Genomic DNA, 105,709 nt, shown 5'->3' with positions numbered 1-105,709 from the left:
ACAGCACCGTACAGGCTAAAAGCGAAGATCCTGCATTGTCTAGCCTTTAATTGATTAGGATACATTTACTGATTAGAGCATCTTGGCCCATAATGGTCTACGAACCCTTTCTTAAATTCCTTTGCTTTTCAGTTCATGTGGGAGGCGTGCAGCGGCCTTCTTTACACAACATGCGCAGCAGTAATGCAGTTTGCTCGATTTTGATATAGCAGGTAGCGTGAACCAAGCTGAAGAGGTGCCATCCTTGAATAGTGCCCGGGATGGGTAACCGGGGTGAAATGTGACTGTCAACTAGGCAAGGAAGATGGATCGCATGATCTACGCTGGCTTTCCAGTTGGCTACTGGGAAAACCTGAGGGCTTGGCCTTAGAGTCCCTTAGAGGCCAAACTGGTTAAGAGCCTGAGGGCCTGTGCCTCCCATCCAGCCCTGTTCGAGGGTGAAGAGCTGCAGGCGAGGCCCCTCCGCAGCCAGAGGGAGAGGACCTTCCCTGGCATGTCTCCCAGGCATGGCACTTCTGGAGATAGTATGCTCGGCATTTATATTTTGTTTTGCTTTGCTTCTGAGTCAGTCTTGACTATATGGGCAAATCCATAGAGTTTTCTAGGCAACATTTTCAGAAGTGGCTTGCCCTTGCCTCCTTCTCTCCAGGGCTGAGAGAGAGGGACTGTCCCAGGGCCACCCAGCTGGCTTCAGTGCCTAAAGCAGGACTAGAAATGAGGTTTCCCAGCTCCTAGTCCAGCACCTTAACCAGTAAACCAAACTGGCTTAGCAATTAGCCACTTGGAAACAGAAACGCTACACTCACATACCATGTTTGATGAGATGACTGAGTTAACGCTTGGATTCATACAATGATTTAATCATAAGTGAATGAAATAGGCTAGGTCCATGCAACATACTAAGGTACAAAACAAACCAAGATTAACACTAATGTTCTGCATTTTGGGTGAATGCATCCTGTAGGTCTTTAAGGATCTGATTAAGCATAATAGATGCCCATAATCCAAGAGGGACTACCAGTTCTTGTAGGAGAGCCATGTTAATCTATGATGGCTTAAGATACCAAGAGGAGTATGGTAGCAACATTTCCAATTAACAAATATTATTCAAAGACAGAAGCTTCTATGCTCCCAACCCTCTCCTGATCTTTTGCTCCCAGTTCTTTGGCATACTCTGTGCTCAAGGGTTAGCTAGTTGATGCTGATCATGATCGGTTGAGGCTGCTTTTACAAACACAGAGATAGCCCCCTGCTGAAGCGACCTGCAGTTGGGGAAAACGAGAACGGATTGGTTTTAAAGTGATTTGCAAACGGAAAGTAGTGTGACAGGCCTCACAGTTAGTCTTCGCACACGTTAGCCACACACGTGCCATCTAGTGGGCAGTTACTTATCCGGCATCCTTTTTGTTTTACTCGACAGTTATTTTCTGCTGTGGCTGTTCTGGGCAGTGACTTTCCTATCAGTTTTGGAACACTTGGAAATCAAATCTGGTGGCAGAGCAGGGGAATGAGAAGGTGTTCCCCACGATCCTGCCCCTACCCTTCAGGTGGATTCGACTCAGTCTGGGTGAGCTTCGAAGTCCGGGAGTGTTGGCGTGTTTCATCCGGCTAATCGGTTGCATGCAGAAGGCCGACCCTCCTGGGTTCAAGCGGTTTTGCCTAGGAAGTGCGTATGGCTTTGGTGCGCCTGGAGGTTCTCCGAGCACACGTGGTTAGCTTACCTGAAGAGAAGCATGGAAGTTTGCAGGGGGAAACATTGGCAATGCTGCTACCGAGAGACTCTTGAAGAGGCGTGCGTGTTTGGGGTTCAGCGCGGATTGTGAAGGGAAGGGTTGTTTATTAGGCATGCATATAAATTCGGAAGCAGAATTGTCCAGGAGAAAGGACAACTGGAAGGTAAGCGTTGCGTTGTGGATTACAGACATTAACCTCTTTGATATCTGGGTTTATAATAACACAGCTGGAACCTGGTGGGCAGTTAGTTCCTTGTGCTCCAGCCAACTTTGTGGCTTAACCCTTTAACCCTCCAGATGAGAGGGTGCAGGTGGAACTGGCTTGAGCTTTGGGGAATGCCCATGACTCCCACCCCCTCTCCCCTTCCTATTAATATGTATTCCCATGGAAGATATTGCAGTCTCAGCCAATGAGCGGCTTGGCCTCTGGAGCTTTGAAGATCCCCATTTAACAAGCCCATGGAAAAGAACGGAGGCGGGAACTGATTAAAATCCACGGTACCTGGAGGCCTGATGGTGGGGCAAGCAGAATTCTGCTAATAGGCCAGGGCAGCAAGACAATCACGCTCTCCTCTTTCTTTTGCATGAATAGTGGGGGCAGATTTAGAGAAGAAGCTGAAGCTTCAGGGTTTCTAACGCGTTTATCCTTTGAAAGGACCCGGCAGAAGCCGATCCCATTTCATTTTTCATTTAAAAGCCAGGGAGACTTTTAAATCTGACCTTTCAATGGACTCTTGAGGGTAGCCCCCGGCTGCAATCTCTTGGGGGGCACTTCTGGTTTTTTGCATGTCTTAAAAGGAGATCAGCTCTGGAGCACAGATTTATCCCCCACAACCCCACCTAATCCTTCTTACTATCTCCTGTGCAAAACCTGTGAGCAACCTCAGAAGCTGGGGCGGGGATGCTGGCACTCTATCCAGTTTTTCCTCTTGTTCCTCTCCCGGCCATTTCCGCCACCCTGAAAAATGGTTTCCGGGGTACCCCTGCCCGCTTCTTTGGGGCACCGAAGGGAATCTTAAGAAAAGGCTGCCCATTCCTCTTTAGGTCAGCTAACCCTTGCTGATGGTTTATGGATCCAAATTTGGGGGGGCGGCACGGGAAGAAGAACGGCCTCTTCCACATCTGTTCCTCCCTAGTGAACAGCCACAGGAATGAAGAAGAAGGAACCGCTGGACGGGCAGCAGTTCAACGAGCCACTGCCTCCATCTAGTGGCACCTGAAGAGGTACCAGCGCCCGTTTCCAGGTGAAAGGCGGGTTCTTCCGAGCCGGAGGAGAAGGCCGCGTCCTCCCTGCCCTTCCTGGGCTGGGGCAGAAGGGGGGCTTCCAGGAGCCTTCTGGCCAAACGCACCCAGGAGAGGCCAAGGGGGCACAGGCGGGCCCACCGGTCTTCGCTCTTTATCGCGTTCTGCCTCATCCTGGGCTGAGCAGCGCCGCCTCCCGCTGCTCGCGCTTCTGCCGGGCGACGCGGTTCGTGGTTTCGATGTGGGACTGTTAAGGCAGTAACTGGCCTAAAATAGGAGTTTTGCGGCTCCGTGCCTAAAATCTGCTTTGCTTCAGGCGTGGTAAACGGTAGAACTTTTTGTTTTTTTTCCTTTTCACCCAGACCTTCCTGGATTCTTAGGATGATTTTTGGGTGCTCCCAGAACGGCCCTGAATAAACCGTAGAATAATAGGTGTTGTTATTAATGTTGTTGTTGTTATTTGCTGCTCATAGAGTCCCAGATGGAACACAAGGCCGGAGCGAATAAGAAATCCGCTTGAGATGTTTAGGGAAATTTAGATGTTTAGAGATTTTTAATTCCCGTTTAATCTGCGAGGACTGCAGCCCTGAGAGGTCCAGGCGGAATTCAAACTCGGCCACTTTAAGATGGGTGGACTTCAACTCCCAGAATCCCTGGCCGGAGTGTCCCGTGGTCTTCGCCGGCTGGGAACTGTGGGAGCTGTAGGCAACCAGGCTGCCCCGGGGTTCGGGGCTTCGGCTCCCAGCAGCCCCTGCGCAGAGCAAGAGATTGTGGGAACTGTAGGCGCACGTCTCCCAAGATCGCCCGGGCCTTCGCCGCCGCGGATCCCCGGAGCGTGGAACCTTCGCGAGTGGAGTCTCGCCTCGCGGGTCGGGACGGGACGGGACGGGACGGGCTGGGCTAGGCGGGCCTCAGCGGCAGCCGCACCCTCCTTCCCACAATACTTCGCGAAGAGGCTCTCCCACCGCATCGGTGTTTTGCATAGCCGCGCCCAGGAGGAGGGCCTGCCGCCGCGGCTCCCTCCTTCCCGCAATGCCTCGCGAAGGGGGCCGTCCGCCGGGCGTGGCTTTGCGTAGCCCCGCCCCCGGTTGCCGCGGAGACGGCGAGACGCGCCCGGGGCCCTACGTCGCTCCCCGGGCTTCGGCGGGCCCAACCGGTGCAGCTCCGCCCTGGCCCCGGCTCGGCGCGGGAGGACCCAGCCGAGGGGCGGCCTTCTCCGGCCCCGACCGCGATGTCGGAGGGGCGCGGGTGGCGGGAGTTCCTGCGGGACGTGGACGAAGTCGGTGAGGGCGGGCGAGGGGCCCTGCAGGCGGGGCGGTTTCGCTCGGACGCGCGTCCCCGCCGGGGCTGTGGAGCCGGGCGGGCGCGGGCCGTGCCCTGCGGGGGCTCTTGACCGGGACCCCCGGTCCGGCCGGGCATCGGAACGCCCGGAAAGTCCCTCCCGAGCCCCGCGAAGGTGGCCCCTCCGCCCGCCGAGGAGCCCCGGCCCGGGGAGGGCGATCTGAAACGCTGCCGGGGGCATTCTGGGCGAGGCGGCACGGACGTTCAGGGTTGGCCCCTTTAAGACGGGTGGACTTAAATTCCCAGAATTCCCCAGCCAGCCTTGCTGGCTGGGGAATTCTGGGAGTTGACGTGCCCCCGTCTTAAAGGGGCCGAGGTTGAGCAACCCCGACTTTGATTGCAACTGCCTCTTGCCCTGTGGCCCCCTCCCCACCTGCAAACCGCCCAGGACTTAGAACTCCTGACTTGCCCCACCTTCCTTCTCTTTCCAAATGATCTATTTCTCTTTTTAAAAAAAAAAACATTTCCAGCCGACTTGATCCAAGGGCTGAATTCAACAGACCCGGCCATCCAGGAAAAAGCCATTGCGGGTGCCGAGAAAAGACTCAGTTCCGCTTCAGATGAAGAGGGGGCGAAACGGAAGCCGAAGCTGGACAGGACCCTCATCAACACGCGGCCTCCGGTACCGCTTCGTTCGGCGAGAACCAAGCAGAAGGCGACGGGGAGTTGTCAGCAGCCCATCAGCGTGTTCCTGCCCACCGTTTAGCCCCCTCCCTCCCTTGGCCCGGTGGATGTCGCATGCACAGTTTGGGAAAGCGGGGAATAAACCCCTGAACGATAAGCCTGCTGTGGCAAGAAGAAGCGCAATAGGTCATAAACGGTCCTAGCTTAAATCACTAAATCCATAAATATCCCCCACCCCAAAAGTGGGCTTGAAAAACAGCCTTCTCTTGGAGCCAGCAGAAAATCTTTTCCAGCCCCCTTGCGGTGTCGGAGGGGTCACACCTGGGAAGGGAAGGCATTTGGGCAGCCTCCTCCAGGTCTTTTGAGACATCCCTTGCCTCTGAAAAATTCATTCCCCCGCCTGGGGCGGATGCGGTCCTGACCCCTCAAAGAGGCTCGTCTGTCAGCTGGGTTGTATCCTATAAACGTCACACAAAATTATTCATCCAGGCAGGCTTCATTTAATTTTAAAAGGTTTTTATCCTAATTTTGTCACTGTATTACACCCAATTATATTATAATGTATATAGGGCATGTAATCCTTGAAAAGGCAAAAGATGATATATGCCTTCCTTAAATGAATTAATCAGGAGGTAGGTACCTCTAGTTCCCTTTATGCAACTTGTATTTGCCCTACACATAGAAATCTGTTCAGGAGTGGCTCCCTAACATTTTTGTCCCCAGGAAGAGGAATTTTCTTTTGAAAGGTTCTACCTACGAAGTGCAAAGTGGTATGCCATTAATGTCACTTAAAGTGCTAGCCCGCAGCTGCCATTTGCCCAACTGAAATGCCTGCAGAATCCTGGGCCAAATTGATTTTTCTGTCTTGTGCCCAGAATTATTAAGGCCCTTTGTTTTCATTCCACCGTGTAGATTTTTAAGGTTATTGACTTAAATTAGCTTTGACAGCTTTGGAAACACTTTTTGAGGTGTAGGTTATTGTGCAGTCGCATTTAAGTGGCTTTGAAAAATGAGTCCGATTCATTTTTCTCACTTATATTTTTGTCATGCCGTAAAGGTAAAGTCCCCTCCAAGTTCAGCTCGACTTCTGGTGACTTCATGGAGACGTCCCTGTACTTTTCTGGGCAGCGATATCAAGAGGCTTGCCATTGCCATCTGCTGCGGGTTGTGTTTTTTGGACTTCCGGGTCTAGCTAACAGGCCTGGCATTCCTTGGTGGTCTCCCATCTGAGGAACAGCCAAGCCTGACCCTCCTTAGCTGCCCAGCCTGCTGCTGCTGCGACAAAGTAAAGACTCGTAGGAGTTCATATGACCCCTGGTAGATGCACCCTAGGTTTCTCAGCAGCCATACAGAAATGGTCTGTCCATGCCTTCTTCCACAAGTTTTTTCCCCCCCGCTCCCAGTCTAGCCCACAGCCCTGAATTTTCCTAGTGGTCTCCTCTCTACATAGTGGTCGAACTCTCTTTAGGGTTTTTCTTCTAATGAGGCAAGGTCAGCCGGCCAGGTGTCGCCCTCTGTTGAGAAGGCTACCTGTTCTGTAAAGAAAAGGATGCCCGCCCTGGGAAGCAAATGCCAGCCTAGCCGACTGCCCTTGGATTTCCTGGAAACTTCCCATCCGAATGCTAACCAGGCTTGATCCTGCTTAGCTGCCAAGCCCAGACAAGGTTAGCTGGCTAAAGCAAAGCGGAATACTGTGGTTTGTCTGTCCTCCCTCCCCACAGCATCCAGCTGATGTTTTGCTTTCCTTCCTCTCTTCTAGGGGTTGCCGAGTCAGGAGGAAATGATGAATCCTGGTAAGAGATCATGTCAGGTGTGTTTGGAACTGAAGTGCCACGTGTTCTTGCCTGTACTGTAAGCCAACTCTTGCCCAGATATCGTGAACCAGCATAAAGCTCGGGAGAGACTCTGGTTCTTCCCTTTCTGGTGGGAGGGAGCATGGAGTGAAAGCAGCAGCCACTGCTCATACTTTGACCTTTGGAATAAACCAGCCCGTGATCTCCAGGAAGTTCCTGGGGTCCCTGCCTGCCCTTCTGTGTGGAGGGAGCTTCCTGCTCATGGGAGATTCACTGGGTTTCCTCACAGCCCCGAGGCCCTCCTCGTGGCACAGCGGGTGGGAGACGTGCCTTCTGTCCATCCTTGGACCTGGATTGGCCTCGCATAACCGCTGAGCAAGTTTTCACCTCTAAAATCAGAACTGCCCTCAGTTGGCTACCTAAAGACATCAGTTCTTACATACTTCGTTGGCTGGAAGGTGCAATTCAGGGTATATTAATCACTTCGTTAGCCTGAAATTAGAAAGCTCCACTCTCTTAGAAATGTTGCTTTTTTCAAAGCAGGGGCTACACTCTGTCTCTACATTCTGGATCTCTGTAGAGGAAAGCTTATGACTCCCATTCTAATTTGGTGCCACCTTAATGAAATGGCCTTTTTAGATTTCCACTTCATGTCTCTGAAATGACTTTGCTCTGCAGTTTGACTTTGCTTTTTAAATGCCTGTGTCCTTTTCCCTTTGATTGAATTTCCATCTTTGCTTTGCTGGCTTTTAGAGAGCTTTCTGGCTGCTTTAGAAAAGGATGCCCAGGAGCGAGCCAGAAGAAGGAAAGAAAATGAAGCCTTGGCAAACGGTAAGAGTTGGATTGGTGTCTGGCAGGGGTGGCTGGAGTTGTTGGTTAGAAACAGAAGACCTGGGACCTTACCCCCAGGATCTCGGTTTCTGGCAAAGCTTTTGTGGGGCATTCAAGCCTCCAGCAGTTTTGGGAACGGCCCAAGGTTGGATGATTGATCACAAAGCATCGTTGCAGCTCAACAAGGGGCAATAACAGATTCTTACAACTCAACAACCCCAGTAGAACTTAATGGTTGTTCGACAACAAGAGCCTTGCTGCTCTCCTCCAACTTTCCAACCTACAACTTGAGCGTAAGTATCAGCCCTACCAGGTAGACAGACTAAGAAACAGACAGCATGCAGACCTATTTATTAGAACGGCTCTAGTAACAGACTCTTGCAAGGCTGAACGTGCTTCCTTCCCACCCCTGCCCCACCCCTTTTATCTTTGTGTGAATTAAGTGGAGTGCAGGGCTGAGCCATTTGCACAAACAGCTTTCTTGACCTGGGCTCAAGTCTCATTTATCTGATCATTGCCTTGGTAGCAGATCTTCCCTCTGTCCTCTATATTCACTACAATAACTTGACTTTTTAAAGATGCCTTTGATTATTCCCCTTTCCTGCAGCCCTAAAAGAAAAAGGGAATGATGCTTTCAGCAAAGGGGACTATGCTTTGGCTGTGCAGAACTATACAGAAGGCCTGAAGAAGCAGAAAGACATGTCAGCCCTGTATACCAACCGAGCCCAGGTCAGTGTGCCAGCGTAAGTCCTGCGCTTCTTACCTTTAGCGGGCACAGCCCCTCCCCCAGCACCTTTGCTTCCTGGTCCTCGGCTCCTGCTGGGGGTCCTGCCCGTGGAATACAGCCGCTGCCTTTATCTGTTGCACAAAGGCCAGCTTGGTGCTGTTGATCCCTTACTCCAGTGGCCTGTTGCTAAGTAGCAAAATAAATAAATTAAAAATTCCTGTCTGGGGAAAGACAGCTCTACCAGTCTCATGCTGATGAAAGAGTACCTTGGCTCTTCCGTTCTGTCAGGGACATGAAAGGCATTGCGTGCTGTTCCCGAGCTTCTGCATGAAGGAAGCTCCTACATCACACGGAAAACGTTTAAACGTCCATAGGCAGAGTCGTCTGTTCTTATCTCTTCCAGTTCCTGCTTTTTTCTCTCCCTTCTGAAATTTTGCATTGGACATTTGCAAGCTTCATTTCCCAAAACATACCTGTCAGGATCCATCCTTTGATCTCTCTCAGCTCTCTTTTACTTGGAAGATTTCTTTGGAGTTATCCTTTACCCTGGTGCACTTCTTTAACCAATGCTGAATAATTAAACAAAATTTGGCTACCTTGTTCTGTGTCCTTTCCCTTAAAATCCTCAGCCTCAAAATTCTGCCTGAATCAAGATGTTTATTTAAAGAATCAAATCCCACAAATTTGTACCTCAAAAAAAAAATGAATATATAGAAATACCTGGGTCCAGACTGCTCCCTGGGGCAGGGGGAGGGGAAGCTAATTTCATTGCAAGCAGGCCATGGCTTTGCCTCCTAGAGCAGGGCTGAACGCAAGCTAAGTGGAGCAGAATGAGCTTCCCCAGAGACCAGGATCTGCAGTAGTCTAGGCACGACCTTCAAACTTACTTTCTCCTAAATGTGTATTTCTGAGAGAGTTTGAGCCAGCAATATGACCACGTCTGCCTAGGTTTCCTTAGGCCGGCGGTTTATCTGGTCAGCGAATTAGCTCTTCTGCAAAGAAAGCCCTGCTGGAATGGCTGCACTTTGGGGTAACAGCCCCATTGAAACTTAACATGGTTCTTCTGGTTTATTTTGCTTTAGGCCTACCTCAAGCTGCAGAAGTACAAGAAAGCCATTCGTGACTGCAGCTGGGCGCTACGGGTAAGTCCCTCCTGCCTTTATTCACTGTCCTACTTGAGAGGGAAGTAGGGCCATGGATGGGCATGACCCGCCTTGCGAAACCAGTGTCCTAGCTTCTCATGTGTAAATGTCAGATATTTAGTTAAAAATGCCTGTAATCAATGCCAAACAGATTATTCATAGCACCTCCTAAGATCTTGTGAAGACTGAAACGTATTGTTCTGTGTCAGCTCTCTCAGGCTGGGTGACATTCACTTCAAAGCCAGAAAAGGAAAGAGTTGAACTGACAGTGTGTCTTCAATGACCTTCCATTAAGCAGCCTATTACTAAAGTAAGAGATTCTTCTGGCCTTGTAAGAAGAAAGGAACAGCCATTCTGCCAGCAGTTTGAGCCTCACTTCCCTTGCTTGTTTGCTTGTTCTTAAATCCTCAAAACCTCCATTTTGCAGATCCCACTCAATAAAAGGATCTCCTCCTGTTGCTTGGAGCCATCTTTAATGAGGCTGTACCGTCACCCTGCAAGGTGCCACCTTTTGTGGTATGGAGATGCCCTCTCACAGGAATTCCAAGAACTGTCTTGGTGCCTCAGTTGCTTTCTTCCAGGATTCTCTTTTATGGAACAGGAATTGGAGGCATTCATGGGAGCAGGACGACATTCCTACTAGTCAATCCCTTCTTTACAGGGTGCCCTCAGAAAAGGAGTTGCCGAGAATCCTAAGCAGGCCATCACTTAAGAGATCTGAGTCTTCTTTCCAGGACAATCCCCTTTGACCTAAAGCTTCTAGAGGACACACAATTTCCCAAACTCTTGAGAAATGCACTTGGAACACAAAGGGGAGCTTAATAATTGAACCATTGGTTCTTCTCAACTTGGAATATGGTTGGTTTAGACTGACAATCAGCTGTTTTACAGGTTCAAGATGTATCTACCTGTAAATTTGCCCAACTCGAAATACAGCGCTCTTTTAATTCTTTCTCCATGAGATAATCTCTCTTGTTTCAATATTCCATGTCCGTATTCCAAGTTCCCCTTGGTTTTCCACCTTCTTCCAGGCAATGCTGGCTTCAACTTTTCCAAATGTTGGTCTGTGGTAACAGTAGCAGACATGTTAGCAGTGCCTTGCCTTGCCTGCCGGCAGGTGTGGTGTATCTTCTCCAGCTGTCATCCTGGAAGAGCCCACAGCCACCAGCTCCTTCATCTTCCTCTACCTGTAGGACATCTTCGTCGTTTTCCTTTGAAGTGAAAAAGAAGGCTGATGCCCACTCTGTAATGAACTCTTGAAAACTTTCTGAAAGCTTTGCTTCTTTGTCATCTGGTGATGCCACAAGTGCCATAGATTTGTATAGCTTTTCTCTTTATCCAATTCCAGCTTCGAATGCCAAAGTGGTGGCCCTAACTCAGCATTTTAAGATTGATGGTACCTCTAATTTTGGAAGGAAGCATAATAACATTGTTAGCAGTTTGGGTGTTATTCGATCTAGAAACCTTCTCAAATGGCTGGAGTGTTGTTTATTTGACTTTTTTAAGCTGGTATAGTCCTGGGTTTGTCTTGTTTGCCTTGTTCTGAATCTGTGCTCTGAGTGGCAAGGTGGCATTCAGTCAAACACGTGATAGGCAGTTGGCACCTGCCTGAATTAACTTTGACCCATATGGTCTTCTGTTAGAAAATGAAAAGCAAGTAGTAATGTTCTAAAAATGCTTGAAACACCATCAGTTTTCAGAAACAAGCTGCTACCATTCAGGGATCCCGCGGGGGGTGGGGGGATGGTGAGAAAAGACAAGATGGCAATCAGAACCACACAGTCCATGCCCCTTTTTTATATGCAGTTGCAGCCTGCATCTTGACTTCTTTAACACCCACCCCCACCAGCGAACACCCTGCTGCCTTTATTGTAGCACTAAATCACTGGAGGGACTTCCCTAGTTACACGTTTTGCTAAACAATTCTCTTTAATGCAGTGCGATGAAAAATGCACGAAAGCCCTCTTCCACATGGGAAAGGCATACTTGGCCAAGAAGCAGTTCCAGCAGGTGAGACCTCACCCTGTTTAGGGTCTGCTCTATACCAAGTTATTACTATGTGCATACGGAGGCTATTGGCTTGTTCAGATGGGCAGCGGGGATTCTATCGGTCTTAAAGCTGCAGAATTCTGCTCGTGGGTCTGCATTGTCGTTGAGAAAGAAAATCAGGCAGATAGAAAGGTGTCCCAAGGAGATAGTCCTCAGGAAATCATGCTCAGAATTGGTAGGCCTGATGCCTTTGCCCTCATTGTGTTGACTAAAATATTAAAAAGTACTTTAATTTTAAACTTCCTGGTGGCTCCACTTTTTGGGAGAAAAATCAGGAAGAGGATGGTTGTATCTTGGTTGGTTACAGGCACTCAGAAGAACCTATATTTCTCATTATTTGTGTGGGGCAAACGGAAAATGGTTTGCATGCTTTTAATGCCTGTTTTTAAAAACCAGAGTGGGCATGGAGGGTAAAATTAGTTTTTTTCCCCTTCCCTGCTGTTGTTTTGGAGAAAATATCTTATCTGAAACTAATACTGTCCCTGGAAAGACTTGACTATTGGAATGGCTGCCTCTTGCTTGCCTTCCCCTCCATGTCAATTTGCAGTGTCAGAAGAGACTTCTTTTGTTCATTTCAAAACTGCAGGAGGACAGGAAAAATGTAAGCCTCCCCCCAGCTCAGACTGCCTTACTTATCAGGCCCCAGAAGAAGTAGTCTGCACTGTAAGAACCTGCAGCGTAAGAGCAGTTTGGGGTTTTGTCCTCAGAACTGAACTGTGAAAGAATCTCGGGGAACCGGGAGAGCCGGAGCTTGGATTTCAGCAACCGGGGAGGTGCCTTTGTGCTTCACGTTAGCCACGGGGTCAAGCCTTTCCTCGATTGCCCCATCCACATCCTCTTCTCCTCTCTGTGCATTACTGCTGATATTTGTTCCCCCCTTCTGCTTCTAGTCGAGAGAGTGCTACCTGAAGATTTTAGAAATTGACCCCCGGAAGGAGAAGCTGTGCAAAGGTAAGAAGCCTGACCCTCCTTCGGCACCCGCCGCCATTGTCCGGCTAATCGCCAAAAGGCCAGACGCGCTCCCCAAAGGATGGAACCCGGCAGTTGTGCCTCGGGTGGCTTCAGGACAGGGCCCCGCCGTCATCCTCGGTTCATTTCCTCCCAGTTCTTTCCGCCACACCGTCTGTCAGTTCTGCCTTTCCCGCTGCCAGGTTGCATAAATGAAGTAGACTCAGAGGAGAAAAAATTGGGCGAGGAGGAGAGAGCCGCAGAGGAATACCAGTCTGGGAAGCCCACAGCTGTCTCTGTGAAGGAGCTGCTTCGGAAGCTCGGCAAGCCAGATCAGGACCCTCTTTATTACGCGGGGGGCATTCGGCTCCTGATCAACGTGATTCAAGATTGTGAGTGCCCCGTGGAATAGGCAGCCTGCCAGGCTAAGCCTCAGGGAGCCTCCTGTTTGCCCGGTGCCCCACATGGGTAACTGGAAGTGCCTTATGCTGTATGCCTCAAAGCAGGGTTTCTCAACCTCAGCCACTTTAAGATGGGTGGACTTCAACTCCCAGCATGGAACCTGGCAGTTGTCCCTCAGGCGGCTTCAGGACAGGGCCTCGTCCTGTTCCTCATGCTGGCTGGGGAATTCTGGGAGGTGAAGTCCACCCATCTTAAAGTGGCTGAGGTTGAGAAACCCTGCCTCAGAGGGTCTTGCCCAGAACACCAGGAAATGTTCCTGTATTGACTCTTAATCCTGGGTTTCAGCTAGCGAGATAATGCTCTTCCCTGAGCAACTTCTCTGACGTGGTTCTGTTTGAATGTGTTGCAGGCACTGAGCAAACCTTGTTTAGGACAAACGGCGGTTTCAGTGTCATCAGTGACAACAAGGTCATAGAGCGGTAGGTGTGCTCGTCAGGAGAAGGGTGGGAGAAGGCTTCCCACGGCATAGCAGCCACGGGATGATGGGCAGGAGACAAAATCGTTTCTGTGAATGGCAGAAGGGCTGAGCAGCCCCTTGCACGGCAGCCACATCGTATTGAGCTTCGTGCACCACCCACCCAGCCTCTTCAGAGGGCTTTGCCTTTTTAGTTTGCAAGAGCAGTTCGGGCATCACAGAGACCGGAAGCCTTTGGCGGCCAATTCAGATGTCTGAAAAGTGCCCACTGAGGCATTCAAGGGAATGAGAGCATTTTGCCCCTTGAATCCCACCAGTGAAGCTTCTCTGAAATCTAATGAAGTACCTGGAACAAGTTAGGGCCAAGCTAGGCTGAAGCCTGAATTGCCCTGTAAGTTTCTTTTTTCCCTCCATGTGGTAGCCCAGGGAAGAACAGCAATGCTGGGGTGAGTCCTTCGTCCTTTGCCCCTCCGCACCTCTTCCCAGAAGGAAAATCTGCTGATAGACTTCCCGTGTGCTTTTCCTTACAAAGGGAGGGGGACGTTATTTTTCTGAAACGTGCAGGAGAAGTTTTCTTTTCCCACATCTGCTCCTTCAGTTCAAGCCTTTGCCTCTTCAGTTGCTTTTTAATCCGACTGACAAATGTGAGATACCGTTTGTCAATAATGGTATAATTTGGCACCGTTTTCCTGCCATTTCCTTTATTTCAATCTTGAGGGTTCCTTGGGAGTGAAGGTTTTGCCATCATAGCATTCTCGGGTAAACTCATGGCCAGGCTTGGCAGCTTTATTCTTATTCAGCTCTGCTGAATATCCAGCTTGGACCCTTGCATTGCTTGAAAGGTGTTTTCAGAGGCATCCAGATTAGAGGCCAAATTTGGGGGCTGTGTTTTGTGATCCCGTGAAACCAACCCATTCTGCAGTGAACACCCCTTTCTTTCTCATTTAATCAGCTCTTTTCTTTTCCAGGGTCCTCAGCGCCAAGATAAACTCGCCTGCCGAACTGGAGCTTGCTTGTTCCCTCCTCCTCCTGTGGCAAGCTGTCTGCAAAGGGAATGGTAATCTGCGTCAATCATTCCTCATGTGGTGCTAATTTTGGCTTCATCCATGTTTCCAGGGAGTGTAGTTCTTTCAGGCACTAATCGTGCTAAGACCTTGGCACACACCAAAGAGTTACAGATCAAAGGTCATCGCTGCAAGTGCAGTGTTAGCAGCAAGCCTGTGGACTGCTCCACCATCACCTTCCTGTATCTGTGACAAATTGCTCTCCTTCAGCCTTCCATACACTCCGGTAGCTGCTGGAGGCTTCACAGTGTGGCCTTTATGTGTGTGCATGCGTCTGTCCTTGGATTCTTATAAATCATGGCCTTTTCCAATGAATAATGTCAGCAGTCTGGCAAGATCCTCTTCCTTCACGAGGATTTTACTTTCCCTTACAAGATCCAGTGTCTTTATGCCTGTAAATATTGCAGCTGTGTGGGAAAGCCATCATGGCATGAGGTCAGAAGCCTTTCCGGTATTGGTGGTGTCTGGTGGGTGTCAAGCCTGTCTTAGAAGTAAAGCGACCGCAGGATCCGGTCCCAGGGGAAAGATCACCTTAGTCCTTCTCAAGGAAGTAGCAATTTGGAGAAAGGAGGCTAAATTAGTTTCTTGAGCATGAAGATGTCCACATTAGCCTTAATTCACGTCTTGGCTCCTCAAATGATGCTTGAAAGGTGTCACCAAGTGAGACATGAATGGCTTTTCTTGCCCATATGTGAGACATAATGTGCACTCCAGAAACGGCACGAGAGGGAGCAGAATGTTCTTTCTTTTTCCATTGCTCGTGGAGATAGATGGATCTCTTAACTGGATGACAGAAGAGCATTACCGCAGCTGCATGATTTTGGGAAGGCAGAGGTGATTGCGACAACAACTTGTAGAGTGTTCGGTGTAGCCAGCTGGCTGAAACTTTCTCGTGGCTTTTCTTTCTTTTCACCCCAGAGGAGAACCAGCGCCTTCTTCTAACACACCCTGATGTGCATCTGCAGCTTCCTGCCTTGTTGTTCTCAGAGGTGCCTGAAATCCAAGAACAGTGCATGGCCCTGCTGTCCCTCTATGCAGAGACAGAGAACGGGAGGATCCTCCTAGTCAGACATCAGAACACCACCAAGTAATTGCATACTGTTATCATATGGCTGCCCCCCCCCACCCTCCACCAACCCCTACCAGAGCCCTGGAACTTCTCGCTGAAGCAAAGAGAAGCCATTGACCTTCGCAGAAACCTGCTGAGGCTGGTTCTGTCTGTCTGTCTGATACAATTAGCAGAGCCACAGCAGTCACCTCCCCTTTCTGGGGCTCGTGAAATGGCACATCTTCCAAAGATGTTTGCACCTCCCCTGCTGCATCAGGGGTGGACTCGGGGTGGGACCCGGGCAGCCAGAGCAGGTACTGGGGACGAGAAGGGGGAAATGGAAGGAGTGCAGCGGTAGCGGCTTTTTCCCTTGGTCCCCCATCAGGAAGTGTGAACGCTCTGTGTCTGGCGTAAGAGAAGACTGTCTTTATCCAAGACACAGATGGTTGGCCTGGCCAGCGAACAAGTGCCAAGCAGGGAGTGCCATCACGCTTTCAGTACTTGGCTTTTCAGCCTAAAGAGATGAGAATAGCTGGGCAGGATATGAACAATCAAGCAAACATTTAATCTTAAGCCAGTTGGTTCTACTGAGGAAAAAAGATCCTATCTGCAGAATTTCATGAATTTCATATCAATCCATATTTTGGCCATTACTCTCAATGCTTAGAGATGTTCTCAACTGCTATCTGAGTAGATGTTAGTTATTAATTCAATATGAAAAGAAACACTTGTGGTACATCTCGGCTTTTCATTTAGAGCTTCCATCATTTTTTAAAAAATACACTTTTGAGTTAGCAAGAATCTATCCAAGTAATGGGAATTTATGATAATTCTGAGGATTTCAGTGTGAGCTTCTTTTCTGAAATACTGCACTTTGGAATAATTGTTGAACAGACATTTTTTGACGCATAGTATTTTATACAATGATTATGTTCTATCATCAAGGTCTTCTGCATTTTTTTAAGAAATAGGGGCTGTTTAAAATGCTGCCAGCAAGTATTTTGATGAGTCAGCCTCCTTTTGCCCAGTTTTGCGGAAAGGCCTGCTTGCAATTGCAGCTGATATAATTTATCTGTGGAGCACAGTGAATTGCTAGTTTTTATCCCCCCCCCCACCTCCATCCCCATGCAATATCCTTAAAGGCCAGTTGGCATAACTAGAAGGGCATCAAAGCTATTTTGCTTCTTCCCCCTGGGGGAAAATGCTTGAGTTGTTTTCTACAAATGCTGCTTGGAGTTAGTGCTCTACGAGACTCAGTTCTTGTTCCAGTACTAGCCTCACTTCTACTTTCAAGCCATCCAACCTGTATTCTGCATAATTAATGAAACACTATGCCTTTTGCTCCCAAGTGCAAAGCTTTCTGTGTACAACAGCTGTAAACAGATAACTGCCCCTAAATTTTACTCTGGCCGGTTTACCGCCTTGAGATTGTAGATCTCTTGTAGACACAAGGGAACATTGCTTTTCTTTTCTAGGTGGCTACAGACGTTGATGTCCTTAGTCAAGGTTTCTGACAACAGAGCTGCCAGTGCTATGAATTTGTTGACCTACTTAATCATGGAAGAAAAGTAAGTGGCATTTCTCCAGCTCCTGTTCGTTCAGGTTTGAGGCTTAATAGAATTCTGATTTGACTATGGTAAGTGGTGTCTACAAGGCAAGATTTACAAGGCCTTTGGTGACAGCTGCTGAATGTAAGTGTGTAAGCTGAACTGGAACTGTTTTTTGTAAGTTCAGAGGCATTGTGTCTATAAATTTTTGTTGCTGGTGAGTCGCAGTGGGAAAGATAGATTTACCATGGCTCTTCATAATTCAAAGATCCAAGGCTGATGGCTTCAGTAATACAATGGATTTAGAAGCCAACCACGCTTTCCCAATCATGCAGGCAGTGAGGTTTTGGATGGTCTTCTATGGCTTCCAGCTCATGGAGGTTTTGTTTCAAAGACAAGTTTCTGCCAGGAAGCAGTAATGGAAGAAGGCAGCTGCCTTTCTTTCCATATTGGTAAGTTTCTCTGATGGTGCTAGTCTCAGAGCTCTTTCTGCAGTTCTGTAACATCAAGAATTGTTCAAGGCCAGTCTACTCCTTCTGGCCCCACAGTGGGTTTCCTGCAGTGACATCCAGAAGCCTGTTGTAAGAAGCCTTCCAGCAGGACAAACTCCTCTGTGTTTTGCTCTGATACTGAGAGGCAGAATGTTCTTGATTTTGGCAGAAAGTGTATCTGCATCTTTCCTAGTGGCCATTGATAGTCTTATTTTCCAACCTGAATTGGATTAATCCCCTTCTAAAGTTGTCTTAATGGGTGGTTTCTTGCGTGAGCAAATTCTGTGGCTGATGATAGACGCATAACACAATTGGGTGGAGATTAAGTCTCGGATGATCATGTCTGTCCCTTGAAGACCATAACTCAAAGTCTAACTCAGTCTCGCTTTGCTTATAGCTTCAAAATCCAGTGCCGTATTAAACTCTCCACAGAGACGTTGCCGATCTTTACTCAGTTGCTGGTAAGCAAACCTTTTTGTTCCTGAACCTTGTTCTCCCAAGTTGTGTTTCTCAGCATTGATTCATTGATAGCCCTAGGAACCAGGTAGGCAGGACCCAGTGCTAAAAACGGATGGAAGTTTTATGGAAAAGCACACTAGGAAGTTCAGGCATCTCCTGGGCCACCCTTCAGTTCCAAGACGGCTGTGATGGGTTGAGAGGATAGCAACGGTGGTTGGTTTTTCTGGCTTCACCATCCGTCACTTTCCCCATCTTGAATCATCTGGAGCTGCCTGCTTCTTAGCCAACCTCCTTTTGCAGGGGTTGGGGCTGCATATTGGACTCTGTGCCTTTCAGAACTATGATTTTAGCTACGGATCTAATTTTACCAGCCTGGTTGCACTGCTGCAGATGATTTATGGAAGATTTACATCCCTTTGGGTTTCTTTCCCTGAGAAACAGCTTAGAATTCATTTCTAAGTAAAAGTCTCCTTTGAGCCCCTGGAGGATTTTCCCATCCTTCTTTCTGTCCCCCTGCCCTTATGACTGTTGGGAAAGGTTCCCAAATGGAGGCCACATCTCTTTACTTTTCACTTTGTTTTACTGGGTTTTTTTCCCTGTTGATATTTCACTATTGCCTGACAGAAATTTGACTTTTCTCTAAGCACGAATATTTTTGAAGACTCTCTAGAAATGTAGGTTCGTGAGATTCAGTGGATGGAATTTTTTAAATACTGCAACTGCCTGTGATTTCAAACTCAACTGGATCTGTTATTTGGGTGCCCTCGTAAAGCTATTCCTCTTTTATCTCAAGAGCGCTTCTGAGACAGTGAATGAGGCGGCCCTCAGCCGATGCATCGCCATCATGGGAGATCTCTGCTCAGATGCAGTCATCCGGATGCAGATGACTGAAAACCAGGAATGCTGGCCAGCTTGCTTGAGCTTTGTGGTAAGTAGTTTGCTGCTGGCGATTTATTGTCCATTTAGTTGCCTCCTTCTTTCACTCCCACATGTATTCTTCCTGCTCCGTTAGCCTGCAGAAGTTGGGAAGTTCAGGTGAAAAATAAAACCTCACAAGTCATAATTTTTTTTTTTGCTTCAAAGCAGAGGTGGCTGTTTTTAGCCATCTGTCACGTCTATAACCACATCAGTCCTCTCTACTCTGGTTTTGCTTTGTCATTATGAGCTGAGGGGTATCCTTAAAGTTGCTTTGATTTCAGTCAGGCTATATTTTTATTTTATTTTATTTTATTTTATTTTATTTTATTTATTTAGCAAATTTATATAGCCGCCTATCTCACCGAAGTGACTCTAGGTGGCATACAACAATTAGATAAGAAGACAAATATAAAAACAACAGAAAAAATATTTAAAAACTCATTAATAAATACCATAAAAACCAAAAATACAAATCATAGGGGAAGGGAGAACAAAAATGGCCCCCTCAGCAGTGGAGCCATCTGAGCAGGTGTCCAGTTCCGTGGGAGCCCCAGGCCTGATCCCAGAACCAGGTCTTGAGGGCCTTTTGGAATAGCAAAATTATGTCAACAATCTAGTCCATTCCTGCCTGCTCTGCCTGGCAGTGGTTCTCCAGGACTTCTGACTAAGAAAGGGGTCCAAATCCAGCTCCTCACTGGACATGCCAACATCTGTTACTTCTTTACCATAACGTGCTTGGCCGTCCCTGGGGGAGAACCTTCCTGGTAAGGTATTTTTGATCTGGAGAAGCTACCAAGGGACAAGGAAATGTACAAGGGATGGTAGAGCAGAAGGGAACCTATCAATATTGGAGCATCCATGGGATTGGGTGATTTTGTAAGAAGATTTTGTTTTCTGCTTTCATAGAACGAGTGCTGGACCCAGAACAGTGTCACCAGATATCCTGAGTGTTTGTATGCAGTCCTAGGCCTAATGATGAATCTCTCCCTGGAGCCCAACTCAATCATTGAGGTGATTTATAAACCTGCATCTTGTTCTGGCCCCAGAACATCTGGGATTCTCATCTGATCTAGCTGTTCTCCGGGGCAAGTTCCTCTCTTAATGCAGATGTTTAGTTGCAATATTTCTTGGTTCTTTGCTGAAGGAAGGTTCCTGACTTCTTCAACCACAAGGGTTCAGCCAGTTGCTTTGGTGGTAGTCCCACAACAGCATGTGGCATACGGAGGGCTTCTGTTCAGTGTTCCACACATTCCATCAACCATAACCACTGCTCAGAGTTTCTTGCCTTTTCCCTTCCATCAAAATTCCAGGTTCACTGAAGATACTCAGCTCTTGTTGGGTTGTTTGGGTTGCCCGCTTTTCCATTTTAGATTTTTTTCCCCCTTCCTTTGTTGTGGGAGAGGTATATTGGGGTGGGGTGGGGTGGGGTGGGGTGGGGTGGGGTGGGGTGGGGTGGGGTGGGATGGGATGGGATGGGAATGAACATGCTTATACCCAGTCTCCAACTACATTAAAATTGTGGATTTTTTATAAAGGGCCCATCCCTGAGAATATTTAAAATAGCTTCTAAGTATGAGTGAGGAATGAGAGCTATACTCTTCATCTGTTGGTTTCTTCCTGCCTTTCCTCTCCCACCTTGTTGCTAGTTTTGTAGAAGAGCTACACCTTGTCCTTTTATCCACATCACCCCCCATGGGATAAGATCAGCTGTGAAATAGTGAATGGCTGGGTCAAGCTTCTGCCCCAAGCTTTGTGTCTGAGCAGGTCTCTCCCATGAAAACATAGCATGGTCTCCCCATGTCTGTCTGTTCCTTTGTCAAAGGAACACGGTTGGTTCCGTGCTTGTCCTCCAGACCATTAATTAAGCTGTAGTTCTGCTGTTTGCACGCTGTCATTCTAATCCTGATGGTTGTTTCAGGAACTTGCAGAAGAAATCTCTGGGAAATGTATGTCTCTCTTCAACAGTCCAGATGGGAGGATCATAACAGTGAGTGTTGAAGGTCAAGAATCCCAAGCTTTTGGCTTATTCATCTAGATCACTCTGGGACAAATCCTCTTCATCCCTGCTTTTCATTCCCAGTGCAAATGTAACTCAGTTAGATTTTATTTATTTAAAACTTATTTATACATCTTTATTGGAAGCCTGTAAGGTAGGAGCTGGCAGAATTAATTCAACAGAAATTATTTCCCTATCAGCTTCCTACTGAGCCCTCTTCCATTTACAGCTTGACATTGTCTCGGAGGTACGTTGGTCCCCTGTATCTTTTTTGGACCCCCTTCAGAACTGCCACATTCAGGCTCTTAACTGTCACATTCCTGGGGAAGAGGCCTACACGAAACCTTCTTCATTCAGTTAACATTTAGGACATCTCCCCAAGAGATCCAAGCCAATTACATTCTTTGGGGCAGGATCAAGACTTTCTCTTGCTAGAATCCCAAATCTTTTTTCAGTTGGAGATCCTGGGCTAACAGAAATCCCAGAAGAGTAGGGATTTAGATGGTATCCCCTCTCCACACCTTCTCCCCAGAAAGATCAATATTGAAGCCAGGTGCTGTCAGTATGGTGGCAACAGCTATATGAAGAGGTGGGTGCCCACGTGGACCTGAACTGAGGAAGTGTTGGACATGTTGGTTTCATGCTCCCACTGGAAATCCTTACAGCTGCACAGAATCATTACCTAACTGATTTTAATTCAGGATCTTACCTCAAAAACAGACTGTCAAAGAAAGGGACTTGCTGATAGCTTTGGGAAACATTTAATGCACATTTTATTTAAGACTTCAGCATTCTTCTTCTTTGTTTAATTTTCCATTACTTAAGTGGTATCAATATCTTCAATATTTTGAAGATTTTGCTTTCTGATTGTGGCTTATTGGGAGGCTACACCTGAGTGGCCTTGGGCACTCACCAAAGATAATTTGGGAATGTGATTGATCGATTGATTCCCTTCATCCCTTGCCACAATCAATTCAAGCTACAGGTGTTAGGATCCCATGGGTGTGCTCCCTATTCCTTTGACACTGGAAAAGGCAAGATTGCAAAGCCATAATGAGCTGCCTTTCCAAATCATGAATAGCTTGCCGTTTTCCTCTGCCGTTGATGTACCCAGCACAGGGCACAGCCAGCTCAAGAACAAGGTGAACCAATACGATAACTCATTTTGGGAAATAACCATCTAGCCCATTTCACCCTGCAGTGCTCCATTTCTGTTTTATTTTCATTAAGAGAGCCATTGGGCTTTTGAGTCACATCCTGCCGGCAAGTCTGGCGGCGGTGGAAGAAGCTGTGAAACAAGGTGTGGTGAAGAAAATGATCCGATTTCTGAAGGTAATTTGCCGTTTCCGTTTCAGAGTGATTGTTTCCATTCCGGTGGCCTTGAAATGCTTCTGTCCAATGCATGAGCAGGATAAAGCATTAAGGGCCAACTGCTCATTTTCCACCTTCCCTGATTTTATGCAGGGAGTTAAGTTCGCCTGTTCTGCTTCCCTGCAACGTTCATCCTTTCAGCTAAATCCTACAGAATCAAAGAACAGGAGTGTCTGGCTCAGTCTTTCTGACTGTCTTGGTCAAAACAGAAGAACGTGGCTACCTGCTGGAAGTAGCCCAGCACTGTGTGCTGAGATCAGTAACGGCTTCCCAAATGTTTTCGTACCACCTCCTCCTGCTGGAGAGTCTGTTAGCTGGAGGTGCCAGGACATGTGTTCTGCCAGAGTCATGAGCCCAGCTTCCTCTCCGCCTTTGGGCAGAGGTGACCTTCTCCTAAGACACTCAGCCATTCCCTGAGCTCTTTATCAGCACACGGTGAAAAAAAAAAACCCTGCAAGCAAGCAAGGCAGAGCAGAATGGCCGGTTCTGTTCCTGCATCCTTAACTCACTCTTGGCTCCTGAACAGGTTTTCACTTCTCGGCTGTTTCCCTCTCCCCAAACAAATGGAGATTAATGGGAGGCGAGAGTGGGAAGGGAAAGGTGAGGGCAAGGAGATGAGGACTGGGTAAATGGGCAGTGGGCTCCTGGAACAACTCACATAAGAGCAATGAAGAAAAAGACCATCCCTGTTCCAGATTCACACTGCTGAAGGCGTAGCACTAAAAGAGAGAGGGTGTGGAAAGGAAGAGAAAATGTGGAATAGATGCTCTTACAGTGACCCCTTGGCATGTGCTTTGGGAGAGGAGGAGCTTGACGGAGCTGCTCTTGCAGCAGAGCTGGGGGGCAGTTTGGCTGCTGCTGGGTACAGACAGCTACTTCCCAAGGGATTCCCCAGCTGTCTCATTCAGCACTTAGTCCAGTGTTTCTCAACCTTGGCCACTTTAAGATAGGTGGACTTCAACTCCCAGAATGGCTGGCTGGGGAATTCTGGGAATTGAAGTCCACCTATCTTAAAGTGGCCAAGGTTGAGAAACACTGACTTAATCCCTACCTTGTGTTAACTTGCTTCCCCTCCAGAATACTGAGGGTTCCTTCCACAGAAGCCCCTGCCCAGTATCAGACCTCCGGTGGGTCTCAGCTGGTTAAGCTGATCTTTCTCGTGGGCTCTTGCTTCTTCCCCCGCAGATGCTTAGAAGTTGCAGCATAATGGAGTCACTTGCCTCTTTATATATGATCTTGCTCAGGAACAGGATTGAAACCTGGTTTAATATATAAGGGAAGTAAGCACTATTCCGATCTGAAGCATTTCCTGCTTTGGGTCCTAATATTGCATGCCGTGAATATGTAACGCAGGCACGAGAAGCCTTTCCAGGCTGAAGTGTGAAGAAATAGAAAAGGCGAGCCATCTGTTTGCGTCTAGCCTGGGAGTGGTGAAGTTAGAATCCACAACTCCAGCTCCCTTCTAATGAGGCAAAGGCTGCCACTCTTGAGCAGCAGTGTGACATATTTTCTCAGGAGCAAAGAAGGACAAGATTTTCCAGTGTTTGAGGACTTTGGCGCTAGCCTTTGCACGTCTAGAAAACATTGTCATTCAGCAAAAGTGACTGTTATTCATGAAAGTGAAAAACTTTTTACCTATCTGCTGGTAGGTTCATTAACTTACCTGCAATTCACATGTGAAAATTTGCCTTGAAGAAGTATAATTGGAATTGCAAATATCCTTAGGGGTTGGGTTAGATCCTTCTTAATGGTCACAGTCGTTACACCAGAATCTGAATCCTGTTATGAGACTTTGCTAATATGTTTAAAGAGGGATAAAAGTAAAAGTCTCCAGAGGCCTAAAATGATACTTGGTGATGTGATGTCTTCCTGAGCCCCCTGTTCTTGTTCCTACAGTACAGGGTCCCTGGAGACAGGTCTCTGCTTTTGATGGGGGTCTTTTCCTATCTCCAATCTAGGCTGGTGGGCAAACCACGCCTGGCTATGCAATGAAGGTCCTCGCATCTTGTGCCAAGAGTAGCTGGCAGGCTCAAATGGAGATTGTGAAACTGGATAAAAGTAAGTGCTGTTCCCTTCTACTCAATCTAGGGCAGTGTTTTTCAAACTTGGCAACTTTAAGATGTGTGGACTTCAACTCCCAGAACATTGATCTAGGGCAACCACCACAGGCTGCCAAAGAAGACAAGTGATATGGTTGCCTCTGGATTACATCCTCTCTCTTTTTTTTAAAAAAAAACAGCTTTGTAAACAGAACATGCCCCATCTTAGAGGAGTAAAGGGCATGCTCTACTCTGAGGAATCCTTCCCAGATCCAGCTGGGGTTCCACAAGAAGTCATGATTGCAAAAATAAAATAAACATAAGGTTTTTTTTAACTTTGTGCACCATGCAATTCTAGCACTTGCAGTGGTGGGGATTTTTACGTACCACGATTCAGCCAGCAACCTGCCTGTTGTTGTAAACATTGTAAAACATGGATTGTGTAGCTAGAGATGAATTGTATTGTGAAGTTTTTGTATTTGTTGTTCTCCGAGACCTGAAAATTTTTTCAAGTGTTCCTCCAGGATAAAATGATTGAGAAATTCTGTATTAGAGGCTGCCAGAGAAAATGGTGCTTAGGTTGGAACATCTTTTGACTCAGGTGGTTAGAACATCTCTCCTGCTCGGGTGTCTATGGAGAGTGGGCAGTGCTGCTTCCTCTTCATGAGAGCAGAAGCTTCAAGCTACAGAGGAAGGGAAAACTGAAAGCCCTCGGATTTTGCTGGTTTCTCCCTTTGGAGGAACCCTTCCTTCTGGCAAGACGACTCTTTCTGGAAAGCTACAATGCTCTCCAGCACAAACCTTTTTAGCCCTGGTGCCAACTGGCTTCCTGGCCAAGCCGTCTAATCCGCCTGCAGCATCATTGCTCCGGGTGCTGCTGCAGATGGACCTCCTTGTCAGCTGGCTCAGAGGTTCTGAGATGGATAATTTAATTGCCATGGTCTTCCCCTCCCTGTCATTCCTTCTTCCATCTTGTCTTTCATGCATCCCTTTGGCACTGAGGGACTGAATCTTCATTTATAGCTTTCGCTCTTCCCCAGACTTGACTTGGGTCTGTTTTGTCTCTCCCCAGAATGTAGCCTGTTGCTGAAGCTTCTGGGCTGCTCGAACGAGGGGGTGGCAGGCAATGCTGCCTTTTGCCTTGGAAAATGTCTGGAGGTGCCTGGGACAGCCACCAATTTGTTGGACACGGATGTTGTCAGAGTCCTCTTGAGAGTGACCACAGGGGATGCCCAAAAGACGGCTGTGCAAGAGAATGCAGCCATAGCTTTAGGGAAGCTCTGCACGGCTGATGCCAGGCAAGTACCCGTAGGAGTGGCTGGCCAGGAATTGTCCCCAACCCCTTTGATTGGGTTTTGCTGATAACCTTTATTGATTGATTGAAATCCTCCCCCAGCTTTGAGTGAAGTGACACCTTGAAGCTTCCAACTCATCTTTCTTTGGTTCCTTCTTGAACTCCTCTTGACTTGTGGTGTGAGAAGTTGGGGAGTGGGGGGCACATCTTCATGTGTGGGAAGATCTTCATTCTCTGGAGAGGGTCTCCTGTCAGGTGGCTTCACTGTCACGTTGATGGTCTCTCTAAACCAGACTCTTCAGCATTACACTTTTTCCCCTTAGACTGAGCTTTTCAGCTTTGAGGTGCTGGATACCTGGAGCTAACTGATCCTATTTCCCTTCATTATTGTGTTAAAAAAAACAAATCAGGGTCAGTGCTGCCTCTGATTCACCCAGCCATTCTTGGTGAGAGTGGTCAAGGCTGTAGCGCTGCCTTCCCTAAAACCCTAGGAAGTCTCAGAAATTTGCTTTGGGGTAAGTTATGTAAGATTGGGACTGTAAGATTGCTTGGCTGTGATCAGAAAGGTGTTGGTAGAATCCTGTTGATAGAATCAGTTGGATTCTCCATCTGCAGTCAGTATAAAGAAGGCATAGATCCTGGTTTGACCAAGGGAATCAGCCAAACTAAAAAGAGTTTCACACAGCCATTGTGTGTGATGGTCCTTCCATCCCCTAAGCGGATGCACAAGCAAGGTATTTGGGCAAACGGCTGGCATTCAATTGCATGAACTGGGGTTGATTTCCTCACATGCAAGAAGGGTGGAGGAGTTTCAATGTGTTTGGGAGGAGAAGCGCTATGTAATGATACCCAGCAAAAGGGAAGTGATGCCATAATGAGGACAGGCTCCAGAGCAGTGATTCTGAGGACATGAAGTCACCCCATTTTGTCAATAGAGAAGTCCTTCCCCTCAGCCTGAAATACATGCCACGTTCTCATTCTGGTATGTCTGGGGCAGAACATGTAGAAATTTCAGCTTCTTCGTTCTGTTTGCCGACAAATCTTTCGACTGTTGCGCAGAACTTTCTTTTACAGCGGCTGCCTTCAGCTCTGCCCCACCACTCACTTTTTATTCGGTTTTGCTGTCTCTCTGCGTTTTTTGCAGGCACGCCAGCCGGTTGCGGGAGCTGAACGGAATGGCGGCCCTCAGTGCTTCCGTGAGGAATATGCAAGGCTGTTAGGGTGCTGGCAGCTGTTTCGGAGAAGGTGTCTGTTGCCAGCCACGTCTCTGGTTGGAATTGTGTTTTGTTTTTAAAACAAAGAGGATTAAAAGCGGGGGGGAGGGGGGGAGTGTGTCAGAAAAATAACAAAGCTAATAAACCGCCCGGAACAGTGCCTGGCTTAAAGTGTTTTGTTCTGTTCCTAGAACTGAAGCAGCGGTTCTAGGAACCGATTCCTTATCAGGGTAAAAATTGTCATTTTTCAAGAGGAGTCTGCTTAAAAATCAGGGAGAAGAAGTTGCTTGAGGTAGGGCCGTCACACATACCTGGTCGTGGTGGATCCCTTGGATCTGAGTAGTTTGGAACCTTGATTTCATTCTCTCCTGTTTCTGAGTGATTCGTGCTGCGAATGCTGGGTACAGAGAGACTGTGGGCTTCAGTGAGGTTTGCCTTCAAATACGTGAGCTGAGCTTCATTGTCGTCTTGTTTCTAATCAGGTTCCAGTGCAGTAACCTAAATGACCCACACACCTACCTTGGCAGAAGGAAGAAAGAGGGAAAGGGAAGGAGAAACGTGCTTGATTTCAAATAGATTCTTCCCTTCTCCCTACTTGACACTTTTAGATGGCCATTATGCCAAGAGAGCAGATGTAAAATTGTATATCATTATCTCTTCTTGGGAGCAGCGGATGAGTGCGTTAATCTTCTCCACTTCACAGGAAGTACGACTTGGATGCAGGGAGCTTTCTTGCTTGTAAAGAGCAGAAGTCTCTATCGCCATTGCGAAGCTCACTGGGTTGATTTTTCCCTGCTTGTTTCAGCTCCTGTATGCCAGTATTAATGAGTTTTGCCACTGCGCCAGTCTTAAAGTTATGGATATACGTGGTTGGAATGGAGGGTTCTTGTGGGGGCTGCTGATTCAACCTCTACAAGGGAAGGTCTACAATAATTCTGTATGTTATTTGACAAGAATAACTAACAAGGATTGTCCCTAGTGTTCTGGGGGGAGTTTATGGGAAGCACAGGCCAGCCCATCCAGAGATAGCCAGATTGCCTACCCCCGTTTTAGGCAGATCCTGGAGGAGACGGGCGTTGATGGCTGAAGACACATTGGCATTTGGTGTTCTCGCCACAGCTGGTTCCTGTCAAATGTTGACGTTTTGCCACCTTTCATTCCACCATCTTCCTCCATTCCGGCTATACTTGCTCTGCCCACTTCCTTCAGACCCTTGGCTGGTTATTAGTACCTCTAGGAACAGAGCCAGGATGCCCTGCAAGGTTATAGTTCTGTCATAAGCCATAAAGGGGTTTCTCCACCTGCTCCCTCCCCCTGCCCCCCAGATACGTTGAGTCACAAGCTTCAGTGTGCTGCCTGGGAGCTATAGAGGTGGTAGTTTGACACATCTGGAGGGTGAGAATGGCTGCCGCTACGGACGGCAGTGCTGGTCTCACAGATGAAAGCAGTCTCTGAGGTATCTGTTATCCCAAACCTGTGAAGTGCTCCAGTTGTGCAAAGGGGCTGTTTTGCAACCACTAGATGGCAAACCATCTATCTGTAGTTGTCTCCCACCAAGGCACCCATTCGAATTAGCCGAAGCGCTGCTTGGACAATATCTAATGCCTTTAGTGAGATCCCGTCTGCCTGTAGGATTACGTTAAGCTGCAGTGTGTCCAAAGGGCGCATTGGAATGAGCACCGTGTTCTCTGTGGCTTAGCAAGGCTTCCCTTGATGCCTCTGGTTGCTTTGCAGGAACTAAGGAAAGCCAGCACGGATCAAAGCAAACAGATCAGGGAGGAAGAAGGTGCCTGGATGCAGAAAAGGCTTCAAGCTGCTTATGAAGTCACTTCTGAGTGGAGATAGAGCCAGTCCCACGCAGGGAGCCCAGGAAGGGTTTGAAGCCTCCTTTCTGAGCCCCTATAATGAAGCAAAGGTGGGGTAAAAATAATTAAGTGCCCCTCCTAGTGGCACACGTACGATGTGATGGAATTAGAGAATCGGGAAGGAAGTTACTTTTCTGCTTTTCAAGTTACTCGATTAAGGCTGAGTCACACCTAATCACGGCCAAAACATGCCTGGCAGAATCTCTGAGTGGTTATCTTCATCTGGTCCCCAGCTCATGAGTAAGACAAGCCCAAGTCTTCCCTGGTGTTAAAGGAGTGTTTTCTCTCCTGCTGCTGCAGCGTCCAAGGGCAGCCTCAAGACGTGTAGAATCGGTTAGACTATACAGAAGTTTTGGCCAACAGAGGCAAGGCAGGAGTGGGATCCGGTTGGAACGCTTGGGATGACCGTTAGTGGCAGCAAAGCTCTTTCTTTCCCCCCGGTTTCTCTTTGCTGCTGGGCTTTTGTGGACCAAAAGTGTTGGCCCAGGACTGGCAACATAAGGTAGCCAGTTCCGTGTCGTCATGGAGGTCCTTGCTGCCTCCTGGGTGGGTGAAGAATGATGTCTTTCTGTAGTGAGGAAAGACTCATAAGTGGCTCTTCAAAAACCAAACACGTTTGCACCAGGAAGGCGTCCTCTGAGGGGCCCCAGGTTGGGAATAGCCCCTTAGAAACTTTCTTCCTTGGTAAAAAACCAAAATCCTATTCATGTTTTATTTATTTATTTATTGAGAGAGAGAGAAAAATATTCCATGTAAAGCATTCAAAGTGGCTTTCTCTTAAAACAAAATTGAAGGGATATACTGTTCTACTGTGTACATTTTTGTTGGTACTGACTTATGGGTCCCTCCCCGTGTGCCCCCAGCATCTGTGCCAAGGAGGGAACGATTACTTAGTTTGACAGGGCCTATTTCATGTAGCAGCAACCTTAGCTAATTTGGGGAACCACTCAAAATGATGGGATTCGCCAGGTTAACGGTAATGCGTCTAATTGACTCTTAAATTGCTAAAGGAGCTGGCAACGTCCTTGTGTGCAGCCTAGTGCTGAATACCAGAACAGGAATGAAACGTCTCTTTTCAGAAACCGCTTCTGTGCATTAGACCAGGCACCAGGATGAAATGCTGGGACGGAGGGAGGGATTGGGGTGGTGGTGGGAAAAGCTTGTCTATTCTGAACAGGATTGAGGGAGCCTGTTTCCTTGGGGCCAAGTAAATGCCTCGTTCCACTGAACACGTAGGGATTTTTTTAATGAAAAAAAATGCAAATTCCGTCAGCCGGGAGGACAGGTAATTAATTGAATCAGGGAAGAGGAGAAGAAGCTAAAGTCTGTCTCAACCTTAACCCTTTTCTTCTTCAGTTGGAGCCCTTTGGAATACCTTTCAGGCAGTATTGCAGTGAGAAGAAATCCCCAGCCCCTTTGTAAATTTTCTTTGGATAAATATTTTGAAGATCTCTGTATAAGTGGCTTAAATGCAGTTAGGAAGAAGAAAATACACAGAAAAAGTGAGAGTGTTTTCTTTTTTTCCTGCTTCCTCAACCTTTCTCTGTGATATTGTTTGCTTAAATGTGCCCATAAATTCCCATGAGAACCCCTTAAAAGCATTGGCTGTAGATAACGCAAGAAGAGAAGAAATCTGGCGGCAAAGGAGCTTACTAATATTTTTTTAAAAGATAATCTGGGGGAGGCACCATCTGTTCTAGTTTTCTCTTGAGTTTTTATCCCCACCACTTTGTTTGGAACCAAGGTCTTGCTCTTCAGGCCTCCTGTCTGGAAGTACACTCTGCGGTGTTGATGGAGCAATTCATCCACAGTAAAGCTACCAAACCTGGGCTGCAAAAATAGGGGCAACCACCAGATGGCAGCAGAGATGTATGGAGCTGCTATCTAGTCATCATCTGGAGCTTGCAGCCTGGATCTGATAGCCCTACTCAGCAGTGATAATGACCTATCAACTGTCTCAGTCTTCCCGTTCTTCAAAGCTTGGTGAGATTCTGGGCAGAGGTCCATGGATCCTTCAACATTTCACAAATGAAAATGGGTAGGAGTCTTCCCGTGCCCAACTATTCCTGTGTCTGTTCAAGAATAGTAAGGGTGGACAGAGAAAGTGACTGGCCTAAGGTCATGATTGTGAGTTTCATATGGTAGAAATCTAGTCTAATGTGCTAATCCAGCCTTCCCTGACCAGCTGTGTGGAGCCTCAAATGCCCCAGATTCATTGCCAGCACGGTCAAGGAGACTGCAGTAGAGAGCAGATTTCCTTTTCATCTTAACAGGCAGGTCCCGTTCCTGTGGTTTGTTCCAACAGCTCCTTAGAGTGGTAAGAGACTTCCTGGATCAGCCCACAGCACGCATGGTCCAGCATCAGTGGCCAACAAGGGGACCGATTCCCACTGTCATTTTGCATTCTGAGCCATTTCAACCGACACCCAGCCTCAGAAGGAAGGGTCAAAGATGGAGAAATGCAGAGAAGCAATCCATGGCTGTTCTTTACCCTTTGTTGCTGCACAGCGAGCATATTAACCACAATCTCATCTTTTCAAAGCCAGTATTTTCGGCACATTTCATCAAAAGCCAGTGTTTTTAGTAAGTCCTAGCCTAGTTTTGTTAAGCAAGCCTCTTTTGAAGATAACTGCATTTCATAAAGATTCATTAGCTAGTTGTGTGTCTCTCTATTCCAAAGCTGCTCAAGTCTCAAAAAATCACGCCCAGGCCTGGCTGTGTCCTTGCATCTCTCCTTCTCTTTTCCAGTCCAGAAGCTCCTCATTAATTGAGTGTTTGCTCATTCCCTTCTTGGACTGCATTGGACTACTGCTCTCAGGTCTAAAACTTTTGATAGGTGACACACAGTCCTGTGTTGTGTATATGTGTTTGCATGCGCACAAGTGTGCAGACAGCCACAGCACTTTCTCTCTTTCTTGTGCAAGGCAGATGGCACCAGCCCTTCAGGTCAGGGGCAGCAAGATAGAGGAACCATTCCTTGTCGCAGGTGGCAGGATGACTGAATGACACTGGGGAATAGAGATTCGCTTTACGTTTCCTTGGCTTCTTCCTCCTTGACCAATTGGTCGCTTGGTTGATTATCTGCCATCAGGTTGTTGTTGACTCTTAGCGACCACATAGATAGATTTTCTCCATGAAGATCTGTCCCTAACCTGGTCCTTCAGCTCTTCCAACAGTGTCCCCATCGCTACTGTAACTGAGTCCCTCCACCTTGCTGCTGGTCGTCCTCTTTCTTCCTTCCTTTCTCCGAATAAATGCATTTTGCAAAGAAGGAACAGCTTAAGATGGGAGACGCATTTTGTTCCACTCGGTAGACTTTGGAGAACAGCACTGAGTCAAAATCCTTTTGGGCTTATCTGCATGTAGTCCAAGTGAAGCAAAACACTCTTCTGCAAACATAACGAAAGGGGCTCAGTGGGGGAGGGGGGAGCGGTCGTGCAGGTTCCAGCCTCAGTTTGACTTTAATGCTTTGGCTGCACATGGTTGTGATCTTCCAAGCCGGTCTGACTTGCACACATTCATCCCTTTAGGAAAATGGATTTAAATTCAACACTGGGCCATCACAAGAAGCTGTTGTGTTGATTCCCCTGGGAAGCAACAGATCTCGCAATCTGCAAATCACCGAGGTTGTGCATGCAACTTTTTCAGTCAGTTGTGGTCAAGTTCCATTTTGGAAGGAGGATGTATTTACTTCTTTTTCTAATAAGCAGAAAGAACATTTAAAAGTGATGCTTTCCCATTCTGGATCAAGGCAGAGACACGCAATAGCGTGTCACCCCCTTTATTTTAGCGCACAAAATGCTTTGTGGCCCTGGAAGTACATGGTCCTTACTGGGCTATTTCTTACTCGATTTGGGGACAGGGAAGAGAAGCTCCCCCCAGAAACTGTTTTGTAAATAACTTTTATATTTTCACATATAGAAGATCCTTGGTTTCTCGTTAGATCTGCTTGGACTGTATGACGGGCAAAACTCAGAACTGACACGTGCCGTTGGTCTGCAATATCACATGCATTTGTTAAGTGTCTCTGGGACATTCATCTAAATCTGTCTGCCTGAGGTTAGCAAATCCAGCACTTATTTCTGCAGAAGTTTTGTGAATCAGAAAGGGGACTTGTGTCCTGAATGTCTGATTATCAGGATGTACAAGATGGAATATTTGGTTGCTCTGCTCATCTTGGGTCTCCTAGCTGAACTCTGCTTATTTTACAAAATCACAGATTTGCCCTGTTTTCTGCCAAATGCGTCCAGGAGATTCATAGGGGCACCAAAAATTTTTAAAAAAGGACTACGTTGGATAAATACTTGATGTTTTTCCTTGTAGCGCAGTCTAACTTCTAATCACAACTTAAGGAAAGATCTCAGGCTGGCAATTGCTTTGAAAGTTGGGGCGACCCAGAGCAACTGAAGACATTCGACTTTTCTTTTTTGATTTACTGGCATAGCAGTGCCAAGATAAACTTTGCATGAGTGAGCTTACTCACGTGTTCCTGTTGCGGAACGAAGGATCTTTGGTACCTGGAAGGATGGTTGTGACATTGTGGGTTGAGTTTTTATTTGAAAGGCCTCAATTCAGTACCTTTTATCTCCACAAGAATGAACTAGCCACATGGGGGACATGTCCATGTTGGGTATTCGACATAACCATCTGTTTCAGCTGCCTCTTTTCCAGTCAATACCAATTTTCCTGGCCCCAGTTTAAAAAGCATCACTAACCGATGCCTTTCTAAAAACATTAGCATTGCTACTGAGCAACAGCTCCGGCCAAGACGGGCAAAATCTAAGGTTCATTCATGTAGAGATGTGTGATTTATTGACAAAGGGTTGGCTTTGTTTTTGTTTTTTTTACACGTTTGTCCTATTTTGCTCTGTGAAATTTGGACAGGATGCCTACCAGAGAATGGAACACCCACAATGGTCTAATCAGACTGTCTCCTGCAAGGTTTGGGAAAGCATTGAAGAGTGATTAAAGAATAATTGGCCTAGCTGACAAATAACCTTTAGTGGAAAGAATATTTGTTCTCACTCAGTGCCAAATGGTGGGAAAAATAGGACTGATTTCCTGTTCTTGCTACTAAAAGTACTGTAACCCAATCCTTGTGAGTTAATGGAAAATTAGCTTTGTCCAGCTGGTCAGCAGCTGAAAGCTTTCCTGAGGAAGTTCTACCTACCCCTTGGCTTCAGATGGAGAAGATGCAAATGAGGTTACTTTTCAGCCTGGCAGCTTGACATTCACCCTTGATGATATGGGCATTTCTTTACTGGAATGATTAGCACAACTCATCTGGTATAATTCTGGTTTAGCACCTTTTTACTATCTGACAGACTAAAGACTCCAGACTATCTTCTACTCAAGAAGAAAAGGAAGCTAATCTTCCATTAACTCACAAGGATCGTGTTACTTGAATCACTCTTCAGTGCTTTCCCAAATCTTGTAGGAGTCGTCTGTTTAGATCACGCAAGTCAATGGTTAAGCTATTCCCCCATCAGTTGAAGGAGTTGACCACCAGAACCAAGTATTTGCAGAATAAGAACCTTAAGAAAGTATTTCAGTCATTTACTGCTGATTCAGAAGAATTGGGAGAGACTATTCTACTTTGATTATCTTTTACAACTTTAATCATTTCTCACCTACTGTAGCAATCAAGGTGCCTATCCAAAGATGGAGACATTATTCCCTACAAGTACATTGTTGAGCATTTTCTCCAAGCTTCTTTGCAGTTCTGGATAGGGCCCTTTGCCTCTCCAATGCTGAGAAGCTTCTTTCAGATATCAAGGACTACAGGTTCACCTCAACTGAGCTTGATGCTAACGATTCACACTGAAGATTCACCCTCGTGCTCATTGACCCCCATTACCCTGCCTGGTGCGAATTTTGAAGAGGCCTTGAGTGCTTCTTCAGCTGGGAACATGAAATGGCCATTAGGGGTGGGTCAACATCTCACACCTTCAGATCCGGCATCACATGACTCCATAAGCACCAAGTTGCTTGGAAGGGCTCTTTCAAAAGTTCAATATGTACCCAAACTGATGTCAAGCTTCTTGTCACTCAGAAATGGAAAAGAACACATTAAATCTGTAGCCTCAGGTGAACCCTCTTCATATGCAGCAACTGCTTTTTCCTATGGCAACAAAAATGTATTCCTCCAGCCAAGAACACCTTCTCCAAGATGTTCAGTCCACCCATGGCCAATGAACTGTTCATTGGGCAACTTGAGGGGAGGCCAATCCACTCAAAGCATCTACCTACATTTGCCCAGCCCCCCCACCACCACCACACATTAAGCCGAGCAATTGGTTGTTGGTTTTCCCACCAGTAAGTGATGCTTGGAGGGAGGGGAAACCAAGCCAAGAGACTCCATCGTGCCCTTTCTTTAACTTGTCCTGCACGGAAAGAGGACCCCATCACTGCCAGCCAGGCCTTGGCAGCTTAATTTATATTGATGTGCTTTCCTGGTTCAAGGCCTGGCACATGTACCATAGCGTAGTCTCCTGGCTGTGCCCTTGGCCATGGAAATGTGCCCGTTTTCCTCTTGGGCACTCTGTCCACTGGCTCTTCAGCCTGATTGACCTGAAAGGGGCAATGTTGTAATTTTTATGGCATAGAGTTTGAGGCTTCGCTTTGATGGTGATTTTACAACAAGGTCTTAGCCAAACTTTGTTAGACAGGAGCCTGTTCAACAACAGGTGAGCATGTCAAGAATGCCTTTTTCCTTCTAAAAATGGAAACAGTCGTTCAGAAATGATGCTGTATCCAGTGTTACCTTGCTCCCGCTATCAATAAAAAGAGGAAGAAAAAGCATTACTTCCCAAGTTTGCACATCTTAGACCTTTTCAAAATTTACTGCGCAAGGATGTTTTAGTGCTGTGCTTTCTATGAATAAGTAATGATAACAAATAATTCCCAGCCTCTGAATTGAATAATCCTTCTATTTCCTTTCCAGAGTTGGGTAGAAAACCCAGAGAGAGCCTGTAGCCAAATGAAGGAGCAGTTACCCGTTGCTGCCAGGGTTTGATACGTTCCTTCGGGCCAATGCTGAAACCTCAGCGCGATCGTTCCCCTGTCGAGTGCAAGCTCTGCTCCACGTTGCCAGATCTCTGCCAAAGGGCACAGCACCAATGGGCTGAACAGTGGCCCGGAGCGCATGTCCAAGTTGAATGGATGAGCCCACTTCAGCCACCCAGCCCACCTGCGAAATGGGAATCGGAGCGACCTCTGGGGCAGGGAACCTGCGCATGGCAGAGTAATGATACAGCTGAGGAGACCTTCCAAGGTGAAGCAGGAAAAACCCTCCCTAAAAGATACTTGTTGTGTGCTGGTTGGCAATGAAGAGAGCAACGGGGCATTCAGGACGTTATTGCAAGAATTGTACTCTTCACGTTGGCCAGCGCTCTTTCCCACCTTGGGACCTGGAATTGCCACTGCCATTGGGGCAGAGCGTGGCCGTTACAGCCTGCCCTGGAGGGAGCCTTAAAAGCATCCGTTGCACCAGGGAAAATGAAACCCATGAGGGCACAGAGCGCTTAAGGTCCTGGGTCATCCACGGGTCGTCCTTGGCTCCAGTTGCGTTTCTCTTGCAACTGTAGGAAGTGTGATGGGCATTGTGAAATTTCTCTGGGTACACTGGCAATGCCAAATCAAAACGGCAGCCAGTCCGAGGCCTAAAACCTTGCCGAGAGCACCCGCTGGTGCCAACACCTAAGGGTGCGGCCTCCAGAGAAATGTAGAAGAAGGCTTTGTCTGCGGTAGTCGAATATTGCAGTTGTGGGGTTGTTTTGAGTCATTGCTCTGCACTGAAAGTAAGGCAGTAAGGAGAGACTTAGTGAAGTGGGATTTGGGGCTGAAATAAAAGATTCTTTCAAAGATCTGGCTAAGCCTTACCTTCCCCTCTGCAGTCTGTGTTAGAGTCTAAAAGCAGATGAGGTTAAGATGAGTTGGCCTTGGTGGACATGCAGAGTGCCTTTTCCTGCACACAGCGGTCATTGACATATCTGCAAAAGCTGGAAGTGGTGGTGGGAGTTTGCATGCAAATATTCAGTTACTGGTGGCATTTTGTGGATATATGTGAGAAAAAAATAAGAGGGACCGATCAGATGCTTTTATGTCAGATGGCCTGGCAACTTGAATCACTAGCTTGAAGTATTCATAAATGTTTAATTTCTGGATGACATAAGCTTTGTTCCTGAAGGGTTTGTTTCCTTATGTAATTTTAATTCCATCAGCCATTCTTTCCTCCTTCATCCCCTTCCCCACCACGAGAAGGAAAGTGTGAGAAGAGGTGCATTTCTAGGTATGTATTTCAACCCTCCCTTCTGCTTGCCCTTGCTATGCAGCAATAGAGTTGATCCTGCACATTAAGAAAACCTTGGAATTATCCAAGCTGAATGCTGTCTGATTAATAAGATTTCAGATCCAGAGTCTCACGAGATCAGAGCGCTAACACATCTTGGCCACCTTGAGGCTGCCCTGGGATGGGGTCAGAAGAGGAGGGAAATACTAATTTAACAGCAGTACAACTGTAGAAGTCTTGAGCCCGTCTCATTTACAGGCTGCGGATGGCATGAAGGCAATGCTACGGGGTAGAGTGGGAAAAATGCTGTCGGGATGTTTGTGCCATGGCTAGGGGCAAATGGGAAAAGGCGATTTTATGGTGGTGTGCATTGATCTATTGTTTCATACAATTCCTCTGTCCTTTGTGACAATTCAGCCTACAATACCCCCCAAACCTGCAGTTTTAGAAACGATTAAATACAATCTATTTCACCCACCAAGATAAAAAAGATTCTAACAGTAAAGACAGGAAGGAAAGACTGCTGAGCATGTGAAGCACTGAATTTTATTGTGGCAATTCTCCTCCCTGACATCCAGATTTGTTTGCCTTCCTAGAAGCCCCTGTATTTTATTAATGCTGTTTTTGTAAATGTGCTATTATCTCCAGGCACACAGCAAGCCTGTCTCCTGGCCGTTACAACACCTGTAAGGTGTAAAAGCCAAGGTGAAGAAGAACACAGGTTGTATCTTATGAACACGCATTCCCTGGTGTAATGGTGAAAGAGATAAGAGGGAACAAGTAAGAAAAGCTAACAGAAATAACTGCTGTATAGCCTTCCTTTTAAAAAACAGGAGAATAGTCATGAAATTTCTTAGGTTGCAAACGACCATGAATGGTGAGACAGACAGGTTGCCAAAGGTATGTCAGTTCTGTTGGCTTCGCTGTATTGGTGATCATTTGGACTGGTGATACTTGAAAGATTATCTTCAAACGAGGATACCTTCCCCAGCCTAGTGGCACTATTTCCAACTATTGCAATGACCTCTCAGGCCAGGCTCGTTGTGGTTGAGGATTCCATGGGGTTTGTGGGAATCCAGCCTCCTACATGTTTCCATAGTCTTGGGATAAGAGACATGGGTAGTGGGGATGAGGAAATACCCAGAAAGCATAGATGTACAGCAACAAAGCCCTCTGCCCAGGGTCACCATGTTGCTAGAGCCATGCTTGAATGTGCCAGCATTTCCTTACTAGCCAGATGGAAGAGCGTTCAGGTCCCTGTGTCTCCTTGAAGATACGCGGTTGCCATGTAGGGAGATGGAGTGAGACCCACAGCCAGGAAGAGGAGCAATCAGTTATACATTCCATGTAAATCAGGTAGAGAACTTAGGGGACTTCACCTTGACTGATCTTGGAAAGAAAAGCTCTGAGGGTCAGATCTCATGAGTAGCTGGATGGAAGATTACCAGGAATCTCGGTATTGGGAAGTCAACAAGACAGACTGCTTCCATACGGCTGCCAAGAAAATGACAGAGATCTGTCCTTGAAGTCACCAAGAACCAAGCTCAATTTGAAGGTGACTTCACTTCCAGGTCACCTTTCACTACCACAGTCCTAGACTTAATGGGCCAACTTGCTGACTCAGGTCATTGGCAAGTCATGGATGCTTTCTTTCCCTAGAGTTATTAGCTGCGTCAGTCTGACTTTCAGATCAGCCACTTCTTTGAGGTTGTACAACATAAGAGACGAACTCTTTCTTTTAAGCACCATCATTCCGTAACTGGCAAAAATTCCCATAATTGAAAATTAAGTGCTACATTATCACCACATTTTCCCTGATTAAAAAGCAAGTCTGTGCTGTTGGTGAATGAATTTTAATCTCTGCTTTTGCTTGATTTTTCCATCTCCAAAACCACTTCCTATGGATTAAAAAAAAAAAGTGCATATTCATTAAATGAGTGGCAGTTCATTAAAGCTGCTTGTTAATTACATGATTCATAAATTCCCCATGTTAACTAAGTGGCACATTGAAGCTGCACCAAACATCTGTGTGTCAGGTTTGAAAAGAGAGAAGCATGGGTGCTCATGGTGAGCTAAAGAACAGGGTGCAACTGTGAGTGGTTCAAAGAAACGAAGAAGCAGAGCTGATCCGAAACCCACACACCTGTTTGCCAGATGTTCTCCTCCTGTGAAATATGATGTCTGCGTCCCTACCGATTTCTTCAAATAGAATTATTTTTTTGCTAATCTGAGTTAAAGTGGAGTTCAAGCCTACCCAGGACAATGTGTGGCCTTCAGAATAGTGCAGCTCGCTCACTGGTGACCCCGGACTTATTTTTTAATGGGATTTATTCTTGAAAAGGCTGCACCATTTTGCTGCAGAAAAGAATAATGGATCGTCAGAGAAAAAAGAAATGCTATTTTTTATGTGTCTCTAAAATATAGATGCTGCTTCAGACTAAACAGATCTTAGAGACGTACTCAGAGCAGACATAACAATTTATCAATCCAAATATCAATGGAGATGGGATATTAAGAGTTTCTATAGAAGCAACCTAGTACTTATTGATCTCTGGAATATATGGAGGTCCAACCAAATGACACCAGGCTACACTGTCTTTCGAACATAAGCAGCAAACAGGCCAGCCCACAACTTGACCCTTGAGTTCGCTTATGGTCATTCCCATCACCGGCCACACCCAACACCTTAGTCAAGGTTAAAATTGGGTTTGTTAGTTTGTGGTTCAACCTAACATGGAAACCCAGCCCTTGTCTTAGCAAGTGGCACGAAGCAGAGCCAGAACTCCTATTGCAAGTGTGATGAACCCAGCAGGGGTGTTTGTTCAGCTGGGCTCAGGGTTTAGCATGTTGTGTGAACCTGCCTCTAAGCAATGGCTTGGAGGAGCTCTGATTCTGCGTCTGGACTTTGGCCCGAGTTTGCATGTCTTGGTGACCTCTTTTAATAGGTTGATTGCCGCCTAGCCTTTCTACGCAGGTGGCACTCCCTGGGGTGGTAGGGTGGTTCTTCTGCCGTATTTAGGGGCTTCCTGGAAGCAGCTGTTTGAAACAAACATCACAAGACGATGAGGCCACGGCGGACGGGTCAGGCAAAGAAGGGTTCTGTGTTTTCCCGCAACAGAGGGCAGGACACTGGCTTGTTGAAGCTGAGATCAGGGGTGGCACAGAACTGGGAAAGGCCACCCTCTCCCCAAAGCCCAGCCCTGTGTCTGTGTTTGCTCGCTCAGGGAGTGGCACTGATTGCAAAGCGATCCAAAAACTGGCTGCCCCCAGAAAGCCTGTCCAAAGCCACGGCAAAGGAACCACGGGCAGAAGAGGCATCGTCCTCCGACTTGCATCTCCCAGCTCCTCCTCTGGGTGGTCTTTCTAGCCACCTCCTCCCTGAGGCAGAAGCAAACTGGGGGGGCCAACGGAGAGAGCCGGGGACACGGCGCACGAACCCTTGCTGGGCTCGGCAGCCCGGGACTTGGCGCCAGTGCGTGGCAGAGCTGGTATTCTTTTTACTTGGGAATGTCTCCGTTGGCTTGGTTTTGAGGGCCACGCAGGCTTTGGAAGTGATGGGGGAAAGTACATTGGCCCCTGCGTGAGCCCGGCGTGTGTCTGCTCTTCAGGGTTCAAAGCTGAAAAAAGTGGCCGCTGCTGTTAAGAGCCGCTGCTTTGACGGTGCCGTTCCAGAGGACCAGTGGAATACAAGAGTCTCGGCTTTCCCCACTGGAAGGCCATTAACCAGCAGGGCGGGGGGTGTCGACCTACCCCTCCTTGGGGTGGAATACGGCAAACCTCAAGGCTTTGCTCGCATCCTTGTCAAATCGCCTTTCCAGAAATTCAGAAACGGAATAAAGCCTACCAAGATGAAATGTAAGGCTTTGCACTCCTTTTTTTTCCTAACCCTTTGCAGACGTGTGGTCCCTTCAGGCTGTGTCACCCACTGAAGATAAAGAAATCATAAAAGACACCTTTTCCTTTTTGAAGGAAAAGAAAAGGTGGAAACAAATCAGGGCTCTTGACTTTGTTTCCCATTTAAGGAATGTATTAAGCATAATTGAATAAAATGGAAGTGCAGCTCCATTTGCTCCACTCCATTTGAGGAGATGCGGCGTCAATCAATCACCCAGACTGCAGCTGAAGCTGTGAAAATATGCCACCTTCAACCCACTAATGGGATCCTCAGCCTTCATTTGTTGCAATAATTAAAGGAAAACGTTTCTGTTGCACTTGGCTCTGACAATTCCGGGACGTCTATTCCAGAGCACCCCGAGAAAAAAACAAAGCAGAAATGCAAGAGATCGCTCCGTTTCCTGGAGGTTGAGTTAATAGTAATGGTGTCAGAATAATTTGGTGTAAAGAAGAGAAGTTTTCGAAAAGAAGTTGTGGAAGGAACTCTGGAAGGAGTGTTGGCTTTCTGATCTATGGCTGGCTTGGCCAACGGTGGTTTCACTGAAATACGAGGCCGGCGTTGCTGGAGGAGGAGGAGACTCGGAGGCTTTATCGGAGCCCAAATGTTCCTTTGGGGAACCTCGACAGTTTTGTGGACTTGCAGAACAGCAATACCAGGACTGTTCTGGGAACTGTAAAACTCACCCGGCGCTCCTTTTCCGGATGGGCCGTTTTCCCTCTGCATTGCGGCTCTGAGTAAGAGGGGGGTCAGGAGAGGTTGAGAGGAGGAGGGCGCCGAGACCCCCACCCAGGATCCCTGCAGGACAGTTGCCTTCTCGCCAGAACCAGCGTGCGCCTTTTCCTCCTGAGGACCCTTCCTTCGTCTCCAGAGAGCGCAATTTCCGTGTGCGCAAAGAGGGGGACCCGGCGAGGGCGTGCAAATGGCCGTTCGTTGGAACGGTTTGGAAGGGTGCATTTTCGGCCCACCGGCTCTTTGCGTTCTTCGCCATAGAGGTTCACCAACTGCCAAAGTGACCTTTTTATTTTTCTCAGGCTTTTCCTGTCAAAGCCCTTTTATCACCTGATTTGTTTTGTTTTTGACTGCTGCCGGCCGGTTCCTCTGGGCCGCCTCTCTACACGTTCCTGCTGCATGCGGGAGATTTCCTTCTTCCCCACTTTCCTGCCTGCCCCCGACAGCAGCTCTAAAATTGTGTGCCTATCCATAATATTAATTAAAAGCTATAAAAACAAACCAGAGAGAACATTAAAATGCAATTTGATTGCAATTTAATCAGATAATCTATGCACCATTAATTATTAACCTACATGCTACATTTTAATGAAAAATTATTAATAATGATTATTTCCACTGTTCTACTACAGCAGGCTTTTGTTTCCAATGAGGTTGTTCTGCCTCACGTGAAAAACACCAAAGAAACCGAGACATTCATTGCCACAGAAGCTTTTAAAGGCCGCAGTCTCCTCTTCTGATGGATTACGTCTGCTCACGGAGACCCGGGGAAGAGATCTGTCAGCCTTCAGGATGCCTGCTCGGCGACGCCATCCCAGGCAGAAATAGAGGCCATCTGGGATCCTGCCGACTGTTTGGACTACATCTTCCATAATCCCTGGCCAACGGCTAAACTGACCGCCGCCGATGGGAGTCGTACAGGACCACAGTAACAAGAAAGGCGCTTCGGACATTCGGCAGAACACGAGGTGTCGCTTTCAGCCCAGCCTCCCTGAGCAGAGCAGGAGCATCAAAACCGTCAAGGGGGTGGCCACGACCCCACCACCCGAGCCCCCCCCCCTGCCCCTTTTGAATGTCCATCGAACAAAGAAGCTTTGGTTTGGAGTTGTTCTTTGGAACCTGCGGTTCAAACTAATTTCTGGGCTGCAAGCATCCAGACAGCCTCAGGAGGGCAGCAAAGACAGGCAGAAAACTACCTCATTGCTGGCATCTAGTGGTCCTCCAGATTGCTGCAGCTCCGACCTGGAAGAGCCACCTTCAAGCTTCTGGATAGAAAGTAGGTGCAATAAGAAGAGTTCTTTTATTCCCTAACCCCGACTTAAAGATTCTTGTTCTCTTTCCATTTTGAGACAGGTGAAAAAACAAGCAGTTTGGCAGCAGAACCCTGGAGAGGTACACCGTTTTGTAGCAGGATCTGGGATTCTTAGAGTTTAACATACCCGAAGACTGATTTGTGGATGTGTGCCGCCTTTTATGTTTATGGCTTGTGCTCACTTTAAAACACGCTCTGAAAATGCCAATATTTATTTTTTAAAAACCTTCAAGAGATGTATGTTATCCAAGCTCATTAGTTACAGAATGCAACACGTGGGTTTCCAGCTCCGTGTTCTCCTCGGTTTCCCCCTCACTGCACTTTCTGGCTTCTCGGGGGCCCATCTCTTTCCCCATTTTCTTTTTCCAAGGAAACTTCCCTGTCCTTAAGTCACACAGAGGGGAAAGAAGACCTGGAGCGTGAGGTTCACCCTCAACCTTTGGTCACATTCAAAGGACCCCGCAGAAGTCAGGAGGAGAATTCAAGGCATCTAAAGAAAGGAGCCGCAACACAGATTAGATTTAGAAGCACAGAAGCAAAGCCAGTTTGGGAACTGATAGCTCCCCCCCCCCCAATGTTATTCTTTAGAGGAACAAGAAAAGAAATGTTCCAACTAATGCCTGTGATTAATCTATCATCTTCCTGCCACTCCTCAACCTTCTGAAAAAAGCAGGCTTTCTTAATACAGTAATTGCAATCCAACACAATATAGCCCAAAACTGTCTGCGTGCAGCCTCTGCCTGAATGAAATGCTTAAAATTGTCTTAGCAACTTTGGAAAGTGTCAGATGAGCAATTTTCAAGTGCCAGGATGACTGAAGGGATCGCAGAGTAATTCAAGGCATGGGCCGTGCTGCGAGCTGAAGCTGCGTCGGAGGCGCCAATGTAGGGACGGAGTGGGCATCTTGACCTTGAGTTCCAAGGTCTAACAAAGTGCTTTGAGAGCCTCTCCATAAGCCAGGTCCCCAGTTTAAAATAGGAACATCTGTCAGATGGGGGAGGGTCCCCTCAAATATTCTAGATCAGTGTTTCTTAAACTTGGCAACCTTAAGATATGTGGACTTTAGACACGTCCACCTGTCTTAACGTTGCCACGTTTGAGAAACACTGTCCTAGGCGAAGGTGGGAGAAGACAGACTATTTATCCTGAGAATTCAGCCTGGAGGGACCTCCTGAATAAGCCGTATGATAATAGAACTGTTCAGAAAACGCCTTATGGTTAGACGGATCATGAGTTTACAGTGGAGAAGCATCATCGGAGAGCCACACAGCTGGGAAGCTCTCCTACAGTCGTCATATTAACTAAAATATTAGAAATATAAAAACGTCTTTCCTCATTGAATGGGGGAGGCCTTCAACTGACGTGTTTACATTAGCCTAACTGATCAGTTGGCTAAACATTGCAGACAAGATATTATCATCCTTCAGTGTCCCTTTCCCCATTACCACTTTGTCTGTTGTTCTTGCTTTTCTCCGAACACCATTGTCAAAATCTGGACCTTCTTAGGGCAGGGTCCTGTTTAGACAGATGTCCTTGGTGAAGCATGGCGTTCATGGATATCTTGCTTACATAAATGAAACAGAGTCATGATGTCCATAGAACAGTGTTTCTCAACCTTGGCAACTTTAAGATGGGTGGACTTCAACTCCCAGAATTCCCCTGGTTGGGGAATTCTGGGAGTTGAAGTCCACCCATCTTAAAGTTGCCAAGGTTGAGAAACACTACCATAGAAGCTAGAAAGAAAGCAAATGGTTTTATTCTATCAAGTTGGGCAAAGCAATTTTAATCTGGTCCATTGCAGACTCAACCTAGATTAGATAAATATGGCGATATCTAAGAGCACCTTTGATCCTTCTGCCACCTGTTTTTTGGGGAAGGGTTGAGGCGTAAAGTATGAATGACCAGCAGCAGGCTAATCATTGTACGGTGTTGGAAAGGGCTACAGCGATCAGATAGCCTTTTGTAGAGGGCCGCTAACAGGATTACATGTGAGCCAAAAGATTAATTCTTTCCACAAACTCCAGAAAATGGCAAATCCCTTCCTGTCCGGAAACTGGAAATGCCAAATTTGTGGAGGGCCGAAGAGGTAGACAAAAACACCTTGTTCTTACCAGCTGTCTGGTTCAGGTTTTGTTTTAATCCAAATAAATTCGCTCCACCCTACAAATCCATTCGCCATCCTCTTAATTAAGAGATTCAAGCACCATGAATGTCAACGCGCTTTGCAGTCTTTTTGGAATAAAAGCAAAGGAAAACCTCCCCGCCCTGCCTGCCTCCAGGGTTCACTGAATTGGTTCAAGAGAGAGAAATGTCAGCCAAGGGGCAGAGATGATGATTAGGGCTTCAGAGCCGACAGGAAAAAGGCAGAAACATTTGGCCACCGTACACATTACAAAACTGTAGCTCCCAGTCAAGCCAGACTGTTGGCCTTCTCATTTTACTTTTTTGAGCAGGGTTTTTGCCAGCAGATGGTTCTGGAAAACTTCCCCAGTTCTCTGAGTGGTGTGCATGCTATTCTCAAAACTCTCCAAAAATCTTACGTGTAGAGCTTCCAATAATTCACAAGGGAAAGAGGGATGTGTTTACAACATCCCCAAATTCGCCACAGGACCCCGTCTCTAGCTTTGCTCTGGAAAAAGAATCAAAAGTGGGCCAGACCAGAGAAAGGTTTGAGTTTCTGTGGTTGCATTCACAGAAAGCACTTAATTCTTGGTTACCAAATTAACGTAATTCCTGGGTTTGTACAATACACTGAATTATAGGCCGGCCAATCAGCCTGGATTTGCACCTCAGCTAAGCCTTGGTGTGAGTACTGTTTGGACCTGGTTAAGCCTGTTGTGGTCATCTTCCCGTAACAGACTGAGCTACTAACCCAATCAAATCTCCTTGCTGGTGGTTTCGGCAGCACACAATCACACTAACCAGGTCAAAACCAAACATTTTGGAGAAAATGCAGAGTCCTCACCCATGCATCCAGGAAATGGTGGAGTTCTTGCAGCAGGAATGTCATGGCAAAGCTTTGCAGGATCTCCAGCCCTTCCCATTGTCCAGGTGCAGGCAGAGGGCATGGCTTCCCTGCTGCACTGAGCCAGGATTTGAGAGGTGTGTTCTTGGTGACCATCTCAGTCCCATGTTCTGTAAGGTGGCTTTGGGAGCGCTTGTTCCATTCACCCTTTTTCTTGGGAAATGTAAGTGATCCCACAACACAAATGATTGGGTGGAGGTGGTTTGACTCTGGGCACTCCTGAGCCTTTTGCATTTGAAGATAACAACCTGGGATATAACTGACAGGATCAAACAAACCATATCTTGTGGCTGCGCTACGAGACGCTGATGCAGTGAAGTGTAAGGGAGGAACAGTCAGTGCAAAGAGGCTGTGAAGGTGGAAGGCCACGCAGGAGAGACAGTCATCTGAGAGAAGCCAAGCGAAGGTTGGATTCCAAAGGGGAGCCTCTTCGTTAGAGGAGAACCTGGAAGAGCAAGAGGGTTGCGCAACAGCCTTGACGTTCACTCCCCCCAAGAGCACCCGAGAGGGCCACGGCTAGACTCCGCTCTTATTCACCCCCCAGGTTCATGAACAAAATCCCAGAGAAACCCGTTTCCATGTCATTTTATTAATTGGCTTGTACAGTTCTGCAGCATCTTACAAAAATACTGTGAATTGGGTGGAGGGTAACAATTACAGCGTTGGTCACAGATGAGCTGACCATTCCCGCTGATGACTTGATGATGTTTTTTTTTCCTAGACGGAGGGGTTGAAAAGATTTCAGCAGTAAATGGCTTTCCCCCCACCCCGTCCAGCGCCACCTTGACCAGAGGTCACGTGGCATTACTCGTTCCTTCCTGTCAGTGACAATTTTGTAGGAAAAAAGGTAAGAAGTCTAAGGAGACCTGGCTATCACATGAGCATACGAGATAGAAATATGAGAAATAAAGATCTATATGGATTTTCCCTAAGAAATTGCCAGTAGTAGAAGGATATCAATACTTTTTAAAATTTAATGGAAGATCTGGGGGAGAAAAAAAACCAAAACAAATCTCCTGTTACTTAGATTTTTCTGCCCTGAAGAAATGAGTCTCAGTTCTTCCTGAAAAACTTCCTGAAAACACAAAGGCCCAGATGTTCTGCTCTAAGGGAAATACAATCTTGACAGAACTGAAGTAAGCACGCCAGACAAAAAAAATTCCATCAAAATAACCTTTCAGATGCATGTGCTGACTTGCAAAGTTGCAACACACTGGGAGCAAAACAGAAGTAACCCTTCTGAAATGCATCAGTGCATCACTTCCCCAACATGTGAGCTCCCCAAGCAGTGCACAGATGATGCAAGCGAGATCTTTCCTGACCGTTCAAGAAATGCAGGGTACGTTATTCCATTGGGCAGCGAGTCTCCTCATCTGAGTCCACCCCTTCTATTCTTCCTTCCTACAAATTCCCTGGGGCCAAAAAGAAAAAAAGAAAAGAAAAAGAAAATCCAAGATAATCCAGAAGAAAGGCTGCCGTATCTGGCTTGCAAAAAAATCAGAAAACTCTTTATTGTCATCTAGGGATTTTTAAAGCCCAGATAAGGCCAGCCTAACTCAGGAGAGAAAAGGCTGCCCCGTGGAGCCCTCGGGGTTCTCTGAGCTTGTCTGTTTTCTTGCAAACGTTTGGTTACCCAGCTAGGTCACATCTTCAGTGCACAGCTCAGAGAACCCCAAGGACTCCACAGTTCAACCCTGAGCTACACATATTCTCCTCTAAAGACTGCCCCATCCTTTGAGTCCCTTGCAATCATAGAGGATTCAAAAGGTGGCTTGTTGTCTAATCCAACTGCCTTTCTGTTAAAGACCCAATATCTCCTTCTGTGACTAGAAATAACTTTCTGGGAATTTCAGGCAGAGAATTTTCTTCTCCATTTTCCCACTCGTTCTTTTAAATCAATGGGGGTTTAACTTGGGGTTACCATGGGATCTTCTGCAGGTATGCGAACCACATATTCTACCCTGGAGCTTTGTTGAGATTTCTCCAGACATTAATCCCCTTTTAAGGGCCTGACAAGTGCCTTATATTCCATAACTTTCCATCCCCCCCCCACCCCCCCATCTACTCTGATTTGTTCCCAACTTTACTAGATTCACTCCTGGAATCAGAGAAGTTGCTGTCAACCACATATGCTGGTGTATGTGAGCAGAGATGGCTTTTTAATTACAATGCATACCATGCAAGACAAGATTGATTGATTGTTTGATTGATTTTCACTTTTTTGGCTTGGGCTTCTGCTCAGTTCATTTATTTATTTGTATATACATCATATAACAAGCATCTCCCTCTCCACTCTGCCCTGAGATTGCATTCTCTTGCATCCTCCTCCCCTTACATTCACACGTCTGGTGGCGGGCGATGGCGTTTCGACTACTCCAAGCCTGGACAGCAGCTGCATGACTTGGCCTTGGCGGCTTGATAGAAACCACAGTGTCAGCGAAGTCTGAAGGCGATGTCAGTGGACACGATTCCAGGAAAGTGTCCACTTTTCTCCTCGAAGAGGGAGCCTTCCTCCTATTGCAAAGCAGGCGAGAATGGGTGCATCTTTGGTGAGAAATGAATCAGAGCAGCAAGGCATGAGCAAGTCACAATGGCTCCTCCTTGGGTTCAGCGAAAATTGGTGACTAATACCCGGGAGACCTTATTGACCCCGTGCAGCTGTTAGTGGTGATACTTCGCTTGTTTGCTTTCTCCTTTTAGCAGAGTGCAAAGGTTGCATTTGAAACAAACTCTCCTGTCTGACTCTCCCGGAGTTTGAATGTTACCTTGAGAGCGAGGCAGCCTTGGACCATGACACCTGTTGTACCCCAGTTGTAAAAGCATATTGGCGTGGCACTCTCACACTGGGTGCTCCAACACAGAGCCTTAATCTGGCCAGCTGATTCATACATCGGATCCTCATGGAGGTGTTAGCAGTGAAGGATCTTCATAAAGGCCTTCCGGAACTCAATGTTGAAGGTGGTGTAAATAATGGGATTGACGGCACTGTTCACGTATCCAAGCCACGTGAAGGCGCTATACATGACTTGTGGGATATTACAGTTGCAGTGCATATTCAGAATGTGGGTGATGAAGAAAGGAAGCCAACAGATGATGAAAACACCTGCAGAAGGACCAAGAAAAGGAGCCACGTTAGCAGGGCAACAATTGAACGCATCTCCCGGTATAGCTCATCTCTACAGAAATCACAGCCCCGAGAGGCAGCAAGACCGCTGGCTTTTGATGGGAATGGGCACATTGGTTGAAAAAATATCCCATGTAGCAACTAGCAAAGAAGTTATTTGTTTTATGTTATAGAATAAGAAGCTCTTCCTCCTCCCTGCCCTAGATTTTTAATTTTCCAGTCTATAAATCCAGTGGAATGCTGAGGCTGCACCTTCCACAGCGGACGTTCAGCCAAATTCTTACCAAGCACAATGGCAAGCATCTGGGTGGCTTTCTTTTCCTTCTGTTGTGAAAATTTCCTTCTGCTCATAGTTTTGAGGGATGTTCTGGTCTTGCCATTGGGCATCGTCTGCGTCTCAAAGAACCTGGCTCTCTTGGAATTGTCTATGGTGTGCCCGTTCTTCTGCATGTCGAGGGGGCTGTTTTCAGGGGACTGTGGAGTTAAATTGGCACAGGGGTTGGAAGCAGCTGGCTCAGCTGGTTCCTTGTCACTTGGCAGAGGTGGCTGAATGTTGTTCTTTGGTGGGCTGGTACTGGTGGCCATCTCCATCTCTTCCATGTGGTCCACTGCCTCCTGCATGATGATCAGATACACTGGGTGGTTTAATAAAACAAATATTTAGACAAGGAAAAGAAAAATGCCTCAATATGTACAGTGGGGAGTGAGAAAATCTTCAAATAATCCACAGAGCTGCAAATCCATTTTACCAAGATTCAAAGTGGCACATGGCTATTAGGAATCTCTGTGGAAATGTGGCAGCAAAACAGTGCCATCTCAATGGGCCTTCTTTGAAAGTGCTTCTGGGAGCATGCCAATCCAGGAGGGTGGCACCAGGTCAAACCCTGCTGGAAGCTCCATCACAGCAACAGCAGTGAGGGTCTGTCCCTTCTGGAATTAAAAAGATTAGTAGCAGAATTGGAAAACTTTTGAACCACTTGGAGATATTTCTGTGGCTTTTCCTCCCTGATTTTTGGGGGACCAAAATAAACAAATTTAGAGAAGTCAGTTTGCTCTGGGCTCAGGCAGAAAAGGAGATTGAACGCAACACAACAGTCTGAGCTTTGGGGTAATATCAGTGTTTCTCAACCTTGGCAACTTTAAGATGCGTGGATTTCAACTCCCAGCATTCCCCAGCCAGCATGCTGGCTGGGGAATGCTGGGAGTTGAAGTCCACGCATCTTAAAGTTGCCAAGGTTGAGAAACTCTGCTCAATATGAATGGAAGAAAGCCATCACAGGACTACCAAAAAGAGCAGGAAGAAAGGTGGACCATCTCCTTTCCTGTATTGGGCTCCTGAAAGGCAAACAGGCTTTGGGGAATGTAGGGGAACCACCCAAGTTTATTGGTGGGAAAGAATTGAGCTTTGTCGTGGGGCTGATGGCAATATCCAGCTCGTACAGTACATTTAGAAGGATATGCTTTTTCTCTTGAAGCACTTTTTAAAGTTGTGTATAAAAATGTATATGGGGGCCAGCTTCCATTCTGTGGTTGTGTGTCAAGGCTGTCATAAAACCTTCAAAGCCAAGTGTGCATTTGCTTAGACCTGGGGGCTCGGCCCTGACACTCACCACTTTGCCCTTGTGCACCGGGAAGCTCCCGTTGCTTTTCACCATAAGTGTGCAGAGTCTGATGTCTCCTGGATGGGTACATGTCTCCTGAAGAAGGGAGAGGAGGAAAGAAGAGAAGGATGGTTGGCATAAGGCAGAAAAGATTCCAAGAGAATATTTTTTTAACTAATAATTATAATTATTATTATTGTAAGAGGATATTCTTATAACTAAGAGAGCCAGTTTGGTCCAGTGGTGAAGGCATTGGGGAAAATAGGAGGAGGAAGGAGTATGAGGTATGTTCGCCACCTTGAGTTATTTACAAAAAGTAATAAAGACGGGATAAAACGTCTTAAAAAAAAAATTATCCAAAGAGTAGAGCCAGGGAGAAGGATCTAGAGACCAGGCCCTGAACAGGGAAGAGCTCCATCCCCCCCACAAGGGAGAAACAGCTTCTCTGTACTTCATCCTGGGTGAAATGGACTTAGAAATAACTGCTGAGCCGTACCTTTGGTAATATTAGGGTTTCTTCAAAGCAAATGCTGCCCCAAGGAGCTTTCAGAGTTTGGCTAAGCAGCAAGACCAGCATTTGGGTTGAGCCACCCAAGATTAGCCATCTTAATGTGGAAGAGAGAGTGACAGGTTGCACTGACTCTTTCCTAGCCATTGGCACCACTGGTCTTAGGCGGCCACGGCAATGGAGTTTTGCGTGGACGTTCGCTGGCTTCTGGTTTGAGTTTGGGACACTTTGGCAAACTGCCTTTGCTGGTCCCACTGACATCATCAGTGAGACCACCTTAATTTTACTAGCCCCATCCCTAACACACAGCACTTGGTGCTTTCCCTGTGGCAGCCCGGGACAGAGGCACCCATGGCAGAAACGGTGGTGGTACCCATCCCATCTCCCCGGGATGCCATCATCATTACTGGTGGTGACATGTTGCTGGTGCCATCCGGTTGAAGTCCCTGGCTGGCTGGCTGGCTGGCTGGGTGGGTCTAGTTTGGCCCACAGTGACCCTGCTGCTCCTGCTGCCACGCTGAGCTTTTTCTACCCATGTGCGGCTTTCGTAGCCCAGCCTCGCTCAGCAAGACCTGATGCTGAAGCGCTGCTTGAGCTACAGGGCCTTTGATCCATGGGAGCCCCAGACCCAGGGAGGCCTTGAGCTGAGTGAGCACAGGAGGAGAAGCTGGGTTTGGGCGAATCTAGGGCTTCCTCTCAGCCACCAAATAGCCCCCAGAAATGTGGTGATTGCTGTTTTTGTTATTTACATTTAGCCTGCAGATAGAAGGAACATGCCTGAAATTTTCTCAAGAGCCATTTGGGCACGATAAGTGATATTTATTTATGATATTTAATAATGATGAAGGATTAGTCCATTAATCCACGTCTATTTCTCTGCCTCTATTCTTTGCCTTCTATATATTTATGCCTATGAAAGACTAAGCTGTCCCCTGGATGGTTCTTCTGCCTGGGTTCACCTGACCCTCATTACCTGAACCAACCCACGTTCTGGGCTCACACAGTACAGTGAGTCATCACTTAACCAAATGGGCTGGTTTCACATACCACACTTACACACACACATACACACACCCCTGACTAAGATTAAGCTAACTAAGTTTTGCAAGTTTAAACTTGATCTTTAAACTGACTTGAGGGTCTTCTGCGTGGACAGAACTGATATGTCACTGGGCTATTCTTCCTGCCTGTTTTCTTAACTCTTCTAATTCCACATGGATTTATAACACTATGCACGCATACACACTACCCACACACATACACCCAGACATTTTTTCCCTCCAGAGATAAGAAGACTAATCAGTCTGGCAAAGCACCCCATTAATTCTGGGGCCAATATTTCCAAGAATGGCAGTGTTGCTGTACGCTGGAGAAACATCTCCTGCAGCCACCTTTGCATGGAACACCATTGACTTGGGAAGGAACATGAGGAGTGGAGAAGTCTTAGGGTGAAAAACCTTACTGGAGAAGCGGGGGAGAAAAGATGGAGATCGTGAAGAGAGAGCTGGGGTTACCTTCAACGGGGCCCGCGCGTCTGTGTCCAGGCCCACGTGGCTGGCGATGCGCTTGGTGTTGACCCGTTTTCTGCGTTTCCGCAACACTATATATATCTGCACGTACACCAGCAGGGTGACAATGAAAGGAACGTAGAAGGAGACGATAGAAGAATACACAACAAAGGCAGGGTTGGCAATGATACACTCATTCTTGTCTGGAAGACACAAGAGAGGACAGGAATGTTGCCCCAGCCATTAGGAGCTGCGGTCAGCTTGGGTGTTCAGAGAGCTGTGGGCGCAAGAAGGGCAGCAGAGGCTCCTCTGGGGCTGGGATCCCATCTTCACCCTTCGTTCTGAGGAACAGAAGTTCAAGGATGAGATTTTCCACTTGAGGGATAGAACTGGTGAATGGCCATGGCTCTTACTCAGACTTCAATAGAGAGCCATGGTGAATTGGGGGGAAAACTTCCCCCTCCCCACAAACATGGCTCATTTTAAGGGGTGGCAAGATGGTCCAGGTTTTGAGCCTTACAGCACAGTCACCTTCATGGATGGACAGGGGATCGGGTCCCTTCCCCCCTCCCCATCCTTACAAAACTCCACTGAAATCAACCAAAGGTAAACCTACAAGAAGTGTATCTGAGACTGGATCAAGCTGTTTAAAAGCATTTCCAACTTGAGAGGGTGAGAGCAAGTGGTGGAACGAGGGGCCTGGCACAGGAGGCCAGGGGGTGCAGCTGGGACAGCTGGGGCGACCAAAAGACTCAGCGGAACTATTGATCACCCTGGCAAGGTGCCTTGATTTCTCCTTGCTCTGCTTTGCTCTGCGTGTCTGTGGGTTTCCCTCTGTACATCTTCCCTTTACTCTGATCAGCGAGAAAACTCTGCGATACCCAGGACAGAGAGAGCATGCTGGTGCCCGAGGACTTTAATCCAGCCTGGCAACGTATCTTGCTCTCCTGCATACCTGTGTTGTTTAGCCCAAACATCAGCGGGCAGGAGATGGCGAAGGAGAGGATCCACACCACGGCGATCATCACGGTGACTCTGCGCTTGGAGCTGTAGCGGGTGTTGTACAGCATGGGCATGGCCACGGCGGTGTATCTGTTGCGAAGGACACACCAAAAGGGACAGGGCTAGAACCTCCCAGCTCTTGAAGCAAGCGAGAGAGAAGAAATTGTGCGGGGATTTGGGCCCAGAGGTGACAAAGAGAAAATGAGCGGGGGAGCTGGAAGGCTTGGCCTGGCAGACCCAGAGAGAGCCCCTTACCTGTCAATGCTGATGGCGCAGAGGTTAAGGATGCTCGCTGTGCACATCATCACATCCAGGGTGACAAAGATGTCGCAGTGGATGCGGCTGAATCGCCACTCACCGACCACCTGGAGAGAGAGGAGAAATGAACGAGGAGCATCCTCAGCCCAAGGATCGGGGGGGGGGTCTGGGCAGCCCATCATTAGGGATCAGAAGGTCCCTTTTCTCTCCTGAAGATTCTTCTCAGTAAAGGAGTGTCTGCATTTATATTCATTATAGGGATAAACAGGTATCTGAATCTTTAGATGTTCCTCCAGTATGACTCTTGAAGACATGCACAGAGTGAAAATCTTCACAAAAAGGCAATGTCCTACATAGTCTCTGGAACCCAACCAAAGGGAAAGAAAAATGTAATTAGTGCGAAGCCAACTGAAACAAGGCAATCTGCAGTATTAGGGAGAGGAGCAACATGGAATCAGAGCTTTCCAAGGGTAGGGATTTCCATCTCGCTTGCTTACCAACCTCCCCAGATGGTAGAAGTGGAACAAAATCAGATTCTGCCTCCGCCCCACAAGTCAATGGCTTAAGGCCTCAGACGTGATAATCACCTGGATTGATAAAGACACGCTGATTCTTGGGTTCCGGAGCAACCTAGGCCATTTTTAAAAACTGGTGATATCTTCCTGGCAATGTAATCAAAGACAATTTTGATGCTAGGTGATGTGGTGGGGGAAGCCCGGTCTTTTGAAATGCAAGGAAAGGAGAGCATTAACTGCTTGTGGCGTGGACTTGATGGTTTCTCTCTCTTTCTCAAATATGCATTCCTGATCACATATGATCATAATGCCTCATGATTACAACAAAACATGCACGCATTTTCCAGACATGGAACAAGGATTGTTAGAAATGCACAGCCCTCCGTGGAGTACTTGTAAGGGGGCTTGGGGTATGGATGCTTTATTAGTCTCAGCAGGTGGAGGCACCCGCGCAACCTTGGAATCTAAACAGGGTTAGCGTTTGGAAGACTGACTACCAGGGAAATCCCAGGGCTGCATGCTAGACTGGGAAGCCAAAAAAAATAGCAGCAGTGAGCCACTTTTGTGTCTCTGCCAAGAAAAGTGCACGTTGTTTCCCTGAGTTCACCAGGAAACCTGACCTCCGGGAGCGATACTTTCTCTTTCAGGGAGAACTCCCACGGGTGCAGGCTCGCAATTTAACTCAAAGCCGCAGAGAGACATTTTACGTCACCCTGACATTTATCCTGCTTGCCCACATTTTCTCTCAGCTGTTTCCTGCTCTGAAAGGCACCTGAATGGAATTCCTGCAATGAACGGCTGCAAGGCCTCCAGTTGACCTGAGGTTGCAACAGGCTAGAGTCGTGGCGCCCTTACCTCCAGGTAGACCACCCACGGCATCACCAGCGTAGCCACGAGCAGGTCGGCCACGGCAAGGCTGACTATCAGGTAGTTGGTGGTGGTCTGCAGAGCCTTCTCCTTGGACACGGCCATGCAGACCAGCACGTTGCCAAAGACGATGACAAAGATCAGGAGGGTGAGCAGCATGGCATAGTAGTTGTAGTGGGTGGGCTTCTGCTCCAGGCTGGAGCCATTGAAGGTCCTGTTTTCATAGCCGTCGTCATACCAGGAAATATTTGGGAGATCCATGGAGAAGAAGAACCCTCGGTTTGGACACCTGCGTGCGACAAAATAATAAGTCAAAGTGTGTTTGGCAAGTGGGAAGGGTTCCATTCAAGACCCAGCGCAGCCCCCACCTTTCTAAGGGCACGAAGATTCCAAAGTGTAATTAGTATGTATAATAATAATAATAATAATAATAATAATAATAATAATAATGCCAAAATTGAATCAAATTAACAAGGAGACTGGCTACAATAGTGAAGAATATTAACAAAGCTGTCAAAATTATGCCAACTGAAACACTGACTGAAACGGACCAGCTGATGTATGCCACAGCCTATGTAACTACTGAAGAATCGAAGAAAGGAAGTTATTGAGAAAGGAAAATCTAAATGGAAAATTCACTTGGAATTGAAGATAAAGAAAATGGATTCGAGCAATTTGAAGAATTCAAGGCAAGGAAATCTGAAGAATAAGAAAATCAAAACCAGCCTGTGTGTGAAGTACAACTTGGAGAGTAAAGGAATCGCAGAGGTTCTGGAACAATTGAAACGAAGAGTCGGGGCTATTGCAGAGAAGATCAAGCAGCACGACAATTGAATAATCCAATTCAAGCAGAATTCGCAGCTTAGAGCACATCAGCACCAATTCTATAAAACTCTTGAAAATAGGAAACAGCTGACAATAAATAATGAAAAGCCTGGTGAAGAAAAACCCAAAAATCTTGGAAAAGTTTGTGGGAAAACAACAGGAGTCACAATAGGAATGCAAAATGAAAATGCAGTGAAAGTACTTAGCATGGAAGATATTAAGGATAACCGAGGAAACAGTACGAAAGCAATCGGAGAAAGTCAAAAACTGGAGTCTTCCTGGACCAGATCCACTCCATGGATTCTGGCTAAAATCACTGATGAGTCTACATTTGAGTTTGGCAGATCAGATGTATACAGTTTTGGAAGCACCAGAAAATGAAGAATGGTGAACACCTGGGAGAACATTCCTAATTCAGAAGGACAAGGAGAAGGGAAATGAGCCCGGAAACTACAGATCCATAACCTGTTTGCCTACAACATACAAGCCACTTACGGGCATAATTGCAAATCAAATCTATAGCTATCTGAAAAGGAATGATTTACTCCCTGTAGAACAAAAAGGGTGCTGCAAAAATTCGAGAAGAATGAAGGATCAATTACTGATTGACAAGTTGGTTTTGAAGAATTAAAACAAAAACAAAAACAAATTTGTTTATGGCTTGGATAGACTATAAAAAGGCATTCATTTCTGTTCCACATAGCTGGATTGAGAAATGTCTTGAAAGTTTTGGAATCAGCAGAAACATTCGGCAATTTATGAATACTTCAATGAAGTTTTGGCAAACAAAGCTGATGGCTAATGGGGAAGAGTTAAGAAAAGTTAAAATCAAATGTGGAATTTTCCAAGGCAACTCATTATCACATTTACTCTTTATACTATCAACGGCCCCACTGACAACAGTTTTGAACAAGACTAACTGTAGATATGAATTGGCCAAAAAAGGAGTAAAAATTTCGCATTTACTCTACATGGATGATTTAAAATTATCTGGAAAAATGAAGGCTGAACTACATTTCTTACTAAAAAGCACAAAATAATTCAGCAAAGATATTGGAATGCAATTTGGCATTGATGTGTGCAACCATAGCCATAAAGGTAGGCAAAATTGTTGAAGATGATGGAATTCAGCTTGATAATGAATACATGGAGTGCATCTGGTTCAGGAGCACTCCAGTTTTTGACCTTCTCTGATTGCTTTCGTACCGTTTCCTCACTTATCCTTAATATCTTCCATGCTAAGTACTTTCACTGCATTTTCAACTTGCTTGACCCATTTTGCATTCCTATTGTGACTCCTGTTGTTTTCCCACAAACTTTTCCAGTAGCACCAGAAGAACGCTACAAATATCTGAGAATTTTGGAAGTTTCCAATTTACTATAGAACCAAGTCAAAGAAAGTACTTCTACCAAATATATCAAACGAGTTCAGAAAATGTTGAAATCAAAGCTAAATGGTGGGAACATCGTCAAAGCTATTAATACCTGGACAGTCCCCAGGTATTATTCAATATACAGCAGGAATAGTTGGCTGGACCCAGATGGAACTTGATAATTTGGATCAGAAAACTAATGAGAATGCACCATGTTCTACACCCAAAAAAGTGATATTGATCCGCTGTGTTTGCCTAGAGCTGAAGGGGGCAGAGGACTCTTCAGGTGAAACAAACGACAGAGGAAGAAAAGCAAGGCCAGGAATCCTTGCTGAAGGAAGTCAATCAAAGAAAGCTTTTGAAAACATCAGAGGTGAAGGCTGAACAGAAACAATTGAAAACTGATTTGTAAATTGGAAGAACAAGCCAATGCATGGTCAATACTTAGAGGAAGTAGAAGGGAAAGCTGATAAAAACTCCACATGGAGCCAGTTAAGATCAAGAGTGTTAAAGAAAGAAACTGAAGGTTTTATTTTAGCGATTCAAGAACAAGCTTTGCCAATTAATTGCATGAAAACGAAAATTCAGCATGTAACAAACAGCAGCAAATGTCACCTTTGTAGTGAAAAGGATGAAACAGTTGATCATTTGATCAGTGGCTGCAGCAAAACTTCACAAACTGACTATAAGCAGCATCATGACCAAGTTGCTAAAATTATTCATTGGAAACTTTGCCAGAGGTTTGGATTTAAATGTAACTATAACGACTGAGATTATGAAGTTGAGAAAGTTTTAGAAAATGAGCAGGTTAAGATGTTATGGGACTTTAAGATCCAAACAGACAGGCATCTTGCTTAATGACTATGGCAAAAGAAAGCAAAGATGGTACCAATGGCAATAGGTGCCTTGGGCGCAATCCCAAAACATCTGGCGCACCACTTGAACACCATCGGCATTGACAAAATCATCATCAGTCAATTGCAAATGGCAGCTTTACCTGGAACAGTAAATCATCCTGCGACAATCCCTTTAACACCATCAAACCATCAAACAACATCTGCCGATCCAAGTTCCTTGAGAAGGACTCGATAGGTGGACAAAAATGCCAAATCCAGTCTAAACATCTGGCTGACTGTGCAACCAACAGTAAATTTATATGCTGCCCAACTCCCAATGACTCTGGGTGGTTGGTATAGATGGTATACATTATCATTATTACCTTTATTAAATATTGGCTGCATTCACACACTTAAGTTGGTTACTGAATCAGCCCATTTTCTGGATTTGTAGAAGCCATTAATCTATCAACCCAATTGGACAGGCTGAGTTCCCATAACACAATGAAAACAATTAATCTAGCTTAGTGTGCTGTGTGAAAGCAGCCTTTACCCAACCTTGCTAAGTGTGTGAACCATGGCTTTTAATGTGTTGCACTAATTTATCACTAGTGACTGGCTGAGAGCAGGTCTCATTAATTTCAGTTCCAAAGGATGTCTCTTTGAGCATTTGGACCAGTGAAGTCATAGGAGACCCACACACACACACACACACACACACACTACTGTTGGTTGTTTTCCTTTGGTTCTGACTTGGCTTATAAATGTCCTCTCTCTTCTCATTACCTTCAAATTGCTTTGGCATCTTTTGGGCCAAATACACATGTAAGAAGAAAAAACAGAAACAAAAATAAAGGAGAGCATAAAAATACCCAAGCAATAATTTTACAGACTAGAAGAACACCGAGAATTCAGAAAATGCAGACTTGAGTAGATTTGGTGCAGCAGAGAGAGATGTTCAGGTAGGAAGTTGGAATGAAAAAGTGGTCATAAATGATGAGGATGGATGGATGGATGGATGGATGGATGGATGGATGGATGGATGGATGGATGGATGGATGGGTGGATGGGTGGATGGGTGGATGGGTGGGTGGACAGATGATGGATAGATAGATATAAATTTAAAGCTGCAACACTGAATTTGACAGAACATTCCCTCTTCAAAATCTTTCAAATGCCCAACAGAAGATTCAGGCATTTTGCTCTGAATTGTTGCAAGCAGATCTGAAAGGCTGAATGGTTCTTGAGGGTATTTCTCATAGGTGATGCAGGTGAATACATTTTCTGTTCTGGCTGGTGGGCTGGCAACCCGGGAATTTCCTTTGGAAATCCCTACAGTGCAAGTGAGCTCCCAATACCTGCTCCGGTCTGCTTCCAGCGCTCCAAATACAGGAGGTGTGCGTACATCGTCAGACATTCAGCAAACACACTAATGGGGGGAAATGTAAGCTGAGCAGATTTTGCTCCGGCAAACTCCTTCTTTCTCTCCCTCCCTTTTGCATGGCACTTTCAGTTTCAGTTTCAGTTTCAGGTTCTCCTTCTCCTAGGGTAGTGTTGTCCAAACTTGGCCACTTTAAGATGAGTGGACTTCAACTCCCAGAATTCCCCAGCCAGCCATGCTGGCTGGGGAATTCTGGGAGTTGAAGTCCACCCATCTTAAAGTGGCCAAGTTTGGACAACACTGTCCTAGGGCGACCAAATCCGGGCAGCAACAGGTTGGCAGCCAAAAAGGCCCCCTTTCAGCTGCTAATCAGCCATCTACCGGAGACCCACCTTTTATCAGAGGGGGTGCAGGAGGTCCTTTTCTCTTTCAAAGAAGCTGCAATTAACCCCCAAAGCTGCTGAGTTGGGTGGATCCTTGCCGTAGTAACTAAATATATCCCATGATTTGGAAGGCATCGTTTGCATTTCAGAGACAAAGGGAAACCTGTTCCCTCTGCACCATCTTCCTGGGCTTCCCATTGTTCAGTCTGGCTTAGCATGTGCTGGGGGTCCCAGCACTGTGGTCTGCAAGCCATCTTTTCTGGCTTAGTGCAAGGAGAAAGTCTGGCCGCTGATTTATGTTCGATGGAGTGAGGTCTCCTCCGCAACTATTTCAGCTACAGGGCCTCTAACGTAACTGCCCCCTTTCTTCCATCTCCCCTTCCCCTCCTTCCAAGGCTGACTTCGGAGGCAAATTATAGCTTCCTGCTTGTGTTGTGCTTCCAGCTGCAACACAAAGAGAAAAGGAATTAAGTAGCACTTCTAAAAAACTGGACAGCTCGCCCAGAAGAAACGATGCCTTTGAGAAAAAAACTGGTACAACCGTCTCCCGCAGTTGCTAGGACTTCCAAGAACTCACATGGGGGAGGAAATCACCCCACCAATGTCTCCCACCCTTCCTTGCAGGAGATCCACCGTGCTCCAGCCCAGGTTCTGCACATCTAGAGATTCAGAAGGGTTGAACATGTTACACCACTGGATGGACCTGAAAGGGTGGTTGGGCCAGCTAGTGCAGGATGAAGTGCTCTGAAGCCAAGGAGCCGGTCTTGGGTTGGACAAGGCTTCCTGTCAGTTGCCACAGAGAGTTTGGTGCTGGAACGCCAGGTGCTGAATGTAGGCCTTCTGTAGGCCACAGGCATGGCTGATGCCGCCCTTCCAAAGTGACAAGCAAAGTGGATCCTGCAACAGCTCTACCCCACTGGACCTCCGCAGAAGGGGCCCTGGTGATCCTGGGTTCACTCACCCAGGGTGTCACCTTCCCACATCCTCCACAGTCATACCGGTCTCGCTGTTCCTCTCACACAGGGCCTGGTGAGACTCCACCGAAGGAACCACATTGTAAGAAAAGCAAGGAGGTGGTGGGTGCAACTGGCGGCCATCCTTAGCGCTGTCCTGCTGGAGGCAAGGTGAAGGTGCTTGTAGGACGTTGCGAGGTGGAAAATCTCATTCTTTTCTTTTTGTCTGAATCGGGGTGTCCACAGAGTATAGTTTTAAAAAAATCATGATGGTGGCCATGATGGTGTGATTAAAATTCTGCCTCTTTTGTATGACGTGCCCTGCAGACACCCTGGTCTGAACCGAATTGGAAAGAAGAGCCCTTTCAGACTTCAATTTTACGCTGAATAATGCTTTTTTAAAAGTTGGCCTTGCCTTCTTCCAGATTGTGGCCTTCCTTTTCTCCCACCCCACACAGGGCAGATGAAGAATATTCTGTCTGCTGGAACTTTAACAACCTGGATTAAGCACCCGTGCCTGTAGAGTTGCACACCAGGGGGAAGTCACTCGTGTGAGATACCATGAAACTCCCTGCCTGTGGAACAAGCAGCTTCCCTATCAAATTAGTTGCTAATTAGGAATTAAGATACGGGCAGTCCCAAGGTTTGCTTTCTTAAAATCTTTACTGGCCTGCTTGCGTGAAACCCCAGCGTAGAAGCAACTCTGCCACGGTGTTCCAGCCTCTGTTTTTGGATAATAAAATGGGCATAAGAACCACCTCTCTCTCCGAACCATCATAAAGTAATGGGAGGGAGCGATAAATTCTGTTAAATCTGTGATGCTTCTTTGCAATTGTACGTTGCAGTTTGCACACATACAGTAATTTTGGGACACTTTTTTGCTTAATGAATAATTGCTCCAACCATTCCTGGTATGTCTTGTCAGAAAGGAAGGGGTATTGGACGGTCTTTTTAAAAGTTTTATTTCTGTTCAGAAAAGTCTGCCGGCGTATCGCCTTCAAGAAGCCTACGTAAGGGCCAACAAATGTTGCAACCCAGGTTGGATTCTGTCTTTAGTTAGGTTTTGATGAGTTCAAGCACTAATTAAGCCCTAGTCATTAAGCAAAACTGTTTTGCAAAGGTTGACGCTATGACACTCAACGCCTTCACATAATTATAAGACATAACTGAAAAGGGTACATTTTGTTATTTGCAATTTTACAGCTTCGGCTGATAGATCGGGAGCAGTTTCTGAGAAAGGGGTAGGGGAGCAGCACACGAATCTGTGGCAGGCTCCGTTTGCTTTTCTGAGCAACAGTCCAGTTAATCAGGAGTCATGGCAAATTTGTTAGTCTTTAGACAGACTTTAATTTGAGAACAGAGAAGCACTAACCTCAACTCAGTCTGTAAAGATGATTTTTAAAAACCATGCAAATTTCAGGATAGGGCTAGTAGAAAAAGAAATGATAAAAAATTAAAATATCCATCCTGCTAAAACAGCATAGTGGTTAAGATCTTCACATAGTATAAAAAAGGTTGATGGTTCAAAACCCAGAAGAATTTTTGAGAGGCAGTGGGGTCAAGGTGTGGGAGACCCCAATTCTAGCCCAGACCCAGCCATGGAAGCTCCTGGCATGATTTTGGGCCAGGCTTAATCTCTCAGCCCAACCCACCTCTCAGGGTTGTTGTGGGGAAATACAAGAGGAGGGAGCACCATCTATGCTTCACAAAAGGCAGGATGTAACACTAATCAACAAACAGTGAATAGTATGATCCCTTTTGCAAACCTTCAGTTGAGCCAAATCTTCCAAAAAGATTCTCTCCCTACTTCAGATTTTGTATAACAAGGTATGAGAAATACTTTTTCTGTGGATATTTACACAACCAGGAGATTTCTCTCTCCCGCTACCCCCCATAATCTTCTGATTGGCCAGGAGGAATAATCAAAAAGGCCAGTTGTGCCAGCCGCGCCTCCTTCAGACGCAGCGCAATTCCCAGCAAGAACTCCAGTCTGAGGAATACCCGCACAATACTGACAAGTGATTTTATCCTTGCCGAGAAACATCTTGGCAAGGCACAGGGGAAAGAGGTAGTGAGCAGAGACAGGAGAGGGTGCAGCTGGGCGGAGAAAGAGGTCCTCCAACTGACCGGGGGGTCTTCAGGTTAGGGACCGTATCCCGTGGACACCCCTGCAGCTCACCTCACCCACATGCCACTCGTTGTGCCCTTCTACTGATGGCTCGTAGCGGGTGGCTGCCAACAACTTTGGGGCTGATCCGAGCCCCCCAATTCCTGACAGGGTTTCTTAGCATTGTTCTTTAGTGCCCTTGATTGGCCTGTAAGCATTGCAACATGTTTTTGCAAGCCAGGGAGCCTCCAAAAAGTCAAGAGGGCAGTGGCCACTGTGTGATGGAAGCCCCTCTCCTTTTGCATGCGCATCGCACATAAAGCGGGGTGCGGCTTCGTCACATAGCCCGGCCAACCTCTTGGCTTTTTTGATGCTCCCTGCAGATGTGTAGAAAATGCATGCCAGGTAGAAATTCCAGGCCAGTTGCTCAGATTGGGAAGTGTATCTCTGTTCATTTTGCTCAGAAGGGGATTATACCCCCTCACAAGGAGAAGCTATGCAACCCGGGTCACTTGTGGACCTGGATCTCTCTCTGGTTTCCCAGACTGAGGAAGTGGCCAGGATCCTGGGGTGTCCTCACCAGATGAAGCTGTTTTACACAGCATGGCTAGATGTCCCTTTCCTGTTCCCCCAAACCCTTGCTAAAGATGGCTTCCAGCCTATGATCACATTCGCTCATTCAACCGGCCTTTCAAAATATTGCCTCAATAATAGATTGATGCATGATCAATCTTCCTTTGAAATCTTCCAACTCCTAACTTTCTCTGGAATTAATAAATTGTTCTTCTTTTCACATTTCCTTAGCAATCTAATTGAATCTCAGCTCCAAGCTCTTGTTTAATTGTCAAGGTAGCTGGCATATGAAGAGACAGGCATTTCACAAAACAAAGGATTTTATACCCAGATAACAATTGTATGTAATTTCTCAAGTTACACTAAGCACTTATCTCCAAACCTGCTTCAAACTTCTGAGGAGTTTCACTCTTTAAAGAAGAAGTGGTTCAGTCAGTGAGAAATTGTAGATCAAATGATCCAAACTGCAAATTTGGAATCATTTGTAATCCAAATACAATTATTTCCTTATTTATTTGATGGAAGCATTTGTGTAGCACTTCTCATTACCAGCAATACCAAAGCAATTTTACAATAATAAAGCAGTAATTTGCAAGGCAAAGAAAATAAAAGACAAAGGGATGCTTTAAAAAGATAAATGCTGGCAAGAATTCAGGGCTGGAGAAGGCTGTCATAAGAAGGTAGACCTTAAAAGAGGCCCAGAACATGTTAAGATTGAGAGGAGTGAATCTGGCAGGACAGGGACCACCAGTCTTTGCCAAGTTTCCATTTACCATCTGTAGCCTGTCCTCCTGAAGAACTGAGCTGGCCCTGGGCAGCCCCTACGGCTGGAGGCATTCTTGAAGATAACCTGCTCCCAAGTTACTTCAAGCTTTACATGCTACTCTCTGTTGCTGCTGGAAAACTAGATGGATGACCTTGAAACCACCAGGCGTTGAGCTCCATTTGGGGGAGATACCAATTAACACACCAACATCTTCAGTCACACTGGGAAGACTAATCCGCTGTTCAGGGTTTCAGACGCACAGATCTTAAATGTCCGACAGTCAGCGGAGTTCAGGATCCCTGTTAGATGCCTGCCAACAAGCAAACTGAACGATGCCAAGAGGACGACCCCACTCTATGTGCAGAGATGCAAATGTTTCAGTTGTTGACTAGCAACAGTTAAAATGTTGGCCAATTTCTAGTTTTTCCAGATAGTCATCTCAGCTTCAGAATACTGCCGAGGTGGTCTTTCACTTTAAAACCAAACTTCGCTTTATGAGCAATTCTCACCCGTGTGTGGTGTTCAGGGTGTGTGTCCTCACTGAACCTTAAAGATACCAAAAGGAGAAGGACAGAGCAATTGCTACTCTGTTGGTAGAAATGCAAACGAGTCAAACTGGTAGGAGGTTGAGGGACATCTGTTGCACCTGCCAAACCACCGGGAAGTTCGTATGTACTGTTAATAGTCCAACATGTTGGTCAGCGGGGGATTAAGACATTCAAGGCGATGACCATGATCACATTATACTCTCTTTTACACAGGCAGCACATGTAAAAAGATGTGCGACTTTGTTTGCCGGGTTGCAGATGTGACGCCCTCCTGTGTCTTTTTATACCTCCCCCAGCAGATGTTCTTGTGGTCAATGCTGTTCTAACGCAGACTGTTGAGCATTGTCATTTTTAATCTTCTGTTTTTTTCCCGCGTCTGCTGCTCTGAGCCATTGGGAACAGAGCGGGATAGAAATGCCAGTGAATGAATAAAATAGTAAATAAATAACATTACAGAATAAACAAGGAATTGTTGCAAACTTCAGGGGGAAAGGATTGCCAAGGGGCTTGGGGGAAGAATTGCTGAATAATTTAGAACTCAATGTATTTTTTAGCATTTTCCTCCATCTTAACCTTAAGTGGGAATATTGTAAGTAGAATGTTAAGTTTTATTCTACAAAAGCAGGGATAAAGCTGAGGCTGATCCTTTCCTGCTCCATTTAAGAATCAAAGAGGATGAAGAGAATGACTTCTAGGCAGGCTTTGGAAGAACATCTGTTTGTAATTGGAGTCTCAGCGCTGAGCAGGACTCTCTGCATTCTGATGGGGGGTTGACCAAATCACGGAAATTAAGACGATCAGTGGCTGAAGAGCCCTTCTGAGATATGGGAGGGGATCCTGAAGGTGACCTTGACTTTGTGCCCTGGCTGGGGGCTTGCGAAGTTATTGTTTGGAAACAGAAGTCTCAACAGAGATGTCTGCGGTTTGGTCAAGCAGAGGCAGATAATAGCATCTCAGACGCACACTTCACAGTGAAGTCGGTGCAGATAACTGAGAATCACCAAGTGCTAAGAAATCAAGGTCTTTATGTGCACTTAGGAACCGGGATATATAAACTAAGTTTCATCTCTCTTTTCAGCAAAAAATGAAGCACACATGTGTAGCTTGTGTGTGAGTGTGCATGCACATTTTAAGAGGGGGGAGAGGAAGATCATAAAGATAGCAAAACATTTGCAAATATCAAATTCTACAGTTCATAATGAGGGGCCTTTGAAGTGCTTTTGTGTGGTTCAGTCAGGGAACAAATGATATGGCACCTTTTAGAAATTGTGTGGTGTATAAGTGTTAACTGCTGATAACTTCCAAAAGCTTTGCTCAATTGTATTTTCAATGACAGAGTTCCTAATCTCCTTGCAACCTGTCAAAGTGTCACAAATTAATTAAATGTTACCTCTGATGATTCAGTGCACCGAGGGCGGGACGGGGAACCGAGCGCCAGTGAAGGATCTGCACTGGCTTTGCCCTTGGAGCACAGAGGTCAAGAGGGGCTGCACCCACTCCACAGCTGGGAGCTGGTGAATGCGGATGCCAGGTGGCACAGAGCCCCGGCGCTGCCGTTCCAAAGCTCGCCTTTCGTGAGGAGCTGCAGAAGAAAGAGAGAGGCCGGGCACCAGGAGCTGGTCCAGCGTTGTTCATCTGCCTTTAAACAGATGGCCAGCCTGGTCGGACCCGTTTTAGTAGGAGGCAGCTTTGTTCAAATGCCAATCATCAGCGCATCCATGTGGGGGGGCGCACTTTGGGGTGCAAGTTAGTCCCAGAAACAGCAAGACTAACTGGATCTCGCCAGACATAGGAACATTGGGGCATACTCAGTCAATGCCCCAGGGTTGGAGGGGGGTCTGGTGCCTCAAAGGATTGTGCAGAAGCCCACTGGAGGAACGGCCTATGTCCTTGTGCTGCCCAGCGTGGAGAAGACCCACCGCACCAACCCACCAGCACAAACCTAACCCCTTCGTCTCTGTTCAAAGCGATTCTCGCTGTGGGGCAGAACGCTTGGGAAGCAGCTGCCTGCCAGGGCGGATTCAGCGGGGCTGGCCGGGCGAGCGAACGTGTGAGCGTGAAGGAGCCTCCGTGCAATGCGGAGGGAAGCGATGCCGCCTCTTGGTGCCCCTGATGCAGAAAGTGGCTTGTTGTGCAGCAGCTTGTAGCTTCAGACATTGCTGGCTTGTGTGTGTGTGTGTGGGGGGGTAGTTTTTCTCCCCCTCCTTGCAGATCGAAAAGGGGAATCCTATTGTTCTCAGAAATGCTGAGGATATTTATGTGCAGCAAGGAAAAATAGATGGTTTTCACTCCAGAGGTCAGAATCAAATGTTAGGGAAGAGGTGTCTTCTGAAATGCTCTTGAAATGACTCTGAATTAAGCCAGCTTCACTTCCAAAATGGGAATCGAGTATTAGAGCCCTCCTCGCTTTCTTTTTTCATTTCAAAGTTTTGCACAGGTGGCTCGTGCACCTACAGTTTAATGCCACATTTAGTTCCATCGATCCACTGACGTCTTTTCTCCCAATAAAGGCATGAATTGCAAACATTGCAGGACAAGCAGCATTCATAGGATTTTCTGTATGATTCTATCAAGACTCTTTTAGTCACTTGCACTAATCCGGTTGGGATCAGTAAGAGAACACAAGCACAGAAGTGAGGTGATCTTACCTACGATGAAATCAAAGCAGCATTCCCCCCCCCCAGTGTTTTACCAACATGTGTTTCCAACCCCAACGCACGTGCAAAATGCTAATTAAATTAAAGCTGCAGCAAACTGTTTATGACCCAGACCTGAAATTACTTTCAGAAATTCATAGAATTAAACCTGAAATGAGGAACAATAGCATGCCACAGAGAGCAATAAACTGCAGGAAAAAAAGGAATGGAAAACTGAATTGTTTATCTGCCGGATATTCCAGGACTCTGTAACCTGGTAGATTTCAGGCTCTCTCAATCAAGCTCTGAGGCAGCTGCAGGAAAGTTCACCTGGATGAAGCACATGAAAAAGGAGGGTTCAAAGAATGCTCCTCCCTCCAGGCAATGGTTGCCAAGGAGACTGGAAAATTGGGAGAAAGAGGGGTAGCAATTGACCAATGGAGATAGAGCAGACAGGTGTGAAGCAGGTGAAGTGAACCTGTCCTGAAGGGCTGAGCTTTGTCTCTGCAATCCTGCTGACCCTTTCAATATTGGCTTTAGTTTCCGATTCTTACACTTGGGATCAATTTATAGTTGGATCACGAGCTCACCAGAGCTACCAAGTGTCAAATATGAGAGATATTAAATTGTTCTGTCTTTGATATGGAATGTGTTTCCACTTGAATAAGGAACAGTAAAAATAACCCTCCGTCAATCATGGTCTGGGTTAAATGCGATGAGCAGTCAAAACTCCTGAACTAATTCCTCTACCGCCTTCTCCTTCTCCCCCATTGTTCCGCCATCAGCTGACCCAACCCCACGCGTCTCTCCTGTCCTGGGCAAGCCCTGCAGCCCAGAGAACTTCATGGTCCATGTTCCTGACTTCTCGCATCACAACCCCCAGACATGGCTTCGTACCAGTGCTTTCAGATGGACAGGCCGGAGGGAAGTTTGATCCCCCCTGCCCCAGGCAAAGTAGGAATTGTGCCAGTGGGGTCTGGCTTCCACTCCAGCTCCTGGCACCTCCTGCTGTGGGACACTGGCAACATTTCCACAGGCCGGCTCGGTGGCACAGCTGGTTGATCCTGTTCTCCAGCCCTGGCTGGCTTCAGCTGCCTATTTCCACGGACAACTCTGTGCGGCTGCAGAAAGCCGTGTTGCTCTGGATGGGGAGAAGGAAGAGGGAGGGAGCCCTTTCCCCCTTCTTGGGGGAGTTAATTAGCCTCGATCGCTCCAAAGTAGGAGACATCTCAAAGGAGCTTTGGGTGGACTTCTCCTCCTCCTCTTGGAGGATGTCCTTATATACCTCCTGCCGAGACATGCCAGGCCAACAGTCTGCAAGGGAAGGGTCCCCCTCATTTAGAAAGAACAGCACCTGATACCTGATCCAGAAGCTTTCCCAGGACCCACCGGCAAGCTAATGAAGCAGGCATCCCAAGTGCCTAGCACGTCTGGCAAGAGCTGAGTCAGCAACATTTGAACAGGGGAGTTTCTGCAACAGAAAGAGAGCTGGAGGGATGACCTAAAATGCCTGCAGCGGATGATGGCCCAAATTCCCAGAATGAGAGGTGGGATTAGGAATTCAGCTCTACACGGATTCTCAAAGCTCTGAGTATCCATTTGCAGAGGAGGAGGAGGAGGAGGAGGAGGAGGAAGTCCAGGACTCCAATCCTGGCTCTCCCCAACTAGTGGGGTCCCATAGCCCCTATCTCAAGCCCTCCCTCCTTCAAACTCCAGTCATCGCACACCCCTGACTTCCCTTCCAAATGATTCCCAAGCAGCCCCAGGACATAGAAAGTCGCAATGTGGCATATAATTGTAATGGCTGATGATATTGATCTCTGTGGCAGCTCAGCTTACAGAGATGGTCATTCCTCCACAAATCGCTGCTCCCTTGCCCAGTTGGCCTACCTTCGGTGCGTGCGAGTGGCTCTCTGGGCAAATGAGCCCTGGTGAGTCCAGCCATGGGGCTGGTTTTCCACCCAGCCCATCAGCTCCTTCTCAGCTCCTACCCAGCATAGGGTAGGGATGAGTGAGGAGGAGGACCACCAGTAGCCTTGGAGGTGGCAAGGGTGGGATTATCTGGCTTTGGGGGTGGGGGGTCCAAGGAGGTTAGGACGTACATGACAAATGTCATTGCATCATAAAATGAGAGTTGTCCACCTCTAGTCCGTCCCGCTGCTCAGTGCAGAGTTCCCACTGGAAGACAGATGAACCCATCCCATGATTGGGACTGTCTGGCTCAGAGAGTCGCTCTCAGACTGCTCCTATTGTTAGGAAACTTTTCCTAACACACAACTGGAGCCTGCCTCCCTGTAACCATTATTCAGGACCTGTTCTTGAGAGCCATAGTATACAAATCTTGGTTTCTACTATGTGATGAGCCTTCAGATCATTGAGAAGCACTCACGTCTCTCTTCAGTCACCTTTTCTCAAGGCTAAACCTTCCTTCCGGGAATCTTTCCTCTCTCTCCCAATCACCCTTCCCTGTTACCCTTCTTGGAGATGAATCCAGTTTGTCTGAACCCTCTTAATGGAGGTACCCCAAACTAGAAGAGAATGCAGGGCTCTAACCAATGCTTTTCAGGTTCTTCTCCCCTCTGAAAGGATACAGACTGGTTTCTCTCAAATGCAACAGGGATGAGACTGAAATTGGAAGAGGAGGAGAAGTGAAAGTCTGGCAAGATGCTTCTCCCAGGATCCCCTGCTGAGGCATAACTGATACGCATGATTAACCAAACAGCAGGCTTATTCTGGTTTCTGACACCAAGATACATCCAAATTAATTACCACGGAGCCTCTGGGGGCCAAGGTAATGGTGGGGAGCTGGGTTTTCAAGAGAGACTGTTCTGTCAGTTTTCTACTTCCAGCAGACTCAAGAGATACCTGCTGCTTCTTCCCTCTCAGCTTGTACATGGAAGAGTTGGCCCAAACTGGAGGTTTCCTCTGCAAATGCACTCTTAGGTTTAGGGCAGATGTTTAAAATGCAAGCCAAAAAAATAATCTTTTCCCCCCATGACACAAAGCAACCTATCATGCCTTGTCCAGCAAGAGCAACTTGATAACGTCATAGGCTATGATGACATCATGTGTGTCATGACACCCTAGTGCAAATGAAAGAAATTATGTAATGTGCACTAATTGCATGATGATGCCATGGCACTCGTTACTTTATCTTCCATCTATTTAAAGTGGCCTTACATTTTTAGATAAGTAGAACAGCCCACAGGTGTGTTCCACACACTTGAAACAGGATGAAGTGTCTTTATTGGTATTCCCAGCATCAAAACACATGATGAAATGACCAGGAGGCCAGTCTTCCAGGACAGAATGCCCTGCTTTAGCCAGGCTGTTTTCCACATTTCTGGTGCACAAGCTAGACTTATCTGTCCCTTTCCTTCCCTGTTCTGCCCTCCATTCCAGAGTTTCTGAATTCTAGCATTGGTTAAGATCTTAAATAAATGCCCCAAACTGGGGCGTATGCATCTCTGTGTTGAGCATCTTTGATGGGCATTCTTGTTGCAACTCTTCATATTGAAATGGGATTGGGTTGCTGTTGTATTCTTTCAAAGTTACGAAACAGGTTCATTGCTAGTAGGCACACCTGTCTCTAAAGGGTAAACTCAAAAGCACTGAGAAAACTAAAAGTTATAGTAAGATTGGACCCACTTCTGGAAGAGCCCTGCAGATACCTCTCAAGAACCCAGAAAAATGATCCGTCTAGAATTGCCTGGGGCAGGAGTGGGCAAACCCCAGAAGATTCTGATGTGCCAGAAGTTCTTTCTCATCTTTTCTAGAGAGCTATTGCTGGTATGTATGGAAGTCCAAGTCCCATTCCCGCTCATCCTGAACAAAATATAGTCCCACATTAATGGAGTCTGTGACTGGAAGGAAACCCGAAGTTCCTCTAAAACGGAGAGAGGGGCTGACCTAATCCTTGGCCACAAATTGTTCTTAAGGGCTGAAAGAGGGATAATTGATTGCAAAAGAAGAGAGAAGATGAGAACAGATAGCCCGTGGATGAGAATGATTCTGCAGTCCACCTCAGCTTCATCTGAAGTTGCCTGGCTCTGATACCTAGATAGAACTCCAGAGTAACGTATCTCCTCTGAAGGAGTGTCTTCCTCACTGCACTGGAAACCAGCCTGACAGGCAAGTCTGCTCCCCCAGGACTGCATCATACAGCTACACATGTGGATGAGAACAGGTTCATGAGGCAACATCTAAACAGGCTTATGGAATTCCTGTACAGAACATTAGAACAATCCAGGTATTTGGGAGTGGGTAGAATTTGGGGGACGCATCTTGGTTTCTGCTGCTGCCTTCCCTTCTTTGCCCCCACACTCAGAGAGGAAGTTGTTGACAAAGGTTATGAAATGTAGCTTCTTAAGTTAAGCCGTTCGACTCAAAGTCCCTTTTATTTGATCGAACCAAAGGCAGACCATGGTAGGATCTGACATTTATACACTGTTGGTGCTTAAATAAGGGAAGATTGCCATTAAATATCAGCTGGGTTCTCACTTTTCTCGCATGATGATTCTGTCTGAGCTTGCAAAAGCTGTTTGGCTATTTCATGCTGCTAGGAGACAGACAGTGGGGGGCAAGGGGGGACCTCTTGGGAGAGGGGAAGTTTTGTGCAGACCACTTAGGAAAAGTGGGTGTCAGGAATTTCAAGGGTGGAGCCAGTTTCCAGGAGAGAAAACCACCCTTCCCAGGGATTTCCATGGGGGACTCTGTATGTGTGTGTGTGTGTGTGTGTGTGTAAAAAGTCAAGATGGTGGCCACAACCATGTGATTGAAGCACTGTGTGATGCAACAAACATAAAAACATTTTGACTTTTTGGGCAACCCCCTGCAGACCCTCCTGCCTCTCCCTCTAATTAGCAAATCTGCTATCGAGGAAGAGAGGCAAGGGCCGTGATGTGGAACTGGAGCAAAGTATGTGGGAAGGAGACACTGAAGTGGAAGTTGCTCCCCACCACCTATCTGCTTCCCAGAACTTCCTGACTGAAATAGGACTAACCCCCTCTTTGTACGCCAACAACAAAGATGGGCATTGCCTTTGGAGGGGCATATCAGTGGCTGACTCTCAAGAAGTTGGAGGGGGGGTAGTTTTTTACATTAAAATGATTATTAGGGTTTCTCCCCATAGTATGACTCTTTCTCCTTCCCACGACATAAAAAGATGTTCTGCTGACAAACAGAAATTACAACTTGCAGTTCAGTGGCAACTTTTAGAGGGTGCTACATTTGAATTTGGGGCTGGGGGGTTGGGAATACCTACTGTACACTGTCTACATAGACCCATTATGGAAGACCGCCCTGCCTGAGTCCCTGAGGGACATCTCCAGTCATGGCCAACAACCGACAAAGGTTTGATTCTCTAGAAAGGAAGGCCCTGGTTTTTGCTTCATTGAACTAGGGAGCTAGATGCACTTCCATGCTCAGAGAAAGTGATATGTTGGACACAACTTACAGGGAGGGGCTCTTGTGCTTCTGTCGGGCTAGTGAGCTCCCCAAGCTTTGGTGCTGTGGGGCTAGACGTGTGTGTGAATCATGATTTGGGTGTTTGAATCAAGTCATTCATTTTGAATTTCTGAACTGATATGGAAAAAGGCATTTCTGTGCATGCACAGAAGCGTCTGGAATTGATTTGGAGGCATTGAGTTGGGTAGTTTGAATCCACATTCCAATTTAACTCAGAAAGCTGAATCAGTTCAGAAATGCAATCAAATGGCCCTTGAAGCCAAATCAGTTATTAATGCTGGGCACACCGACCCAAGAAGATTCCTTTCCTCAAGTGGAAAGAATTAAAGGTGCCTCTCTAGTCATGCATAAGAAAAACATTGTGACTGTTGTTATTTTTACATTCCCCAGATGGTGGTTTGCTATTTGGTTTTTCTTTTATTGCTATATTGTGGTTATAACTTGTCTTGTTTGTCACCTCAAGCCCTCTGACAATCAGGCAGCTTCACAGTCCAGTTGATCAGTCAAGAACAAGAAATGTTACCATCACTTGAAATAGGAGAGGAAACCTTGAAATACTCAACAACTTTTGGGTGACTTCTGTAGACTAGCTAGCTCTGCAAAAGTCTTGCTCCTCCATCTCCTTTTGATTAAAACCCTGCTCTCTTTCTCGCGGGTCCAGGGTGCCCCCCCAACAGATGATTAGCAGAGCCACCCCCAGTAAAATGTAAGAAACATGATTATTGCTAGCCTCTAAGGAAGGGATGATGCCTAGAAAAGCTTTTCATAACTCAGTTTAATGGATGCCACAATATTTAACTAGCTTTACCAGTTCATCACTGGATAATTGCGATCATTTGAATTGCCAGCAACTCTTGTTCCATAATGCGAGTCAGTTTCCTTGAACTGAAGTGCTAAAAGGTTATAGGAAATGAATGGAGAAACGTTGCATTTTTAAGCCTTTGTCCAGTCAGGTGACCCTGCTGGCTTTGTCTGCCCTGTTCGGGGATCATAACCCTAGAGAACTTCTGGGGGTCATCAGAAAGAGTTCTCCAGAGCCCCAGCCCCCCACGTCCCAGGAATTTCCAGAATGCTAGAACAGAAGCCATCCTTTTTGGGCAATTTTCAGACTAAGTGGAGACCTAGAACTCATGTCAAATTCTGGGTGCCTACAGAACAAATCATCTGCCAGAAAGGAGGGATGACCTAAGGAGATTCAACATTTGCATAGCCAAAAGGGGCCTTACATGAAAATCCAGGGATCCTTCAGAGAAACAAACTACCGAAGGAATGCCCTGCCAGCAAGCTAAGCCACCCATGTAGAGAGCCATCCATGGAGAGGGGATGCATTTTGATACTAACTTCTTCTTTTCTCAGACCTGGTCCAAGAGTTTGCATAACTGAAAGGACAAGAGGGCAGCCCCCACCTCTGCCAAGCACACGGCTCCGTCCATTGAACCGAAACCAACCGGAGGGGTCTCTCTCTAGAGAATAAATAAGGTTGCTAACGAGGCAACATTATCCCAAAGCCAGCCCTACCATTAGGGAGATTAAAGTGGCTACTGCAGGCAACTGATTTTGGGGTTGTCAGTTAGTATAGCATTATTGTATTTTTATTCCCTGCAAGACCTGTTTCTGGGGTTTTTAAAAATTTCTGATGCAGTATCGTAGAACCAGGCCTGCAAATCCTGATTTAAGATCTGCTATGCTGTACTGCACACATGTACACACACACCCCGAGAGTTCTTTCTTTGTCCTTTTACAACCGAGCTCTTTTCTTTTCTTTGATATGAAGATCATATCCGTGTCCTTCACTTCCAGACTGCAATCTGCTTCTTTCTTAAAGCCACAAATATGCTTTCTGATCCCCCAAATATGAAATGAACATTGGGTATTTGAGAGGTAAACTGGAAAGTACACAGGGTTGTGTTGGAGGCCCAGCAAGACAGACTCCCCAAAATGACAAACTCATCCAGGTGGGTTGGCTAACAACTCCCATCATCTCCAAGCAGCATGATGAAGGAGATGCCATCCAATACATCTAAAGGTTTCCAGGCTATTCTGGGGCAGCCTTGAAGGGCTGAATCCATAACAGCTAAAAAAGCAGCAAGCCCGAAATACAGTCACAGCCTTTCCTTTGTTTCTTCTAATGGCATTTTTCTTTCTCATGGGCTCAGATTTTGTGCAAAGGCTCAGTTTTCTTGCAAAGGGGTTCCCAAGGCCAGTGCTGCCACCCCCTCAAGCTTCTTTTAAAGAATGACCTGCCAAAAATAGAGAGAGAACTAGAACTATGATTTAATCAGTGGTAGGGGGGTAAGTGCCTGATGGTTCTCAGACATGCTTCATCCAAAGAAAGAGAGAAGGGCTTCCACTTTGGTTTACAGGAAAGATTAGGAAAAAGATACTCTTTGAATCAAAAGTTTATCTATTCCTGGAGTCAACAATATTCAGGGATTTGTGGTAGGCGGGTGATGAAATTCTGATTATATATTTGATCTTTGCGTAAGAAAAAGATTATTCTTGGCAGTTAAGACAAAACAAATAAAAAGCTGGCAGAGCTTTGATCGCAACATCACAGCCACCATCTTAATTTTTTTACTACATCCTACAGACATTCCTGGCTAAAGCACAGCCACATATCAAGCAAAGCAACCTTTATATTTTGCAACACATCCAACTTACTTCTTGCTCAACACCTGCAAAGATCCTTTTCTAACTATTTCCATTTACAGAGGGAACTCTAAGGTTCGTTCACCCAAGCAAGCAAGGATGCTCAAAGAACCTAGTAGGTACCAGCTATCAAAGAATTTCCAAAATTGCCAGGAAAAGCCAAGAGGTCCTTTCTTCTTCATATGATGTAACATTTTCCTCACAATATTGTGTTTTGAACTGTCATTAGAGTCAAATGTAAAGGGGTAGGGTTTTTTTATCCACTGAAGAGCTGCAAAAATCTCTGCAGAGAAGGGTGCCAAGCTAATAAATTTTTAAAGTCTTGTGAATCAGCAAAATTCCACAGTCGAGTCCTGTTCAAAATCTTTGTCCATATCCTAAAAGAATCCAAGGCCTTAAAGAGATTCCCTCTTTTTGACTTAAAACTGTGGCTCTGCTATCCCAGTACTCTGAATATCCATCCTGACTGGGGATTCTGGGAGTTGTAGTCCTGATGTTTCTGGAGATTCTACGTCAGTGTTTCTCAATCTTGGCCACTTTAAGGCAGGTGGGCTTCAACAAATGGAGTTGAAGTCCACCTGCCTTAAAGTGGCCAAGGTTGAGAAACACTGTTCTACGCTGAGAGGAGGATATGTTACCAGGGATTTTCCTTTCTCCCTTGCAGCTGGGGACCATTAATACATTACTCAAAGTACAAATAATTACGGCCTTGTGGGAATTGTTATAACCCTTTTTGCACTGACCTAGATGAAAGTCCCACCTAATAAAACTTTCTCCTGGGGGAGCAGACATGGGAACTGTACTGCTTGACCTTTCACAGGATCGAAAGCCTGGTTGCTTTCAAAGGAAGGTCCTCCATTGCTCAGGAACAGCGGCCTTCACCCACAGTCCAGGTTAGCCCTCCCTTGTATCTTGAATGGAACCAGGGTGGTCAGAATTAGAGGCTGAAATATCTTGTGAAGGAACAATTGCTAAATGGATGCCAATCCAAAAGCTACTAAGGCTACTAAGCCCAGGGCCAAATTTCAAAAAAGAATTGCAATTATTTTTAATTATTATTTTTAATGGGGCGAGCAAAATTTCCAGATGCTGATAACATTGAATTACAGGTATCCCCCCATCTGTAATTCCACATTCATCTTCAATGTTATTCTCATACCTTGGGAACCATCTTCTCATTTCTCCCCAGGCTGAAAGAGGTGGACTTCCATGGTTCATATCTGCTCAGATTTCTACAATAGTCATGTCTTGGTGAGAGCTGAAGGGAATAAACTTGGCTCAGCCTTGTCTCCGTTTACCTCATTAGGGCAAAGACCTGCAATTAAGATTCATGGGCTGGCTGTATCCTAACAACCATCTCCCAAGCCACCAATCCTATGGCATAATTTACCCCATGGAAAGGATGATAAAAGTGACTTAGTTGCAGTGCCCTTTTATGCTTCCCACGGAGCGCATCCACAGCGAGCCATTCCACGAAGGAGAGGTTGGTCATGCTCCTTGAAGAATTCACCCCTATACACTTTTAGCACTTTCTGTAAGTTGGAAATATATAGCATCTATATGAAATCTAAGATATCCATCAAGTATAGCTTTCCTTACTATGGAGTTGCAGGAATCAGAAAAGCCAGACGTGTTTTGTGTTTTCCTCATGCTGTTTGAGTAGAACACAAGAGTTTTGTTCCCAGAGATCCTCAACAGATTATCATTTATGAAATACATGGCTAGAGATCAATCATGGTTAACTGTAATTAACTATTGTTCATTGAACTATTGTTCATGTTCATGCTTTTGAGGTCTTGCAGATTGGGAATCCACACATTCTGAAGCTTATTTTCAAAATGGAATTGCTCGACAGCCCTACCGGGGTTTGAAATGGGATCTTTTGCATGCAAAACACATGCTCTTACCCTTGAGTTTTGGCTCCTTCCTTTTCAGGTCATCGGGGAATTATGGGAAACCTTAGGAAGTTAGCAGCTCTGCATACTCTCAGTGCTGTTTTCCCACTAACAAGGGAAATGGTATAAGATCCTCATAGCTGGAAGGATTTTGAGTAAAGCCCAACTAATCCTTCTTCAGATGTAGCAGTACCAAAGCAGGGAAGAATCCCAGTTTTTGGTATTCAGTAAAGCAACCTCTGATTTTCGTAATAGAGCAAAGGTCCTGTGAATGAGACTAAGGATTGGAAATAGCTTCAAGGGCTGCACAGTGACCTAAACCAAGTTGTGGACCAGTAAGGATAGAGGGTGGATCAGGAAAGATGGCTTGAAGGAAGATCTACTGAAACGACACCGCACCAGCTCTTCCAGTTTACTAAACACCACTGGAGTTCCACAATCTCACCACCCCCAAAATACACCCTCCTCTTTCTGGGTCATCACAGACCATCCAACATTTTTGAAAGCTCTCAGTGCAGCATTTTAAGGAATCATTGGTGAAATCAGTCAGTGCCTTGTTACTGCATGGCCAGATTTTCTCCTCTCCTGCCATCCATTTTGAGTAGAAGCTGAAGGTGTTTTACTGAATTAGGTGGCATGCCATGAATCCATAAGAAGCTATGGTGGTGCTAAACTCTTCCAGCCTATCCCAAGCTTCTGAGGGAGCTGAGGTATGATGTTTTCTCTGCCACAAATGAGAATCCATGATGCTTCCTAGCAATGGGGGTGCTGGGAGCTTCCACTGACCAACAACCAGAGAGTCACCTACTCCACATCCCTGATCTACACACTCAACACCATATATAATTATTTAAAGCAGAAAAGGCCATAATTTCACATTAAGGACAATGTATACATTTCCTTACAAACCTAACATCTGAGATGTCATAGTTGTATTAGCAACAGTTCAAATATGATGGTCATGAAACGGAAACAGTGCACCAGAATGCTGTTTCTGTGCACACTCATCTATATACACGTGCAATAAAGTCTATATTGAATTCTTAGACTGTGATTCTACAGAGCTAGGGAGGGGTTTAATTTTACATTTTAATGGTAAAGTATCCTTCAATGAGAATTGTCCCAGGTCAGTGGGACATTTGGAGTGACTGTAATCCAACAATGATTTTATTGCCTCATCAGAAAACTTCATTCTTCTCCAATTCTCCATAAGCCTTTTAAAAACAAATAATTACAAAGCAACCATTTATTTTCAAGGACTAGATAGAAAGAACAGTCCATTACACTGATTAATTCCAAATTACTACCTTGAGGGTGTGAAGTTAAAATTTTGCAGAAGGATTCAAGCAATGGAACTTTGCACCTCATCTCAATCTCCCTCACATAAAGAGATGTACACCAGCTTTGTCTTCAGTTAATTCCAAAAAGTCCTTAATGAGCTTCTAGATATTCATTAAAAGTTTCCATCCCATTATTTGGGGAAAGTATAGTCTTTCAGACACAGATGTCAATCGGAACATTAATGTTTTTAATTATGGAAGGCTGAGAAGGGGGAGTCATGGAGGTGAGAGCTTGTGGGGAAAAGGACGGCATTCCAGATGAAAGGAACAGGCCAACTTCATTATGGCTACGCAATAAGGGCAATTAGGAACAGGAGAACCCAGGTGAGAGTGAATGGATTGTGGAGTTTATAATTAGGAGATAGACCGTCTTGGTTGAGGCTTCCTACATTCATTTATTTATTTTCACCACCCTCACTGTGTTTCTACATTGCAAAATACACAAAGGTTACTTACAGGGATTAAAGACCTTTAAAAAAAATAAGAGCTAGATGTCAAATGATTCCAAAGAATAGGAAAGCATTAATAGCCAGCGGCAGACATAGCAAAGATGAAACACAAATGGGATAAAACCTTCAACTGCTTTCAGTATAAAGGGCCAATAACAACATAGCACACCGTTAAAAGCGGGGGGGGGGGAGGCTTGGATTGCACAGTCATGGCCACCATCTTGACTTTCTGGACTGCCCTCATGATGCCCCTGGGTTTCCCAAAGGGAAGGAAGCTGGGCAAAGCGTAATCAGACCCAGATGAGTGCAGGGCAGCAAAGACGTGCCATGATTGCCCCTGGTTTCTTCCCAGCCTAACTTTCTAAAGTCAGGGCTGCACACCTGTTCTTGAATTAATGGCCAGGTTTGCCACTGAGTGATGTGCTGGAAGGCAGACTCCAAAAAGTGAGCGAACCAAGGCCAAGGACGGGGACAGGAAGAAGAGAAAAATGAACTACAATTTGACATTAAATATGGTCCATGCAATTCCTTCCCACATATTTAATATTTCTGAGCATTGAGATGGGCTGCGGAGATGAATCCAAGGTTTTGGCCCACTGGGTGGGTAACCTGGTGAATAGCACATGCTTTCCTGTCTGCAGAGAAATCTGGAGGCACATGTCTCATGCTCTCAGGGCATCTAATGACTCATCCTCAGCTAAGCTCCTATCCCTGTCCTGCTGTTGAGTGTTTCAGACTCTTGTTTGGACAGGAGCAAAAAAGCTCAAAAAGAGGCCGGCTTCAGTCTCACTGAATGGTGTGTGTGTGTGTGTGTGTATGTGTGAATTTGATTGCCCTTCCCCTTAAAAGGCGTTGCCCCATCCAATTCCTCACTGCAGGTAGGACGGAATCACTGGATCCCCCAGATGCTAGTAGAAAGAGGGTAGCTGGTTTAAACCCCTTTTGCTAAAGTGAAAAACCAGGCTAGAAACATTTTAAATGCATGCATAGCTAAGATAGGATCTCTGTCTATGGGCTCCGTGAATTCCCAGAGTGAAGATCTTTCACCATTACTTCACCCACCATCCATCTAATACAGTGTTTCTGGGAGTTGAAGTCCACAGGTCTTAAAGTTGCCAAGGTTGAGAAACACTGATCTAATACGATTTCTGAGGCAGTTGCTGAATTTATGTAAAACATCCTGATGCTCTCCGTGGGTGGAAAGACCATTTCTGTCATCTCAGCCAACATGCTCTATTTTTCTGCCTAAACATTTTTAGCGGGGAGATGAATCTCAAACCATGGGATCCTCATTGAGGGAGGGATAATGCTGTTTTGGCTACTAAGAGGGCCAGGACAAAATATTTGAGTATTATTAACATGACATGCCTACAAAAACCTTCACTGGTGTTCCAATTGCTCCTTCTTGATGGGTCCAGAAAGGAATGCTGTCCTAGGAATAATCAAGTCCTCCTGCAGGAAACTCAGAAAGGACCACTCTGTCCTGTGCCCATTGTATCAGTCTCTCCTTATTGTGATAATCCAGCTGCTCTTAAAGATACCACTGTATTGTCTTCTGTTGATTTTCACTTTCCAAAGCAACGTTAACAGAAAATTTGGCTTCTTCCACTTTATTTATTCTTTGCAAATCTAAACCGGGGTGGGAAGGCAGGCGAAACAGGGAACGAATGTGCAGCAGAGCTCCATGCTCTGAATGCACAATGCCTGGCTTATGTGGGTCTCAAATGACCAGGACTTTCCAATCCATTACAAAGTCATACAAGAACACCCTCAACTCCCACAATAGAGAAGGCACTTGAAACTAAGGCTAAGGAAAAGAATTCAAGAACTCTGGCTCAGAGACTTGAATTCTGCAAAATGTGATTCATACCTTGCCTCCACTGGAGCACGCCCAGGGACAGATTATGGAGCAAATTGGCACAGAATAATTCTGCATAAAAGGAAGCAACAAGGTGCACACAATTCAGTAAGCAGAGGCCAGAGAAGAGGCCAGCTAGCTTGTAAATGCCTGCAAGGAATGTATGTTTGAAACCTTTACATACGTAGCCCCCTTGCCCAGGAGCAATTCCCTTCCTCGTCCTTTTGATGCCCAAATACTGTATGCTTATTCCAGAATGCAGCCCCAACCCAGGTTTAATTGCCTCAGGATGGGAGAGGAGCAGTATTTGCTTGATTTACAAACAAGGGAGACTCAGTTCTGGAGTGACAAATCTGGTATGCTACCACCAGGGGTGTCCTCAAAAGTCAAGATGGTGACCACAATGGTGTGATTGAAGCTCTGCCTGTTTTTCTATGCATGACACATGGTTGTACCAACATGGTGACTTTCTGATTTCAACAAAGGCCTTGCAACCTCCAATACCTGCAACTTATGACTAACATATCTGTCCTCCAATAGAGGAGGAGGAGGAGGAGGAGGAGGAGGGGCGGGGAGGAGGGGAGGAGGGGAGGGGAGGAGGAGGGGAGGAGGAGGGGAGGAGGGGAGGGGAGGAGGAGGGGAGGAGAGGAGGAGGAGGAGGAGGAGAGGAGAGGAGAGGAGAGGAGGATACCAAGGACTCCATATCTGCCCTCCTCCCTGCAACCTTCTGTTTCTTCCCACAGATATTATCAGCAACCTACAGTATATCTCACCTTTTTTCAAGCTGTGTTTGCTCTTGCATGACACAAGAGACGTCCCAGTAATTAATTCTTGCCAACCAACCTCCCCAGCACTTGCCTGAGAAAGCAAAGAGTAAGTCTGAATGCATGGATGCTCAGTCTGTGGCCCAGAGAAGAGCCCGCATGGATTTCAGGGCAACCCCAAGTTTCTTGTCAGCTACTACTGATGTTCAGAAAATTAAAATGTTAAAAAGTGGTTGAAAAATTAAATAACATGGAAACAGGAGTCAACCTGAAAACAGTAATGGAGTTTAAGGTTTTGTTTTTGTTTTAAATCTGGACTCAACTATTTTGCCTTAGACCAATCCCCCTTTTGCATCCCTTTGTGAGTCTCTCAACATGTGCCAAGAGTCCTGTGCACACCTCTTGGCCCCCCACTTGTCTCTGTGCCTCCATTTTAGCCTAACACGTCAGCTCCCTGAAGAGAAAGGAGCTAGGACTTTGCAGGTCAGGTACAAATGTAATTAACAGATCCCTTGTTTTAATTAAAATCACAGAGGATGTCTGCTACACTTCTTGCACCCCACCCAGACTAAGCAAATGGCATGTTGAAATCAACAAGTCAAAACACCACTGCTTTGCCTGCTACCAACTGATCCAGCCTGGGATCTGTGCTGAATCGCCTCAGTGCAAGGGCTGGGAGGGCTCTCAGCCACAGCTGGGTTGGTATGAGCCTGCAAAGAAGGAGGAGAGGCCTGGTCTGGGTGGACTGAGACTTTATTCTGCTGCCAGGAAAGGAATAAGGCAAAACACTGCCAGAGAAAAACTTGGGTTTATAGGCTTTGAATTACCAAGGAGATGTTCCATCAAGAGTGAAGCCTCTGAAATGGAAGCAGATGAGGGAGGCCTGTAGACCACATGGGCTGACAGAAACCCCTTTTCATCCCATCACAGCAGGCTGCCGAAGGGCAGGGCAAGATGACTGATTGGGTGCAAGGTGGAGTTGTTGCCCTTGTTTTCAAAAATGAGGGTTGGAATGGGAGCCATGTTCCCATCGCCACCTTTCATACCCTCCTAGTCTGAACAGGTACCATGCCTGTGAGGATCAGTGATTTTGCCAGTGAGTTTTAGTGGAACAGGTTGGTCCCATTTGGGGAGGATCACAACCCAGCTTTTTCCTTCCCCTCCTGAAAAGACTCAAAAAGGGCCCAAAAACAATGACCTGCCCTATGGATGACAGCACCACATCCCCAAAAGGACTTCTGAGTCCCTGGGAGCAGTTGGCAGTCCTAGGCAAGAAAAAATTGGTTGGACCTACCCTTGCCAACAGGTAGACTGCACTCTTCAGCTTGCCCCATGGCTCTCAGGTAGTCCCAGAATTCCCTGGCGGTCACAAGAACCACTCCTGGAATAGGTGGCCTTTGCCAGGTTACAAAAGGACAGGAGGCTACAAACTCTCTAACTAAACACCCATTTTTACCACCTTTGACTCAGCACTGTCAGAGCTGCTCATAATCTTTTAATGGAGCTGTGTTATCCCTTTAATGGAGCTGTGTTATCTTTCCAGTTCGGGGTAGGGGAGAGGAGGGGAGGCAGAAAAGTGATTCTATCTGTTTTAGGGACAGGAAAATGGAGCCCAGAATACGTTTACAGATCTGGTTCTTTCCAGAGGTCTTCAAATCAGAGGTTGGCTGATCCTCCCTGCCCATGGGTTTAAATTGTGCCAATTCATTCATGCATGGAGAAGAGTGGATTACCAGAGATCAATGACTATCAGCAGAACCAGTGGGTAAAGAAGTCAATGAATTTTGAAATGACCTGGTTCAGATTATGAAACTGGATGGGCTAAAGGATTTAATGTAGCATTAACATGGGCAGGATGCTAAGGCTAATCACAACATGATTTAGTGCTGATTGATTGATTATGTGCCATCAAGTCGGTGTTGACTCTTAGCAAGCACATAGATAGATTTTCTCCATGATGATCTGTCCTCAACCTGGTCCTTCAGGTCTTCCAGCGGTACCCCCATCGACACTGTAACTGAGTCCATCCCCCTGGCTGCTGGTCGTCCTCATTCCTTCCACCTTTCTCAGCATTAGAGCCTTCTCCAGAGAACTGGGTCTTTGCATAATGAATCTGAAGTAGGATAATTTGAGCCTTGTGCCTCAAGTGAGAACTTTGGTTGATTTGTCCAATGATCCGTTTGTTTGTTTGTTTTCTTGGATGATCACGATATTCTCAGGAGTCTTCACCAACACCAAAGTTCGAAAGCATAAATACTCTTCCTGTCCTGCTTTTTCGAAGTCTAATCTTCGCTTCTATAGAGTATCACAGGGACTATCATAGCTCCCACGATTCTGATCTTTGTAGGTAGTGTAAACTATTGGATGAAAAACCAAGCAACTATTGCATGCTTTTAAACAATGGTAGTGTCTGTTGGAATAGCTACATTTGCTCCAGTAGAGGAGAAATCAGGAGACAGGAAATATATATTTAGAACAAAGTCTTGACCAGATTGCCTGTAAAACAGATGTAAAAAGACATGGTAGTACAAAATTCTGTGTTCAGGTGGGAGACATGGAAATTCTAGCTGTCATTTTGTAAATCTGGACGCCCACTCAGAAAAACTGCAGCCAGCAAGCAGTAGAGAAGGCATGCATTTGGCAATTGCATATCAACTCCTTCCTTAAAAAAAAAAAAAAAAGAATTCCACACTTTTTCTTCCAAGATGAGGAATGGTGTCATCCTAGACATCATAGAAAGCAATCCTGGCTAAAGCTGGTTTATAACTGTTCTCAGACACATTTTGGAGACTCAGCCCTACCAAAATGCAGCTGCAGATCATTACTATTATACTGTTGGCAGAACTCTTCACGTAGCATTGGAAGGAACATGTTGACTTTTGGTTGCCCCCTGAGAACTAAGCTAATTGAAAAAAAACTTTAATTGTTATTACAGAAGGATGAAGCTTAAGAAGGGAGGGGAGGTAAAAGCTTCAAGCAGTCAGTTTGACTTAATTGTGAACTGAAGAGCTCCAGCTTAACCACAGCCACATTCTTGCAATTCTTTCTTAACCTCAGAGTAGAGGAGAAAAGATTTCGCCTGCTCCTTCTGAAAAGGCACTTGAAGGGCCATATCTCTAGTTGTAAGATATGGAATAATTGTGTGTCTTCAAGTCAGTCCTGATACCTGGTGACTGCCTGGATGAGTCCCTGCAGGTTTCTTGGTAAGATTTTCAGAAGTGGATTGCCCTTGCCTGCTTCTTGGGGTGGAGAGAGAGGGACTGGCCCAAGCTGGCTTCATGCCTAAGGCAGGACAAGAACTCGCTGTCTCCTGATTTTTAGCCTGGTGAAGATATGGAAGGGGGTGTGATTATCTCCCTGCTTGGAATCTGAATCCATCCCAAAGGCAGTTGGTGGTTCCTCTTCCACAAACAGATCAACAGAAGGCCTTATGCAGCACGCCATGTTTACCACATCAAGATAGCCATCAGTGTCCTCAGTTGACATGAGCAACATCTGGAGATGGTGGGGAGGAGTTGGCTGGTGCCCAACATTTCTACTAGACACATTTCAGGTAATGCACAAATGACTGAGGAAAAGCTCTGGCAATTTCATTTTTCATGATTACCCTACCCAGGTCCCCCTGCCTTGCATTGCCCACTTTGCACCAAAAGATGGGATGTCACTATCCTTTAGGACAGTGTTGTCCAAACTTGGCCACTTTAAGATGAGTGGACTTCAACTCCCAGAATTCCCCAGCCAGCATGGCTGGCTGGGGAATTCTGGGAATTGAAGTCCACTCGTCTTAAAGTGGCCAAGTTTGGACAACACTGTTCTAAGGGAACTGTTCCAACTCCCTGATCATTTAGGCAAGGCTCTTTTGCCCATATCTCCTGGTTCAATAAAGGACCCTGTTTTAGCTTATTCACTCCACAAAAATCACTCCACAAAACCTTGAGCAAACAACCAGCTCTGATTACCCATCCTGACCTTGAACAGACAATCATTCACAGTTCAAGCAACACCAACTCAACTGTGGAGGTTCATAGCATCCTTCAGGAAACAAAGTGTCCCAACAGTCATTCTGGGAATGGATTCAAGATAAATGAAAGAACTGGCAGACAGATAAAGGTGGCACATGAGGCAATATTACTATAGGCTATCAGAACCTGACCGGGGTGGGGAGGGAAATGACATTATGCTCAAGCTGATAAGCCGCACCTCAACCTTGGCTGCCCTGTTTTTGTTTTTGGAGGGACTGAAGAACGTTGCAGTCGCAGACTTGACTGTTTAAACTCAGCGCTGTTAAAAATGACATTCTGTGTCTGTTACTGATGTATTAGTTCTCTCTCGGCGCCTCTCTCCTACCCCTACCACGTGTGCCACTCAGCCTAGAAGAGGGGGAAAAATGGCATTTACATTTTCTGAATGGGCTAATCACAAGTTTGTACTTCCCACACGCTCACCTCCCCCAGAAGTGCGTGGAAGGCGTGGGAGGAGAAGGCTGGGAAATCAGAAATACAATATTGCTTTGGGGAGAGAAAGGGGGGAGATAATTCGGAAGGCATACAAAGAGCTACAGTGCACTGGCAGCTCATGCAGTTGTGTATTGTGTGTGTGTGTGTGTGTGTGTGCGCGCACGGGGGGGGGCGGGGAATCACCCAGAGTTAAGAAACAGGCCGTTGGAGAAGAGGGGCAGGCAAGGAAAATACAATGGAAGTGAGGAACAATTGGACTAGGCAGGAATTCATATTAGGAATCGTTGGAAGTAGACAGTAAAGTTGCTTTGGACTTTCCCAAGGAGAGATGACTTCGGCAGAACTGGTGAAATTTTTTCTGTTCTTTCTATTCGGTATAAGTGAAAGAGGACACCTCCATCCTGAAACACTTGTAGCATTTCAGAGCCAGGTTGTAAATGGAAGGTCACGTTTTGAATGTGCTCTCTCTCTCTCTCTCTCTCTCTCCCTCTCTCTCTCTCTCTCGCACATGCGACATGCAGATGCACCCATATCAAGCTTCCCCTGAATATAGCAAATGAGCAAATGGGAGGGCGGGGAGCATTATTCTTCCAGACTAGATTTCCAGATGCAGGAAGGTGGAGTTTTTAATCTTATAGGAAGATCACTACAAACAGACGGCCGCCTGCAATCTGTGGCCAGAAATAGTACAGTCCAGACAAAGGTGAAGCAAAGATACTTTGGTGCTGCTCGAAAGAGGCCAAATTATCTCTCCTGTTCTGCTGCCTGGGCCAACATTGTTAGGAAAATTCCTTTTCCGGTTTCTTTTACCCTGCACTCCTCATGGAGTTTCTAGCTGTTTCCTTTCACAGCATGCGTATCTGTCTGATTGACTAAAACACATTTGATTAACTAATTATAAGATTTAGGTAAAGGGAGGGGATCCTTGATCCTACAGGAGGTAAAAAGGAACTCTTCTGATGCATCCCCAGCTCTGTAGAAGACCTTACCCCGAAGATGAGACACCCCCCCCTTTCCCCCATTATATTGGCCTTCTTGAAGGCTTTGGAAATGTTTTATTTAGGCAAGTGTTTGGACAGCAAAGGTGTGGCTGCAACAGACTTTGTGATAGGAGCTCCATGTATTATTGCATGTGCTACTACAATTTTGTGTGGCTATTTTATTATAGTGAACCACTTTGAGTCTATGGAGAAAGTGGCATCAATATGCATCATGAACTAATCTGGATGTAGTCTTCCTTATCCTGCAGGTCAAAACAGTCATCCCCCTTTTCATGGGGGATGAAAAGATGGCAAGAGGATGGGGTGGAAGGAGAGGACTGTTGTTCGTAGCCTCTTGAAGGAGACAGGCTTTTGCATGCGCGATGGCCGTGACACCCAGCCAAGTCTGGCACATGTTCACAGGCTGCCTCAAACCTTCATTCTACAGACAGACCCATCAGTCACATCGCATCAAGGGGACGGCCTTTTCAGCAGTGTCAGGTTGGGGGTTCAGCCTCCAGTCATCACATATCAAATGCTAGAGAAATCACAAGCGCAGAAGCGTCTCTGCCGTGGCGCCCGCCTTGTGGGATCTTCTCCCCCCGGAAGTGAGATTCGCCCCATCCCTCTCACCCTCCCGCACGTCCCTCAAGACCTGGCTATGGGGTTCCCAGGGGACTGGGGAGATTTTGCAATGGCTCCCTTGTTAATTTTATCCCCTCCTGTTCTGTGTGCTTTTATGGTTATTTTTATATGTAGCTATTTTTATGTATTTGTTTTTTTAATTGTTGTACGCCGCCCAAAGTCACCTTGTGTGGGATGGGAGGCTGTGTAAGTATGATAGATAGATAGATAGATAGATAGATAGATAGATAGATAGATAGATAGATAGATAGATAGATAGATAGATAGATAGAATCAAGGATTCACAAATGAATGATGACTTTTGACCAGCTTCTTTCTTGATCTAGGATTCTTAGGGCGCAATAGTAGAAGGAGAGCCGTGTCACTCGGTGGTGGCAAAAAATCAGGAGGATCTGGTAGCATCTTTTCAGACTCACTCATTTTATTCAAAGGCATCAGCTTTTGTGGTCTGCAGCTCCTTTCATCAGATGCCTGGAGTGCCTAAACAGATTTAGGATTTAAATTGGGATAAGGTGGCTAGTGGGGGCCAGGAGGGAAAGACAGGGTGGTTATATGCAGATACAGGTTACGTGTGAGAGAGATTACGTGTACCTTATGAATTAGCAATTGTAATGTGTTAAAAACCCATTATGTTTGTTGAGGCTTCCTGAGATGGCTGAACACCTTTTGACTTATGCAAATTCGGCGATTGCTCGCTCAAGTGTGCTGGGAAAATGTTTTTGTTCCCAAACATCTACTTTGAAATCCGTGATGGAGTGTCTGGGAAAGTTAAAATGCTCAGATATTACACTTTCCATGTTTTGAGTCCTGATGTCAAACTTGTGTTCATTAATTCTTCTGTGCAAAGTGTTACCTAATGTAGCCATTGATTCTTCCCCCAGCCTGCTTTTAATATCTATTGGAAAAGAAGTAGATCTATTAGAACAGCATTCCTTAGGTCTTTATTAAACACTAGCCAGAGCTCCTTCACTTTGACAGCAGTTCCTTTGGCTGCCCTGAGAACTAACTAACAGCATTTGTTGCTGTTATTAGAGGAAACAATCAATTGGCAAATTAAAATTATTTCCATAATGAGTGAGCTCTTGAACCCATGGGTTCTGCATCCAGAAAACAAGCTGGGTTCTGTACTTTTCGTTTAATTAATAATGTATCTGGATTACTGAAGAGCAATAAGTATTCACTTAAAACCATTATTATGGTAATATGGAAGTTTCTGAGGTTAGTGAGAAAGTGTAATTTATGGTGATATTCATTTTATCCATGTGAAAAGAGAGGAGGAGCTTTACATCAGCCCATTCTTCAAAACACATCAATAGGAGCAAGGTGTTTGGACAGTTTGATTTTTAATCTGATAGAGTTTAGTTAATTGCAGCTTGATTTTCATTTTGCCTGGAGCATAGGGGAGGTAAGCAGGCTGGGTTAGTGTTTGGATGGGTGACCACCAGAGAATAACAGGGCTGTGAGCCAAACTGGAAAGTCAGACTATCTGTGGCGTCCTGGGGCTTCTCTGAGCTTGGTTGCTTTCTTGCAAACGTTTCGTTACCCGGCTAGGTCACATCTTCAGGCAATCGCCCAGCAAGAAGGCAATGACAATTCCGCACAGGCCTGTCCACATAAGTCACCAAGAATAAGTATGACTCAAGGACAAATGTTCCAGTTCACAAGATCCTCCAGCAGGGCACTGCAGAAGCTCCAGAGGACACCAGAACCCTGCATGGCGACTGACAGCGTTCAATGCCACACAGACCGATGCCAACCACTGGCAAGACAGAAACCACAGAGGAGTTCCCCATCTAGAAGAAAGTCCTCAGTAGGCAGGACCTAGAAATGGGGTGAGCAGACTTGGGCTTGGGTGCCCATCTTTCTCACGTCCCCAGGTGGTCAGGGAAATGCTATAGAGAAGCAAAGAAGCATCCATGCTTGTCACGTGCTGAGGCTTCTATAGGAGGAAGCATATTCCCTTAGCTATGATTCTGAAGGGCAACCCACAATCTCTTCCATCTAAGATACCATTGGGCTTATCTAATAACTGGTGGCAACAAAGCCTTCTGGTTCTTCTGGCCTTTACACAATCCATGTCATATGGCTCTCAGCTTCATGCAATCATTTCTGCATTTGCACTGTACAGTAACACCGTTTCATCGTTACATTAAATCCTCTACGGGTTGCTGACTTGCCTGCTTGCCTTGAGTCACCTGGCCATCCAAATTCAGATTATTTTTTTTTAAGTTGGTATTTCTTTTCTGTTTTGCAATTCACATTGGCTGCTCTTTTTCACAGGCCAAAAGGTTCAGTTTCTTTCCTTTCCTTGGGAGGAAAATACACCCTGTCAAATCAAGTCAGCCAGTACCCAAAGAACTGAAGGCATATTGTCACACAAGGGCTGAGTTCACACAACATGCTAAAACCTAAACCCAGGTAAATAATATACCGTTGTGCCCAAATAACACGGTATTCCCAAATCAACATGATTATGGCTTAACATAATAGCTCGATTTGCACAACATGCTAAAACAATGTCTGTGTTGTCACAAGATGCTGCATCATGATTAACCCTGTTTTAGTTTAACTAACTTATGCGAATGCAGCCAAGAAGCCCTTCATTCATGAAGTGAAAATACGCTACTCCCACAAAAAAGGAATTAACGTTTGAACTGTACGCATCAACGCCTTTGAATTATGTCTCATCTTTTCCCAGTTGCACCTCTTTAAAACAGCACAGAAGTCTCAAGTAAAGAAGCTTTGTTTTACAGAGGACTGATCAACTTTATTAGGTCAATCGGGTCAATTTGTCATTTCCTTCTGTGCTCCAATATTCTAATTCTGACTCTTGCTAAGCAAACAGCAACTGATTTGGTTGTTATTTAAGACAGCACTCCTTTGAAGTGCCATGGAAAACAATGTGAACTAAATTCCGGGTATGAAAACACATCTTTTCTCTTGCTTTACGTAAGTATGGAAAACCATTCTTCCAGGGAAATAACAGCTTTAGGCTTTCCAACATTTTTATAAGATTTCCTTCTTTATGAACAAAAGGGCAAAAGAAAAGCCGCCAATTTAGGTTGCCAGTAGCAACCCACAAAGATTTGTCTGAAATCCATAAACATACTTAACTCTAGGAGATAGCATACAGTAAAAAGTCTTTGTATGATTAATTATGTTTACATGAAAGAAGAACCTTAAAAGATACCTGAAGGTTTCCACCGAGATGGCTACTTGTCCGAAGAGAAGAGAGCTACCTTTCGTTACCAACTTCTCTTGCTGTCCACAGAACTTCTGTGACTTCTGAACTAGGACCTTCATTTCTACCAGCACATTTTTGCTCCATCTTATATCAGAATATTTTAAAAGGGCTGCCATGCCAAGGCGTCCTACAGCCTGTCTGAAGCAATCCTCCCCAGTCCCTTAGGTGAACACTGCCCTGGGAGAATGGGACAGGGTTACAGATGGCACGGCAATCAGGACATAAGGGAGCCCTTTCCCAACAAACGCAGCCTTGGAAACTGTCATGGCCACTCAGCTCAGAGGTGACACAGTCTATGCTGGTGGGCTTTCCCAGGGGTGGTTGAGGCTTCTGGCATGGAACAGCTTTTGTAATTAAAAATAAATTCAATACAGAATACAGAACAAGAAGCACCATCTGAAAAGGAATGCAACGTTCTGACTCATTTGCAAAAAGAATTCTCCATCCCAACATTGAGTCAGTCATATTCTACCCTATGGATGGAAAATGTGTGATCAACTTTCCCTTGATTTCTGGAGAGAGAGAAGCGGCTGTCGAACAGAAATAAATACAGCAGAGGGGGTGGCAACAAACTTACCCATCTGTAAAATGGGAACAGAGATAAACGACCTCTTGAGAGTGCTGAGCAACAGCAAAATGAACAGCTAAAACCTTTGAGAAATCTAGCCGCGTTGTTGGGTATAAAAATTTAATGAGAATAGACACAAATCCATAAATAGGATTGCATTCAGTTGCTAGTCTGTCTGAACATCTTTGAGCTGGCCCAATTATTGTATTACCTCATTCCTGTGAATTAAAAAGATTAGTGACAACGAATCCTACAGGGGAAAAAGGAGCCATAATAGAGAAATGCCACCTTCATAAATGCAATTGAAAGAGAAGTACAAAACATCAGCATTCTATAAATATTGGTGCACAGGCACACATATGCACTCACACCTATTCGCACGCTGAAAGAAATGAATTGACAAGACAGGAGGTTTGCAGTTTTAAAATGTGATAGGCATGCATTTCTCCACTTCTTTCTGGACATGGTTCCAGCTGAGATATATTGAGTGGCTCTCTCTGGGTAAATTACTGTTCAATATAGATTTGAAGGGGGAAATTTGTGCCTCCCAGAGGTTCTGTTGCTCTCCGGCCAGCCACCCATCCCGAACTCCAGACATTTTCTCTCCTGCAATGCAAGCCTGTACCACTCATCCATAGAGCTTGGTGGATAAAGCCTCGTGGTCTTTGCCCTTACCTTCAAGCCATAAGAGTCTCCAGAACAAGGCTTCCTGCGGACTTGCTATAACTACCACACACTTTCCACCTCTTGGTTCTTCTCTTCCTCTTCCTCTCCCTCTTCTGAGCTTGTTAAGTGACTTCCCGTTGCCTCTGGCTCTCTGACCAAGATCCCGGAGAGAAGGACGGCTTTGGATCTTGCCAACAAAGCATGGATAAACTCAATGGAGAAGAGATGCCCCCACTCCCCAGTTTCACCCTCTCCTCCAAAAAGGATAGCTTTAAGGGTTAGGCAGAACCTCCTTCAGCTGAAGAGGACTAGCCGCATGAAAAGCAACTCAAAGAAGAGGAAAGGGGGAGTTGATTCGGTACAAAGTCAAATAACTAGGGTTCATTCTCCCCTGAGTCTTCAGCCCGAGTGAGGCTGGCACTTCCTTGTACCGTCCTGCTGCTCTGACTCCCCACCCCCTTTATTTTCTAGCAGTGTTAAAAAAAGAAAAAGCAAAAAACCACAACGCTGAAGAAGAAGGTGTGTGTGTGTGGGGGGGGCTCTTGGAAGGAAGCAGCCGAGTCCCTGGAGCGAGGGGCGCTGGCGTCGGCGGGAGCTGTCCTGGCAGCGGGATTGAGAGACAATTCAGCACCAGGAGGAGGAACAGCTCCGCGAGGATGGATGGAGGCAGCGGAGGGGGCGGAGGCGAGAGGAGGAGGGCGGGCGGACGGGAGGGAGGGAGAGGGGTTGGGTGGGTCAATTGGGTTGGGTTGGGTTGGGTTGGGTTGCGTTGCGTGGTGTTGGGTGCCCGCAGGAGTGAAAATCCACCCCTGACCAGCCTGCCCCCATACTGAGCCAGTAGCCTCCTAAGCCCCTTGGTAGGCAAGCAGGGATGCAGCTGCCTGGCTCTGCCCCACCCCCGGCAGAAGATCCTCTCACCCCCACCCCGTACAGCTGACTTGGGTGTCTGTGTCTGGCACACACACGCACCACAGAGGAAGACGCACAAGCCAGGCAGGCAGAAGGTCATGGTGGGGGTGGGGAGCAAAAGGTTGGAATTTGACTAGATTGAGAGCAAAGATTGGATCCAACTCAGACTGTGCACAAATGCCAAGGGGTGCCAAGATAGAATCAGCCAGTCCTTGTAATGAAACCTTTGCAAGCAGCATGGGTACATCCTGAATTGTACAGTCTGGATTTTGTTTTTTGGGGTTTTTTTCTAGAGAACAAAAACATAAAAAAAGGATTGATAAGATAGAACAGAAGGCCAAAGAGATTTTTCCTTCCAGAAAAGCCATTTTTTATCATTATCTTTGCAATAAATCTCTTTATCTCCCATCTTCATACTAGTTTTGCTCTGGTCTTTGGATGTTCTTTCCTGCAGTGGCTGCACGACTCCACTATCCTAGATGTGTTGTTGCTCGTGTACAATACCACAACCTCTAAAGCAGTATTTGTACTAAGGTGTTTTCCAACACTTTGGCCCTAGCCAGCAGACCAGTCAAAGAATTGATAGTTTATTTCCTTCACCTTACTATATGCACAAGTTGTATTAGATGCTCTAAAGTTATGAACTGGTGGCCACTGGAAATCCACTTAATCCATTCCAATAGTTGGGAGAAGATGGGAAACCACTATTTTGCTTCTGCAGGCTGCCCAAATCTTGTAGCCAGAGATAATTATACCCAATTTCTCAGAGGAGAGAATGAAAAGCCTTGTGAAAGGACAACTGCACAGGGACGTGATAGCTCTCCAAGGTCCTGTAGGGAGGAGATATCCAAGCAGACCAAGAGTGCCAGATGTAGACTAATACGCTTAAGTTAAGGTAGGAGGTTCCAGATGAACGTTAAGGAAAGTGTCCTAACAATAAGAACAGTTTAGCAGTGGGCCCAATGACCCAGAGAGGTGGTGGACTCTCCTTCTCTAGATGTGTTCAAGTGGAGATTGGACAGCCATCTGTTTGAGCTGCTCTCACTTGGACTTGATGATCTCAAGGGCTTCTTCCTTCTTTGGCTAAGGTCAAGTGTGGTATCAACTCTGAAATTCTTTGATTTAATCTTTGCTTGTAAAAAGAAGCATTGGAAAAGCAAGACCACAGTTATTAAACTTGTGCTTGGATTTGTACAATAAAATAAACTTTATTTATTAGTGTGCTTTTCCCATGGTTTACAGGAGAGGGGAGAAAGAAGACCCTTTGTATGCTCAAAGAAAAGCTCTTCTCCTATGCTTTATTTAGCCAGAGTCCAAGTTCCTGGGATAGGCATTTTCCGACTGCCCTTTCCACCTGTCCAAGATAATCTGCCTTCACCAACAAACTGCAGTTGTTATAGGTCAACCCTTATTATACTTTTATTTCCTGAGCATAATATCCTTTCTTCTGCTTCATGACAAAGAAAATGCATAATTTTTCCAGTGAGCAATAGGCAGTGTAGGGTACAATTATTGCTTTCAGATTCTTCAGCTTCTCATAAGCTCAGAAAATCAACTCTAATTATTTTAGACCACAGAATCCTTTAGCATCCCCTTGGTTTGCCTTCTACGTTATATCCAGTCCTGGAGCAAGAAAGGTAGCCATCCAAGAAGTAAAACAAAGTGGCAAGTCAGAGGCAATCCAGTGTGGCACAGGAAGATGGTTTTGCTTCCAATCGATGCTTTCTCATGCGCCAAGGCAGCGTGCACAAGTCAATAGGGCCTTTTGATTTACAGGCTTCAGTAATGCAAGGGAGGTGTCGTAGAGTGGCCTGCCCTCGATAGCCTTATTTATACTGGCTGTCATCCTATTTTTCCTCTCTCATTAAGAGCAATCATTTTGGTCCTTTGATGGAATGCATTGCAGTCTGGCAAGCTCCCTGAGGGATTGCACCAAAACAGGATAGACAAGCAGCCTGTGTCACCCACATGGGCCAGCCCCGCAGCAGAAGAGGGCCAGGATGGGGAAGCCTGATTTTCTGAGCTGGGGGAGAGTCTACTGATGCCATGGAGAGTTAACTGGTAGAGATTTAAAGATGCAAAGCTTCATGCGCTGGGTGCTTTATTTGTAGAGTGAATTATTGGGGGGAGATTCTCAGAGCATATTTTTAAAATCTCTGTCTTAAAAAGAATGAGGCAAAGCAATAGGCTAATTAGTCATGACAGAGATAGTTGCTGAGGAAGGCAAACAGTGGGAGAGAATTTTCTTTTATCATTATTATTTTTAAAATGTGTAGGCTGCACTTTCATTTAAACACACACACACGTGCGTAAAGATTTCAGAATATAGGCACCCATTGAACATTCAATTCAATAAAAACCTAAATTCCAATGTAATTAAACAGGGAGTATAAACGCCCAAACAACTCCTAAAGCATTCTTTTTAAATGCCAAAAGGAACCGAAAACTCTTAATCTGGCCAGGGGCCACCACGAGAGAACAATCAACGTCCTGGGTAAGGAGGACTTCTAAAGTGGGAATGCTGTGGCCTACCCGATGCTTTCCCATCCTGCTTTCTAGAAGAAGGAAGTACCAAACAGAGCAGCCTTTCCATGCATGATGTCCTCCAAGTGTTTTGGATGATAATTCCTCACCCATCATAAGCCCAAGAGTGGGAAGATTGAATCAGAGAGTCCTGGGGGATCAGATGAACACACTGCTATTCATTGGGCAATTCATGCACTGACAGTTCGCAGCCTTCTCAGAGCTTCTCACTGCCCACTGACCTAGATCTATTTGCAGCTGTATTGATGGAAATGGTCATGCCCAAAAGGGAGCAGTTGGTATAGTCCAAAAACTTCAGTTCCTCCATCTAGATATCTATCAGTGGGGCACAGCCATCCTGTGAATTTGTATTAGAGAACCAGGAGTGGGGACAAGACAAAATAGGATGACTCAAAGTAGATGACACACCCAGGATACTAGAGAGCATGGCCTTCACGCAGAATACATAAACCAAGATTTGAGCAAGCCACAGGGGTCTAGTTTATGCATAACGCTAAGCCATAAACTGTGATTGATTGTGCGCCATCAAATTGTCGTCGACTATTAGTAACCACATAGATAGATGATTTTCTCATGATGATTTGACCTTAACCTGGTCTTCCAATGAAAACAAACAAGATAAAGTATGCATACAATATGTACTACTATATTTATTATTATTAAGATGTTGACAGCATATTAACCACCAAACACTTTCTGGAAAATCTTCACCTTGAGTAACTTCCAGAATTTTGTAAGAGACATGATTGATGGGTCAGCCTTTACTTAAGGGGGTGTGTGTGTGCGCGCACGCATGCGTGCGCACACTATTCTAGAGGGGTGCAACTGCAACAGAAAAGCAGCACTTCCGTATGCATCAATGTCAGAAATCACATCTACAAAATAAGTCTGAAACTAACTTTAACTTAGTTTGGAAGCCATTTATGGACTATGATTTGAAACATAGACTACTGCTGCATTCAGAGTTTGGGTTTCTTTTCAGATAAGGCTTTAAAGCATTAGATTTGTTTCAACTTAGTTAGAAATTCTTGTTAATCCTTAACATCATTTTATTAAATTGACTGATAATTTATTGTCTTGGCTGTCTATCCACTGCTAACTTGATTTTAATATTTTATTAGAAGACCTAAACAGAATAAAATTTATTAGTTGGAAAAGGAGTCCCCAGACTCCTCCTGATCTGAGGGGTGTTAATAAAGAATCCCCCCTCCCCGATACACATAGACATTTTCTGCTAAGGGTCACTAGAATGAAACATACTCTATTCTGATGCTATAAACAGTTGAGAGGGTTTTTTGGAAATAGATAATGTTAACTCACCTGCTGTAGCCTGAAGGTCCGTCTAATGATGAATTAAGCTGACATTACTCTACGTAGCGCCCTTTAAAAAAAATCCTCTTTAAACCTGTAACTACTTGCTTTAGTACAATTTATTATTCCTTGTGAGTGCTTCTCGCATACCAAAGCAGGTTCTCTTCGTATCCTTAGCCAATTAACTGGACTAATTTAAACAGAACCGGTGGCTGCTTTAGATGTCTTTTCTTTTGGACTACCCTCAAGGGCAAGGACAAAGCTATAAATGTGACTTGTTAAACAGGCATTCTCTCCTCCCCCTTTTGAATGGTGGGGCACATCTTTTTCTTACATGGTCATCAGGCTGCATATGGCCGTATATCTATGTGGGAATTAATTTCCTTCTTGTGATAAAGCCTCACCGGATGTTAACAAGGGCAGCAGATACCAGCACCACCTTTTCTGCTTGCTTTCATATCTAGGAAGATGAATGTCCTCTCCGCCGTGAGCAATACTTGCTAGGCTAGATAACAACCAAGTCTTTGGTCCCAGGAGAAATAAGGTGACCCAATACACAACATCCAGTAATCATTCTGGATAATGGAGGGTTTCAGCAAAGAACGGCTTTCTGAACAATAGGAAAAAGCTATTGTGAAGAACCGGCCTTCCTGTATCCTTTTGTGGCCTGAAATTGCAAGAACAAACAAGATATGAGAAAGTTTGCAAGGCTCAGCCAGGTGAGGAAGTTCTTACTTGGATAGTGGTTGGACAAAGCAACCTTCACTCGAGCTGCACTGATTTCTCTGCATCCACCTACTAGCACTGGAACAGCCTCACTGTCATGGGGTTATCTCCTTCCTAAGTCTGCCAGCGTTTCCATCCGCGTTTGCAAAATGGACATCAAAAGTTAGACCTACTCTTCTTCTTATGTATCACATTACTATCTTCTTCTCTACCGTCTGTTTAGACCATGTCAATATGGCCTTGAAGCACTTTGCCAAGTTCTTCTTGCACTAATCCTATGCAAAGCAAGTCATGTAGGACAAGAAAGGTGTCCGTGTCTTCCTTCATGACATCAGGAAACCAGATTATGGCTGGGAGGGAGGGAGTGTGCTTTGTACTTGCAACAGACCGGGAAGTATCAGTTCTAGAGCTACACAAGCTAGCAACTGACAAAATGGGCCCCACTTATGTGTCTCCATCAAAACCACAAATTGGAAGAGCAGTTCAAATGCATCAAAGAGTGGGATGACTAGCTGGTGCAAAATTTAGCATGGCAGGGGGCCTCCTTGACAAGTACCCCCAGGAGAAAATGACTGTGAGAAGTAAAAGCTCTCATAAATGCCTCTAGGTTTTCCCCTAATCTGTTCATAGCTATGTAAAACTTAGAGAAAGAGATTTGATTCAAATAAATAAATAAACAAAGTTTTGAAAAAAGAATAAATATCCATAGACAGGAACAGCAAGTGTGTACCCCTGTGATATGTTTGGTTTGCTGACAGCTGATGTTTTTGTTCAGAGAAGATATTGTGGAGAGGAGAACCCTGGAGGAGGAAGAACCCCAAAGCCCTTTTTTGGTAGTCTACAGAAAAAGTAAGATTTGTGAATGAATCATTGCTTTTTATGCTTCCTTTGTTTACTTTGAATCAGAGAAATTCTCTACCTTTCCCCTCCTTTCATTCACATTCAGTTGGATGAAAGAGAATTTGCTTCAGGAACTTCTTTCAAAGGAGAAGTAGGGAGAAATTCTCATCAATGAAATGTGAGCTGCTGTTGCACTTGTTTAATAAGAAGGTGGCCAAGAGTGTGTGTCCAATCGTCCTGTCTTGCTTTACGCAGTTTTCTCTTGCTCCCCCCCCCCACAGTCTAATATGGTCCTTTATACCCTAAGATTCTGTTTCCCAACTCCAAGCTTCTGGCCCGACCTCCCTCTGCTGGTTCTGGTGCCTCCTCCAAAGAGGGGGCGGATATGTTGCTATGGGTATGGGAGAGGAGATGGAGGAATGATATGTCTTAGCTTACATTTGTCTTTATTTTACCTCTGTCCATCAGTTCAGGTGGGTGGGGAGGGAGACTTCCAGAATGTTAATGGCCAATCCATGTTCAAAATGTCTGTTCAATAATTAAATTAAGCATAACGCTTCTGTTAGTTTTTTTAAAAAATTAATTTACATTGCCGCCACTACCATCCACTTTTAAAAACTTGTGATTTGGTGCTGCCCCCTTTCCAGAACAGGTTCTGCTACAAAGTTGAGGGTGGCATGGCCCCCACACTGACAAAAGTTGGGACGTGGATGTGGAAGTGGGCCTAGCCTCAGGTTCCTTTAAGGCTCTTTAAGAAGTGAGCCTGCAGCCTGATCTATGCCTTCTCCTACTTGGGCTCCAGGCCAGGGGTTTTCTGCATCTTAGGCCAAGCGTTGATTTAAGTGGCAAACCCTCTTAGACTAATGCATTAAGTCCAGAAATTTAAGACCTGCTGCTGAGTTGCAAGGAAAGAGAGAGAGAGAGAGAGAGAGAGAGAGAGAGAGAGAGAGAAGCTTACGGGCATGCAAAAGGAAAACTTCTCACCAGACTTTTGGCTGAGAAGGTTAAGAGAGACAGAGTAGGTTCGGAATGGAAGGATATTTATTGCTGCTCACCAAGGCTGACAAAGAAGTGAGAAATCAATACTTGAAAGAAACAGCACAAGGGCAGGGAGGGTGAACATTAGCCAGGGCTTGAGCAGGACTGAAGATGGGATACATAATCATTGCTGTCTTGGTCTGGGGTCTCAGGACCCACCTTGCCACTAACCTTGCCACTAGCAAGGCAGCTCTCAGAGGTCTTCCTCAACCTGTTGCTAGTTAAGTCAGGAAATTAGGGTGCTCCTTAGCCCGGGAATAATTCAGCATGCTACTTCACCAGGACACCTCACCAGATGGCTCCAAAAAGCTCACAAGCAGGATGGGGCGTGGATAAAAGTCCACTACCCAGCCACTCAGATTTAATACACTGGTTCTAAATTCAAAATCCCACAGAGCCTTATCAGCCTTCATGAATATGTCTAGGCTCCATGCTAGACTTCAGTTCCATGGCCAATGATAAAGAAATATGGGGTTTCTTGTCCAGCAACATCAGGAGTGATTCATGTTTTCAACCCCGCTACAAACTTCCACAAACCAGCTCAGTTCCTCCAGTGGCCTGTGGCCCTCAAAACACTTGGGCAAGGCCACCAGAGATCTGCACATTATGGCATGTGTGATGAAAGTCCATAAGTTCATAAGTAGAGAATAGTTGTATTAACCCTGTTTAATTTCACTTCAGCTGAAATGAAACCACTTGCCCCAGCTCCATCCTCTAGTTCTTGCACGCACCTCCTGGCCTGCTAAAGACCTAATGTGTTCCTCATCCAGGAAGAGGAGGAAGAGCCTGATTGTTAATAACCTTCCAGAGAGTCAGACAGCTGCCTTTTCCAGCCTGATTGCCTCCCTGTGTTGTGCCAAGGGCCACCAAGATGAATTGCAATTGTTGATTTCTCATGGCAGCAGGGCCTGTCTCTTCTCTTCTTAAGGTAAGCACAGGCGGGGATGTGTCTCTACTGCGTCCTCTGATAGACTCACTGCTCTGCGTTTGTTTATTGGGGTGATGTCAGTAATTCTGAACCTGCTGGCAAGATCATTCTGGCAGCTGAGTTCTGGCTCCCCATCCCTCACCTTCTCTCACAATTAGGAAAACAACAAACCTCGTTAGTTTCCTATAAACCCAGAAAACATTTCATAAATTGCATAGTCCCAAGACAAGCTGGGAGGGTGCTACATGGGCGTATTATGCTTCCAATTAACCTGGGCTTCTCTTTCTTTTCTTTTTCTGCAATAAGGAAAATAATTCCTCTGGGCATGCTAATTTTCTTCAAGCTATGACAGATTTAACCATCATTTGGGCTAAATTACCACTCAGCATGACAGCTGGTAGAAATCCAACCTATTAACAGCAACAGACATTGCGTAAGTGAATCCAGTCCATAGGGGTAATTCAGCTTAATATAAACCTCAAATATTCTTGCGTTGTCTGTCGATGTTCCAAATGGTGTTGAGAGCTTTGTTTCACCCTTTGTGCAAATGTTCAGCATATGTTATATTGGAGACCTTCCATACTTCTAGTAATTAATTATGCCCAAATACCAACAAGTTCCCAGCAAAAAAAGCTCCTGTTTTCTTTGCGGAAAGATACATTCTGTGGGTCTACTGTTGTATTTCCCATTGCTCTGTGCAATTAATTGCAACCAAAAAATAACTGAATGTAATTAAATCCTAGAGTACACAGCAGACCTTGCCTTGGGAAGATGGTGGGTTATATAGTAATTCAAGGCCTTTCAACTTGCTTCCTGCTGTCCTTGAACAGGGATGAGATCTAAAGCAGGTATTGCTCTAAAGTTAATGAAATCTTGGTGACTTCTGGGGAAGAAATGACAAACTGAAAACAGTTCCACTAAAAGTGAGTAGACCGGCTCTTCTCCTCTCTTGTCTGGAGAGGACTTGAGATCACCTATAAGTGCTCCAGACAGTTGCTCCTCACGAGGAGGCCACAATATAGCAGTCTTTGGCAGGTTTAGAGTTCTGGGAGATGAGGAAATAGCCATCTTTTTGCTCAAACCGTGGCCGACGCCTTGAAAAGGACACTGGGTTCGTGTACTTCCTTTTCTAAACACTTTCAGAAATTGCTTGTTAACTGCTTTTCAGCTATTAAGAACCTTTGGATCGACAGGTTTTACAGCACTGGGTGAGTTTCCTTCAATCCTTAGCAAAAGAAGTTTTAAATACAAGTTTAAGGACTTTTTTAAAAATTATTTTGGAATAAACAGCAAAACGGTGATTAGAGCTTTGTTTTTGGACAGTTACAAATGGATTAAGGGTCCAGATAGATTTGAAATAAGATTTTGGAATTAATTATAAGAATCCTTCCCATGGGAAAATGCTATCATTTTGAATTCTCTAAAGAAAATGGTAGGATGAGACTTTGAAGGTTGGACACTAGAGGGAACCAGAAGGAACTAAAGACTACAATTTAAGGTGAAGAACACTTAAATTTGAATTACTAATACAGAATGGAGCAAAATACCTTAACATCACACATATTGAAGGATATTTTTGAAAAAAGGACCCAGAAATTAAGAGTGTCTGTCTCTATAGATAGATTGTATTTAAAAGATGTTATGGGAGAGCAACAAGTTTTACCAGACAAGACTGAGACTGATCTGAAAGCAGATTTAAAAATGATAGGCTACAAGAATGACATGGAAAAGGATGCTACAAATGGAGCCGACTGATATCTTAATAATTAAATAACAAAGCAAAAGAGTGACCTAGATAACTTTCCTATATTGGATTTACAAAAGAGACTTGTTAAAGCTTTGAAGAATTTTGTGAGAAGGGACAATGAAAAGAAATCAAGTTCTAGAACATTATTTGAAGGGACTGAAGATCAGGATTGTTAAAAGTAAGAAGAAGGAATATAAAGTTGGTTTCTTTGATCAAAGTTAAAATAGTTATGTTATCTCTGGTAACCCTTAATGGACTTTTGCTGATCAGGATTGAATGACGAGGCTCTAAGGATTTGTTTATAGGTAAGAGATGGGATATGGGAAGAAGAGATAATTGGCTGTATTTTAAGAGAAGATGATAAGTGACTAAAATTATTTATATTTGTGATGAAGGGGGAATTCATTTCTTTCTATATTTCTTTTCTTTTTCTTTACTATATCCTTATTTCTTCTTTCTTTTCTATTTTTTTCTTTTCTTCACTTTCTATTTTTTCTTTTTATTCTTTTAGTTTGTATTAGTTTTTATCCTTTTAAATGAAATTTTTAATAAAATTACTAAAAAAATAGAGCTAACAAAATCTCTAAAGTGAACAGAAAAGAAAGTGATATTCTCAGCAATTATGAATATAGAGCATGACCCTGAACTGTCAGAGAGCAGAATTCTAGCAATGATGTTCAACAAAATGAGCTGGTTGACTGGGATTGGTTCAAACAGTGGAAGAGTCACTAGACTTGCTGCTAATGTGATGGAAGGATGCTTGCATTGTCAAAGAATCGGAGTTGGAAAAGGTCAGGGAGGAGATAATGTCAAACCCTTGGCCTTTTGAGCAGAAAACAAAGGGCTCAGCCTTCCACACAATGGGAGATTATCTAGACTTGCTAATCTTTGACTGGGCTGATGCTAAGCCTTCATGGGCTTACAGTGGTTTCCAGTCATGTGTGGTGCAAACCAAAGCCACTGTGGTTTGTCAACCATGATGGATAAACCCAGACAACTATGATTCATTGAATAAGCCACAGTTAAACAAATTGTGGCTGAATACGCTATGTGAGCTATCTTCCTACCTTAAATGGTTTCTTGCTGTCCTAGTGGGAACAGCTCCCTGAAGTCAATCCATTTGACAGGTAGTTTTAAAAAATGAAATCATGTTTAGCTATATTCAGACGTGAAAGAATGGCAGATTTATTTATTTTTTTACACAATGTGTAATTAAACTTTGGAATTCACTACCTTGAGATGTGATGCTGGCTACCAGCTTGGCTGGCTTCAAAAAAGGGTTGGACCAGTTCATGGAAGTCCTGGGGATCAGTGGTTATTGTCTAGCTGCAGTGGGACTGCCTCCGAAGGCCAGAGAAGTGCTGGGAAACGAGTGGGCTTCCTTGGGCAGTTGGCTGGCTGTTGGGAGAACCGTTGCTAGACTCAATGCACCAGGGGTCTCAGGACACAGCTTATGTTCTTATGGAAAATGAATAAGATGCTGAATGCTAATTAATCTGCAGAATCACCCAGAGCATTTTAATATGCCTCAGATGCAGTTCATTACAAACTTTGGATAACAACTAGGAAAAATCTTCCAACCAACTCTGAATTTCAAATGTGTTTTCTACTATTGTTTTTCGTTCACAGTTGTCTAGTTAATCATGTAGCTACAGGGAATTATTCTTGTATTCTGGTTATTATTCATGATGCTCAGAAATCAACTTTGGAACACCCAACAACTTTTCCCCAAACAACCGTGCCTCCAACTACTGTGACCGGCTGTACCCAGTGCGTCAAAGCTACACACCACCACTTGGGAATACGATGAGCCTTAACTGGCAGAGGATAAAAAGACATTGGCCAGCTCTTGAAAATGGTGTACCTTCCATCATTCCCTGGGGCCTGGAATGCAGCTGTAAACAAGATCCAGCCAAGATTAAACAACTTACATCCAAATGTTAAATGTTACAATAGTCAATGACATTTTCAAAATTCTAAAAAATCAGCAGCATTTTGGTAAATATTTCATATTTTACGAGTTTTAAACAGAGTTTAAATTAGGCAAAGATGTTTTCATATTCTGCAATCTGAGATGTCCTCTTTCCAATTCTATTTTAGCTCCATCAGATGCAAAGCATCCTTAGATACAGAACTAGTCCTTTGCAGGGCTTGTTCTCAATCATCCCAAATTATTCGCCCTGAACTTAGATAAGGATTGAAGAAAAGCAAGCTCTGCATAAGCTTAGAGGCCCTCTTTTTAGAACAATATTAAACTGAACTTTCCAACTGTGTAATAGCTAAATCCTGGTTGTGTTTGGCACAGAACTGCCCTATTTGCTTGGAACTACAACTCACATATTTATATTTAGCAACAATTAAAAAAGGAAATGACATCTTGAAAGTTAAAGTACCATACTGCTGCTCAGCTTTTTTGGGGCAAAATGGAAAGACATTCATTTAATAATTATTCCCTCCTCTTCCTCTTGTACAAGATTCCCTTGAGGAACAGCTGATAGTGAAGAAGATAAATTCTCTATGCAATGTAATTGCTACGATATTATAAGGCCAGTGTTGTTGGCTTTATAAGGCAATGTTGCTGCATTTAGATATAAAAAAGGACAGTTTAGTGACAGCTCCTCTTTGCTGATTACAGTTCGAAGTCAATAAAATTATGCAACTGAGAGACCAAATTATTTTTTTTTAAAAAAACTCACTTTGCAACAATGTGATGTTGCCATTTCAGTATCAAGTTTCAAGAACAGATGTTCATGTTTTGTCCACTAAAATTTGATTAAATCAGAATTAGACCTTGCCAATTAGATCTGTGAGAATCAAGTGGAAGAAGACGCTGGAATCTCATGTGCTTTGTAAGCCAGAAGTCTCCTTCCTTCTATATTTCTGATCAGGGGTGCTCCTGGTGACCCACATGTGCCACTGGTGTACCAATGGTTAAGGGATAGTCAGAGAAGACTGGTGAACCACTGGACTTTATTTTAAAACAGGTTCACTGGTGGACTAGTGAAATGGTGAACTCTTCTCCTTCGGGAGTGAAATTGACAAGAGTTCTGTCAGTTT

The 105,709-nt window shown here is 45.6% G+C and overlaps 2 protein-coding genes across 12 annotated transcripts; one reads left to right on the top strand and one right to left on the bottom strand.

Annotated features, from left to right (window-relative positions):
- The first annotated feature begins 2,906 nt into the window (after positions 1-2,906).
- TTC12 (tetratricopeptide repeat domain 12) lies at positions 2,907-40,775 on the top strand. 10 transcript variants are annotated; one of them, XM_088138921.1, is made up of 21 exons: positions 2,907-2,957; positions 4,787-4,938; positions 6,700-6,733; positions 7,487-7,564; positions 8,172-8,293; positions 9,374-9,433; positions 11,372-11,443; positions 12,373-12,433; positions 12,634-12,822; positions 13,242-13,311; positions 14,276-14,364; positions 15,290-15,458; positions 16,895-16,987; positions 17,855-17,918; positions 18,710-18,844; positions 19,741-19,845; positions 20,753-20,821; positions 22,061-22,162; positions 24,160-24,259; positions 25,313-25,538; positions 26,679-26,844. In XM_088138921.1, exons 3-21 carry the CDS (start codon positions 6,721-6,723, stop codon positions 26,752-26,754), a joined length of 1,893 nt encoding a protein of 630 aa, XP_087995047.1. In that variant the 5' UTR covers positions 2,907-2,957; positions 4,787-4,938; positions 6,700-6,720; the 3' UTR covers positions 26,755-26,844. The 10 variants fall into 10 exon arrangements, with proteins under 10 accessions (XP_087995047.1, XP_087995052.1, XP_087995053.1 ...); XM_088138927.1 differs by lacking the exon at positions 2,907-2,957 and adding an exon at positions 3,681-4,258 and having other exon boundaries at positions 25,313-25,542; positions 26,679-26,867; XM_088138918.1 differs by lacking the exon at positions 2,907-2,957 and adding an exon at positions 3,692-4,258.
- A 7,580-nt stretch (positions 40,776-48,355) lies between these two features.
- On the bottom strand, positions 48,356-55,508 carry DRD2 (dopamine receptor D2). 2 transcript variants are annotated; one of them, XM_007424575.2, is made up of 7 exons: positions 55,236-55,508; positions 53,863-53,972; positions 53,561-53,697; positions 52,612-52,808; positions 51,964-51,993; positions 49,273-49,579; positions 48,356-48,967 (listed from the first exon to the last, which is right to left on the bottom strand). In XM_007424575.2, exons 1-7 carry the CDS (start codon positions 55,506-55,508, stop codon positions 48,774-48,776), a joined length of 1,248 nt encoding a protein of 415 aa, XP_007424637.1. In that variant the 3' UTR covers positions 48,356-48,773. The 2 variants fall into 2 exon arrangements, with proteins under 2 accessions (XP_007424637.1, XP_007424636.1); XM_007424574.3 differs by lacking the exon at positions 51,964-51,993 and adding an exon at positions 50,599-50,685 and having other exon boundaries at positions 49,273-49,603.
- Between the last annotated feature and the right edge of the window lie 50,201 nt (positions 55,509-105,709).

Source organism: Python bivittatus, unplaced genomic scaffold, assembly GCF_059951505.1.
Source record: "Python bivittatus isolate LINGU-HERP-01145 unplaced genomic scaffold, Pbiv_v1 ctg000320_np1212, whole genome shotgun sequence".
NCBI lineage: Eukaryota > Metazoa > Chordata > Lepidosauria > Squamata > Pythonidae > Python > Python bivittatus.
Note: the sequence above shows the minus strand (reverse complement) of the source record. Positions and strands in the feature narration are given on the sequence as shown.

What these genes read in the sequence shown, in the direction of transcription:
- DRD2 (XM_007424574.3), bottom strand. Translation starts at nt 55,508, where the DNA reads ATGGATCTCCCAAATATTTCCTGGTATGACGACGGCTATGAAAACAGG. An exon ending in ACGCGCGGGCCCCGTTGAAG is followed by an intron (nt 50,686 to 52,611) that starts GTAACCCCAGCT and finishes TCCCTTCTTCAG; the next exon opens with GAGACATGTACCCATCCAGG. An exon ending in GATGCTTGCCATTGTGCTTG is followed by an intron (nt 48,968 to 49,272) that starts GTAAGAATTTGG and finishes GTCCTTCTGCAG; the next exon opens with GTGTTTTCATCATCTGTTGG.
- TTC12 (XM_088138927.1), top strand. Translation starts at nt 4,207, where the DNA reads ATGTCGGAGGGGCGCGGGTGGCGGGAGTTCCTGCGGGACGTGGACGAA. An exon ending in GAAGGAGAAGCTGTGCAAAG is followed by an intron (nt 12,434 to 12,633) that starts GTAAGAAGCCTG and finishes TCCCGCTGCCAG; the next exon opens with GTTGCATAAATGAAGTAGAC. An exon ending in AGCCCAACTCAATCATTGAG is followed by an intron (nt 19,846 to 20,752) that starts GTGATTTATAAA and finishes TGGTTGTTTCAG; the next exon opens with GAACTTGCAGAAGAAATCTC.